Raw genomic sequence first — 144,179 nt, forward strand, 5'->3', positions numbered from 1 at the left:
ATTATTTTTTGTTATGCACACGCACGTTGTATGAGTGTGATATAAAGCATTTAGGATACTCACGGCAAAAAAAAAAAGATATTTTTTATGCACGTGCCACATTCAAACACATAAAACGTTGTGAAATTTCGCACACTCCGAGCCGTATTCTTCCATCGCGTGCCTTTGCAGCGTGCAACGTTGCGTGCGATACGAGGAACTCAAGAGTACGTGTCATGAGTCAGCAGTCTAGGAGCACGAGTAAATCAAGCCGGCATTGAGTCCCTTCGCCAGATCAGGCTTCAAAAAAAATAAAAGTAACACGTGAACAAACAAAATTTTAAAAAGTTTCAATGCGTTCAACCACCTCATTAAACCGGACACGTGGGGCGAGAAACGTGATAGCGCGAGAGGAAACACTATAGGTCGTTCTGAAGTCAGCAAAACACTCCGATGAGGCACATCCGAGAAAAAAAAGAAAGTACTGCCGCGAAGAACTGGCGCCTAGCACAAGGGCAAGGAAACGGCCCGAGGCATCGAAGGACCTTGACTTTCTTTCTTTATTTTTTTTTCTTGATCTCTTCGCAACGCTGCGCTGAAACAAAACTCTGCCTAATCATAGCCCAAGCAAGTGTAATAAGAAACGAATGGAGACGACACGGCTGTCGCCTGGGGTCGCCAGATTAGGCGCTATTTTGAAGACATTGGAGAGAGAGAGAGTGTCGAGAAGGGTTTGCAAGTCGCTCCCTGGCCGTCTAGACGCGAGGAATCGAGCGTCCCGATATAAGCAACGCCTCGAACCGGCTCTGCGCACACGTGGCGTATACGAGGCAGGCGGTAGGGAAGTGCAACCAATTTTCATATCTTTGCGCGCCTTCGGCAGTTCGTAAACAGACCACCACCGAGAGCGGAGCGGCTGCTCAGGTACGGACTAAGACCCACTGCTATTTTGTGATGAAGGCTTAAGAAATGTGCGGTAGTAATTAGCGTAGAAGTATCGCGTTGTTTATGCGACGGAGGCACAGGGAAAAAGAGGTTATAAACAACGGCTACGAAAGCAGTCGCGATGGCTTGTAGATATTGTTGTCGGAGGAAGGCGTCGTTAGGTTTGTCTTCTTCGAAACGGTGCCATAAAACCCCAGCGCGGTATAGGTTTAGACTATGTTAATAAGAGGTAGGAGGAGCGGCCCGGCAAAGCGATGATGTTGACGACGGTGGAACGCTTGGCGCGAGCCTAATGTCAGCTACCATAGTTTTCGGGCACTGCGCTATTATCTGTGAACAATATGCACATTTATCCTGGCTGTAATCTTTGTTTCTCTCACAATGGTAAATAGTATATTTATCAATTATAGATAAACTCATCGACGTTCTTTTAAAGATGCATGCGTGTATTTTCTTTGCACTCGAACTATTTTAAGGTAAATCAGATTAATTACCAGTGCTATAGAATGGCGTCGTGTTCCTCTGACGTCACAGGCATTCCCCTCACCTACTATTTCAAGGTAATGGTAGTTATATCTCCGCTTAAGTCACTGGACTATGGTACATCATAAATTCTAAATACAGTCTGTAACGGTAATCCTTAGACATTTTCGATTATCAGTTAATTAACGAAGTACTTTTTGCCTCCGTGCCTGACTAAATGCGGCGGGGCTCCCTATAGCAGCCCATCATTTCATTAGTGCTGTTTCTGCGCATGCAGTTTGAAGCATCATGAAGCCACTGGCAACGCTGGCCACTATCCTGGCGGTGAGCTGCTTCCAGCTCTCTCTCGGCCAGACGGAGAAGGAACAGAAGCTCATTGCAGCGAACAATGAATTCGCCATTCAGCTGCTCAAGGTGCTTCCTAGCCCACCGGACGACAACGTCTTCTTTTCGCCGTACAGCCTCTCGACAGCCCTCGGCATGGCCTTCATCGGAGCCAGAGGTGCCACGCTGCAGGAGCTCGCCCAAGCGCTCGGATACAGCGCGGCCTCGCTCAGCGAGAGCGATGTTCAGGAGGGTTTCTCCCACCAAAACTCCAGGCTGCAGGCGCACGCCCGCCAAGCTGGCCTCGAAGTGGCCAATAGCGCAGCGGTCCAGGAGGGCTTCAAGGTCCTCGACAGTTACTACGATACATTGAATAGCACCTTCAACGCGCACCTCTTTAACGTTGACTTCCAGCACAACGGCCAGCAGGCAGTGGACACCATCAACGAGTGGGTCAAGCAGGCGACGCACAACAAGATCGACAAGCTGTTCGGCGCACCGCTGGACACCGACACGCGGCTGGTGCTCATGAACGCGATACTCTTCAAGGGATTTTGGGAACGCGAGTTCGAGCCAAGCCAGACGGCTAAGCACGTCTTCTACAACGGCGGCATCCAGGGCACTCAGGTGGACACCATGTTCTCGCGGCACACGACCAACCGCGGCTTCTCGGAGCCGCTGCAGTCGAAAGTACTGGAGCTTCTGTACCGTGACAGCGATTACAGCATGGTCATCGTACTTCCCGAGGCGCGGGACGGCGTGGAAGCTGTGAAGCAGGTTCTCACTATGGAGAAGCTCAACGCAGCCATTGCGTCGCTGAGGAGTCTCCCGGTGGCCATTTCCCTTCCTAAGTGAGTGCCGCCTTGAAGTACATATTTACTCGTCATCTTTAGAGACTCGGAACAAGTGGAACTTAAAGTAGTTGCAATTAAGTACTTACAATTTGGCTGCAATTTACAGGCCAGTAAAGTCTCGAATATTTCGAAGTAATATTAATTTCGCCTTTGTTCCGTGCGGTGCACAGGCGGCACACCTGAGAAACATATTTATATTATTTATCGACAAAACAAAAGAAAGAAAAAACGCACTCGACAAATTCACCGCCCACAGGCAAGCACATGTGTCCAGCTCCTCACCTGACGCGGCACCGCTGTGCCCGAAATTGGGGGCGCGTGCGCTCCTCGCAACGCGCGTGAACAGATCTTTGCCGGACGCATCGGGATAAAACAAATACTGATACAGTTAACCTTAAAAATGGCTTTATATTTTCGCGGATTCCGATATACTGAACGGCGTCAGCATGCTTTAGTTGCTCATTCAAACTGCCGCAGCGCCTTCTGCTCAACGCTGGCGAGGCATTCTGTAAGAGTTCACCGAGTGGACACGTCCATTTCGTCTGCTGTTGAAGATCTGATTGGTTGGGCTGCGCGTCGCGTCCGCAGCTGACAGGCGGCACAGCCAATCAGCACTTCAGCAGCAGACGAAATAGACATGTCGATAGGTGGACTCTTGCAGAATACCTCCACTGGTTTCACATACGCAGTACAGAGAGCAAGGCGAAATAACTCTAGCGCTAACTTGCAACAAAACACTGTGAAACACGAGCCACGTATGCGTGTATATCAAGGTATTATCCATAGGTTAAGGTGATGTGAATGAAAGAGGGAATACACTATGTTGAAGAAGGCTCGATGTACACATGCCTGATAGTTTGACAGAGCGACAGCTTACCAATATCTGCTTAGTTGCAAGGTAGCGCTCGCTACCTTGCGACAAAGTCGTACTAAAACCATGACATGATTATGGGGCGCGTCGTAGCAGGGACTCCGGATTTATTTTGATCAGCTGGGGTCCTTTAACGTGCAGCCAGCGTACGGTGAACGGGAGTTATCGCATTTGTGCCACCATCGAAATGAGGGCGCCGCGGCTGGGATTCGATCCCGCGCCCTCGGGCTGATCAGCCTAACGTCAAAACCACTACGCCACCACGGTGGGCGTTGTTTCGTCCAGCTCTCTCTCCTGTGTATTGGGCTGTAGTCTTCCTTGACGAAGCAAAACCACTGTGCGCGTGAACGTAGCTGACGCCAGGACTTCAAGTTAGCCTCCCGTTGATTTCGCACTACCTTCCTGCCGTTCTCCTCCTCGGTAGCTTCCTAGCACCAGAGTTCAGCGGCATAATACGACGTCAGCCACGACTATGCACTACTTATTAGTACTGCTACTCACGTTCTTCGCTTCCCTTTCGGCGAATACTACACATTCCGCAGTTGAAAGTGCATGTAGGGCAGAAATCATACACAGACCTTACAGCAAAGCATGCTGATAAACTTCTAGCTATAAGCAAAAGCAAAAAAGACACCTTGAATCAATATATTAATGTTGTCTTAAAAGACTGCTAGATGTTTATTAAAGTCACCAATCTGTGCTGCTAGAAAGTAACGCAAAAGCCAGAGCGAGGTGTTTACGCAGCTTTCTGTATAGCCTTATTCGTGTTACGTTGTGGTAATAAGGAACTGGCTCCTCCCGCCCCCGAGTTATCCTTAGAAATGCAGGCTTCGAAACTAACAATCACGAAAAGGAGTAAGTTCATGAATCGAATCTCTCGCACAACCATGACAGTGAGCGAGCTATGGACGTTGCTGTAGCCAACGTTTCCACTCGACTACTGTGGGTCATTTCTGTAGAAGCATGTGCCATGACATTGCGAGAAACAAGCAAAACAAGAAAAAAAAAACAAGAAAACAAGCAAAAGCGCTGTGTAAAGGCGTTACTGTAAAATCGCCTCGAGCCAGAATAACCTATAACAAGCCTCTAAATCACCATGCGCGCGCTATATAGCAACCACGTACATCAGCTACATCAGCTAACTTTTGCCAAGCCTTAAATAACACACGTGTGCGCTACTAGAATGCAAGCATTTTTTCTGGCGCCCACTGCCCTCTGGAGCCACGCAAAGTATATTTTACTACACGCTCAGGCCAGTACGAATAATTAAGCTAACCTGAACACATTCTTTTAAACGCAACACTTAATGCAAGAGTTGCAGAGCCTATTGAGAAATATCCAAATATTTTTTTCCCCGTGAAGATGGCTGCTGCGGTTTTGATTTTTTCCCTGATTCAAAGAAAGTGCGCGGCATTCCAAGCCTCTTCTTATTCCCGCCGCAGGTTCAAGCTGGACAAACTGAACCCGCTGAAAAGTAACTTGACCCACTTGGGCTTGGGGAAGCTATTCGGCGATGCGGACTTGTCGGGAATCACGGGCGACCGCCAGCTAGTCGTGTCCGACGTGCTCCAGCGTGCTGTGGTCGACGTCAACGAGGAGGGCACCGAGGCATCGGCGGTCTCCGGCGTCGTCGGCGTCAACCGCATCGGTATTGAGCCATTCCCCTTCACGGCTGACCATCCGTTCATGTTCTTCATCCGCGACCGCAAGACCAACGAGATCTTCTTCGCCGGACAAGTGAACAAGCTCTGAGCAGAAGGCATGACTGCCGTACATTATCATCCAAAACCTGTGGAAGTTTCGAACAAATAAGCGTGTTTTTCTTGTGGCAAGTTGAGCTATCGTGGCATTAGTGTCGAATGAAATTACGTTCCTCTCAAATAATAAAGAAACAACTCCGAAGAGTGTGGGGACTTGCTTAGGTAAAGGCGGCGAGCGGGAGGGAGTCTGCTTTACAACCGCGCTAGACAGGCAGTCCGGAATTACCCACCCTAGTCAATGTGAATTCTAAGCTGTTAGAAAGACTGCTCCTGTAAAAAAAAACAAAAAAAAACACAAAAAAACACAAAAAAAGGCGCTGCGCTTGCAAACGATCTGCAAACGATCTGCAAACGATAAAGGTACCTTCGAGTAAGAGAAACAAAGTGCACTCGGATACAGTTTAAGAATCCAGTATGAGCTCCGCCCATAATTCGGCACCGCACCTCTAATCCATGCTTCCGTGCTCCAAAACATTGTTCCCGAGAGACACCGACATGGAAAGGACTCCGGCTCCACTGTGATGTCACAGGAATGAGCGAACGCAATTGGCTGGCGGATCTATACAAGCTCTCCGAACTAAATAGAGGTATATTTTCCACTGCATTCTTAGGCTAACACTGTCTATGGCCGTCATACCGGTGATCGTTGCCGTCTTCAAGCTTCGACGGTGTAGAATGACCATGCACAGCAAGGCAAACAAGGGGATAAGGCGTGTCATAGGCATCCAAGATAAGAAGCGCCACGGGGACGAAAACCATACGAAACAATCGGTACACTTGAAACATTGAGAAACTCTGATAAACTCATTTTTCTTCCTGCTTTACAGATAACACTTTATCTGAAACATTCGTATTTGAAGCATTATGCACACAGAGAGAGAGAGAGAGAGAGAGAGAGAGGAACGAAGTAAGAAAGGAAAGGAGATTAACCGGAAGAGATTCTGGTTTGCTACCCAGCGCTGGGGGAAGGGTAAGTGGAAATGAAAGACAGAAAGAATAGCGTGGAAATAAAGCAGGCACAAAAACAATCGAGGAGGTGGAGATCGTCCGTAAGTACTACAGTCTATCTAATATGCCATCAGAACGCAAAAACTTCAAGAGTCCATTGACCGATTTGTGGCGTGACGACTGTATAGGCAGGTGCTCCAGGACTGTATACTCCAAAAGAGACCGGCGGTCAAGACGGGCCGGCGCGGTAGCCAGTAACTGCCCGTGCGCGTTGTATCGGGGACAACGGCAAAAACGTGTTCAATAGTTTCCTCGCTGCCGCAATGCGTGTTCCGGAACACTGAATGCGCATGTGATATTAACGGAGATAAAGTCGAAATTGGTCAATGTAATAGCTTTCCGCGCCGCCTAATGCTAAAGTGACACGTTTTTGGCGTTTGATCGTACTTCTAACAACAGGAGACGTCAATTCCAGTGAGCACCCTTCCCGTACAAGCTAAAGCAGGCGTATAAAGAGGAAAGCTCACATTAGCAATACTTAAATCGATCGCTTGACTGTAAAAGAAAAAAACGAAAACTGTAGCAGGCCCCCCAGGGCAATATAAAGAAGCCGCAAACTACTATTCGCGTAGTGCGCACCGATGGACGCGCCACTGGTGGCGGCCTTGCGCAGAACACTCGGGAAAGGAGCCAGCCGCGCGTCGCAGTTTGCTGCGTCGCCGATCGTGCTTCTCTGCCTTATTCACGTTTTCAGAGCAAAATAAGCAACAACCTTCGCATTTGTGGGACGGTCAAAGCTTCAAGGAATGTCGAAGAGTAACTGTTGCACGGTGGGGGCCTCAAATACCGGCAAAAACGTGCCGGCGATACGGTTCTAATCATTCCCCGCAAAGCCTCATCAGCAGGAGCAACGGTAGCAATGGATCGCCCCCGTTCGGCGGGAAATTTTCTGTTCTCATCCTTTGCTTTGTCGTGTCGGTGTTTTTCCCAATCGATACTATTTAGACGGGTAAGCGACTAAGTTCGTCTTCAGTGCAGCATGCGGTTCAAAGGCATTTCGCTAAAGTTCTGCATACCGTTTGCCGCTTATACTGTTTGCCGTTTCTTTACTGCGTTGCGCTAGCTAGGCAGCACGACTGCACGAGCGCATTGTGTAGTATGTTAAAGCTACTGAAACTTGCAAGAACTGAAATTGTTGGTTTTATGCGGCCCGGTAAATCCCCGCTCCAGCTGTCGCGCACTTCATGTTTTTGCATCTATTTTATGCGTGGCTTCGCGCATGTTGAACTGTTGCTACTTGCTTCATGCATAACTGCTGTTGTTTTTGAGGTGCGAGGTTTTCACTTTGCCTCGTTTGTAAAGGGTCTAAATCACGCTGTGTCTTATCGGAATGATACCAAGCAAGTGCTTTCTTAATAGCATTATTTTTTTTGCCCGAGGGCATCTTAGATATTATGGTTTTCTGGGAAATGTGTTTAGAGAATAGGTAGTTCAGGGCGAGAATTGCCAATATTTGCTGCATATGGTATTATTGTTCCATTTTCGTTTGGGAAGTCATTACACCTGGATGCTGTCTGAGCAGAATTACCACGCCGAGTGATTTGTTTGTTTCACAATGTAGTCCCTTTTTGCATGTGAATTTTGTACTCAACTGAATTCATTCTTATTAAGCTTACGCCGCAGAGGACTAAACCCGACCTTGCCGCCAGCACTCATCTACTTTGACTGGCGCTGCTCTGCCTTTAAATATATCATGTCGCATCTCTCTCTAGTAATATTTAAAAAATATATACTGGAAAGTTGGTCAGACAGTACGTTTCCCAACAGCTCCCTAGGGGAAATTAAAATTGCAAGAACTGCAGCGGGAACGACAGTTCATCGGCATATGCAGCAGAATTGCATCGGTGGTACAGCGCTATAACAACCGCTCTTATTAACCCGTACGTTTGGCGACTGACTTTGTCGACTAGTGTACGCGCTGCCATCAATCAATTCAAGATTACTCTTCTTGAGATGGCTTTTACTGTACTTATTCACCGATGTCACATGTATTCATCGGCAGAAAGATCACAACGGCATGTGCAGACATCGCACCGTGCGGATTTCTTAGTCTGCACTAACGACGGGTGCTTATTATTGAGGTACAGAAGCAGCATTACAGCAAGGGTGGAATGAAAATAAATAACAACCGAGACATCGCATTACTCTCCAAAATTTAGCGGCTAATTAACATGAGCTCCACTTCATGTAAATGGGGTTCATGGCGTTTGTCTGCGGGAACTGGCACGTATGTGGACCAGGTTGTCCCAAACACTGGCGCCCGGCCCTTCTAAACAGCGACGGGTTTTGGATTTATTGTTCAAATACCTGTCAGAAATTGGTCTAATAGGAAAGCTTTAAAAATTGCGCACCTTATATTCAAAAGCCTAAATTTACCCGTCATGTGACCTGTAAATATTAGTATCAGGTTCACTCGGACATTCCATATTTATTTTTATCCTCTTTTTCTCCCACTCTCTTCTGGAATCTTTTAATCCCATTCCCCATCCCTATACAGAGTAGCATGCCAGCGGTTATATACGCGCCGGCAAAATTCTCTGTTTTTCTAATAAAGAGCTCTCTCTCTCTCTCTTTCTCTCTCTCTCTCTCAAAGACCGGCAACATCGTGTTCATGCCCGCTCCCACAGAGGCCAGCATTTTCCCTACAGCTGCCACCGCAGAAGAATCAGTCTGGCACCCGAACAAAGGAGAAACCGCAGCCGCGAACGTCAGCCATCCTTGCTGCAAAGGGTTGTCGTGTGCTACTGCTACGGAGCGTACTGTTGGAAGCGCCCGTTAGGTGGCTATCAGTGGCGCCTCTATAGGGGGTGCACTAGGCGTATACAGAATCTCAAAAAATTCGTTTCTTTAACCTCCCTGCCTTTCCTTCCTGCATTCTCTCTCTTCCCAAAACATCGCGGGAAGAAGTAATTTGAGATGACCATTTGTTGGCGCATAGCCGGTCGACTATAGTTCGATAAAGGTGCTGAGCGCAGAAAAATAAAGTTATTAGCATTAAGTACAAAAGAAAAGAAACAAGAACGCAATCGCGTCAGTTAGCATGATTTATTCTGCTCTGTAGATGTGTAAGAATTGTGGGGGGGGGGGGGAAGAAAGAAAGAGGCAATATAAATCCAAATGCGCTCATACTGCAATAGGACTTCTTTCACATTTACGACTTTCTTTTCGTTCTTTCTTGCTTTAAATAAATTTCAAACTTCGAAATCCCCGAGTAAATACTAGCAAGCATTAGGGAGTCCTAAATAAAGTACTACAATACTTTTTCTACGGACCAATTTCGGTATCGTTTCCCAGCATGTGCATGTATCTTTAGGTCACGATGCAGAATGTGGTCACATTGGGCCACGTGGTAGCGGAACATCCAAGACCTTTTGGCAATCACTGCAGCTAGTTAGGTAGTCTGCTATGCTGCTACTCGTTGCATGCCCCGATTGTTGTTGTTGTTGTTATTATTATTATTATTATTATTATTATTATTATTATTATTATTATTATTATTATTATTATTATTATTATTGTTGTTGTTGTTGTTGTTTTTGTTTTTGTTTTTGTTGTTTGTTGTTGTTGTTGTTGTTGTTGCTGCTGCTGTTAGTTTTACGTCCCAAGGCACCGTAGTTGGGGGGGGGGGGGAATAGGAAGGTAAAGCTAAGCACAAATCTTGACAACATATATGGGGCGCTTTATCATGCACCAAAAGTAACAAAAGTTGCACGAAAGTTATCGCATTCCGCCCGCATCGAAATACGCCCAACGCTGCTGCGAATCGAATCAGCAACTTCGTGTTCAACGGAACAGCGCCATAGCCGACAAGGCATAGCAGCGGCTCCTTTCTTTCTACGCGATGGCGCCACCGCCATATGGCTATTTCATTAAAATTAGTTCAAAGAAACAAACAAACGAGCACGTCTGCTCAGATGTTGTGATAACCGGGGAACGCTGCGGCCTTTGAACCGTTTTCCGTGACGCCTAAAAAGGCTCTTAAGGCTTTTATCAACGTGTCATTCTCCTTATTGCTCTGACCAATCTCATTATGTTAAAAATGTTATCCAGACACCACCAACGATGATTGTCAATGTAAGCGACTAACCAAACGCTTCTGGAAAAGTATTCGCTTTATTAAAGGAACGATGCGCATGAAGGCGTATATCTGCTGCAGTGAGAATCGATATTTATGTAGCCTTTGTGGTTTCCTTTCTTAATTGTGTAGAGAACAAAGCCGTTAACTGGGAGATCTGCAGCGGTATGTATAGTATAGACACAGCGCGCCAAAACAGCATCTAAACAAGCCCTCAAAGAAGTTCGGCGACGAATGCAGCCTGCAATAGGCTTTCACCGAAGCAGCTGCCCTTTGTATCGCCTCCTTTGTATAGGCGGTGAAAGTCCAACCACCACCAACTTCCGACCGCCTACCAACACGAAAACGGGCCAAAGAGCCAAAGAAAGCTATTCGCTTAAAAAGACGCAGTCAGCTTCCGTAACTCAATACCGCACAAAGCACAGCGACGACACGATTACGACGATAAAACTATGGCAATGACGAAGCGTGAGCTATACACCTGCAGCTACGTATTTAGGTATGTACGCTGCCTAGCCTTACATTCTGCGCTAGAGTAGACAGACAGGTACACGGCTAAGCGCCCGGCATCTCGGAGTCGCCCACCGCGTCGCCGCGGCGACGTCAGACATCACGGATCTGCATCATCCCCTTGAAACTGCGCTCTTAGCAGCAGACTGTTCTAGCTTTTGTAGAACAGCCCTTCTTGGATTCCGATTTGCCGTGAGTAACTACGAGCGGCCATCCAGGACCGGCTGCCGCGGAAACCTCGCAAGTGCTAGGAGATCCCCGCGATTTCCGTGTGAATTCATCATTGTCCGCCTAACGTCCCGCTGTGCCGGCGGTTGTCAATCTGTTCCCCCCCCCCCTCTTTTCGGTGGTTGTGAGATCTGCTCACCCCTCCTGCGTGCTCTATCCACCTTGCCGGAAACGCTGCAATAATTCTTCTGCGTTTCCTGTCGTCTCTTTATTTTGCAAAGCGCCCTCCTTCCCTCCTCGAGCTATCAAAGACGTGTGCGTGTCTGCTCCGCGGAGGAGAACCTACGACGAGAATTATTAGGCCTCACCGCACCTTTCGTCGGCTTAGCGAGGGCGCTGTCCTTGCATGAGGTGCGCGATTACTCATTGGGGTTTTCACAATTTGGGCTACACACGAACGCAATAGCGTTACGATGCACCGCTCGCGCGCCCCCTCTCGTGGTCACCCCAAAACTGCGATGACGCCGTTATTGCACCGGCTAATCACGAACTACGTCAGTTATTTACAAGCAATCTCCCCCATACATGACGCCATACCTATCCTCGATCGCTTGCGTGCCTCGTATCTATTGCACTCCTCGAGTCTGCAGCCCCGCCGCTTGCATACGCGCTCTTGTACGATCGCGCTGCCGTGGAGTCATTAAAGCGGCACTAACAAAGCTCTTGCGCTGTCCTTGAGAGCCGTCAGAAGAATTTCGTCACCTCGTTAGGCGATCGACCGGATGCCGTCGCATCGCATGGTCATCGTTACTGCCTACGCATGAGGGTTCACTCTGTATAGCAAGAGGTAGCCCTCCAGTGAGGCGGAATTCCCTACTGCTTCCACTCCACAACTCTGCACGTATTCCTGAAATCTGTACTGCTTTGTGAACCGCGTACGTATTCTTCGAATAATTTGCCTCCGTGAGAAGTATGCACTGTTGCGAAATTCTTCATCGGTAACCGTTACCCGTGACTGTGAAATGAGAATGACACTGAACCTCTGCACACCTCTGAACAGTTCAGCGCAAAGTGACCGACTGACCAGAGCTCGCGTAGTATAATATTATAAATTTTCATAATAAGTACAATTTCTAAACATGTTGTTTTAAAGCTATAAAAAATAGTTAACTGAGCCCCCTCTCTGCTTACCAGCTTGTCGACAGCTACGTTACACCGACTGCATACGTAGTGCGATATTCTTGTCGAGGTCACTAGTCAGCTGACCTTGGGGAGTGCAATGCCGAAGTGTGAATACCACACACCATCCTTGTTTTCCACCCGCCGTGGTTGCTCAGTGGCTATGGTGTTGGGCTGGTGAGCACGAGGTCGCGGGAACGAATCCCGGCCACGGCGGCCGCATTTCGATGGGGGCGATATGCGAAAACACCCGTGTACTTAGATTTAGGTGCACGTTAAAGATCCCCGGTTGGTAGAACTTTCCGGAGTCCTCCACTACGGCGTGCCTCATAATCAGAAAGTGGTTTTGGCACGTAAAGCCCCATAATTTTTATCCTTGTTTTCCGTCCCTGTAACCTGTCCCCATCTCTTCTTTTGCAGGGACACTGATGAAAGAAACGATTTGAGTTGCATTAGTATGTTACGCTTACACTACAATGGCAGAAAAAAAAAAGCGACTCGCATACCGTCAGAAGAGGCTTGCTAAGCCAGAAAAGACGCGGAAACGAAAGACAGGTGGCGACGCCCCCTTGAAATTTCCGCTCTAGCTCACCGTGACGTCATAAATATTGAACGCGACTGCGCGGGCCTAGGTACTCTTTTATCGGTGAAAGGTAAATTGTACATCGTATTCTAAACTGCACGGCCAAAGACTGAACTTTGAAAGTTTTAAGAACTTCTGCTGAGCCACAGCCTGTGGAATCTGAAAAAAAAAAAGGTATATTGAAAATCGTGACGTTACGCTGATGTACCGGCGCAGGAGTTTCGGCACTTAGTTTAAAAAATGGAATTTCGACCTTCATTATCTGCTCAAGTAATCGAATTTCTACGGCGAGATTAACAAAAAGGAAGTTTTGAAAGAATACATTATTAGTCTGAATTGATTTATTGCTTGTACATATAGGGTTCCTTTCACTCCGTTTCGGTTACCACGCGCACTTGCAGAAGCTAAGCAACGGCAACGAAATACACTGACGCTCAAAAGTGGCAATATAGCGACGGGCACCATACTGTTGTGGTACAGTACAGATCGCTACATATACGCTACAGATCATGCAAACACTTTGAAAGTTGGTTAGAATTACATTTTTATTTGTTATTTCCTTTTTCACGTGCACAATACATTCTGCAAAATAAAGCGAGGGAGAAATGGGGTGGAAAAGGCAGGGAGATTAACCGGAAGAGATCCTGCTTTGTTAGTTTGCACTGGAAGAAGGGGAAATGAAAGACGGAATAAATAGGTACGGGGGGGGGGGGGGGGGGCGAGGATAGATAAAGCAAATGCACGAAAAAAAAAATGGAGGAGTTGGGGAACGTCCGTCAGTACCATAGTCCCTCTAATAGGCCACTCGAACGCAAAAACTTCAAGATGGATGGATGGATGGAATAACTTTAATGAAAGGTCCTGCGAGCTACGGGGCGCAAGGTCCCATAGATAGGGCTACTCCCACTTTGGGACCGGGAGTTGTAACTCCCTGGCCGCATCTTGGGCTCGCTGGACAGCCCAGAGCTGCTCCGCCTGGTCCGTGCTGCGTAATGCTTCTTGTAGCCTGGCGGAGTCTTGATCCTTGTTTGCGTGGGTCCGACCACACGGCCAGAGCAAGTGATGTACGTCTAGTGTGCTATGGCAATTTTCGCAATATTATGTTTTGTATAGGTCAGGCATGTAGTGATGTAGTCTGTTCTGCGTAGGGTACGTGTTTGTTTGAAGCATTCTGAACGTGAGGGCTTGAGGCCTGGTGAGCTTATTGTGAGGTGTGCTATATATTCTGCGTTCTGGATAAAAGTGCTTTATGATCTCGTTATATGTGGAGGGAGGGTCCCGATTCTCGCTGGGATGGTCACGACCAGAATAGGTGGCGTCGCGGAGGGTTAGGTCTCGCGCGCTCCTGTGAGCCATCTCATTGAGATTGCGAGGGGCGTTCTCGATCTCTCCGAGGTGTGCTGGGAACCAGCAGATCGTGTGATGCTGCAGCGGTGCGGATCTTTTGATTATTTGTAGTGCTTGGCTTGCAATTGCTCCTTTCTGAAAGGCTTTGACGGCCGAGCGTGAATCGCTGTAGACGTGGGTGGTGGTCGGGTCTGTGAGCGCGAGTGCGATGGCGACCTGTTCTGCTATCTCGGACTTGTGGGTCTTGACTGTGGGAGCGTTTCTGACTTGACCTTCCTTATTGATCGTGGTGGCAACGAAGGCCTTCCTGGTCGGGTACTGTGCCGCGTCAACGAAACAGGCTAGGATCTTCTTATCACGTATTTCGCGCAGGATGAACGATCCGCGTGCCAGCCTTCTGGGTTGATGGTGCGCGGGGTTCATGTTCCGCGTGCCTTGACCGACTTGGGGAGTAATTATTGTATAGGCCGGTGTTCCAGGACCTGACTTGCAGCGCGTGCACACACAGAGGGACGACAAGAACGACGAAGACAAGCGATGACTTTCAATTGATTGTTATTTGGAGTAACACGCATATATATACCAAGACACCCAAGACACAAGCGCCTCCCCCCACCCTCCCCCTCCAAAGCACAAAACCTGCATGAGTACGCCTCTGTGTATGCACGCGCTGTAAGTCATGTTTGCAAATGATTACCGACTAGCCCGTGCCCAAACCCTATTCCAGGACCGCCTGCTTAGAAAGCGGCCGGTCGTCAAGACGGCCTAGTGCGATTGCGAGTGACTGCCTGTGTGCGCTGTACTGGGGACAACGGCAAAGAACGTGTTCAACAGTTTCCTCGCTGCCGCAGTAGTCACACGCAGCACTATCTTCTCTTTCGGTACAGAATGCACAAAAAAAAAATATTAAAAGCGATGCCAAGTCACAGTCGGCAAAGTAGTCTGTTGTCTCGGGTCAGGATAGTCACCACGGTGGAGGATGAAGTCGAAGACAGGGGCCCAGTAGATGCAGACGTGTGTGCTGGAAACTAGGTGTGTTCCACAACGATTGTGTGGCATCATTCGCAAGCACTCCTAGTTTGGCTGTTGCACCTGTTTTTAATTGACAGTGGGATTGGATGCTGCACGCCATCTTCGTGAGCAGATCGAGCAGCTTCATCGGTATCTTCGTTGCTCATTACGCCACAGTGGCTGGGGAGCCACTGAAGTGTGACATCGTGTCCTTGCTCGACGACGCGATGAAGGATCTCTCAGATTTCTAGAACTATAGTATTAAGCAACTATACTATATAAACAATGCATATAGAGCTGCCTTAAATTAACTAAAAACACTCCATTTCGGAGGTGGTTCCTCACGAATTATGCGCAGTGCGCTAAGAAGAGCAGCAAGCTGCGCAGCTATCGATGCCTGCAAACATCATTACGTAATTAGTCAAGGAGTATTCTTATAGGTCTAATTGTCTGTGATCGAGCGACTTATATGGTTCCGCAATACGTCTTCTTTTCTACCCATATAAATTTTCCTTTGCTCAGGTATTGCAACTTTTTTTCCTCATCATGACACCCGACCAGACTATCTTTTGTTGAACTCTCGATCACCTGAAAATTTATTGTACTTACTTTTAATTGAGGAGAGACCGTAATGCGGTATTGCCGTATAGCATGTTTGTAATCTAGCTTGCACTATTGTTGTACGGAACACGTCCGCACCGGAACACTCTGCGGAGGCCGCCAAACTAAAGCTTCTTATTTTTGTCATATCGAACGCTTGGGACATAGAATGCTTATTAATGGGAGGGATACTCGTGTTTCGTGTTACAAGCACTGCTCCGCCGGGATGCATGTCTCTATCCAACAACCATACCGCTCGAGACTATTTGTGTATTAAATTGAGCCACTGCGGATCAGTTGCTGTCATCAGTGGCACACAGGAACGAGATCTCGAAACACGGCTACTTTTCGAGATTTGAATGACTCGCGCTGCTCGTGGCAGCTGATCGTCGCGCATGCCTCCATCTCCATCCTACTTTCCTTCCGGAAATGAAGTTGTTTTCGCTGTCGACGGATGGCGTTAGTGGTCCACATGTTTATTTATCTCAATGACGCAAGAGGAAATCGCCACAGAAGGCGTCGAAGCAAAAGTCTAGATTTACCTGACCTTATGCCTTCATTTACTTCAACTCAACTTGTCTGGTGGTGGTCAATATGTATTATTTATTTATTTATTTATTTATTTATTTATTTACAAACGCGTACTCCCTGAGGCGCTGAAGTGGTGTGGCCGAGTTACATTTAGTTCTTTATGCGATTGATGCTATGCGTTATTTCAACGCTTATGTAACGTCGCCTTCCGGTAGTTAGGCCTTAGCGAGACACTAACAAAACCTTTTGGTGAACCGAGTTTGAAGTTAGAAGTTCATTTATCTGGCCAGTGAATACGGGGAGAGTCGAGCTGCATAACCAGCTTGACCATAAACCCCTATTACATAGGTAGCAGTAGGCCAACTAGCTCGTTTGTTCATCTTGCGGCAACTTATCTTAGTAACAATATATTATTACATATATTACGTAATATTTACATAGCTGTCCTGAACGCAGGTGCTTTGGAACTGCTTGATTCTTGTTCCTACTCAACCCGGAAAAAATTTATATTGGCCCTTCCCCCAATAGGTGGCCAATAAAGATGACAAAATTTCTACAGAAATACAGTTGTTTAACAGAAATACAATATGCTACGATAAAATATAAACACGGCTGGCACATACATCTGGCGCGAGCAAACCGTATCGTTACTTTCGTTCTTTCTTTAAATTCCGTAAACACTCAAAAAAGAAAAAAAAAACTTCGCTGCCTAGCGCAATAAACTTTCGCATGAAATCAAATGAAACGGAGCGGCTAAAGAGGTCCTAATAGACGCATGCTGATAGTTCACATGGGCAGGCCTCTTAATTATCTTTATCAAAGGTCAGCGGTAATCATGTGAATGTTCTGCAAATGATGCATGTTGAGGAAAGGACACGTGAAGCGCATAATTCTGAAGCACCCGCTACATTGATTTTCACGTGACCATTTTTTTGGGGGGGGCGCACGAAGTCTATATATATATACACAGAGGCGGTTCTCCATCAATGCTTCGACAATGATGACCCCACACCTATAAGGGTACGGTACTGCATCTAATTTCCAACCTTGGGGGCCACTATATTAGGCGACAGCGGAGGGACACCTTTGGAGGGCAGCTGCAATGGCGTCAACAGCCGTTGACTGGGAGATTTTCGTGTACAACCGCATACGTGCGCCGCACCTTTCGTGTGCTGTTTGTTGCACAGCTGCCAGGAGGCACCTACGTCGCACGCAAACAGGACGGTGCAGCGAAGGGCACGAGGGTGAAAGTGGAAGCGCAAGCCGAGCGGAACGGCCTTCGAGGTTGGGTTCTGGACGCCTTCACCGCAGGAAGGTCGGGATGAGATTCGCCGCTTCCGAGGCTGACCCACAGGCACTTTCGAGAGTGCGCAGCCGCCGGCCTTGCCGCCGCGATTCCCCACCACGCCATATATAACTCTCATGCTTTACCTGCTGAGAACGCGCGAAATGCTGCACGCTACGCCGCAGTTTACAAACATTCTGCTCCGTCTAAGCTGTGCCAGCACAACCTGCATGGCGCTATGGCGCTCCTCCTCCTCCTCATTCTCCTCCTTCTGCTACTACTACTACTACTACTACTACTAACAGGTATGGACTCTGAAAAGCTCTAAATTAGTTGGAAAGAAAGCCATTCACCTTGAGCAAGATCTTGAGACCATGGCCTCGCATATCGCAGCAACATAAGGCCTGCTATTTCTGATGGTTACTGGATTGAGTGACCCTCTGTGATATAGACCAGAGAACTGTTACTACGTCGGCGATATCCACGGTCGACCTTCTCTTCTCTTAATCTCCACTCATATGCAGTCATACGCATATGACTGCATAGTCATATGCAGTCATATATTCCTTCACGGAAGCAATATATGACTGCAAATAAAAGCAGTAACTTGAGAAGGGCGACGCGAGCGACTAACATATGTGCCAAATAGAATATTGCAGATTTCGGCCAATGGTTGTTGTAAGTATGTTGTCCCTCTTTCATCTTTAAGGAAAATAAACCTCAACTTCAACTTCAACTTCAATAATCTGCTCAGCGCTCGTGTTTTCTCACTCTATTTTACGTCCTTGTTTCGAAGTGCGCTGCCATACTCCCTCATGACTAACCAACTAGCCAACCAGTACCCCTTAAGGATAATCTTGACTGTAAAAAACAAATTGAGTCGGCGGGAACTCTGATGTCGTGTGTACTCTAGGCGCTTAGGCAGATACACATAACAACGGAGTTTTCATGGAGAGACGAAAAGGAATGACGGGTTTTGACGTCCCAAAGCAACACAGGAAGGTGTGAGAGACGCCAGACTTGTGGTTCCGGGTTAATCTTGACCACATTAAGTTCTGTGACGTTCTTCACCGAAAGCACGATGCCCCAGCGGTTCTGCATTCCGCTCCCATCCAAACGTGGCCGCCTCCCCCAGATGGACATCGAACCTTCAACCTCGTACTCAGCAGCAGAAACCAATAGCCATTTAGGTTCAGCGGTGGCAAAGAGGCCGTGGTTGTGGCAATATGCGTTACACGTTTCTGATCGAAAGACCACCTGAGGCCACTGAGCTTCTGAAACGCCGCACCCACCTAGCAATTCCGCTATGTTCTGGTTCCGGGATGTTTAGCTATTCTAAACATTGGAATGCCCTCAGTGGTGCCTTCACGGAGAGGAACGATGAAGTGCCCACTGTTCTAGAATGCCTGCCGCACAACAGGCGGGCTACTTTTACTCTTTCGACCTTCGACTCTCGTCGTTTCGTTTAAGCATTCACGGCAAGACATCTATAGGAGGAAGCAGTGGGCCCGCACGTGCCCTGGTCCGGTATACTTATGCTAACTGGGATGTTTCTGGCACGCCTTGATGGAGGGCTGAGGCTGGCCGCGGGGGCTACTAGAATGGCGAAGGCTTTTGCTGCGTAGATATGTCGTTTTACTTTGCAAGTGTTTCAAGAGCGGCGTTTTTTCTTAAGCGCAGCAGCCTCTTCGCATGGCAAAAATGAGAATGCACGTTAGTGCATGGAGGACGCCCCCACAAGAGGCTAAAAACTTTTTATTTTTTTGCGGATGTCGTGTATGTAGTAGAAGAAATAGATGTTAGTTTTTATAGCTACCTGAATTGTGTGAGACTATTTATTTTTTGAACAGAGAAAAACATAGTAGCCGAAGTATCTTCTAATTCGGTCACTTCGCGACACATATACGTAATGAAAGGTGCTTCATGCATGTATAGCGTGCGTACGTAGCATCGCTAGTAAAAGAGAACAGTGTATCTGAACTAGTAGCTTTCGTCTCTTCATATTTTGCACTTCAGCCACAGAAGCCAGTATTAGGAAACTGCGAAACAATTGAATAAGTTCATAATATTGTGGCATTTGTGTTGTTTGTAAAACAGAGAGGTGCTATTCTGTTCTGTTCAGTATAGGTGCCAAGGGAAAGGAAGCGCAGTAGACAACGGCACAAGATTTGCTGAGGTGATGAAATTAGGCAATTTGAAGGCGCAAGTTGGAATAAGCTAGTGCAAGACAAGGGTAAATGAAGATCGCTGGTAGAGACCTTCGTCCTGCAGTGGGCATAAAAATAGGCTGCTGCTGCTGCTGCTGGTGATGATAGGTGCGATTAGGAATAATATCGTACGGCACAGCTGGCGATCCATTGTGCGAATAGTCGCGCCAACAACCACTACAGGCTTTGAACAGAACCTGACAAGTTTTCAACAATATTTGTTAGGTACCAACAACTGAAGCACCCATTGCTACAACACGTCGTCCGAAAAATTGAGCGGTTTTGATGTTCATGCACTTGCCACAGAATACTGGATTCTGGAATGTCACTGTTACATTGCGGGTACAGTCCCGTGTTTGAAAATAACGCGCATCCGTCGGTGACAGAGCACAGACCGAGTTTACTTTCTAAAAAAAAAAAAAGAAAAGAAAAAAAAAACGTTGGTGAGCGCGGCATGCGCGCGAGGAAGCATACCGCCGGTCCTTGCACGGTAGCCGGATGTTCGGGGCCGCGGAGGATTCTCGGAACACGATTAAGGTGTTTCGCCTCCCGTTACAGACGCGATGGTGCCTCCCCCAGCTAAGGAGCGGCAGTGCGTCGCTTGTACACAACACGTTCCTCCATTCTCACATGGACTCGTCGTAGCGATCTGGAGGGCGTTGTTCCCGCTGAGGTCGTTACGCCGCAGTCGTGTTCGGCTCTGTCTCCACACTTGCGTGGTCAAGGGTAGTGCAGCTCTCTAGTTCGATCGCCGGTGCTTGCGAAGGCTCCGGCGTTTCTGAAGGGGTGGCCTCCGAACACGTGAGGTTACCTGCTTGTAGCCCAAGAATAAATGGGGCCAGAACGCTGCTCGCTGTAGGCGTACAGCTGCTATCTTGTGCAATCAACTCTTCCCTGTTGTGTCTGAAAACGACGAGCTTGATTTGATGGCAATAGCGGCGTACTAACCCGTTGGGTCCTTTAGTAAGCCAGGATCTGTGCCCTAGCCTTTGCACAACATTTCCCTCAGTTAGATCGGCTTCCTTTCGAGGAGGAGAGTAGATTTTAATGAAGAGAGAGGAGGAGAGGTCGGCCTGGAGAGCGTGTCTCTAGCCTGTTACTCCTCACTGGGGAAATGGGAAGTGGGAATATAGGGAAAGGCAGGTGGCAGGTGATTATGTTATGGTACAATGAGCTACTATATACACGTTTTCTAATACGCGGATGCGCGCTGTAGACACAATACACGCAAGAGTAATCTTGACCACACAAAACATTCGAAGTTTCGAAGGAAAACTGCTTGCCCTAGAACGAGATGTTCTTAACACTGTGCGCTGCAGGCGGTATGCGTTTTGTTCGCTTTTGCAGATCAAGCCAACCGCTCCGCCTTTCTGAAAATAAATATGTCTCTTTTACTTGGGGTTGAATACGCGTGAATGCGGCTGCTGCTGCTGCTGCTGCTGCTGCTGCTGATGATGATGATGATGACATATAGAAGGAAATAACGCTTAATTCTGCAACCATTGAGGGAGCGTCCTGGTTCCGTCCTTGTTTTTCGGTAATACTTCTTTCGTCTCAAAGGCACCTTCTGCTTGTCAATTCGTTGCAGAGTGACGCGGTACACTGGTTACGTAGGTCGCCCCATTCTTTTTTAGGAAGCTCTCTGCTTCTACTGAAACGAAGGGTGGTCTCTTGTCAGTCACAAGCTTTTTGGGGAGCCCATAAGTTGCGGAAACTGTGCATTGTGGAGGCAGCGCGCTTCCAACCATTTGATGTATGCATCCGCAACAATTAGAAGTATTTTGCCTTCTACAGGGCTAGCGAAGCCTATGTGAACTGTCTCCTGAGGCGTTGTTACGCGTTCCGATTCGGGGAGGAAGTACCCGGTGCCTTTCATTACCAGCAATCGAAGCTAATGATCATTTGATTTCAACATGACACGTACTTGTGTGGAGCCCAAGATGCGTAGCTCTTCACCCGACAATGTGCGCGAGTCAAGGGGCCCGCTTGAAAGCCGAGCCGCGTTCCTCTTCCATCTTCTTCCTCGCATATCAGGTAGCATGCAGCACCTGTTTCTACCTCAAGCTGGAGCGGCTTCCTCTCCACTTCGAAGTCCCCGAGGAATTTGCGGTAGTGTGATCGTCCAAGGATCGCGTGCTGCTCGTAGCAGGACTCGCTGGCTATATGGTGAAGTCGTTGGCAACTATAGTGAACTCACACTGTGCGCCTGCGGCTGGGTATTGGAGCATCCTTGTTTGTTCTTCTCTTCCTGCGCTACGCAGGCGCATTCAGTATGGCATTTCTTGGAGCAGTAAACGACAATCTGCTGCACTAAACTTTCACGTTGCGGGCTCGTGCGAACCGTCGCATCAATATCAATGTCGTGAAGTCGAGTTCCTACTTCTTTCCATGATGTTCGTCATCTTGTTAATTTCTTCCGAGTTCGTCACTCACTTGATTTCTCGCTGATGTCTTGAGGCACTTTCTGCGGACAGGGCTAATTTACCAGAGCGGGTTGGAATGCCAGGTCTCCTTCCGCGAACAATCTCTGCTGACGATGTTCGTCTCGGATGCCGCATGACATATTGTGGCAGCATAATGGGGTTCGCTGATGAAGCAATCGCTTGGCTGTCTGGTGACGTCGCCAATATTTTAGCTGTTAGTAGCATTCCAAATATTGCAGTCTGCTGTGAGACTTCTCAGTGCCTCGACGTAGCTAGTTGCTGTTCGACTCGTCCGTCCGGCGGGCTTGAAAAACGTACCGGCGGTGATGTTCGGGTGGTCAGCGGTCGAAGTGCCGCCGGAGCAGTGTTACAAATCATTGAATCTGACTTCTCCGGGGGTCTTCGGCGCGACCAGCGCGTACACAGTCTCGAAAGTGCCGGAACCACGAACGACGAGGAGAAGCGCCCGTTTCTTCGCTTCGTCGCTGACGTCGTTTGCCACGAGTAAATGTCGAGACGCTGCATCCACGACGCCCACAATTTGCCCAAGAAGGGCTTGATGGAGCCGTGCATCTTCCCTCTAGCCATTACCTTAACTTCGGAAACTTAACCGCTTCGCAACTCCTGTCCCGTTGCCACGGTTGCATACTGCAGGGTCGGGTCCTGTCCCGGAAAGGAAGCGTATCGGTCAGTGGCAGAGTACGGACGGTGTTTACTATTTTTTTTTTTGCAAAAGACGTTGGCGAGAGCGGCATGCGCGCTAGGGAGCAAATATTCTGTCCATGACCGGTAGGCCGGATGTTCTGGACGGCGAAAAATTCTCGGATCTAAATTCGGGTGTGTCACGTACAGTTACAGCCGCGGTGGTGCGCGGTTTGTATTCAGAACAGTCACGATACAACTTAGCCAACGCGCCCACCATGCCATTTCCTTTGATTACGCATTGACTTAGAATACTGGAACATTACCTGCTGTTTTTCCCTCGGCGGCTTGAGTGAGTTATTTAAGGAGGTCGTAGGTCGGGAGTGGATCTGCTTGCTCCGGAGTGGTATCCAAAACATGTTTGACGACTAAACATTTTCATGTCGACTGATAGTTTGATAAGGCGGATGGCTAGTGATATAGCTCCGACAACTCGACAACTGCGACAACTCTTTCCCCAGATTGCATGCACATTCTAGTGTGCGGCGAAGGTATTCTGCTTTTTATTTCACACAAGCGCTCAAGTGTCGCTTTCAAAGAGCTCAGCTTAGACGAGTACTTTTCGAACAATGACGTTGCAATGAAATAAACACGGTTGTGTTCAGATGCAGCGAAAGAACAGGATCATCAATTTCGATTGCCAAACCGTTGAATTCCGGTGCACTGGAATGTTGAATTAGTAATGTCGCGTTGTATAGACAGGGAAGAACCACAGAATGGCATAACCGAAAGTGACGCAAACTAACTTTTCATTGGGTGAACTAGTGTCTACAAAAAGAAGTAACATTCAAGCACAACGAAAGCGGCGAGCACAGGCGTCGATCATCGAAACCCCATCTGCCGGTCAGTCGTGTCGGCTTTTTATACGAAACTCATCGACATTCCAGCGTAATCGCTGATGCTGGCGTGCGTTCTAAAATGTACACCACTGTTTGCATCGCGCATGCAATCTGATTACAGACAAGATTCTTTCGTTATGAATGGGCGACAACATTCGAGAAAGTTCCACTGACTGAAGGGGGGTCTTGTGTCGAGCGATAACACTGTAACTGCGGTTAGCCGGTGGAAAATGGCCGCCGAGCAACATAAACAACCAACCGCGGCAGAAGACAGACCAGACCAAAATGTAACAGGCCGCAGCAGACCTGAATAGATGAAATCGGACCGGACCGGACGAGACCACACCAGACAGCCTTAACGTTAAGGAAACTTTCGTTAGCTGATTGTCTGGTTGATTTGCCCATTGCTGAAATTTCATTCCCAGTGTGTTCTGTCTCAATACGGAATATATGATCCATCTGACAGATGGAGCGAACCACGCGTATTTAATTAGATCTACTGAAGTGACACGCCAGTCCTGCAGGCTAGCTTTTACACACAGCAAGACTGAGACTTCCTCCCTAGTAAAACTGGAACCTCATTTTAGAAAGCGCATCGAGAAGAGATCGCACGTTCTATTTCTTGCTACGTTAAAATATTACAGCACTGACTGAGATTGGAAGTGATATATTCGGTACAACGTCTTCCGTTTGCTTCACGTCGGTTATTCCCTAACGGTTTGTGTTGGCCCTACAGGACACTGCACTGCATCTGACGAAATTTGGCCATCATATTTTTTAACCCTTTCCTCTCTGTCCTCTTTCTATCCCCTAACTCCTAGCCCCAGTGTAGGATAGCAGATCGGAGACGTAATATCTGATTAACCTCCCTGCCTTCCCTCTTCATCGCCCTCTCAAAGACAGGTGGCTATGCGCAGACCTGGGCAGTCAACGACTCGAGACGTGGACGTGTGCATGCTTAGGCCTCGTTGCTTCAACATTCGGCAGATTTCGCAACTGTGACCTGCCTTCTTGAATAGCCGCCTTAACGCGCCTGCTTCGTGGCAGAACTTCCAGGACACAATTAACACGCTTAGCATATAGTCGAATATGGAGGCTCTATACGCACGCTTCCACCGTATCGCGGTTGCATCGCAGAAGGCAGCCTCGTTAACTACATTCAGCGTAAGGTTTCAACGCGCGCGTTTCAACGAAGTGTGCAAGAGAGGACGATTAGAGGGCTGTTATTCGCCCAAAAGGGGCGTCTGCACGCCCGCGAGAGCGTTTAGTGGAGTTACGAGTGGAACGGCGAGGGCTCGTCCCTCCCTGGGATCGTGCCAGCGAGCTTGCGCCTTCGAGAGCGCAACGACGCAACACCCAGCCGTGTGTCCCATTGCTGGTGTACGGGCTGTGCGGCCTTCTCAAGCACGCCCACCTTTGCGGAGTCGTGAGAATATGCGGCCATTAAATGCGTGAACACGCGCTAGGCACTTCTCAGAACGGTGATCGTGATAAAGCACGAGTACATCGCCTTTGGCTATGTTTACTGTGGACGACGGCGTAAACAAAGGGGGCAGATAAAAAGAATACTTGGAATAACATAAGCGCAAATATAAGCATCGGCCGGCCAATAAAAATTTGCATTTATATAACATACATGTAAGCAGCCACCTTACGACTTACTTTCGCGATCTCCATAGACGGTAAGGTATAGGAGCACAGGGTGTTTAATCTAGACAGGGGACAAGGCACCGTCGAGTCTTTGTATATAAGGCCGAAAAGCTGGACTTCATCTTGGACTCTCTTCAGCTGAAATATCTATAGAATAATATGGATGCCTTCCAGCAGACATAAACATATCTATGTATGCTGATGACATTTGCATATGGACATCAAACAAGTTTCTAGAGGTTGTCAAGCATCGGCTGTAGGAAGCTTTGAATACAATAGGTGATTATTTAATAGAACGAAGCATGCATATCTGCCAACTCAACGGTTTTGCCCTTCAGAAGAAAGTTAGAAATTTTGGTCTTTCAACAGACGGCGATGAGATCGAGCTGGTTCGGAAACATCGTTTTCTACGCATGATTTTAGACAACCAGCCTCGATGGACTCATAGTTCGACTGCCCTGGAGGACCAAATTAGTTGTGTAATAGATGTTATGCGCAGAATCGCAGGCACGAAGATGGGTGGAACAACTGCATCCCTGCGTCAGGTCCACTCAGCACTTGTCTGTCAGAGAATTGCTTACTGCGCCTCTGTATCGCACAAATTATCTGCGACGTCCATGCACCGGCTACAGCTGTTGCAGGCTCGGAGTTTACGAGTGTGCCTAGGAGTCCCGCAAGCTACATCAAGTCACCTCAGTATTGTAGAAGCGCGGAAACCACATTTCACCGTAATTCGCGGCCTGGAAACATGCCGACATCTCTTCAGAATTTCTACCCGGCATTTTGCGCACCCACTTTTCTCTCTGATAAAGAACAGTCCGGGTGCACAGATACATGCCGTGTTTCAAGAGCAGAAGTCACGAATTCCACGATCAGTTTTTTGGCACTCAGACCTCTGCTACTTACCATGGATCCCGAAGGCGCCGAAAACAGAAACGCCAATGAAAGGGCTTAAAAATAAGAGCAACGTTTCCACATTAACAGCGAAACAATTAGCATTACATGAGCTATTTCACAAGTATCAGGAATCTATTCACGTCTACATGGACGGTTCTGTAATCAAAGAAAGTGCGACTGCTGTTTATGTTGTACCATCCTTACAGGTAGAGTAGGCTTGTCGATTAGTACGCAAGTCGTCACCAACAATAGCGGAATTAGTGGCAATTCTCCAAGCCACTTATTTTATCAAGACATATGAGACACCAACAAAGTGAGTAATTTAAACGGACTCATACGCAGTACTTAACAGTTTAACTCAGGCTAATGAAAGAAAATATGAAGTGATATCACAGTGGGTCCCAGGATATGTTGGTATAGCAGGCAACGAATTAGTGGACTCGTTGGCAAGATCGGCCCATAAAGATGCAGACATTCAACTCATCCCTTTATCACCAATGAACACGAAACGCATATCGAGAGTACCAAACTTATGTATGTGTGGAGTTGTGTATGTCAACCTGGTTTATTGAAAATGCCAAGAAACCAATTCTTTACGAAGTGGACCCTCAACTCAAATACTAGCTGGATGTAAAACTTTCTAAAAGTACCGAGACACTAATTCATCGACTGCGCTTTGGGACACCATACACCAAACACTTCCTATATCGCATAAAACGGGTGTCTTCCCCGACTTGCTCCTGTGGCCACGACGATGAAGATGTTCGCCATCTACTCCTCGAATGACCCATATACAAAACGCAAGGACGGCAGCTAGAACAAGAGCTACACTCCATTGATCTTCACCGACCTTTCTTACTTGCAAAATTGCTGGGCCCATGGCCATCGAAAATAGCACAGCGAAAAGCAATGAATGCACTTGAACATTTTTTACGAAGAGACACACATCCTTAACAAGTACTTCTATTAAATGTAAATATTAGCGCTTGCATATCACGTCTTGTACTTTTTTTGTAGTCTGTGCGTGCATTATTTTAACTGTGTGTAATTCCTCATCTGTTTATATGCTCATCTCAGTTTACATCACGGCCGTTTGTGTGTGTTTGTGAGTTTGTTTAAAAACTCATTGTGGTGCAACTTGCATTTGCCTTTTATATTCATGCGTTCATGAGTGTATAGGACTGTGCGCTGTTGAGTTCTGACTCTATGACGTGGTTTCTTTTCATTTTCTTGCATACATTCTTTATCTTGTTGTTTCGCTATGCGAATAGGAGTAGCCGTTACCATTATAAGGGGACTGCATCTCTTTCTTTTATTTTCATTAAAGAAAGCATGCCTACAGACTTTTTAACATACTTTGCAGTTTAAGCTATCTACACTGATTGAATAAAAGTGAAAGGTTATTGAACTATCTACTTCATACCGTAGAATATACATGTATACTTATCGCGTTATGTGGCCTTATATTTCCCAGATTCTCCAAGAAGTGAAGACAATGCATGTAAGATGATAAGTTTGCGAGATAAATATTAACGACAAGGTTTGCTGTCAACCTGCTCAACTATTGTCTGCATATAACCTCACTAGTGGGCATCAGTGCGCCACCCAGTCACGAAACGAATTTAAGTAAATGAAGTTATGAGAATTACATTCCTCTGCTCTTATTTTTTTAATTACTCCATGTTGTAGAAGTAACTGGTTGTTGACGTTCACTAACAGCATAGGAAAACATAGAGCTGTATGTTAAGATGTTTCTATTCTTTTTCTGCCAAGTACGTACAACCAAAGGTGCTAAGGCATCAAGGAAATCTGCATGCTGAAATAATAACTGACCAATGCCACGTCAAAGATCTACAGTTGATCTATGGAATACGGCTTAGCAGAGGGTGAGTGAGTGAGAAAACTTTAATTCGAATCAGAACGATTTGCGTCCGGCGAGTTAGTGGGCTGGGGCACCCACCGAGGTTACGGCCAAGAGTTCTCGCCTCTCGGCGACTTCCTTGGCCGGCTGGACTGCCCAGAGTTGGTCTTCCAGGTTCGAGCTGAGTAGCGCGGCTTGCCATCGCGCGCGGAGGCTGTCGATGGAGGCTTCGCTCGCATTGTCCAGTATTAATTCCTGGCATTCCCATAGCATGTGTTGTAGCGTGGCTCTGGTGCTATACTTTGCATCTATCTGTTGTGCATATGTCTGGATAAATAGCATGCATTAGTATCGGGCTCTTGTAGTATTTGGTTTGTAGTTGTTGCCACTGGACAGCTTGCGATCTAGTGAGTTGTGGTGGGGTGGTGGATAAGTGCATCTTTGCATCTTGTAATGGTTAGTGATGTCGTCAAGCCTGGTCAATCTGTCTTCCCATTCCCATACTTCGGAGGACCCTGTCAAGGGGTCCACGCTCATCGTAGCTCCGAAAGTCAGTCCTCGAGCTACGTTGTGTGCCGCCGCGTTAGGATTGTCCTCTCCCGTTGAGTCGGTGGTGTGGGCTGGTATCCATAGGATTTGTACGCACCTGTCTTCCCTTGTTGGTTTTTTTTTATGAGTATGTTTAACGCCTCAGCTGAGGTACGGCCGTTGGCGAAGTTGCGTACTGCCGTCTGGGAATCGCTGAGTATATAGTTTGCGTTGGTTTGTGCTATGGCTAACGCTATAGCCACTTCCTCTGCCGTTTCGAATGCGTGTCGTGTTTATAGTCAAGCTTGTGCAGCATTGTCTGTTGTGGTTAAGTACTGCTGCGACAAAGCTGCGTTTGTGTTTGTAACGTGCAGCGTCTACAAAGACCGCGTCCTTGTTCCTTCCGTCGTCCTTCGCCAAGTTATTTGTCCTGCTTTTTCTCCTGCCCTCGTGATGCACAGGTTGCATATTCTTGGGTAAGGGGGTTACCGTGAGTTTGGCCCTTATTTCTTTGGGTATGTCCCGTTTGTCTCCGTGTTGTGTGTGGTAGCGGATCCCTAATTTATCTAGGATGTGTCTGCCCGCCGTCGTCTTGGAGAGACATTTGTATTGCGCTATACGTTGCGCTTCTATTAGCTCCTCTAGCGTGTTGTGCAGTCCCAGCTCAAGGAGTTTCGCCGTGCTCGTGCTTAGCATGAGTCCAATCGCTTGTTTATATATCTTCCTAATCAGGCTGTCTAGTTTCTTCTATTCTGCGGCGCCTCATCTGTGGCATGCCGCCACATAAGTGATCTGACTTATGACGAACGCCTTGATGATTCTCATGACGCTTGCTTCTTTCATTCCCTCGTGCCTGTTGGTGATTCTCTTGATCAATCGCATCGCCTGAGAAACTGTGGCTTCGATTTTTCGAATAGTTTCTCCGTTGGTGCCCTGGGCTTCTATGATTGTTCCCAACACCCTTATCTTCTCGACTTTGGGTATGGGTTGTCCATCTTCCGTCATGAGTTGTATGTCTTTGTAGGTTTGCGTGTTGTAGGTCTTGGGAGGTATCCCCTTTAGCGTTGGTCTGTACAGTAACAGCTCCGATTTTTCGGCCGAGCATGTTAGACCGGTGCCTTCTAGGTATTTCTCGACTGTTTCAACAGCTTCTTGCAGTCTCTGTTCAATCGATCCATCACTGCCATCGTTTATCCATAGCATGATGTCGTCTGCATAGATTGTGCGGTTAAGTCCTTCGATTCTTTGTAATTTGCTAGGAAGACCAATCAGAGCATAGGCGATATAACCGATCCCTGCGGTGTGCCTGCACTGCCAATAGGCTCTTTCTCGGACGTCATATCTCCTACCGTGATTTTTGCCTCTCCATCCGTTAAGAAGTTTCGTATGTAGTTGTACGTCAGCTCGCCCAAGCCAAGGTTGCTGATTTGGTGCAGTATGGTTTGGTGCGCCACATTGTCGAATGCCTTTTTGAGATCTAGCCCGAGGATGGCTCGAGTCGATCTCCCAGGTTCGTCTATTACTTTGTGCTTCAGTTGCAGCATGGCGTCTTGTGCAGACAGGTTTCTTCGGAATCCTATCCTCGTGTTTGGGAGTAAGTCATTGCCTTCTATGTAGTTGGTGAGCCTCGCCAGGAAGGCATGCTCCATTAGTTTGCCCATGCAGGAAGTTAAAGATATGGGTCTTAGATTCCCGAGTTGTAGTTGTTTGCCAGGCTTTGGTATTAGGATGACTTGTGCCGTCTTCCACTGCTGCGGTATCTTTCCTCGTTTCCAGCACTCGTTGAGATATTCTGTTAGTTTGCCAATGGACGCTTCGTCCAAATTTCTGAGTGTCTTGTTTGTAACGGCGTCTGGGCCCGGTGCCGATTTGGTGTTGAGTTTGTGCAGGACTGCTGTTATTTGTGCTTAGTTAAACTCTTCATCGAGGTCGGAGTTCTGTTCCCCCTTGTATTCGGGATGAATACACGGCAATTCCTGTGATATGTATTTGAGTTCGACCTCTTTCAAAAAATCTTGCTGTGTTCTTTTATACGCGTATAGGATCTTGTGCATGTTTTGCCGGTGCACCGTTTTTGTTACCTCTGGGTTAAGGAGATATTTGAGTAGCCTCCACGTCTTGTTCGTGCTAAGTTGCTGATCCATCTCCGTGCATAGCTCCTCCCATTGTCGTCTTTGAAGCTGTTGTGCATATTGTTCTATTTCTTTGTTTAGTAAGACTATCTTCTTCCTTAATCTCTTGTTATGTTTCTGCGTCTCTGGATTAGCTTGAGTCACTTGAATTACATCGATACTTAAATCTACGGATGTTCTTATATTCTGCGCCCACTGAAATACGATCGCTACGGGTGGTAATCGAACCCTCTCCAAATGTGTTTGAACAAAGCGCGAAGAAAACGTTGACAGTGAGAGCTCGTGTGTAGTAGATTCTCCGCATGATTGCTGATGGCATGTGACATCATAGATACTGAATCATAGATACCACATCATGTTACATCACAGATCGACATCAACTTTCCCTGGTTTAATTTTCTCATGCGCAGATGGTGTTTCGTAGCTGAATCAGTGCAGCTCGACCGTCGAGTTAAAGGGGCAACAGCTACAGCATTAACCGAGGATGAGAACAATGACGTTAAAGCCAATAAAACCAGCAGATACGTAATGAAAAATTTTTTTTAATTGTGCCCAAAGTACATATTCATGATTTTCAATCTTTCAGGGCTCGGGAATGCAGGATCTTTCTACTCTAAAAAATGCTGCAGTAAATGACTGGAAATAATTTGGCATCTCTATGTCGAAGCATATAACCGTCAAAATGACGGCAGGGGATAATATTGTAAGACCTACACCGCGACGAACTGTACAGGGAAGCCAATCAAATCGCATTACTATCGCGCTCATAATTTTTTTAATTTTCTTTCATATAGTATTCGCGACTCTCTCCATCTCTCATTGTTCACGGCGATAGAAACGTCTTGCCGGAATCACGTCGATGGCTCGTCAAAATGATAGAAACATGACCGTTATAAAGTGACGACTGGTTTTCAGTGTAGGACTCAATCTCCTGGCAACCTCGAAGCTCGTCTTCTAGCCATCCATAATGCACCGCATGAGCTGTTATAGACGCCTGCTCGCCCGCTCCTGCTCGTGAGCCGAGCAGTAGAGCAAGGAAGTACGAACACGAGTTCGTAATACACTTTGCTTATATACTAGGAAGGACCTACCAACGCAAAAGCGGCAGAACTCACTGGTAGCCATCTCGGTCCAGGCAACGGGCCACTTTATGCACAGCAATGACGTGTTCTCGGCGGATTTTAATGTGAATTGGCACAAAATTACCTTAATCGCTTTAACCATGCTCTTATGCGCCACCAACAGGAATATATCCAGCGCACCACTGCGCGCGATGTTACACAATAACATTTTTATGAGTGGAAGCACACCACCTCATAAATTGGCGCGCATCACTCGATGAACAAACGGTTCGGCCTGTTCACAAATAGGCAGGAAAGCTCTTCACGTGTCTTCCAGAAGTGCCAGGGTGAAGAGGAATGAAGCGATCGACGACGCGTGAGAGAGTTCACAGAAACACGTCCTTGACTGAAGTATATGACTTCTGCCGCCATACATCCGTTACCGCATACCTTATGAAAGAAAAAAAAAAAAAAAACCTATCTTCCCTTCTTCGTCCCCACTTGCTAGTGTGACACGGAGAATGGCTGCCAACATAAGCCAGCGGAAGACAGAGGGGAAGAGAATGTACAGAAAAGGCAGAAAGGTGAGCCTTAGCTGGTGTGCTCTAACCTGCTACACTGCACTGGGGAAGAGGGAAGGGAAGTGAGAGCATAGGGATAAATGACAATGGGGGAGAAAGAAAGGACAATTGTAGGTCATGGATGTTACATCACATGACTCGGACTGTTAATGAGCTCGTGTAGCGAGCCTTGGGGGCTTTTTAACGATCCCCAAGTAGTCAAAATTAAATCGGAGCCTTCCGCTACTGCGTCCCTCAAGGATCCTGTGTTGTTATGGGACGTAAAACGTAATAAATAAATAAGTAAATAAATAAATAAATAAATAAATAAATAAATAAATAAATAAATAAATAAATAAAAGCACTCGTCTGGACGTTGTACGTGCTAGTCAAAATAGGGGCCCTATATCGTAAAACTATTCCTATCTGTTTTTATTCCAATCTCTTGACGTCAAATTTACGTAACCATCGACGCAAGCACTGGGCGGTAAGCTGCAGCGTTGTTTGAAAAGCCCAATCAAAAGCGCGTCTCGTTTATAGGATGTTACTTTCTTTTGTACCCGCCGTGGTTGCTATGTGGCTATGGTGTTGGGCTGCTGAGCACGAGGTCGCGGGATCGAATCCCGGCCATGGCGGCCGCATTTCGATGGGGGCGAAATGCGAAAACACCCGTGTACTTAGATTTAGGTGCACGTTAAAGATCCCCAGGTGGTCGAAATTTCCGGAGCCCTCCACAACGGCGTGCCTCATAATCAGAAAGTGGTTTTGGCACGTAAAACCCCATAATTTTTTTTTTACTTTCTTTTGCTTTAAAAGGGAATAGCATTGCCTACATTGAGCAGTTTTTCTTATCTAACTGGCTGAGAAGAGGCGAGGAGCACGCTCAAGTAGAGAGAGTTTCGATGGGGCCGAGCCAGCACAGTGAAAGTAAATAACCAGATGAGGAGCGTGGTGCCATTGCCTGCGATTGATCCGCTTCCCCTTACTTAGCCTGCGGTGGCTAGTCGAAAATGGCGGTGTCGTGCAGCGTAAGGTTTTAAATTCAGCTAAAACGGGTCCTCAGCGAAGAAGAGTTGGCACAGCTATTTCTCATATGTGTTTAAAGGGATCGTCGACGCTATACTACCACGCAATTTTTTTTTATTATACGCAAAGAAACCTATCGTCCCCGTCAGCTCCAAATAGCCAGTGCCAGAGTGATCGGTGGGCGGCGATTTTCTATTGTTTTCGGCATGGAACCTGGCAGTTTTCGATTATTCGGAAAAAAAGTTCAGTTTTTTTCGGCATATTAATGCATCTGTAATGCGTACAAGTGACTTCGAAGTAGCGAGTTTTCGCGGTTTTGCGACGTCGCATCGCTGAGAGGCGCAGTGAGCACAGCCCAAAAACCTTTCGACCTATAATGGAAGGTTAACGCCGAAAAGACGTACAATTGGAAAGATTTACTTTTATTTTGTTCGTTCCAATCATTCATAATCAGTGTGTACACGTTATGGCAGACTAGAGCAGCCGATTTTGTGACGTCGCGCGATAGACAGGTGAAGTGTGTGTGGCCCGAAAAAAATATTAGGGAATCGTCGACGGCTGATTGCAGAAAGGAAACAGAAATAGTTTGGAACAGCTTTACGTTCGAGCGCTCCCGTGTTATAATTTGCCAATACCCCGAACCCAGATCTATAGAGTGGAGAAACATTCAGCGCATTGTTGCCCAAGGCACCGTCTATGCAAGGCGCAGAGTAAACGGCCACCTGAACGTGGCTCCAGGAGGATCTAAGACGACGAGGATGCCGGGATCGAGGAGCACCTTCCACAGCTTGATACACACAGGCCCACCGAATGCTCTATTTAGAAAACACGCAACAGCCGAACGCGAAGACGAAGATGAAACGAGACGACAATAATTATGTGCACATGAGAATAATGAAGTCTGAATTTTGTGTTCACAATATTTATAATCAGATAACAGTACTAAAACCAACAAGGTAATTGGATACGGAATCGACAATGAGCGGTTTCCTGCTTCTGTAGGCTGAAAAGCAAGCGTAGAAAGGAAAAGGTGCCATAGTAATTCAGGACCCGTATTCTCAAGAATATTACAAAAGTATTGCGCAAGAGCGTTTCTTCAATGACAAGCGTAGGGCCCTCAACCACTCACGAAGGTGGTCGGCGGGGATAATTAGACTATCGCCGCGGTCGTAACCAATCGCCCATAACATTCACGTAAAATAACGTTTTATGCAGACGGGCACTACTTTGCTCTCGTCAACGCATGGCAGTAGTGTAAGATTTGCCCCCGAAATTTCCGTATTAGTACGCAGCCTGCCCAGCCCTGCCCGCTACCCCTCCCTATTCCTTCCCCTCCCCAGTCAAGTGCGCGCCTACTCGAAATATTTTCTGGTTACGCCACTGACGAACGCAATGCTATAGAAGTCTATTCGGCTGACCAGCTTGTAAACGAGTAAATAGTGAAGTTTCTCCGTTGTTTCTCGTTTGCTCACAATGAACGCTTTGAGCGGCCGGTGGACCATATAGGTATTGTCGCTTTCTCATGGAATTCCCTAATCGAATTATTTTATGCGAACCCGAATTTTTGTTGTGTATTTGAAATTTCAAATACTTTTACCTCTGAAAATGTAGCTATAATAAGGTTTTCCTCAAAAATGTCTTTTTCGCCTTTTTCAGAGTGCGGTGATATAAACTGACCCGTGAAGACTAACTTCGCCAGCGTTCGTTACTGAAGCTGCCATTTGGCGGTGATGATTGCAGTCGCGGGTAAACCTCAATATAAATAAATAAATAAATAAATAAATAAATAAATAAATAAATAAATAAATAAATAAATCTTGTAGCATAAACCTCTCAAGAAAAGCACCCTTTGCTGAACGCTCATGCCGATGACACCGACAAGTGGTCTTAGTTGTCGCCGGTCAGTGCACTTTAGCGATTATGAAGGAATGTCAGTTACAAATACTTATTCGTCCCAGTCACAGCAACTCTTACACGGTAACCCAAAGCATCAAACCTAGGGTTCCCAGCAGTGTCCATTCATTGGCTTACGTTCTGCATATTTATTATTCTGCTGCCTACTCGGGAGACGAGTTTAAAGTCATTTACCTTTCGCAACGCTACTAAAAAGATAATACAAGCCTTAATAACCCCCCCCCCCCCCCATCACCTCGTCCCCTTTCATTTTCAATTTTTTTTTTTTTGCTTGCATTCTGCCTGCCGTGACGTCTACCGCAACGACTTGTCGTCCGTGTGCAACGCAATCTTCGCTACAACACCGTCGCTGTTCTCCAAAGCTCTCCCGCCTAAATTCCTCTTTCACTACCTTGCGGGTGCCAACGACCTGCACATCGGAGCCCCAAGGGCGTACTCGCAACGCCGCGTTCATCTTTCTTCTCTTCTTTTAACTTTTAACCGAGCAACCTCCGTTTCGTGGGAGCTCGTGCTCATTCGCATGCTAAATGGCTCTCGCGGCGGCTTTCCTTCACGACGGCGAAGGTCCGCCATGCCTCGCGCTCCAAGGTCGGCAAAGCGCGACGAAAGCGCACCGACATGAATGGGAACCACAACTTCTCTCGCTGTAACCACGCATCCTTTCTCAAAACATCCGACGTCGGAAAAGAGGCCGCGCCCAGTCGACACGCGGCTCCGCTACGTACGCGCAGGAGGCTTGCAAAGACGAAACCGTTTCTGCCGCAGAAGAAACTGCGAACGTAGGTTGCTTCGTTAGTTGCACGCAGCTACGTCGCAGCCGTGTCCGGACCCTAAGAATGGACACGGGCGCGCCCGCCCACGGTCGTGAATACCGCATTTATGCGGCTTTAATGCGCGTGGCAATGCTTGTCGCGCAATGCATAAAGTGAAGTGTACGGGAGTGGCATATTGATTTAGAGAGAGGCAGGGGAAGTGGGAGAGGGGTGGGGGGTCCTTAATGACTTTGCCTGGCGTCGTGTCTAGCATGCTACTAGGGACGGGCGCGCCGAAAAATGAAATGATATGCACAGTGTTCTTCACAAATGCACAAAACATGCCACAGTGCGCAACATACAAGTTAACTAACCCCTTAACTGACGTGACAAAACTTCCAAAAAAAAATTTTATTGCGTGGCAAATTATTTCAGGGCTGCATGTTCTGCGTCAACTTATTCTAAAAGCATATGATACCAGGAATGCTTATCCCATTTTTTACTGGTCTTGCTGACAAAAATAAATATCAAAAGTCATTGTGTGTAACTGATTTGTAAAAAATTACAAGAAGCTCCATATAGGCAAAAATTTCTGAAATTCACGATGAGTTACTCCATCATCGGCACTTAAGGGGTTAAACTATCTCATTAAGACCAGAGTCTCTAAGTAAGGTTAAAAGTGTCTTCGCTGCGTGAGATGCGCAGGCAGCGTTAGTCCGTAGGCGTGTCACAGCTCAAGAGTTGACAGTCCTTGATGGATGTTCAGTGCGTACAAAAGGCTGTTCTTTCTAATGTAAATAGCCTGCAAGCGCAGGTTAAGCTTAATTTTTAATAGGCAGGTAGACTGATTCACAATGGTAACAGCGCGAACAAGACGACGACGGAGTGAAATGACACAGGCCAGCGCTCGTCCTGTGTCCTTTCACTCCGTCGTCGTTTTGTTCGCGCTGTTACCATTATGAATGCATACCAACTCGCCCAACTTTCCACTTTAATAAAGGTTGACTGACTGTTGGACTGATTGAGTCGTGGCGTTGGACGTCCCATTGCAAGACTGGGGCCATGAGGGACGATGTCTGTAGTGGATGGTGGCGGATCAGTTTTGATCGCCTGTGGTTCTTTAGCGTGCCCCTGTATGTGAGTACATGAGCGTCTCGCATTTCTTGCGCGTAGAAATGCATTCGTCGCGGCCGCGGTAGTCGAACCCACCACCTCGCGCTCAACAGCAGAGCGTCATAGTCCACCGTGGTGGGTCGAGTGGAAGAAACTAGCTCGAAAAGTTAGGCAAGTGGTAGTATAGCATCAAATAGGTCAGGCGCGTTCATAACCCGCCGTGGTTGCTCAGTGGCTATGGTGTTGGGCTGTTGAGCACGAGGTCGCGGGATCGAATCCCGGCCACAGCGGCTGCATTTCGATGGGGGCGAAATGCGAAAACACCCGTGTCCTTAGATTTAGGTCTACGTTAAAGAACCCCAGGTGGTAGAAATTTCTGGAGTCCCCCAACTACGGCGTGCCTCGTAATCAGAGAGTGGTTTTGGCACGTAAAACTCCATAATTTTTAAGGAGCGTACATAAAGATCGCTTCGTGCTAAGCGGAGCTGAAAGAGAGCCTTCGTCTCACTTTGAAAATATTGTCAGTTAGTGCGTGAAAATATTTGAAATTTCGAATAGGAATAGAATATTATTTGCTGTTCGATTTGCATTCGATACGAGTAGCGTTCTATTCGAATTTTGTCGAATGTTCGTTTCTGTCAGAATACAAGGAGTGGCAATTCTTTTTTGAGGAGGGGGGAGGGTTTCGTATGACAGAGACCGATGCAAGTTGCGCGCGTTCCGAATCATCATATTGCATCACGATTGTGCGCAGAGGCACACGTTCTAGAGCGAGCGCAAAATGAAGACAACGCGGAGCTGACTATCTTTCAGTCATTAAATGAGAATGCCTTGCTGTTAGGCAGCCTGTTAAAGAATTTGTCGTCTGGACTTGGGCAAGGTGGTTTATTCTTTAGCGAGTCTCAGCATGTTTGTATCTCTTTAAAACGATGTTTTGTGCTGCAGCAGCATACTTTTTGTCTCCTTCAAGAAGCACAACGGTCTACATGCATCTGGTAACGAGCAATTCGTTTGGTTTATTGCTGTCATTTTCATGAGGAGTCAGATAGCCGAAAGCTGTAGTTTCTCTCTTACAAGCCCCTCAGTTGCCCAAGAGGCACATCAGCCACATGTCATATCTCTCTCTCTCTCTCTCTCTCTCTTTTTTTTTTTTTTTTTACTTTTGCGCCGTCAAAATAAGTGTCCGCTTAATATCGGCATGGCGGAGTACATTCTGCTCTTAAATGTGAAAAGCACGGTACTCCATTTACGCGGTTTCCGGTGTGCTCTCCGGAACTACTGAAATAGGGCGGGGGGAAGGGGAGGGGACGAGCGCATAGCGGTGCCGCTTGCGGTGCCTCCATCGTACGTGCGTACGCGCGTGCGACGCTCCTCCCACGTTCGGCGTGCTTGCTGCGGTGCATGACATGACAACAACTGACGTTGGCCACGAAAAAGCCCGCACCGGGGGTGCCGTTCGCACATGGAGTCGCCGAACAGGGTGAGAAAGAGGGAAAGGGAGCTGCTGCGGTTGACGCGGGAGTCAGCGCGGCGTCGTCGGCGATGCTGCTGCAGCTCGCATCGGGAAGTCCGGAGATTGCGCCGGCCCGAGGAGAGAATCGCTCGCGTGCGTGCGTGCGGCGGCACCCCGCTTGCCACGAGCGCGCGTAAAAAAAAGAACGAAAAAAAAAAAACTGCCTCCTCGCTAGTCGCCGCGAAGAAACTACGTCAAGGCGTGGAAAGAGAAAGCGGCAAGCGGCTCTGGTTAGCTCGGGTGGCCGCCGTAGAGCGCGCGCTGAGGAAAGTTCCGGCGCCACGCGCTGTCCGGGAAGTAACAACGCAAGGGGGGCGCTGAGGAGGCGAGGGAGGGAGGGAGGCCGTCCGCTTTCCGTCGGCACGGGACGTCACCTCCGGCGCGAGCGCGGCGGGCACGCTTACGACATCCGCAGCTGGATTTCCCGGCACGTCTAGAAAAGAAGGCCCCCCGCATGGGAGTGTGAAGAGCGCGGCGGCAGCAGAGATCCACCGGTCCAACCCGACAGGTAAGAGCGCAGCGGCGTTGATTTACGAACCGCACCAGCCGGCGTGTCTCGTGCGTTTCTCGCGAACAGAGTGAGGCCCCGGCCAGGCATTGTGAGATCCCGCGTGCGTAACCAGCCACCGAGGTGCCCGTTTGATAGACGCGCAGCTGGAGCCTGTCTTTCGATCGCCAAGCCGCCCGCTTCCTTCAGAGCGCGCGTGAGTTTTATTTGGGGCCTGTGCACGCGTGCGCGGGCTTCCTACGAGACCAGCCCGAGCTCTATGAATAAAAAACAAACCACGACGTGGACAGTCAATTGGAGCGACCTATTTAATGACGAGTTAGGGCTCTAAATGGTCGTCGTGCCACTTTTGGGAGGCATGCCATCGACTCTTGACAGAACGTCTCTTGACGGTTGACGACGACCGAACGAACGGGTGACATCTTATCGAAGTTCTCAAGCGGTGACATTGGTCGAAACGTTATTCGCAGACGAACCCAATGGCGCTCTTAGGAGCAAGAAAAAAGAAAAGAGTAGGAGTGCCAGGACGTGCCTACTTTGCAGGACGTTGGCGGCGCTCCAAGTCTCATTTGCCGCACACTCATAATTCGTTACACTCTCCTGTTCCTTTTTTCTCTCTCTTCAGAAACGAAACCACCATGTACCGCCTGCTGTGCCTGGTTGCTACTGCCATCGTGATGGCCACGGCCGCCGAACCCGAGCCCGAGGATCGATGGAAACTAGCCCGCGCCAACAATTTCCTCGGCCTGAACCTACTCAAGGCCCTGCCAAGCAACGCCAATACGAACGTATTCTTCTCACCCTTCAGCGTGGCAACGGCCATGGGCATGGCCTACGCTGGCGCTCGAGGTGACACATTGGAACAGCTTACGCTAAACTTCGGTTACGCCGCCGACGAGCTCAACGACCAGAAGGTCCTGGCACTGTTCAAGGAGCAGCTAGAAGCGGCACGCGACTTGCCTCACGAATACACGCTAGACATCGCCAACGCAGCGGTAGCTCAAGAAGGCTACGGTGTCCTACCCAATTACACGGAGGCTCTGATGAGCTCGTTTGGAGCCGAGTACCTCGAGGCCGACTTCAGCAAGAAGGGACAAGAGGCCATCGACAAGATCAACAAGTGGGTCAGCGAAAAGACGCACGGCAAAGTTCGCAGCCTCTTCGACGAGCCGCCGGATTTCTCCACCCGGCTTATCCTGCTCAACGCCGTCTACTACAAGGGTACATGGCTCTACGAGTTCAACAAACTGCGGACCAAACCGCGCTCCTTCTACAACGGCGGCGTCACCAAGGTCCTAGTACCCATGATGAGAATGAAGTCAACGCTGAACCACACGTTCGACGCGACGCTGAACGCAGACGTCGTGGACCTGCCATACGTTGGTGGCGACATTGCCATGACCATCCTGCTTCCCAGTGAGCGCAACGGCATCGAACACCTCAAGTCGGCGCTCACCACTCAGAACCTGAACAAGGCCGTCGCCAGGATGTACCCGAAAGACATGAAGCTCAAGCTGCCAAAGTTCAAGCTGGACACTAAATACACACTCAAGCCAACCCTAGAGTCGCTGGGTATTAAAAAGATCTTCTCCGCAGACGCAGACTTGTCCGGGATCAGCGGCGCCAAGAACCTGTACGTCTCGGACGTGCTGCACAAGGCTGTGCTAGAGGTGAACGAAGAAGGCAGCGAGGCCGCGGCCGTGACCGGGTTTGTGATCCAGCTACGCACGGCGGCGTTCGTAACGCCGCCGCCGTTGCCTAAGGTGTACGTCGACCACCCGTTCATATTCCTCATACGAAACGTCAACACCAACACTATCATGTTCCTGGGAGAGATCAACGCCCTCTAAGTCACCGCGTCCCACTCGCTTAAGCCATCATATCGTGCCATTTCTCTTTCACTTTGTGGACTTCGCTGATGACGATGTGAAGTGTTGCCACAGGACCTAACCACGACCTTGGTATGTTTTCCTTGTGCTGAGTGCAAAATATTATAGATAAGAACTGTGACTACTTTCCTCAATACCATTAGCGTCCACAGCCTGTTTCTCAATGGGCATGCTTTCATTAGCTGCGTCAATACTTTGATGACCCCACTGAATTTCCTTTTGTGTCTGATATTACTTACGCTGGAAGTTATTAATATACTTATTTTACCCCTCCTCGTGCTTTATAATGGGCACCGAAACTTATGCAGGGCCAAAAAAAGGTTTAGTCTAGTCTTCCGGCACACGTCTTGAATGCATGTCATACAGGGGTTCACCATCCGCCCTCACTGCGTCGTCTCTGCAAGCCCTTCATAATCATAAGAGTACCAACAATTTGATGCTGTGAAAATGTTCATGTTTGTGCTTGTTCATAGCATATGTGTACAGCGATGCATCTGGACAATTACGGGTCAATATACAGATCATGGTCACAATGCTGCGACAATGCTGTGAAATAAAATGCGTATCTATCTTTCGTTTTACAGAGTGTGCTGTTTCTGCATACCCTATAACGCGGGATGTGACAACCACGAACTGGAAACATAGGCGAAGTGATTAGTTAGTAGTATTCTTTAGAACTGCGTTCTGAAGCAGGCACTACCGTTTCTTGACCATGCACATAACCTAGTGAATGCTATAGCTGCTTAACCGAACTTTCATTTGCATCATTTACTTGTGTTAGCACACGCTTAGGGCTCTTGCAAATAGAACACCCGATTTCAATACCAAGACAATGATACGTACCTTTTATCTGTGGGTAGTTAGCGGGTCCTACGCATATGTGATGTACTTACATAGGAGAAGGGGCAGCGCGATGATACAGGCCGCAAGATGCGGCTTGAAACTTGCGGTTGCATGCTTTGAATAGATGTTACAGACATTGTGTATACGTTGGCAGCATGGTGGTTTTTACGAGTCTGCGCAGTTCGGACGCATACTACTATTTTGGTGACTGTTTCCTTGACATTTCCTTGACATTTCATTGACATTTTGGCTTGATCCTGTAACCAGGAGAGTGTTTACGCGTAAATTTTGGAAAATTTTCTCGCTGCCTGACAGTCACTAATGGTTCTCTAAACAAAACAACTTTGGAGACTTTAACGAAGAAAAACGTGAGCAATGCAAGCGGCGTCAAACCACGTGTGTTGTCATGCATTTGGTGAAACGAAGTGCACTGCGAACCACGGGCAATTAATAACGTAACTTGAGTACTACAAAAAGCAGTGAACCAACATGCATGAAGTTACGCAGCCTGATCGTCGCATATGCATGCCCAGCATTTAATTTTGTCAGAAATACAGGGCCTCTGCTTTTGTTCCTTTTGACGACTTACAATTAGTGCACCATGATTTGAGATATGCTAAAGCTGTAGGGGTATGAAACATGCCGGTCATAATGTCAGTACCCCTCGCGTAATTATAAACTGCGTTAGGTGCACACGGACTTCTTGGATTAAGAAAAAATTCCTTTCGCTGGTTCTCGTATTTGCTGAAACTTCCCTTATGAATTTACAATTAGCATTTGAGTGTGTTGAATTTAACTACACTCACAACATGCCTTACAATGCTGGCGTAAATAGGACACAGTTCAGGCTCACATTTATGGCTGCCCCGTAGGACACCAGTCCCACATACACAGCGTCACTATACGTTATTTGCATCCGTTATGAGGCGCCGACACATCTCGTGATAGCAGTGAGGCAGACATATGAGGGACTCTTCATTTGCCTGTACGTAGTCCACAAGTAGGTCCCGTCCTAACAGGTGGCTGCTGCAGGGCCCACATCTATAACATGGAATACGCAAATATTATGTTTTTTAAACGTGACCGGAAAAAAGTATACGGGTTCGATCGCTGTCTCTATCTATGTGTACGAGCTTGCGTGCGGGTGAGTATGTGTATGTGCGCGCGGGCGCGTGTGTGTAGGCAAGCGTGTGTGTGCGTGTATGTGCACGTGTGCGAGTGTGTGTGTGTGTGCGTGGCGTGTGTTTGTGTTTGAGAGAGAGAGAGAGAGAGGAAATGAAGGGAAAACATGAACTTTAGGTAGACTGTCCAGTTTACTACCCTACCACATGGGTAGGAGGACCCAGGAACGAAAGAATGAGAGTGAGAGAAAACACAGGAGTTCAGACAAATCATCTGCACTAGACAAGGCACACCGTGGCTATAGTTAGCCGGCATTAAAGGCCGTTGCCTTCAGGTACTACACAACCACTCGTGCGGCTCTCTAGACTAATGAGCTGGGACAGGCCGGGCTCCTAGGAACTAAGAGTCATTATAGAAGACCCATCGTCCAGTGTGATCAAAGCACGCAAGGGAGTCGGACGTTGTTTGTCGAAGCGGGAACAGTCAGAAGAGAAGACGACTGCTAGCCTCTTCAAATATGCATTGAGGTCACACAAGAGAGTCAACCATTCCTGTGCGATAGCAGCACGAATTAGTTTACTCCCCCGTTCGCACAAGTCGCACTAAATTACCGCAAACTCCCCCATGTCCAGTGACAAAGGAGTGACATTCGGGAGTAACTTTTTACCTTTGTCATTTGGAAGCTAACTGTCCGGCGACTTAACGTCACCTACACAAAGCTTTTCAATCAGATTGCCGCACGATTGAAATGCTTCTAGGAAACTAAGCATGGGTTTTGTGTATATTTCACTTGAAGTTTCTTAGTGTTTTCTCCAACATCACTTTCTTCGACCTTATCCCTGCACGTCTTCTCAACGAAACTACAAATTTTTCGTGAACTCTCACGTCCTTTTCAGGAAAGAGAGAGAGAGAGAGAAAGCAAGGAGAAGAAAGTAGGTAAATATCGTTAATGAGCTACCTTATCTTCTCGGATAATATCATTTGTGTGTTTAAGAACACTTCTAACTGATAAGTGAAATGAGAACTGAAAGTTGGAGTTGTTCCCATAGTATTCTGCTTAGCGTCAGAAGCTACCACATATCCCAGTATTCTGATGAATTTCTTCGCACACGTAGCTTCCTTTAGAAGAGGATCTCGCACGCGTGCAAAGTTTAACTTGCACATTTATCTCTAGTGAAAAAAATTCACATAGTCTTTTATAGGTCAGTATAGGTGTATACTGGTACAGAACTTGTTATTTCAAAACTTCTGAGGGCAGTGGGCTGTAAACAAGAAACTCAGCATCTACAAAGGGGCGTGGACAGCAATATCTTGCGGAGTATCTTTTGTGCCGTCAATACAAGAAAAGGAAAGAAGCTGTGATGAGTAAGTTGCTTGCCATGAACAATCTGCATAGTACTCTACTGTTCAGAAACTGTGGTTCATGGCTATGTGGATGGCAGCCGTCAACACTGATTCAAAGGAATGATGGTATTATACTGCGCATTATAAGAACATTTGCAAGCAGAGCAAGCAGATCAAGCAGATCAAGCACTTTCACACCGCCCATTCCTTTTTACGTGTATAATATCGCAAAGTAGCACACGTGAATTTGGTAGAGAAAGAAACCATATACGTGACATTTAAGTAACTTTAGCGTTTTACGAATTATGAAGGCTGCTGAAATTGAAACATCAGTAGCCATTTAACACATCTACAGGGATGCATGCTGAACGAAGGTGCCGTTTTACGAGAAAGCATCGCTTTTCGCCAACCACGTTATGTTTGTGCCCAGGGGTTTACTTGACGGGAGGCGGGGGTTAGGGTGTGGCGACCATGGAGGCCGCATTCGTTTCCGCATGGTCCCGCTTCAAGCCGAGCGTTATACAAAGACTGCGTGCAGGGGCTCAGGTTTCTTCGCCTCAGCACGACGTCCGCGACGGAAGCGGCCACATGCCTACGGACTGCCGTTCGACTCCTCCCCGCGTCGGCTCAGCAATGCACCACCGCCTCCGTGTGGCGGCGACCGCACCCACGGAGGACTCCCGCTGCGGGAAACCAAGGCTCAGTTTCAACCCAGTCTGTGACAGTTTCCTTTGGTCTGTGCCGGGCCATAAACAACGCCAGGCGCACTACTCTGACCGACCGCCACATCAGCCCGACGCCACTGCGCGGTTCCAGGAAGTGCCGGCCACGGAAAGTGGCGTTGGGGCAAGGAATGCTGCCCGTACACACACACACACACACTCTCTCTCTCTCTCTGTCACCCTTGCTTCGTCCTTAAGGACAGTCTGAGGAATCTGGGGATTAAAGATGTTATTTTAGCAGCTTGCAGCTGCTGTGTTGGCGCTCCTTCTAACCACCAAACCATGTAAACTATTGTACAAAAAAATTCTTCGCCGAGAAATCTCTCCTCGTCTCTGATTTCCCGTCAGCCATGCATACCTCGGCACACGCAACAAGAGGAACTAATCGAGCAGGCAACCCCAAAGGACTTGCCAGGATGAACAGATTCCACCATACAGATAATCGTTCTGGTTTCATTCTACATAATTTTCTGGCAGGAACCGACTCGAATTTATTTATTTATTTATTTATTTATTTATTTATTTATTTATTTATTTATTTATTTACAAATACTGTCATCTTGAATATGCAAGACATGGCAGGAGTGAATACATGAGTCTTGAATATAAGAAAGATTGGCATACATAAAGCACTCGCATAAAGTGCTACTTGTGAAAACAGCGGTGAATTAATGCGGGAGTGTTCATTAACTATTTTTTGCAGGAGAATAATGAGCTCGCGATTACGTCTGACTGCTAGTAGGGGCAGTGATAGCTCGGCTGCATAAAAGGTGTTCAAAAAAATTAAATTATGGGGTTTTACGTGCCAAAACCACTTCCTGATAATGAGGCACGCCGTAGTGGGGGACTCCGGAAATTTGGACCACCTGGGTTTCTTTAACGTGCGCCTAAATCTAAGTACACGGGTGTTTTCACATTTCGCCCCCATCGATATGCGGCCGCCGTGGCCGGGATTCGAGCCCGCGACCTCGTGCTTAGCAGACCAACACCATAACCACTAAGCAACCACGGCGGGTAAGGTATTCAAGAAGGGGCGGTCATAGCGGCGAAAAATAAATAAAGCTGCCTTCTTTTGCGCTGATTAAATTTGATGTACATCGCCGACATGATGAGGGGAGCAGACAGCGGACACCTATTCCAGTATTGGTGCTCTTTGAAGGGTTCGCTTTAAGTAGTCTAACTTTCGCTGTGCTTTCGTGCAAATTATGTCCATGTGCCAAGTTAGACATGAAGCTTACTCCTAAGTATTTATATTCACATGCACTGGTCAGAACATTACAGCTATAACCATATGTGAAGCTCACAGATTTTTTTCTTGTTTGTAAAAGTAATCGATACAGTTCTCTTAAAATTAATAGCAATCTGCCACTTCCTGCTCCAGTCACTAAAGAGTGAGAAGGCCTCGATTAGTTTCTGTTGGTCAGTTGGGTTAGAAACACTGGAGTAAAGCACCCAGTCACCGGCGTGTAATCTCATTTTAACAGAAGAATCATCAATGTCCTCAACAACATCACTAACATAAATAAGAAAAAAGAATGTCAGGAGAAAGGATGATATACACTCACACTTTCGACTAAAACGTATATCCGATCACCCGAATGGATTTGCGTTACAACACTGCTTTGATCCTGTAAGCTGAACCACACACCTCGCGTACAGGGATGCTATTCTTTGTGGATGAGTCGCCGCTGTAAGCGGCGTCTGAGAATCAGAGTGAGGGAAGGAAAGGCAGGGAGGTTAATCATGTTCTCCTGGCTTGACTGGTATCTTTCCCTTGGGATGAGGGGAAACGATGAGCATGAAGCGAGAAGGTATTATTGTCATTGGCACCGATTACAAAAACAGATTCAATATCGAGGTGTGCTGATTCGTGCACGTCTCTTCAATAGACTCTCGATTACAATGCGACATGCCGACAATTTTTCTCTCTACCAACTGTGTCTCCAGCAGCGGCTGCACAATTATGACGCCAGATTTCGGTCAGGTAATTTGCGTACGAAACTTTCTAAGTACGAAACGCTGCAGGAGTTCGGAAGTTCAGGCTATACAACGGGAAAGAGGTGAAAATCAGCGTGTTGCCGACTTGCTGAATTAATATAGGTGTGCTTGGCGTTTGTTTCGTGGTAGTACACGTCTTTTTTTTTTTATCTCCAGTCACGAGTTATGCGCGACCGCTTGCGTGTTATTGCGTCCACATGTGGCAACGCTTCCACAGGCACACATAACCACCCCTTCTACTTTTTGCAAGTAACCATGCGAGTATCTTGCCCTACTTTTATTTTTTCCAACAACATGGAGGGATCGGAGTTGAGCTAGCCACCCCCAAGCCATATGAAGCGTCTTTACGACTTTTTGCCAGCAGAGTAGCCCGAGATGATAAACGTTTGCAGCGTGTCTCCGGTGTTGCTCGTAGCGGCCTTGCTATACAGAGCCTTTGGACAGCCACAAAGTAAAATGTCGCCCTACGGAAAGGCAGTAAACATTCTTCGTAAATGTGTGTCTGAGCAGGATACCGCCTTGTTGCGCTGCTGCTGGGCATGTATGAAGTGTGTGCGTGACCATAGAGAAGGCGAACCTGACAAAAAATAAAAGTGTTAGAGCATTGGCCAACCAGTAGCTCTACCCGTCGTGTTGCGACCGCGGAATTTCCGACGTGAGGGCTATGTTTTGCGAGGCACATGACTGAATGTCAACTTGTTTTCCCCGTCCATTGCCAACACGCATGCAACTGTGGCGTACAGGCTGAACTGACGCGGCGTTTCGTGGATCCTGCTAGAGCTCTCGCATAGCAGGTATGCGAAGAGGTGGTGCCTCTTATGCATCTAAGGGTGATAAAGCTACGCTCTCTTTGTATTGTCACATCCAGGCGTGAGAAGTTTCTTACGTGATATGGTTCACCTTGAATGACTCCTTTGCGAATGCGAAGTGAGGTTGCGAAGAGTTCTTTTTGTTCTTTTAGGCTGTGACCTGGATGCTGAGATGCTTGCCTGCGATAAGCGTTATGGGCTCTCTTCGCTATTTTGAAATGGCGTTGCAGTTGGAGTGTGCGATGATTGCACTTGAAATGAGCCCCACGCTCACAAAAATTAACGAGCTGATCTGAAGAATAGATCCCGGTACGTTTGCGTACGAACCGAAAGTGCTATAACAGCGGCCCGGTCGTTGGTTAAAGCACTCTGCAGAACATCATCCACTAAACGCTGTAGGCTCGTTCAATTAAGGTACACGCTTATGAACAATTTTTTGTCGAAAAATGCGCAATATGAGCGTGCACTGGAGAGATGCTGATTTGGGTTATATCAAGAAAATTTCGGTTAACAACTTTTTACTATGCGGAAACTGAGAGAGTTTCTGCGGAGACGTTGTTCACATGTGTGCCGAAACTAATTCTGGCACGAAAGTGTTCGAAGGCCCTTGACATTTCATACACAATGGCACTTCTGAATAAATTGCATCTGGCTTACAAAGTTGGACGCGAGATGACTTAAAAATCCCGCGCATAGCACGTTTTAACCTATATTTCGGCTTATATTAAGCTAGACGTAACTTCAATGTTCTCCCTGCATAATGGAGAAAAAAATCAAATGGGAACACCTAATAATTCAGTCATTGTTAGATATTTATTTCAATTCTGACAATTATAGTAATGAAACTGGAACTGTTCTTCACTAGCCTTCCGAATTACACTTTTGAAGATCGGCACCAGTCCATGCACGTAAACTTCGTTGTTCGCGACATTGTTCAATACACTTCTGCAATAAGCGACTGCGTTTGGTTCTCCAGGTGGAGCTTGTGTGGGAGATGGTGCGAGCTGCACACACACACACACACACACACACACACACACACACACACACACACACACACACACACATATATATATATATATATATATATATATATATATATATATATATATATATATATATATATATATATATATATATATATATATATATATATACATATATATATATATATATATATATATATATATATATATATATATATATATATATATATATATATATATATATATATATATATGTGTGTGTGTGTGTGTGTGTGTGTGTGTGTGTGTGTGTGTGTGTGTGTATATATATATATATATATATATATATATGTGTGTGTGTGTGTGTGTGTGTGTGTGTGTGTGTGTGTGTGTGTAGAGAGAGAGAGAGAGAGGATATACTTTAACCCACCTTCTTCGATTCCAATATCTTCCTTCTCAAGAAAACTCCTGAATGACCTCGTCTCTCATTCTTCAAGTGTGCTAATAAGTGGTAAACTCATCGCTTCGCCATTTGACTTGAAAATTGCCAAAATATATTAGGCGAATATAGGGCAAGATGTCGAAACATTCTCCGCTTTAACAACAAAACAAAGACTTTGCAACTGTAGACGCCATGACCTTCAATCTCTGCTTCCGTCATCGAGGCGTTAAACTGGCTCGGCTTGCAGACCGAATACATGACGCGCGTGCCGTAAGCACCATGTTCAGTATTGACCCGCACAGACTGTGGCAACGTTACCATGAAGAAAGACAAAGATAAACATAATAATATTATTAATAATAAAAGAAACACGGCCTCGCGCCTGTTCGAAGTTTCTCGGGAAGGCGGCGACGTTGCCAAATATCCTGGCACATGCGAGCCCGCCGGCATCCTGCCCTAATTGGACGAGGTGTAAGCACCGCGCGAACAACGACATGCACCGATAAAATGGAGCAAGCGCAAGTTCGTTGGAAGGATGTGCACGTGTGCCGAGCGAGAAGCCGGCTCGTCCGGCCCCGCGTAACCGCCGCAGCGCGATAAGGACGACGACTGTGCGTTCTTTCTTTTTTGTTACTCCCACTCCGATGACGTTGGCGCGATGCTTGTTGTGAGCGACCGGCGGGTTCAGCGCGCACCGCTATCAGCGCTAACCGAAGCAGAGAAATTAGGAATTTCCGTCGAGAGGCGTTTGCATGAGACGATAGCCGACGGCTTCATTCATTTGCGTTTGGGTGGAAGGGCCTAACGAGACCGACATGTGCGAGACAGCGGGAAGAGCCGGAGTCGAGCTGTTGGGCGTACTGCTTTCAAGGTTTTTAATGCGAAAGCCTTATATGCGCCATTACGCGACAATATTAGTGATGGTGCCGAAAATGGCCGACGGCGCAAAGATTAAAAGCGCCTAAAAAAGTGAATGAATTAACGTCAAATTTCTCAGGGTTGTTCTGTAAACGAAGTAAATAGTGGCTTTGAAGAGATTATTTGGGACATCTCGCTCGGGGGGGGGGGGGGGGGGGGTGTTATGATCGCACCCAGGCCTCCGGGATTCGAGACGAGCACGACTCACCAAGCCCACGGTGGCTGCACGGTTCTGATTGAGTAAAAGTGTGCCTAGTGCGTGCGTCATTGCACACGTCACGTCACAGCCATCTCGCCGACGAAAGGTGTGGCCTACTGCTTACGTCATTCGGCACATGAGGGCGTAGCCAATTAGTAGGAGGTGGCGCCACGTCATGAGTGCATAAAGTGAGCGTGCTTTCTCCCGCGCGTCACTTGCTCTTCGGATTTCATCGGTGCTGTCTCTACTGCGGTGGAGTCTGCCTAAGCGCAGCTGTGATACGGGAATATGATAATGAAGTTGACATAATCACGACAGACCTACTATTAGACATAAAGGATCGCATAGCTTGAAATGAAATTCATCGTTCCGCAGCAAAATGGTCCGGATGTTTCCAGTCTGCGGCCAACGTATACGCAAACACACACAGCGAATCATCAGCAAGAACTTTATTGCATCTCGAAAAGATCAATCGAAAACATTTCACCAAAGGCGCTATAATGCTTTTGAATTCCCACACGTAAGCAGTCTTAGGTGCCTATGTGGATTTTTTTTTTTCTACAACAAGACAGAAGTTCGCCCAAAGATGGAGGCTGAAGTGGCTAACAGAAGGACGAACAGTAAATGTCGCTGGAGCCATCGTTTCACACCCCGCGTTTAATCTGCACAAGCAGTCCGCTACTACTACGACGAGCACGTTGAGGACGATAGTACGGCAGCGACGGCATGATTTCTTCGTTGGTCATTCGGCGCGAGCTTGCGACGTGGCAGTTGTTGGTCTCTACATACGTAGAAACGAACAACGGTACCAGACCATGTGGGCACTTACAAGTATCTTGAGCTTTAATTATAGCGCCAATAACCTTACGTGGGACGTACACATCGGCTACATGATTAACAATGCCAATGGTGCACTAATATACCTACTCCGTAAGCCTGTATCAAGTGAACTCAAGCCAACCTTATACAAGACACTTGTTCGCTCTAAACTAGAGTATACTTAGGTAACACCTGGGACTCTTCTCAAACTACAGTAGTACAACTCATTGAAAGCGTTCAGAATTGTGTTAGTCACTTTATATTGTCTAATCTTTCTCATTACGCCAGTGTTACGTCTATAAAACTTACCCTTAATATGCCTCAACTCTCATCCCATCGTAAAAGTGCACAAGTGTGTATTTTTCATATGATTTTTCACTTCAACACCATCCTAAATGAACAACTTATAACACGACCGTCATACATATCATCCAGTTTTCATCACAGCCTGAAACTTAAACAACGTTGTGCCAGTATTCCTTTATTCGAATTATGGATTGAAACCACCTGCCTGCTTCCATTTCCACTATTCCGGACAATGGAAGTTTCAAAACAGCCGTAAACAACACGTTGTATTGAAACTTTATTGCTGCACATGTGTGTCTGTGTTGTTTATGTATACTACTCCTTTCTTTAAAGCTCGCAGGCCTGAAAGTATTTTATTAAATAAATGAATGAATGAATGAATGAATATATAAATAAATAAATAAATAAATAAATAAATAAATAAATAAATAAATAAATAAATAAATATTGTGATGCTATCAGCGACTACGCGTTAGCAATCGTACGTATCCAAGGCGGTGTCATATGGCATATGTAAAACTACGATGACATTTTTACACCGGCGAAGACTTCAAGAAACATGATTAACCTGACCGATCATTAAGTCGGTACAACGTTGCACATCTTTTACGTAGCGTGCTACGAGAAAAATTACCGAGGAAAGTGGGCCGGTCCCGGAGATTGCAATGTGCAAACACGGCGCCCCACAGCACGAGCTGGCAGAAGAAAAGAAGACGAGGAGGTAGCATATATAGGGCGCACGCGCCGAGCCTTTCAAACAGTTGGCTGGCTTTGGAACCAGAGAAGTGGGCGTTCGACATGTCGCAAGTTTTCTTGAAGTACGTACACAGCAACATCCTGTGCCAGAATGGCTGAACCAATTGGAGCCACTTGAATGCTTAAAGTAAATTTAAAACTTCTGAATCGGCGAATGATTGGCTGACGAATTTAAATCTCTCATACTATTGTCAACACAAATACGACTATATTTGAGCCATAGCAAGCAATAAAGAAAGGAAAAAGAGTTTGCGGCCTAATGAGCACTCGACTGCTGCGCTCGACGGCAGAGGTTCGGTTTCACCGTCGGTCATATATTATTTTCTTTTTATTAAAGTGAAGCGAGACAGGAACCTACCTACTTATCGCAAATATCCTTCGCATTAAAAGAGGAAGCGCGATCGCCTCGTTTCTGCGGCGAACCTACGAACGACGAATACGAGGCGATTCGTGTGTACCTCGTCGCCACCACCTGCGCACCCATGACGCCGGGGAAATCACCTTAAGCCACCAGTCGATGTCGCCTCACTTGCCATTAGCGGGCCATGCTGGTCGAGTTGCGCACGGCCTATGTCCGTGGACCGGCACCCACTTGCATCGGCTCGGTCTTGCGACGTACAGTGTCCTGTACCGACCAAACTTCGCAGCTATAGGACACTCTCGAGTACCTAACTCTTCGCTGCATGCCTCGCACCCCTGCGTGCCACCATATTTTGTGTATACCTCCAGCAGCCTGGGCCTTACCGCCGACACCGAGACAGCGGTGCTCTTTCCCGGGGGCGCGATGGGGACTCGCCAAGAAGTCCCACGCTGCGCTGGTGACATATCTGGAAGAGCTACCCGACAGCGCGCATCAAGACGCTGGGCGGTTGAGTGCGCCAGCGCCTATTTTGTAATTCTGTCTCACTGCTTTATTTTAGTTTATACTTTTGCTTGTATTTGTTGTTCTGTTACTATCTTTTCATAACTTTCATATCTGGTAAGTGGCGTTGGGTTTTTCGACCTTTGATGATGGCCTCCCGTCTTCCCTATTCCCCCCCCCCCTTTCTTTTTTTACTGCGGAGCAGTTTGGGTGCCCGCCGACAGGTAAGACAACAAAAAAATCGATAACTGAACGAAATCATAATCAGAAACAAAACGCTGTCCAAAGTGGTGCGGTCAAATGAACGCTGTCCGTTTCTGGTTCCACGCGCAAAACCTTGCTGAACACGTGAACAAGGCATCCGCGTGGAAGGGGGCGCAAATCGCGGCCGAAAATAAGACAAAGGTGTAAGAAGTAAAAAAAAAAAAACATTTGGCACGTCGCAGAGTGGAAAGTTCTTCGAATTTACTCAGCTCGGGTTTCAAGACTCCTTTCGCGACCAAAATCTAATAAGCGCGTCCCGACGCTGCAGCGTGCCGCCGACGCGTTGACTTGAGCGACGGCTGCCTCGCGAGCTTATTTCCACGGCGGCAGCGCACGGGCGACGATGACGCGCAGCAGGCAGCTGTTGCTTACTGGTGGCCCCTCCTCCGAGAACTATCGCCGGGCGGCAAACGGCAGGGATTTTTTGCCTTTCGCCCCCGCACGCACGCACGCTCGCTTGCAGCCGAGCAGCTGGACGCGTCGCAACAACCCAACTCCATTCTAAGAAAGGAAGATAGTTCTCGTCTCGTGGTCTGCTCCTGCTGCTGGCCACTCCAGCAGGTAGACAAGCGTGTTGCGGCGAGAGTCGTCGTAAAACGCCCACGAAATTTTGACCGCCGAAGGAAAGGTGTGCGGCCCTTCAAAGTGCGGCCCCTCAATTTGAAAGTGAAGACGCCACTGCGTTAGTGTGGATTCCCGTTGCTCCGGCTACACCGCCGTGGTCCGTAGACGTGCCGCCCTTGGCAGCGGCGAAAAAAGGTGGCTCAAAAGTGAAGTCTTCTACGGTGCTACAGTGTGTTCGGAGGTGAAGTTCTCCACTTCGGCTCGCCGCAGAGGCACGTCCGAAAAATCATGGATATGTGTCAGTGGCAGGTGTGAGAGTGAGTGTCTGGTGCCACAATTTTCCTCGTGATGTACGACTTGAGTTCTTTGTCCTTCATTGATGCGAGTATGCCCTGCGCCGGATAATTGCGAAGGACATGAAATGGCTGTTAAATTTCAATGCAAAAAAGTTTTGCAATGACCAGGTTGAATGTTGTTGAGGCAGCGTGAAGGGTCCTGGCCACCTCATGCACTTTGCAGCATGACAGTAGTTTGGGGAAGTTTGTAGAAAGCTATTGTATACATTCAAGTGTGTTAAACATATTATTTTATTTTCTATATGCTTACTTTACAATAGTCGTCATGGTTTCCCATTAATATTTTGTAGGTTGAAAATATTAATCTGAAGGACACTCAAAAGAGGTTTAATCGCCTAAGATTCGTCAATGTGCGGTTCTCAATTACTGGACTATACCAGAATTCATAGCTGCTTATTTTTGTGATGGTGAAGATACTATACCCAAGAATACAATAGGTGGTACTACTTGCAAGCTCCGAAATCGCCAAAGCGCAGCTCTTAGAAGGAAAAAAAAAAAGGTGCCCCCACGCACTTCTAAATCCTCACAAGTGGGACGCGCATGAACTTTTTTTTTTAAGCAGCAACTTTCTGAAGTATGATCTTATGCCGGCGTCCCTGACGCCATGTCATGACCTTTGTAGGAAATTCTTGAGACGTCCAGGATTCGTAATCTTCACACTTCCGTGCAACGTGCAGATTTAATTATGCAATACTTCAGCAGGCGCACAGCTGCCGGTGGCAACACGCAAAATATTTTATCCTTGCCAAATACCTTAGGCGCGGTTAAAGAAAAACGAGTCTCTTACTTCAGCGCACAGACAGAAATTCGCATAAGTAAACAACACGACTGTTTGTGATCGCAGCTGCAAGCTACTTTTGGCTGTCTCTGACCCAGTGTTAACGACCGTAGCAGATCAGACACAAAATATAATAACGGGCACTTCTGAAAATGAGAAGAATTAGTAATGTGAAACGAAAAGACAAGCATTTTCGGTTGATCAATGGTTTTCCAGAGGGAGTGTCATCCGATAATTTCTTTAAATAAAATAAGTTCTGTGTCAATCAGGCATAAATAAATATAAATATAACTAGAGATAAATATAACTGTCTGCTTGACAGCAGCCTGCATACGTTGAGGACAGCAGAACCAGAACTGGTCAAAGAAAACGAACATAACATGTTGACTGTTACGCCGCTTTGGTATCACCTGCACGTTACTGGATCGTTCTAAGTGATAAAATCACATAAAGGAGACCAGCGAACGGAATGCAATCTCAACATCATGCATAATGAACTCACGTGGAGAAGAAATAGAGGAACAACAAAGGAACAATAGAAAGAGGAGAGGGGCAGAAGAATGAAACTTAGAACAGAAACACAAGCCGAATTATCAAAGCTCACGTGAGGTTCGCAGTCTAAAGCGACCCCATATAAGTTTCAGACTTCCTGTTAGGCGAAATCGCCTCCAAGCTGCGCTCACGATTTAAACGACCTTCTTTCTTTACAGGATCCAGACGCCTTGATCGAGCGATGAAGCTTGGAATCCTTCTGCCTCTATGCTGGACGTGTGTGACGCGCATATGCAGTGGAGGCGACGTGACGGCCTCGACAAACTTGGCGCTGGGCCTCTTCCAGCAGCTTTCGGCTGATACCTCCGACAATGTTCTCTTTTCTCCCTTCGGCATATCTGCGTTGCTGGCAATCCTTTCAGCTGGTACCAAAGGAGACACGGGCAAGGAGATCGAAAGTGCGTTCGGCTCCGATGCCGCCACAGTGAAACGGGACCTCGAGAGTGCGTTCAAAGAAATGTGCGCAGGTGATTCGACTTCCGGACGAAAGCCCTCAATGTCGCTCGGGAATCTGCTTGTAGTCAAGAAGGGCTTAAAGTCGAAACTGCTGCCCCAGTTCCTAAAGTTCCTCGGTGATGGTGGACCTTTCCTAACATTAGTCGATGAGCTGGACGAAAACATAGCCAGCCGATCGAACAAATGGGTTAGTAGTCAGACTAAAGGAGAAATAACCAAAATACTAGATGGCGATGGTACACAAGACGACGCGAAGATGTTCTTAGTGAACGCCATACATTTCAAGGGCGACTGGAAGGAGAAATTTGAAAAACGGCTCGGTTACAACGGTACCTTTAAGAACTACGACGGCAGCGATACGCCGATAATGTTTATGTTCAAAAGGAGACATTTCGAGTACGCTTTGGATGCCACCCTGAAGACGCACGTCATCTCACTTCCCTACAGGGACGTCAAGGCAAGGTTCATTCTCTTAGTTCCACTCAAACGTGCCGGAGCAAAGACACTGGCAAGTCTCCTGACTGCACCTGAATGGAAGCGCATCCTGGGAACGTTGAGGAATACGAGCGTAGCTCTGTCGATGCCAAAATTTGACGTCTCCAAGAAGTACAACCTCATGAAGCCGTTGGAGTATCTCGGTATCAAAAAGATATTCACCGACAAAGCTGATCTATCTGGCATGATAGGGACAGGGGACCTTTTCGTCTCCGCGATCGAACAGGTTTCGAAACTGAGGGTGGACGAAGAAGGCAGCGAGGCTGACAGCGCAACGTTGCTGAGGGTCTCGGGAAAGGCTGCCGAAGAAGGCGAGTCAGTAGTCGCCGACCACCCGTTCATATTCGCTGTTACGGCTGGGCGACAGGACGACATCATTTTCATGGGACAAGTCAACAAGCTACCCATAACGTGATGCTCCTTGTGAGTGACATTCATAGCGACAGCATACATTCGCACATTTCTTTAGCGAAATCATGACGTCCCAGCATGCAGCTGGCCGAGGGAGAAACACAAGTACTCGCTGAAGGTGAAACTCGCGAGAGGAGGAATGCTCGCGGTTCCAGTTCTGCCATATACTCAGTCCTTGCGTACGAGGGTAAATTCCCGCGCTGAACATTACTCGCTGCACTATACCTCGCTACACTATACTACACTATAAGTAAATGAGGAAAATAGCACCTAATGAAAGATATATCATGTCTGTGCACGGTGACTAGCAAGTTGGCAAAGATCGCTCGTGGCTGTCATACTGATTTTAAAACGAAACCGCGGAACCCGTGACAATGTCTCGGCTGGCTATGATCCTCGTTTAATAGCAGGACATGACACGCGCTCGCCATAAATCGCGACAACAAACGATGTCGCGTATACATGTAGCTTAATGTGTAACCTAAAGAGGCAGCACAGCCAAGTACCCTAATACTGAATATATGAGGAATGGGGGAGGATAGGGGAATCAGTAAGAAAACATGAAATTCGAATACTACTTCATGCAGCCCAGCTGATTTCGGTTTCTTCTCTCATTACAACTTTTAAGGATTTAAAAATTCTCGCGCATATTTATTGACTTGAGCCTCTGCGAACTTCAGTTTCCACATTGACTTAAGGGGTGAGGTAGAAAACGGTGCGAGAATAGAACTGTGTATACGAGTAGCGTTATTTACGGTGTTATTTTGCTTTATGCGTATTCTTATGCGTATTATTTAAATAGTTAAATGAGATTCACATGTAAGACTTGATGCAGGAAAAAACATTTAGGGTAGTGAACATGCACAGCGCTGGTTACGTTGGACAATCTTTCCGTTAATATAGTTCTTCTGTTGCTACGGCTTGATGCACTGAGCGATTTGACGCGCACACTTCTGTTTTCATCAATGCATGTCTCATTTCTTACATACTCATCAACCAATCGAACAAAGTGTGTTGCTCGTTCATAGACGTAAATAAAGGCTTGAATACATCTTTATAATTGTTTACGATTCTGCTTTGTTCTTTTACTTCCACTTGTACCTTTACAGGTGCCGGTGTAAGTGAGGAGCTAGTGACACCTCGCGCAGCCTCGGCGAAGACAAATAATCGATACCTTTCCGCCTCGCCTACATAAACCCTCAAGAGAGGGCACTAGGTACCGTAGTAGCGCAGCAGCAGCCGTGCGAACAGCCTTTTGGCGCCAAACTGCAGCTACCACAAACCAGTCCAAGCACCACATGACGTTGAGCGCTAGCTTCACATTAGACACCCTTAAGGTTTTATTTGCTACAAGGTTTACTACGCCTTTACCCAAGTGAGAGCTGTGAACGGATCTCGGCACTGTAGGCGGCTGATATTGGAGACTGCTAGATGACCCCTCATTCTAGCTCTTCGTGAGCGTTCTAATGGCTACTCTTACCACGGTATTTCATAGTCTAATGTACGAGCTTTCTTTTTAGTGAAAGAGACAGAGAAATGATAAATTGAAGACGCAATTACTCCTCGCCTCGCTACGTCGGTTCACTAGGGCTGCGGCTGTTGCATCATGCATCTACGGCTTCAATATTCATTACGTTGAACAAAACTCGCAAGTGTAGAATAGTTTTCACAGAAGAAAGTAAATTAAACATACCAAGTAGTATCAATAATTTCACTAACGTGACAGAATCAAGAATTGCCTGCTGCGTAATGCACTGACTTTTGCTCAAGAACGTTTCGAAATTTGAGCACACATGAATTTTTATTCAAGTATTGCCCACAATAGCTTATCAGTTTCTCATGAGAGTGTACGAGTGTACAACATAATTTAAGCGATGCTAGACCTATGTTCCCAGAGAAATTTGATTTTTAGAGAACGTAAGAATACACGCTGGCCAATCGCGATAGGGAACAGATTTTCCACGAAGGTGGCTGGCCAATGACAGTTCAGGAATTCTACCCGTGATTTCACGGCGTATCCGACAATTATAGCATTATATGTGCGAAGGAATATGTACGTAATAGAAAGAAGAATGATGGGTGTAACGTTAAGGGATAAGAAGAGAGCAGATGGGTGAAGGAATGGAATGGAATGGAAAACTTTATTGGTTCTTTAAGATATTAGCGAGTTGAGGACGAAGTCTTCATTCTTGAAAACTTTGGGTCCTCTTCAGCCTTGGGTGGGCCCCTAGTCCAGGGCACCACTGAGTCGGGCCACCTCGCTTGCGTGTGCTATGAGGGCCCTTTGGACCCCTAGCTCGCAGCTGGTGAGCCGGCTCTCCCATTGCTCCGCACTTGGTGTTGTATGTTTGTGGAATGTCTTGTTTCTCTCGCATTCCCATGTGATGTGATATAGTGTTGGCCTTGCTCCGCACCACGGGCATACGCCGCAATATTGTGTGGGGAACATCCTGCTTAGTACGTAAAGATTTGGAAAGGAACCCGTCTGCAGTCTACGCCATCCTGCGGCTTCCTCCTTCGTCAACGCTTTGTGTGGTGGGGGGTATTGGAATCTTCGCCCCCTATATAGGTTTAGCAGCTCTGAATAACTGTGCCCGCAAGTAATCTGAGGCTCTCCCGGGGGGACTGAGGTGCCCGCTCGGATGGTTAAGCCTCGAGCTAAGCTGTCCGCCCCTTCATTGCCCTGAATCCCTGCGTGGCTTGGTATCCAGATTATGTTGTGTGTAGGTTGTCCTTCATAGAGCGGTGCTCTACTAAGGATCTTGAGTGCCGTGCTGCTTATTCTACCCCTGATATAGTTTCGGCACGCCTCTTGTGAGTCTGTTAGGATGTTGAGGGATTTTCCTATCCTGTATCCTTCCTCTGCTGCCAGTGCAACAGCTATTTCCTCTGCTTCGGTTATGTCTGATACCGCTGCCGTGAGACTCGTGATTAGTTTGCTTTTATTATTAGCTACTACCGCTACTGCGTGTTTCCTGTGTTCTTTTGGATAGAGGGAAGCATCTGTGTAGAATGTGTTGTCTCTCTGCCCCATCGTTCTTTCGTAGAATTCTGCCCTAGCCTGTCGCCTGCTGGTATGGAGATTGGGGTCCATATTGCGGGGGACAGGTTGTATACGTAGTTTCATCCTTAGCAGAGGAACAAACGCGAGTTAATGACATCGTAGTTGAAATCAAGGAAAAGAAATGGGCATGAGCAGGGCATGTAATGAGGAGGGAAGATAACCGGTGGTCCCTAAGGGCTACGGACTGGATTCCAAGAGAATGGAAGCGTAGCAGGGGGCGGCAGAAAGTTAGGTGGTCCGATGAGATTAAGAAATTTGCAGGGACAGCATGGCGACAATTAGCACACGACCAGGGCAGTTGGAGAAGTATGGGAGAGACCTTTGCCCTGCAGTGGGCGTAGCCAGGCTGATGATGATGCTGCTGCTGCTGCTGCTGATGATGATGATGAATATGTACGCTGCAATAATTTCCACCGTGTGGTTGTTGCAGCTTGATCAATGACAATGACAATGACAATGATGTTTATTTGCATCAGTACATGACGCGAGGAGCATGCAGAAAAAGCTGCCACATGGACAGCTTGACGAAGCCGCAGGCCCCCGCATTGGCGTTTGCGCAGCATTAGCGAGCACAAAGGTAGTACATCATTGTTCGCAAATGTCCTTTACACAAAATTGAGCATCGCGAACCATGCGAAGCAAATAAAAAAAAAAAAAAGATGTGCTCTAACAGGTCCTGGTAAAAAACATCTCTAACCAATAAGGATAAAAAAAAAAAAAAACAATGATAGGCACAACGGTATCGCAACTGTTCAAAAAAACACGAGGGTGAGAAAGATATAATCATAACACAAGCTGTACCAATAACATTTCTCATACAAACTAAACAAATGAAAAACCAAGAATATAAGCTATACAATGGGACTAGTTGGTTTCGATAAGGAAACATTTGCGAACGCCAGGGAAACAATCTAGTGCAGGCAGAAATAACTATACAGAGCTTTAAAAGAGGTATTTTCCAATCGGGTGGTTTCGTCGTGTAATTTATTCAGTAACCTTGGCAGGTTGTTACGAATAGTTTGTTGTCCGTATGTCGTTCTGACGGTTTCTACTTTCCAAAACTCTCTGGACCTTGTCGTATATGCTGTAATGTTGATTTTTAAATCCGCTAGTGTTCTAGAAAGCTGGCTCCATTCTTTATTTCTTGTTTGTACGCTCTACAGAGTCGATAATCGTACATACTAGCAATCAGCATTACATTGTATTTTATAAAAAATTCACGTGTATGAACATATTTTGGAACATTTTCTACGACTCGTAGGAATTTTTTTTTGCAGTACATAAAGTGTTTCCAAATTTCCCTGTGTGGTAGTAGCCCAAACTAAGGGACAGTAGTTTAGACTAGAAAGAAACAGTGTGTTGAAAATCAGCATCATTATTTTTGTTGGCAGTATATGACGGTTACGGTAAACAAGCCCGATTGTTTGAGATAATTTTGTCGCCAAAGAATTTACATGCATATCCCACGATAAGTTTTCTTGAAAGATACCACCTAAAGTCTTAAAGTACGGAACTATATCGATAGGCGTTGAATTTAGCAATATAGGCATATTAATGATTACGTTTTTATTTTTGCTTCAAAAAATTATTCCTTTTGTTTTGTTTGTGTTTATTTTAAGACTAACCTGACGAGTGACGTTTCCCCGGGAAATGTGCGCTCACTTCACATATTTTTGAACATTTGGCCATGAATGACTTGGCCTCGGATACCACCATTAGGTAAGTGCCAGTTTATTTATTTTTATTTTTATTATTTCACAATACTACAGGCCAGATTGGCCCAAGCAGGAGGGGCATGAAAACACAAATCATAACAACATGTACATGCAAAAAAATACATTGCATGTGACATACAACAGAATAAAAAATTAAAAGATGACAAAGCAGAAACAAAAAGCAATGAATATTGAAATTCCTCACAAGAAAATTGTTTCCTTTCTACTTAAGGGACAAAGTTTGAAGGGCCTGTTCCCCGTCAGGAGAGCGAAAAACCGATTCAGGAAGAGCGCTTCAATCAGCTATTGTTTGAGGGAAGAAACTGTGCTTAAATGAGTTTGTGTTAGCAAAAATAGGCTGTAATGAGTGTTCCCTATTATGACGGGTCCTTCGAGTAGTGGAAAGCCTGAGGAATGAGGGGGGAGCAATGGTAAGCTTTCCTGCCAAAATTTTATGAAGGAAAGAAATGCGGTTCAGTTTTTTACGTGTACTAAGCAACGGGATATTATTGTCCTTCATAGGCTGTGTTGGGGAGTCTGACCTTCTGTATTTATGAAAAATGAAACGTACTGCCTTTCTCTGAACGAACTTTAATTGATAGATGTCTTTCTTAGTGTGCGGGTCCCAAATTACGGACGAGTATTATAGTTTGGACCTGATGAAAGTTTTATAAGCCAAGAGCTTAACATGGCTTGGGGTATGCTTTAATTTTCGTCTCAAGAAACAGAGCTTCGAGAATGCAGTTGAACAGACCTCAGTGATATTAGTGCCACAGGTTAATCGGTTGTTAAGAGTTATTCCTAGATATTTATATTGTGAGGCCTCTCTAATGTGACCGTTGTGAAGGCAATATTGGTAACAGCTAACATTTTTTTTCGCGTAACTCGGAGAAGCACACTCTTATCAATGTTTAAATTCATATTCCATTCTTCCCACCAGTTAGATATTTTGAGCAAAGATTCTTGGAGCAATTGATGGTTTGCTATTGATGCTATTTCTTTATATACAAAGCAGTTATCTGCGAACAATCTTATTGACACTGACCATGGAGCTACATTTATTAAATCATTTATATATATTAAAAACAGCAAAGACCCTAACACACTACGTTGAGGAACACCGGAAGTAACAGGAAGTGATTCAGAGAGGCCGCCAGTCACATCAAAAGACTGCGTTCTACCACTTAAGTATGCTCTGACCCATTCTACAAGATACAGCGGAAGACCAATCAACTGCAATTTATAAAGAAGCTTTGAATGCAGTACCTTGTCAAAAGCTTTTGCCATATCCAGAAAAAGAACATCGATCTATCCCTAGTTATCGTGTACGCTGAGAAAGTAATGAACCGTCGTAACTAGTTGAGTAGTGGTTGACATGCCCTTCCAGAATTCATGCTGAGAAGGTGATAGGATGTCCTCTTCCTTTAAGAATTCATTTATAAAGCGTACCACGATGTGCTCTAGAAGTTTACAGGATGTAGAAATAATTGATGCCGGTTGGTAATTAGTCACGAGTAACTTATCCCCCTTTTTATGGATCGGTACAACACGAGCCTTTCTCCAATCCTTAGGCAACTCACTGGTTTGTAGAGATAAAGCGCAAATTTTAGCAAGACGCTCCCACATCTGGTCCGCATAACGCTTTAAAAAACACTTGGAATGCCATAAAGACCATGACCTTCCCGAATATTTGTTTTACTAAGCAAAGACAAATACCCCTTCTGTGGTAATGACAGGAACTTCGCTAGGATCAATAGATTGTTTCAATGCATCAAAAACCATATCTGAAAGGCCCTCAAAAACAGTTTGAAAGTATCGATTAAAGAGCTGAGCTATGTCCTTCTCATCGGTAGCGAGATTCCCATCATCACTTTTAATTTCTCCTATGACCTCTTTTTGATGACCAAAGTAACTACAAAATTTATAGGGATCTGTTTTTATGAATGAAAGAAGAATAACCTTAAAATAATGGGATTTCGAAGTGGACAGTTTCTGTGCTGATTCATGTTTGAAATTCTCCAAATACTGAGAAGATATAGGACGATGTCGCCTAAGACGTTTAAATATCCGCTTCAAATGATTAATATCACGACTCACTCAAGAGTTTCAACACTTATTTCTCACTCTCCGTCGAGGTACAAAATTTGTGATAGAAAATGAGATGCCTTCCTTGAGGCGTTTTCATAAGCTTTGTACATCACCCTCATTAGTACGCAGCAGTACATCATCCAAATAATCAATAATAGAAGCGTTGTCAGTGCGGTCAAAATCATGAACGTAGGCAACAGACAAATTTCGAGTACTCTCAGCGCGATGAGTAGGACAAGAAAAAAAGAGCAAATGGTGATCAGAAATGCTAGGCTCAACTCATCAACTGACAATTCACTGACAAAGAACAAATCTAAGACAGCATTTTTACGGGTAGAGTCACGCACAATTTGGTTAAGGTTTAAAGCTAACATGGTGTCCATAATTACATCACCAAAAGCACAGCTCCCGTTAGCTAAACGCCTCCAGTCCTAGCCAGGTATGTGAAATCCCCTGTCATAATCACATTGTTTTCAAGCTTGGTTAACAAGTGATCAAATAAGCTTTCAAGAAATGTTAATTGAGAATCAGGAGCACTCTAAACCGCGCATAATAAGAAGGTCAAGCCCCAACATGACACATTTAAAAACAAGCTTTCGTTATCTGGAATTTGGTCAAGGACAGTGACCTGGACAAACTACTTCATAATAACTGCGACAGCCCCGCCCCTTGAACCACGATCCCTTATAAGAACATGATAGCCAGGGGGATAATCTCACCATTACCTATTTGATCATGTAACCATATTTCCGAAAGAACAAGAATGTGCGGGTCATAGGAAAGGAGTAGTAGTTCAAGGGCGTTAGTTTTATACTTAGTACTTCTGGCATTTAGAGACAACAGCCGTAGTTGTGCTTGGTCCTGCAACCGCTATCTTTCAGAACTATCACCTCTGCTGAAAGGTGCTGGCGCCCACGTACTCGATGCATAATCCCACACGTAGTAGGTGTTAACAATTCGCAGTTTGTCGGGAATAAGAGAAACCTTCTTGCCACTACCGCTTTCATTTTTTGCAGTCTGCCAAAGGAATTTACGCCTTTTCACTGTTTCAGCAGAATAGTCGTTCTGGATAGACATGCCGGTTCCTTTTAGCTTTCCAACATTGAGCCAAACGTCTTGTTTTTCAAAGTAATCCTGAAAATACAAGATAACTGGCGAATTCGAAAATAAATGTCTGTTTTTCAAATGAAAGATGCATGCAACAAAAGAATAAATCATGTCACAGTAAGTAACATGTGCAAGAAATCTACAGTAATTTATAACAACCAGAAGTTTTGAATTCGTGTTTAATTATAACCAGCCACTAATGCGTTACATGCCGTTTCTGTTTGCTACGCTGTCGTGGGTGTTCATTTGGGCATGTATATTTCTGGTGCTTTCATTGCCCGCTTTTTTAAGGCACTGAGAGGAGCTCTCTGTGGAAAACTTTCCACAGGAGCTCTGGCAAGCTCTCTGCGGTAAACGTCCGGCATGTCCATGTTCAGTCCTATCGATTCATAAAACAACAATGCCGGAGCAGGCAACTGATGAACAACGCACCTCTGAAGCAGGTGAATTTGGGTCAAGGAATAGCGAGTGTTTCATTCAGTGATCACTAAGCAGCGTTGTACGCTGTCAATCTCTTGGTTAAGAGATATATACACATAGTTAGTGCCGATATCAACCATTCACATCTCCTTTCACGCAAGCACTAGTTACTGCTCTGCCTACCAGTAAAAAGAATCGTCGAGAAGGTTGCTCCAGCCAAATTAGATGGAAATATAGACATCAAAATTAGTGTTAAAAAATGCTTGCACTGTTGTTCCAACTCGCAGGTCGCACTTGAAATCGGTGCTTTAATTTCGCTGGCACGAACTGTCTTGTAGACGCTCGTGATTTTCCTTGATAATATTGACACGTGTACTTGTCTTCATCGGGCGACACGTTTCACCGCCTAACAAATGTTATCGCACAGCGCAGGACACGCTTGCATGTGTGGGAAGTTTCTGGAATGTTATCGATGGTTCCATCTACTGTCTGTGACCGAACCTTGTGTAATCTGATTGCATGTGTGCGCGACGCGAATATTGTATAACTTTATGGAAGGAGCGCGGGTCCAAGCGATTAGTCTGGAACATTCGACGATTGATGTATAAAAGCCGACGCGCTTGACCCGTTGATCAGATTTTCGACGATCGCCGACTGTATTCGCCGCTGTCGCCGTTTTTCGAGTGTAGCCTGTTTTTGAGGGCACAAGGTCGCACAATAAAACGCTAGTTTCATCTTTCTCAGTTTGGCTGATTTCTTCACAGTCACTACCACGTGACAATATCACTTTTGCGTTCAGCTTCGCCTTTGCACTTTAGATTTTGTCTCGATTTCTGTTACTTATACGCCACCACATAGACATTGTCGCAGCTCACAAAGCACTGTGGCTTTATTGCGGCAAGTCGCTGTACCGCATTGTACTCGAAAAGGACTTGCAGGATGCAGGCCAGCACAAAAGAACGTCTTTGTCTTATATTTTTCATGCTCGTACTCTCGAGGGGCCTGGTCGTCGTCTTTGTCGCCGTCAGGGTGTAGTGGTCCCAAATAGTGACGCGGCAATATGCTCGCACCTTGATGAACGTGTCGTCAAGGGATCGTACCCTTCACCAATCTCCGTTGGCAGCGCAGGAGCACTTCTGTTTGAGTTGCACTTCATGTGTGTTTGCGTATTAGGTCGCCTGCCTCAAGACGTATTTGGGCCGAACCTTTGTTCCTGGCTTGAACAATTAAACGCTTAGCTTCGAGCAGCCGTCGCTCTGTGTTGCTGAGTGTGTTCCAACTTCTTGCTTCTTCTCAAACTTCCCTCAGTGACTCATTGTTTATGCCCCAAAAAATCGGGCTTCGATTCATATGAGGCCAGCAAAGCTGTTCTAGAATTACGTTGAGCTGCGGATTCCACCCACCGTGGTTGCTCAGTGGCTATGCTGTTAGGCTGCTGAGCACGAGGTCGCGGTATCAAATCCCAGCCACGGCGGCCGCATATCGATGGGGGCGAAATGCGAAAACACCCGTGTACTTAGATTTAGGTGCACGTTAAAGAACCCCGGGTGGTCGAAAAATTTCCGGTGTCCTCCACTACGGCGTGCCTCATAATCAGAAAGTGGTTTTGGCACGTAAAACCCCATAATTCAAAAAAAGAGCTGCGGATTCCCTTTCAAAATGCTCTGTGGCATCATGACTCAAGAAGATCAAATCACGCTAAGTCGTTGGTATTATGTTACGTGAATAGCCATTACCACGATAATGCACATTTGTCACTATTCCACAGCGACTATAGCGGCGATTTCTTCTATGGGAAACTGTCCACTACTCCGATCATTGCTGAAGAAAGACGGGAGCTCTCACGGTGCAACACACTTGCTTCTTTATTTTCCCGTTCAGAGCTCATGTAGGTTCTCTGACAGCTGATGTATATATGTATGCATACGAGGTAAGTGGCTTGCCGCAATACATAGTCGCTTTTTTTGTTAAGGCTGTCACATAAATCTAAGGGGGGCAGGTTTTGAACGTCTGCCCGAGTCTCGCAGTTCTCAGAAGGATCCATACGATGGTGACACTGGCAGTCAGCGTCGTGCTGCGAGTGCACAGAATTGCAAGCTACGACAAACGATCACTCTGCTGTCGTAATGGCCAGCGAGTTAAATCTTACAGTGTGCGCTCTTAAAAATGTTTACACTTTTTGTGTTGTGTTTTGTCCCACAACAACAATCGTCGTCTGACTTGCCCGCATTTCCTTTCTTTAATGCTGCGAGCCCGGTACTTCCTACCCTCTAAAAAAAACTTACACCCTTTTGGTTGTATTTTGTCCCCAACCAATATACATCAACTGTCTTGCCCGCACTTCCTTTCTTTAACGCTGCGAGCTCGATACTTCCAAATCGCGAACGGCATGCGCGTTATCAGCTTGACACAGCATTCTTGACAGGAAAGTAGCGAGCGCCGAGTTTTCAAGAAAGGAAATGCAAGCAAGGCAGATGATTATTGTTGTGGGACAAGATAAGCCCCAAAGGGTTTAAACTTTGCTTTGACGTGTTCCAGCAAAAGTAATGGTGGTTCGCAATGAAAGAAAAAAAAATTATGCTAATCGCACGCACTGTGGGAGGCAATGTTCTGCAAAGCATGTTGCAGGTAGGCAGCTGTTAAGCGTTATTAGGGATCCTGCAAAGTATTACCAGATGCACCAACGTGTTTGTTTAAGGTGAGCAAGTGCGTGTGTCTGTGCGTGTCTGTATGTGTGCGTGTGTGTGTGTGCGTGTTTGTGTGCGTGTATGTGTGCGCGTGTGTGTGTATATGTGGAGCATGAACTGACACCCAGCATGTTCGTGAATATGCAATGGCAAACAACTTCAGTGAAATACACAGGGACACTGCTGGGATGCTATATGGATAGTCATCAACACTGGCAAGAACCGGCACCTTTTTCTGAGAGTGCTTCTTCAAGTGAGTTAAGTCAGACTTTTGATAGAGTTTGTTGTACGTTCTATGCTATACATAGAGCCACTCATGGTTACCTCAAGGAAGTTGTTGCATCGTGTTGCCTTTTATTGCCTCGATTGTCGTTGGGATATTTAAGCACTGTGTCACTTAAAAAACTGCACCGATACCTTGCTGGCACAAACCTTTTAAATGGTGGTGGGCGAATATCATACTTTTCGAATACGAATAAAATGTGAACAGCAAGTATAGAATATCAAACTGAATACCAAATAGCCAAACGCAGACGCATATACGTATTTACACTCGGATTATTGATTTCTGTATAATTAGGTGCCATGCCTGTATTGTCTATTAAAAAAAGGAGCGTTAACTATAAGCTTTAAGCACAAGGTAACTCATACTCATAAAAGAAAGTGCACGAAAAGCCTCTCAACTTTCTTAGAGTCTGGTTGTAAACAAGCTTCACAAGAACGAATTACTGCAGCATGTAATGGAGCTTTACAAGGACGCTAAATAAATTGTTGCCGAAAAACGATCAAAAGTTGCGGATAAAGTAAAAAGAAAAGCTGCTGACGGACTTGTGTGCGGTAAACACATGTTTATTTATTTATTTGTTTAACAATGTCCTTACAGGCCTCGTATGAGGCATTGGGTAAGGGGGGCGTTACAATAAGATTAACAGAGTATATAGAACATATAAAAAACATAATAGACATACATTATTAATTGACAGTGAAAAAATACATGCCTATCTTATACAAGTATTAAAAGCATTGTATAACATAACAAGGTCTGGAATGTACATATCAGAAAAAAAAAAAAGATACAGTTTCTTTAATAAACAATGAAAAATAATGTTGCCACTCCAGTACAAATACTAAACTCAGGGCCCGTTGCAAGGAAAACACCCCTATCGTAGCGTAAAAAACTAAAAGTCCTGCATGACTACACTCTCAGGAACACTAAATGACAGACTACAAACAAAAATCACAGATTGGCATGCAGGCTAAAGCCGCGAAACTTGGGACATAGCTTGCACTACGAATTTTCTTTCTGCGTTCCTTCAAAATCATTTGTCGTTTTCTCACATCTGATAGTTTGGGATACACTGTCTAGCAGACGGAGAACAGCGACAAGACACAGCCGGCTGTTGCGAAATATTTGGTTAGCCTTGAATATTCGAAAATACCGAATAATTCCTTTTCGAACACAAATACGAATAATTAGCATGTACATTCGATTCGTATTGTAGGTTTCGAATATTTGCCCACCCCTAGTTTTAAAGCATGTAAAATAAGTTGTAAATGTGAATACCTTTTCTTTTCTCTATTTGGGTATTGGAACACTGCCAGTTAAAGCATCGTCGAAGAGGTCTGTTGACGCGTTGTGTCTTGTAACGAAAACCGCAGACCATCGAGTGTGTATTTCGATAATGTTGTAATAGGAAATTTTTCTGGCACATCTCACAGGGGGCACTCTTTCAAGAAACTTACCTCCTAAAGCTCACAGTATTCGGTACCTCTCAATAGAAAAGTAGAAGGTGCTATATTAGACACTGTAACGTTGGTGGGATAGCACAGCACCTAGCGATCTCTAACGGCTGTCAGACATACAGGTGTTGACACACGACCTGTGCGCGAGTACATTAGTCAATACCTGTGCCGCTTCCTGGGAGTGCACAAAATACCAACATGTCCACCACACTGGATACCTGGAATGGAAGTACTTCTCCGCAAGTCTAATTTTAATTAAAATTTGTCAGTCACACAGTATTAGCGGTTTTAGGATTCAACGCGATTTAAGCTGCGCGCATTGTGTGGGGATGCATAATCTTAATAGTATGATCTGCCTCTTCATTCGATGTGTCCTCATCTAAAAAAAATTTACTATTCGCCAGTGGGATTGAACTACTCTCTTTCAGTACAACAGGCTGATGTTCAAGACATTAGGCCACAATTTTTTGGTTAACTGCCTCACATCGACAAAGAAAAAAAAATTATGGCCTAACGACTCCGGCTGTCATACTGAAAGACAGTACGGGGTTCAATCCTACGATTAGAGAGTAAGTTTCTTTTCATTGAAGAGGCAGAAAACATGCGAGACAGGAACCTACCTAGGTTCCTGTCTACCTACCGCCAGGTGCCTAAGATGAGCCAGGGAATGATTAGCATTGAAATCAACAGCTTTTTAAATAAGAAAGAAACTGGCCTGAAACAGACCCAGAGAGAAGCACTGGGGCTTGTGGGGGATTAAAATAAATACATAATAAAAACAGGAAAAACTAGCTTTCTCAAGGCGAAACACGGCTGTCCCAGTAAGGTCATTTTCAGCATTGCCATTCTGCCAGAACATCTGCCATCTTATTTTGGGGCTATCGGTATAACTGTGCGAACTTCGGTAACAGCGGACGAGTCAAATTGATCCAATATCAGCGACGTTGCCGAGAAACGGGTGAAGGCACGAAACTCGTCAACTGGTTTCGAAGCATCGCAAAACTTAAGTGTCCACCTTCAAAACTTTGGGTTAGGGAATCGGATATGTTCGCAAACCGGCCGTAATGTATAACCCAAGGTAGCTCCCTGATTTTTGCCATAGCGTGGCGTGGTAAGGTATTCATGGGCATCATTCCAATAGTGGTATTATTGTGTTCCCTTAACAATCGCAAGGCAGCCAAGTGTATTGGTTTCGTGAGCTATGCATAGAGATAGATGTAAACGGTTGAAAAAAATTATCCAATCTTTCGGGAATAGGTTGTTCTTTTGTTTTCTTTTTCAACCAGGTTAAAATAGAAAAAAAGAACAAGAAAAACAATGCTTCCCCGCAGAATTCCTCTGTTGCGATGCCACTCCTTTGGACGTACCTAAATGTTTGGTCAAACGAAGGAATTTGGGAGGCTGCGAAGCATGTTACGATCGGCTAGCGAGGGTCCAGCTCCTCCTGAGCCATTGCGACGAATCGCTTGGTGAAGCTAACAATGCGCACCACTCGGACAGGCCTGCGGCAACAAGAAGGCGAGACACGTTTGGCGGATCGAGTGCTTTCGTTGGTTCACTGTCGCCGTCACGGACGATGGGAGTAAGAAACTCCTGGAAAAGGCCGCTCTACGGTTTTCCGCACGGACTCCGGTAACCACCACCGTCGTTTGACAGACGTTCCAGCTAACTGGTGGGTCATCCCAGGAACCAAGACGCGCCAGTTTGAGTCAAGCGTAGTCAAGTCAATCCTTGTCTACGGAGCTCCCCTCTTTTCTGTGTGTTCAGCGAACAAAGGTGCGGGAGGGAGTGAGTGAACCCTAGCCCTCAAACGCGGATCCTTCGGCGACTTTGGACGCTCCGATTGGACGAAGGTGGGAAGGCAGATTTACCTGACCTATGGATCTAAGGAGGACAGAGGGGGCTTAAGCGGACGTTTTCGGCTCCTCAGTGTGCTTAAATTCAGTCATGCTAGACTGACGAGACGTAAGGTTCTTCACTCCTCATGTAGATATTGTAAATAAATCCAGTACTCCTCGTTCTCGATGAGAACATGTTCCTCCCTTCAACAACGTCCTTAGCGTGGACGAGTCGGATGACGGCATGGGCCAGCTACCACTTTTTACATGCCGACCCCAACTCTTACAAGCACCTGGATCCATCCGGGTGGTGGCAAGGACTGTGCTTCAACTAACCCTTGAGCATCCTCGCCTGTCGCGTACTGCTGATTTCCGCTACTTCTGCGGCATGTGAAAGAAACTAGTCCGACATTGGAAATGTGCACACCAAGCTACGCAACAGGCTCCCAGGGGATCGCGCTCAAAAACTTGTGTACGTGCACTCGAACTTCAGTGTCCGGAAGGCTTCCTCCGCTGCACAGCGAAGAGTTGGAGCGTCAAGCGGAAATGAATCGGACGCGGATTGATACAGATGTCGGTCTTTGATGTGAAATCAATGCCTTAACGTGGAATATTGCTAGATTTTTGAACCCGGAAGTTCTGCTAGGACTTATATGATGTAATAATGTTACGTTTATATTCTTTTCAGGTTTAGAGAAATAAATGTGTCGGGTTTTTTACAGCTCGATCCCCTGTGCGCAATCATCTTTTTATTTTTTTCAATTTTTCTGAAAGAAAAGAAACATGATAAAACCAGTTTTTCTCACTCCCCTCAAATATCCATAAAATCTTGCATCTCTAGCTATGCCATCTGAGCATATCGTATCATTTTAACAATATATAGGTTTAAAAATTCGCGGAATTTAGCAGTTGCGGATGAGCGTGGATGCCGGTTTCGCGACATATTCGGGCGGTGATATCATAAGGCTTTGAACAATTTAGTCAATATCTAAAGCGGCGAATGAGAGTGGCCTATGCAAAAAACCTAGAAAGCAGGACCTGGCTACTAAATTTCATGTATTGACTCAGAGGTCGTGAGTAGACAAACCGCACAGACCATCTGGCGGTGACACTGTTGTAACAGTCAGTGCGACATCAAAAATGGAAGCGATACATTAGGGCTCCTATTCAAATTCTTTTTTCTTGTCTTCCTTTTCTGTCCTTCGTTTTGCGTAGCGCTGCGGTTACAATGTTCAAGCCTCCACCAAACCGTCCAGCCTTTCGTAAAATATCAAATTCAAGAACGTGACAGTAGCGTCGACTGGTTTTTTTATTATTATTATTAAAGATTTCCTCGTCATAACACCTTGCGAAATTCTTCTGGGGTATCACATAGAAATACCGCTTAAGGCGATAGGCGTACAGCGTTGCAACAGGTTGCTTCCCCGGCAAGAGAAAGCAACGGGCAACGCTTCATCGCTTCAGGCCTTCCGCTTGCGCTTCGCTTGAACGCTGCCCATCGGTGCGCGAGCAGATGGACCAAGCAAAAAGACGAAAGCGCTCGGCAAACGCGGCACGCGGGCTATTCCTTTTCATCGATACGCACCCCGGCGCCCCATCAAGAGGTCTCGCACCGTCTCGCGCGCCTACACTGCATGAAATGCGGTCGAGCGTGCGTTTGCTCGTGTATATCGGACACCACCGTTCTCTGAATTATACAGAGAAACGCGCGTTGGCGCACTGCCGGACCACCTGAGCGACGTCCCCGTGGACCCCAGGGGTCGGCCCCGGCCTTTCCTTCTTCCCCAGAAGTGTATACGACTCGCGCTCGGGACCCGCGCTCGCAGTTCAGCGGGCGATGCTTTTCTCGCAGGTCCCGCCGGTGGTCCGCGACTCCGCCACGCGTGTATTCGCTCTGGCAGGTGGCCACTGCTTCGAGCAACGAAACAACAGAAGGAACGTATACACGCACACTTGCTTGGCAAAGCTAGAGAGAGAGAGAGAGAGAGAGAGTCGTCGCCGACGAGCGCTGTTCCCTCACTGCTCGCCTCCGCCAGCTACTGCCGGAGTTGGCCGAAGAAGCGCGCGTCGGTTGGTCGGTCGGTCGATGTGTCCCAGAAAACCATTCCGCGACATTAAGAAAAATGACGCGCCCCCTCCCGTTACGACCGCGGCCACGAACATTTGGGGGCTCCCTGAAATGAATCTACCCGTCTAGCTCTTTCATCAATAATTCCGCGCCAGCGCTGCCGCCGGCCTGCCGGCGGTGCGGCGCTCCCGCAGAAGCCAGCGGGCCTCCCATCCTTGCTGTTGGCTCCTTCTTCGCTTGCTCGCGGCCGCACGCTGTGCTTCTCGCGGCGGCGCGTTTTTACGATAGCGGCCGTTTACAAGCGCCAAAAAGGGGGAGGCCCAGGCGCCGCCGCCGCCGCAGACCGCGCGATGACGACCCACGGCTCCTCGAGCGCCTATACCGAACGCCTTCGGCCATGAATTGTGGATGAACGACTTGGCTCTCTCGGACCGCGCGCACCACCACGCTATCCGGGCTTTCCTCTAACGTACGCCCTCCACCTCGCCTCGCCTCACCTTCGCCTTTCGAGACTCCTCCGCGCCGCGATGGGGAATCGCCTGTGCGAGGTGCTGCACAGGCCATCGCGGCCCCTAATTGGTTTACACCCAACCAATCGTGGCCGGCCGCTGCCGCAGCCTGGACAGTCTGGACAAACGGGCCCCCGCGTTCAAAAGATCAGCAGCGACGCGCGAGTGCATCAAACTGCATGCACCCAGAGCTGCCTGCTCGCCACTGACAGAGCCAACGCGGTCACGGCGATGTCAGCTCGCGAGTTAGCCGCGATTCTCATCTCTGCGTAGAATATAGCGTGGATTGAGGCACGAAATAAGGACGCTAGAAATATCTGTGCAGGAGAGAAGCCGTGTCTCGGTGATTGCCTTTACTTCCCTTGGGACGCGGACGCGGTAGCACGGATGCTTTTGAGAGGAGGAGAAGAGAGTACCGTTCTCTAGAGGAGACAGGCAGAACTCTGTCAGGTTACAATGAGCAGGCAGTATATGGCGGGGTCACCCTCCTCCTTTCTCTAGCTCTCGGTAGCTAACAAATAGGATTTTCGCGGCGGTTGATAACTATGTCCTGGGAGTAAGGGGAGCTCAATACCAAATGGGTGTCCGAAATATAACGCATAGGTGTGAGCGTAATTCACTGAAAGCTAAATGACGTGAAGCTTAAATTGCGAGCGCGGCCCAACAAAACGAGATTAATGAAAAACGTGCACTCTTCAAAAAAATTCGCAATTCGAACGTTACAAAAGACATTGATACGTTTAGAATGATCAATTGGTAACATGCCGCTTTCAATTTACGCAAGTCTTACGCATTTCTTTACAAAATCTACGCAGTGTTTCAACAAGATGTCTATTCTTCTGTTTTATTGTGATAGTACTTGGCAAACCCGTCGAAATTTTTTCTCGATGCCTTCTACGGCAACCGGGCTTTAATTTAAATTATGGGGTTTTACGTGCCAAAACCACTTTCTGGTTATGAGTCACGCCGTAGTGGAGGAATCAGGAAATTTCGACCACCTGGGGTTCTTTAACGTGCACCTAAATCTAAGTACACGGGTGTTTTCGCATTTCGCCCCCAACGAAATGCGGCCGCCGTGGCCGGGATTCGATCCCGCGACCTTGTGCTCAGCAGCCCAACACCATAGCCACTGAGCAACCACGGCGGGTGGCAACCGGGCTTTGTAAATGTCAACGTTTTATCTCTGAGCTACTGTAGTCTGAACAATACCTCATTCTCCTCCCCTAACGCGATAATGACGCCTGTTGGCGGGTATTAACACAACACTTCCTTCGTTGTGCAACGCGCGTGCGTGTGCGTTCATTAAATTCAATGAATCGTTTAGAAGGGGACATAACTGCTAGAATGAGGACTTTGCTTGGTTAATCGAGCCGTCGAGGTTGTCAGCGCAGCGCGTCAGGTTTTAACCAACCTAGACGGGCCACGGTGACGATATAGGTGCCCATGAGGGTGCTATACAGTGGTAGAGTTGCCTTTTATGTGGTTTGCATCAACAGCGACTCCAAACGCTGAAGTTCAAAAAGAGCGCAAAGCCAAAATAAAGGCACGAAGACGTTCAAATCGTTACTGTCGTTCTTTCCTAGGTTATTTTACTTTCTATAGCTCATACGTTAGACCTCTAAGCGCTCCATAAACCGTACACGTTGGCAACACACACGCTCTGTTCGACATAACCAGCCACAGATACCACAAATAGTTGTTTATGCAGCGACGTCGTCCGTCAAGCACTTTCGCCAAACATCTACCAGTCCAATCAAGCGCCGGGTTCGTTGCGACCGCTGGTTGGCGGCCGTTTTCTCTCATTTTATTTCATTTACACGCCAAACCTATTGCAGTACATGTGGATGGCAAACCCAGAGATGCACCTTTCACGCCACTGTATCGTCACTGCAGGCGAGCGAGCGTGGCCAGAGAGATACGCACGTGTTTCTTTATCTAACCAAACCGTACGTTGATAATGGTACGGAAGGAGCACCAACAGCAGGTTCCGCGGCTTCGCATTCATTCCTCCCTCTCTACGCCACACTTATTATTTGTCTCTCAAGGCCATCTGGTCACATTGATAACAAAAGCCCATCGATAACGCGACCGGAGCACCGCTCTGACCACGCACGAAAGGCAAAAAGCAATGTAATAGGCACAGCATGTTTCAAGATCCCGGCTTTGCAGCGCGCGCACAATGCGCGCGCAGCTGTATTTCGCCCCAGAAGCTTGCTTCGGACCAAAGCCAAATTAAAGTGACAATTTAAGTTTTCATGAGAGTGTATACGTGCTGCAAGAACAGGTTCATGGCATAAAATAAAGGCGGAATAAACAGACTGGGAAGCGACCCACAATAATATTTACCACGGCTTTCGCGACTCCGTCGGGACCGGTTTAAGAGCTCATATAAGGAATGAGCTCGAAGTGGGCTGGGACGCTCGTCACACCCCGCCTATTTGTGGCACCGTTGTGACGACGCTAGTCTGTAGGAGTTGCAAAAGCCGATCTTCAATTAGTGAGCCGAAGCTAATAGCGCCTTATGCTGAGGTGACTGGCCAAGAGCGGCAGGCAAGGCGTGTGGGGTGGCATGTATACTGTAGGTGGGAAATAGGTTGAGGAAATGCAGTATTCGTGTAAATGAGGGTGCTTTTTTATTTACTTGAAATTATCACTTATCAATTTGAAAATTTGCTTTAGCGTGACGATACTGGTCTACTGATTAATCGCTATATCCGCGACCAGCAGCCGATTTCTGCCCCGTGTTGGTAGTCACAGCTTGCCTCGTCGCGCTAAAGCTCTAATACTCAAACTACTCAAACAAGGAATTGGCTGTGTCCTGGTTTGTGAACGTTTACCCCGACAAGGACATGTGAACAGTCCATCATGTTCTTGTGGTTCCTTCGAGGAACTTGGAACACCTAATAATGGTGTGCGCTGCTTTCCTTGCGCAGCGTACGTCCCTCCGAGGGACTATCAACTTGGCCTGCAATGAATGCACGTATCCCAGTGGTTGTGCGTCTCGACGTAACCAGGTTTGACGCGTTATGCTTGTTTTTCTAGATAGAACTGATTTGGCTTTGTGCTTAGAGCTTATACTTGCTTTGTTTGCGAGTGATGAGACCTCGTGTGTCATTTCCTATTTTTCCTGCTGCCATGCATGCTGCCATCTATTTTTCATTCTTTTTTTCTGTCATCGTAGCGATCTGTCATCTTTTTTCTTTCCTTTCCATCTTCCTATCTTCCATTTCTGTGCTTGTATTTCTTCCTTCCTGAAGAATACGCAGGCGTTGTTCCCCTTCCCGGTGGCAGTTGTCAGCCTTCCCCTTCTCTCCTTCTCTTTATGATTTTTATATATTGTCAAAGCACTTAACAATAATCACATAATACCACCAGAAATAAAAGATTAATGACAGCTTGTCTCGAATGGTTACCTTAAAATAAACTTAATTCGGGTATCTTACCTGCCAAAACCACGATCTGATTAATTAATTTAATTAATTGAATTATGGGGTTTTACGTACCAAAACCACTTTCTGATTATGAGGCACGCCGTAGTGGAGGACTCCAGAAATTTCGACCACCTGGGGTCCTTTAACGTGCACCTAAATCTAAGCACACGGGTGTTTTCGCATTTGGCCCCCCACGATCTGATTAAGAAGCACGCCGTAGTTGGAAGGCACCGGATTAATATTGACCAACTCGTGTTCTTTACCGTGCACCCACTACAAGGGCGTTTTTGCATTTCGCCTCCATCGAAATGCCACCGCCACCACCGGGATTCGAGTCCGCGCCCTTGGGTTTCGCAACGCAACGCCAAAGCCACTACGCCACCACTGCAGGTAAATTACTATCTTAATGGTTGTTTTAATGAAACTATTATCTTTGAAAAATACATTTTATAAACTTTTCGGGAGATCACATTTTCACAACGGAAGACTGTTAATGACGAGCCATCTCAAGAAGCCATGTTGAGTTTCATACTTGAAATCAATGCCAGGAGACGGCAACACGAAAAAAAGGACACAGTATGGGAGTGCTGTGTAAATGACTGACAACTGCGCAAATGAGCGTCTACAACAGCGCAACAATGCGTTACAAAACGTCTACCTCACATCACATTGTAATAGAACGCGTGTGGTTGAAAGCTTTATTTTAACCCAACAAAACTCAGTGCTCGCGCTGTGTCCAAGTGCGCATTCATTCCAGCTAGCCGAACATTTTACCTTGTTCAGTTTAGTACTATTAAAGCGAAGCTTTCTTTGCCTCTTCTCCCGACTTTACGGGCGCTGCTCCTGCTGCTGCTGTGGTCTTGCTCGCGCACACCGCTGCGTTTCTTGCAACACCACCAGATGGCGCTCGCCTCCGCGCAACATGGCCGGCGCCGCCGCGGCAGCGTTTCACAGTTTGTGGGCATTGCGCGTGCTTTGCTCCTATGCGACAAAAATGCAGGTGATAGGCTGTGAAGGTCGCGTGCTAGGCTGTGATAGTGTGGACATTACAATAGTCCATGTCCTGAAGAGAGTGCTTGAAGCTGGCGTCTCAACAGCGTGCTGGCCACGTATGCAGAAGGAGCACGTAAACACGTGCCCGAAAAATGTCTCCAAAGGGTGCACTCAACGTCGTGGACACCCAGGCCCGAAAGAAGCGTCGCGCGGAACAGGAGCGCCTTCGCTACGCCGTGAAACGCGATGCAGACCGCGAATGTACGTATATAATGTATACATACAATTCTAATAATTAATTGTATTACGTGCAGTCCCATACTTAACTTAAAGTTTAACACTTCTGCCACGATGTGATGTGCCATGTGAGGCAATGATAATGTTCAACCCGCTCAGAGGTCGTGAGCAATGACACACAACAACGCCTCAAGCAAACGTGTCTACCTGTGTGTTCTGTGGAACGCGGACAAACATCAGTATTGCACGCGAGTTAACGGTTAACATAACTCATCACTGTCGTATCAGACTAAACGCTGAAAAAATTACACATTCGCCGTCAACATCACCGCTAATTATCGCCAACCAATGCAAAACAGCATACAAAGCTTCGCTTACATCGATTCCTACAGTGCGTGGGATCCGCAATTTTTTTAAACGAACACCTCGACTTGACGAGAAACCTGCCGCATTGCGTGAGCATAAATGTTCGCTGACGATATCTGTATTTGAAGCACTGCATGTTCTCACCCTGCCACCCGACAATAGCTCGAGAGAGCACCGGTCAACTTCTTGGCTTACCTTAACTCATCGTGTCTAAGTTTTATCCTAAGAGAAGCGTTGCCATGACTATCGCACGAAAGCCGAAAGAACATTGTTCATTAATACTAGGCGTTCACGCTCTTCAAGATGTGCGAGCACAACACTATTCTTGGAGTGGTGATCACCAAAAATCTCTCATCATGACCTTAAGTGAGAAAATTTTGCTAGCATCTCCGTGTCTTTCTAATGTCAGCCAGATCAGGGTGGGGTAACAATAGCCGATCAATGGTGCAACCCTATAAGGCTCACATTGAACAAACCTTTCTTTGATGTCTGACGACATTGCAACAGTTATTTTTTATACGAGCCAGAGGAAACTGGAGGCAGCATGAAACAGCTGTTTGCGGATGCGCATCGATGCCCAGAAGGTCTTACCCTGCTTGTGGACTGTAGCAAAAGCCGCGTTCTTGTTCCTTGGCTTGCTGAATGCACAGAAGACGCTGTGTATTTTCTTTCCTGGCCAATGCGGTATTTAGGAAAACGAAGGCGGTTGAAACTGCACACATATCGATCCGCTTTACCCCCTACCCGGACCCGCGCAGCGAAAATTCCTTCCGTTCAAAAAAATTTGAGAAGAATCTTTCTTACTATAAATACGAAGACTGAAAGGCGTTGCCTCCGAATTTATAATTTCAGTAGGTCAACTTCCTGCGTTTGGTTGACCTAGGGAAAATTAAAACCTGCTCGGTTACATTGTCATTAATCGTAGATAATATAACCATCAGCTTGAACTGAACGTAGCCTTCACAAGGTTGTGCCGCCCAGGGTGAATCCCCGCTTTCTGCTGCAATATTTGTTGTTTAGAAATCGTGGTCATATGCATAACTACAATGCACCGCGTATCACGACGAAAAGTATAGTTTGAGGGTGAAATATAGCAGAATTCATACGCCCCCGTTAACTTGGCAATCTTATGTCCCCTGCCCTGCCCTTCAAAACAACGGCAGGTCTCGAGGCTCTCTTACATCTCGAAAATCGGCCTCCTCGAAAATCTGTAGCCGGAGTTCGATTCATGATAAAAAAGCAGCTGAAATTGCGCCATCGTATTCCTTGTAAATACGTTCATGACTTTACTCAGAGCCATTATATTTACTCTTTTTTTCACGCTTGTTCACACTGTTTTACTATTTTAATCCTCGTTCACAATCCATCCGTGTATTCCCATATGGAGTATAGTAGGTCAGTGGGCACACGTAACCGGAAATAAATATCTGTCTTCCAACAAAAACCTTGTCTCTCTGCTTCACTCTGGCCGAGGGTATAGATGTTCGCGTGGTCCGCACATGGTTCCTGTGCACCATCTTGCATCTCGTTGTCGTAGTCTAAAGCAAAGGAAGAATTATACTGGTTCGACCGCTATACAGGTTCGTCAGAGGGATGACTTATGCAGCATACTGATTTACCCCACAGTTTCTTTTCATACCATATACTGCATTAGGTCTTTAAGAAGCGGTTTAAATTACGTTAAGGAATGCTTCGATCTCAACTCTCGGTTATGCATTTTGTATGATTTCAATTAAGGTTCGCATCGTGACCCGAATCGTCTGATCTCGACAACACAAACCTACACAGCGAGCGTGAACACCGTACTCAAATCGGCAGTCGTGAGTGAGTGAGGAAAACTTATTGAAAATAAATAAAAGAAGACACGATGGTTGAGGCCCTAATCCAGAGCCCCACTGGCGCGAGCGGCTGGCTGGGCTTGGTTCAGAAGAGCCAATTGGTTCTCACAGCCCTCGTACGCAAGCCATAGTCCTGGAATCAGCGAAAAGGGAAAAGCATGCGGCCTTTTATTTCTTTGTTTTTCTTGCGGGGAAAGGAGGGAGCTATTTCAGCTGCAGAAATCCTCATGACGCCACCGGCCAGGCCTCGAATCGCTGTGCAGCATAAAGTGTCGTGCATCCAAGACTGCAACCACTCCTGTACAATAACGGCCTCGTAGTTTGTAGTGAAAAACAATGCCGAGTTGAACAACCAAAATAATACGGAGAGAACAGATGCCTTCAGGTCTTAGGATCCAAGAAAGCCATGCGCGTAAGCGCTCGCAAGAGCATTTTTCGAGCACTTAGAAGCGCCCCTGTTAGGTCAGCGGAGTAGCGCCACTAGCCACTGTCTGCATGGAGCTGTTGTTGTTGCCTATCACATGTGTGGCTCCTACCCACGATGGGGGATTGGCCAAGAATAGGGTGGTTATTCCAAATTAACATGGAGCATAAATTTCCGAATATCTATGGAATTAGCATTGAATAGTGTAGAATTAGCTGTTAAAATAAGATCAGGAAAGTCATATCGAATGAGTAATAATTAATTTAAAAGTACAGAAATAAAAAAATTATTAAGCAGGACATTCGTCCTTGCGTATACAGAAAAGAAAGAGGATTGAACGCCCCACGTGCTGTTTAACACGCTTGCCACGCAGCAGAAGAAGAAGTAGAAGCCTCGGTCTGTGGCAGCCATGGCGAGGGCTGCTCTGCTTGCCGTCCTGCTGCCGCAGGTCGTGCTGGCGGCCATAAACGTGATTCCGCCTCACCGCCTGGTTCACCTGGACTTGAAGGGGGCGCCGCCTAAGGCATCCTACTTGATCACGCTCATCCCCATCCTCAAGAGCCTCGGCGCCACGGGCCTGCTGATCGAATACGAGGACAGCTTCCCGTTCGTCGGCCAGCCGCTGCACGCTCTCGCGTCAACGCGGGCCTACACGCGTCAGGAATTGCGCGCCGTCTTGGACACCGCTAGAGACTATGATCTGACGGTGGTGCCACTCATCAACACCTTCGACAAGCTCGAGTACATTCTCAAGCACCCGCAGTTCGCAAAGTACCGCGAGAGCCCGAGCGTGCCCGACACGCTGTGTCCCTCTAACCCCGCCGGAGCGAAACTCATTCAAGACATTCTGGACCAGATACTGAACTTCCACCACAAAAGGGAGCTCTACTATGTGCACATCGGATGCGGAGACGTGGCCGCGCTCGGTCTGTGCGGACGGTGCACCGCGAGGGGCTTCGAGCCTGCCCGGTGGGGCAACTCCCGCTCCGGCGGGCGCTTCGGCCTTTACGACAAGTACATGCTCTACATGTCCTACGTTCAGCTCATTACCAACTACCTGAAAGAGCACCACGGCGTTAAGACGATCGTCTGGCACGACACCCTAGCCAAGATCCCCAACGAACTGTACCAGCTCCTCCCCATTCACCTGCACGTGGAGGTCATGGTAGCCACTTACAGAACAGATTTGGAATTCAGCGGGTGGCTGAACTTCGCATCGCGTTTCGGCGACTCGTTGTGGGTGGCTACCTCGTTCAAGGACGTTGGCGAAGCTCCAGTCATTTACCCCAGACTCAAGGAGCGTGTCAAAAGTCACGTCACTTGGGTTGGGGCCATGAGCGAGTGGAAAGACCACGTCCGTTTTCCGGGTGTTGCCCTGATGGGTCCGCAACGAACAAGTCACGACTCGCCCCTGCGCGAGCTGCTACCCACTAGCTTGCCATCTCTGGCTGTCTGCCTTGCTGTAGTCCGCAAGTCTGGTCAGCTGCCCACCGTCAACATCGGGTCATCTCCGATCGAACAGATCCTAAAGTGCAACCGCACTATTGACTTGAACGTTGACTACAAGATGCAGGGTGTGAACTGCAAATTTCCCGGAGCAGCGATTGTCGACGAGCTGCACACTTTGGAGACGCTGAAACACCACTTGGATCTTCTGCCGTACTTGCCGCTTTGCAAGCCCAGCTACGACAAGTCCCACGACGACAGCAAGGAGTGCGTCAAGAATCTGAATTCCCAAATTGTGGAACTTTCATCACTGAACTCGACCCTCAGAACGGCTCTCCAGGAGGTCTACAGCAAGGACATCGCCGACGAGTATGTGACGGATAAGATCGGTACTGTGATGGCGGACATCAAGCGTAAACAAGCACTCCTGGACACGTCCGGCTCGCTTCGTAACCTTCGGTCAACGGCGGGAACGAGGTACAGGAAAACAAAGTGGCCAAGCAGATCACAAGCTAATGCTGACGAGCGCAGCCGCCCACACGTTCAGAGATGAAAAACACGCCCAAAACAACTGTGCCAATAAAACTAGAAAAGTAACTCATTGTTGCTTTGCTTGTTTGGGGTGCACATTATCTAGTAATTGATTGATTGAAAACATCTTTATTTGCTGAATATTCGTAGAAGTCGTGGGTGGGCCGCCTAGTCCGGTAGTCCGCTGGTTGTTGCTGCTGCGCTGGCCCTCCCCACCAGCCAGTGCTGACGGTCAGGATCATCACTGAGCAGAATAGCCTCCCACTGCTTTTCTGATGGATTTGGAATGGGGTCAACTATGGGATTAAATTGGCATGCCCCCACCATGTGATAGAGGTTAGCTACCTCTCCACAGTGTGGGCATTGCGGAGAGTATAGTGTAGGGTGCCACTGGTGTAACTTAGCTAGCGTTGGGTATGTATTGGTGTGTAGTCTCCTAAGGGTGTTCTGTTACAACTTATTGATGGATTTATGTGGTGTTGGGTACTCCTTCCTGGCTGTTCTGTATGGTGCGAGATTGTCAGCATACACTGCTAAAGCAGTTAGGTCGCAGCACCCTTGAAGGTCATCAGGGGGGACGCCCGGTATAGAAGAGCTCGGGCATGCCTGTGAGCGGCTTCGTTTCCTCCTGGTAGTTCCAGGTGACCGGGAAACCAGATGACTGAGGCTTGGCTCGGTGGATGCTTAATCAGCAATGACAACCCTGACCTGTGGATTAATTCATTATTGAAGTTGCGACAGGCGTTCTGGGAATCAGTGAGCACATCGGCGTTGTAGTTAGTTGCTATAGCTAATGCAATAGCTGCTTCCTCTGCGTGAGTGGGATTGAATGTTTTCATCGAGGCGCAGTTCACCATTGATCCTGAAAGCGTTGAAACCACAATAGTCATCACTCCATTCTTTGGTCCTGCGGCGTCCACGTAAAGGGTGTTAGGTTGCTCATCCCATTTCTTCTGCAGGGCTTCCCCTCTTGGTTTTCTACTTTGGATGTTATATGTGGGATGCATGCTCCGCGGACTGGGGTACACGTTGATGCGTCTCCTCATATCAAGTGGTACCTCTTCCCTTTGGTCAAACGTATAGGGCAGATTAATATGGATCTTTTCGAGCAGATCTCTATCTGGTTTTGTGAGTGCCAGCCTATTGAGTTGTGAGAAGCATTGTGCTTCCCACATCTCTTTGAGGGTATTATGTACTCCTAGAGCCATGAGCTTTGCCGTTGGCGTGGAGTTTGGTAGCCCCAGTGCCGTCTTGTAGGCTTTCCTGACCAGTGTCTCCAACTTTTCAATTTCCGACCTGGAGAGGTTAAGGAATGCCGTCCCGTACATTATCATAGAGATCACGAAAGCTTGCATTAAGTGGATGGCGTCCCTTTCCTTCATGCCATGGTGCTTATTTCTGATACGATGTATCATCCGGAGGATTTTCTCGGTGGTTGTTGTAAGCTTCTTCATAGTAGTGGTGTTCTGTCGCCCCTGCGGGATATACAGCCCTAGGATATTGATCTCTGTTGGTGTCGGTACTGAGTGGTTGTCTATATACACCGTGATGTTCTGCGCCAGGGGTGACCTCGGTTTTTTTTTATTTTTTTATTGAAGTGAATGTTAGGAGAGGTTGGCGCCTTTATGTGGTGGCACCGGCTACTCCTTGTCACTTGGCAGACGAAACAAATTTGCGTAAGAAGGGAGAATAGCGACACTAAATATAACACTCAGTAGAACACCGGATCAATAAAACATATACAGTCCAACAGTACATGAGTCGTAAAGTTCCATGCATTAGTTCAGTCCACGTACGTATATATAAAGTCCGACGTTTTGAACAGCCAAAATACACAACACTTGTAATACACTCCACGTACAGGACAGAATTATACATATTGCGTAAAAGTTGCGATCACCACATAAACCAACTATGAACCACGAACAACGTTTCTGTAACTCATTTAGCGTATTCGTATCATCCAATACTTAATATTTTCCCAAAATGTTGATGTCCTCTAAAAACTTTTTCAGAGCAAGACGTGCTCTTTTTTGAAGGCCCGCAGTTGGCCATGGGCCAAGTATCTTTGTTAGAGTGAATGGTCTTCTGTTTAATGTAAACAAATTAGCTTGCAGTGCCGTTCTTTGTGTATCGTATTTCGTGCACTCGAGAAGATGATTCACATCTTCGTCTGGATGGCCACAAGAACACTGCGGACTAGAGACACGTTTTATTCTGTACAAGAAGTGTTTCGTAAATGCAGTACCAAGACGCAGCCGGTGTACCAAAGTTTCAAATTTTCTGTTGTCTCTTAGAGTTTTCCGCATTGATAAGTTTATACATGGGTCCATAGAGTATAACTCCGAGTTTTTAGTTTGCTGGTCAAACCAGGTAGTTTTGCTGAGACGACAAGAAATCTGTCTCAGGATCAGACGGACTTCACTACGCAATAGGGGAAGATCGGTTGTCTCTGCGTTATCGTGCGCTCGATTCACAGCTGCGTCCGCTGCAGTATTACCAGGAATATTGCAGTGCCCAGGAATCCACTGAAATGCAATTACGTTGTTCATTGCGCTTGCTTTTGTAAGTGTAAAGGTTCTTCAGGATGAGCAACTCGGACTTTTCCGGCACACACTGGAGGCCTCTCTCCCTGGCGTACCGGTCCACCGTGCCCGCTGCTGCTTGAAGACGCTCCTCGATCTCGGCGTCACTTCCCGAGTTGCACCAGACAGTGATATCAGCCACATAAATGTGTGTTTGATACCCGGGATTTCAGAGAGTAGGCCTGGGAGATCTTTCATAGCCAAATTGAACAAAAGAGGCGACAGTACCGCACCTTGCGGAGTTCCTCTTTTCCCACTTGGGAGCCACTGAAAAGTGGCTCCCAAGTGATTGTGGCATGATGAGCGACGAACATGCGGATGAAACTACTAGGATTGCTTACGAAGATGACGGGTAGATACCCAACCCGCTGTTAGGAACAGGTGCAGCAACAAATTTTCGTATGCCCGACCATAATGTGAAATAATCCATGCGAAATACACCAGGTCTTCAGAACACCCGTCTGCACCACCCTCCGTCTCCTCATTTAATCTGGACTGTCTCGAAATGAGACAACTGTCCTCTGCCGACTGTGGCTTGGTGTATATTTCCCAAAAACATTTCCCTGCCTCATCGGAAGGGCTGACAATGCTGTCTGTTACGACTGCGGCATCGAGCAAGTCCTCTCTCGTTGTCTTCTCTCAGACGATTTCGAAGGGCCGGCTTACACAGTCTTCACACGAGAAAGCGAGAAAAAGAAAAGGGGGGGGGGGGGAAGCGGGGGGAATGTGCGTGCACGCTTGCGTGCGCGCACGCGCGAGTGATTTTAATTCCCAACGTGCTAACCGTCTCGATGGCTCGGACAACGGGCCATTTGTACATAAAGTTGCGCTCTTTGTCTCTGGTAGAAGTTGATATATTGTGTCACCTTGTCATGATAAAGTACCTTTTAATAAATGGTTCTCAGGACTGCATGTCTCGCGCAAGTGCATCTTGAAGGAAAATGTCCTTTAAGTAATATATCTTGGTCGCACTATTATCTGACTGCAAGAGGCTCTGACCAATAAATACACAATCGTCCAGGTTTTCTCTACCTTTTGTCTAGGACAAAAGCAGCTTTCTAACTATAGCACGGGAACAGTAATCTCGATGCGTCTACGGCAAATAGAAAAAAAGAACAGCACATGCGTCTTCGCCACATTCAAAATGCTGCGAAACCTGATGTCGGAGAGGAAACTGAAGTTTGCTTCAAATACGAACTTGCCGTAGTTTTCTCGCCGCGCTCTAGCGATCGGGAAGACTTTTCCTGTCGACTTGAAACGCACTAATGAGATTCACGGGTGGGACGCACCATTACTCATTCACGGCATTTCGTGTGCGAGTGTAGAAGCAAACTCGCGCAAAGTGGGAGGGGAAGACGAGAAACTCGGAACCACTAGACATAGTTGCTAACTCGGGTTCTGCACGCAGAACAGTTGAACTGTGCACATTTGCATCGGCATTTTTCGCTGCCGTACGCAACTTTTCGAGCAGCCCCCTACCACTCGGTTTTGGGAGGCTGAAACTGGGATGCCCTGGAGAACGTCGCGAAACGGCTTGGCAAGTTGCAGAGTTTAGGAGACGAGCGCCTCTTCATGGCCGTGTCGAGTAGAACTCACTGCGCGCTGAAAAATTAAGGTGGGATCATGTTGACAGGAGTTCGGAGACGGATTGCGCCGCGCTCGAAACAACAAGGTAGGGGAGCCTTGTACGGTAGACATACGAAGGGGAGACTGCCTTAGACGGGGCGCCGTGGACAGTTCTCACTTCAGGCACGGCGGGCGTTCATAATGAAAGCGTTTTCAAACCAGCGGTGTTCGTTCTCTTTATTTAGCTCTTCGCTTACGCGACGTAGAACTGATTATCACCCCTTGTTTCGCGCTGCAGGGAAATGCTCGTAGGCGTCGGGTGACGCTGCAGTCGTGAGCTTCGCGACGAGTGCAACATTGGCGCTGGTACGGAAAGCCGGATTCGGACACGTGAGCTCCGCAGTCTTTCGGAAACCTTTCCCATTTTCAGTGATGGCAATAATTCAGGACGGTTAAGAGACGGCAAATCGAGGTTCTGTACGGTGCGTGCGTATCTCTGAGTGCGCGAGCCGTGCATAATTCGCCACCAACGAGGCGTAGACATGACTAGACCGCCAGAAACCAAAGCGTAGCAGAACCTACTCTTGGCGCGCTTGAATCTTTGATCCGCACTGGGACAGCCCGCACTTAGGAATGCCTCCTGGCAGAAGACGAAAATCTGTTAAGTGCACGGGGGTGCCGCATGACGGCGGAGCAGAAAACTCACTTGCGGCATAATCCGGCACCCTACTACATGAGCGATGTTAAATGTTTAAATGTTGCTGCTACCAGCGGGTACCGGCGACTGCGACTCTTGTCGTACCCGACAAGCACCGTTACAGGCTTGGAGGGTTGCATTATTGAGACAGGAAAGTAGCTGCCCGTTGCCTGAGGCTGCATGGTCTATGGCTGAGAGCTCCGTGTGCTCTCTTTGGCGATTATTGTGCCTAAAGGTAAGGAAACACTGTCTGCGATGTTCGGAGTGACGAACTGCAGAAGCTAGTAGTTTATGTATAGAGCTGCATGGCGTTATGGAAGAGGTGGGTGTAACTTGGGTGTTTCTTCACGCTGCTTGCGGATTACACTGCTGTAGCGACGCAGAGCTTTTACCAGAAGAGACAATTGCACGCTTTAGTATTTCTTCGCGAGTGGGTTCGCCTTTGATTTGACCTTCTTGAGCGCTGTGCGTCCACGTCCCGCACTAATCCTGGCAGTGCCCTCTTTCTCTCCCACAATGCCGTCGACGACCCCCACAGTTTAGTTTGGCTACCGGGCACGGGGAATAGCAGCACTAAAGAAATACGCTTACTAACGCTATGTGCTAGTTGTTTCCTTGTTTCTTCGAGGGCAGTAGAATTTTCTTCCATGGGACATAATACCTAGTTGAAAAATATTTCTTATCCAGTGCTCTTTGTGTCACTACGAATACTGAATTATGTGGAAGTCTCATCAAAACGAACGACTCAACAATTAAAACCTGTTGACTCCTGACAACATTCCTGACTCCAGTCATCGTGAACAGCGAAATTAGGATACCACCGATAGTCATTTACTAGGACGCCAAGCCCCCGGGCCGTGTGTATATATATATATATATATATATATATATATATATATATATATATATATATATATATATATATATATATATATAGCTATGCGACGAGGTATATATATATATATATATATATACATATATATATATATATATATATATATATATATATATATATATATATATATATATATATATATATATATATATGTATATATATATATATATACCTCGTCGCATAGCTCACAGGAAGTGACGCGTGCGAGTGCGCAACAAAAAACAATAAAAAACGGAGGTGGCAACCGCGATGGAGGTGGTGCAAGAAGAGCGGCGACTCCATCACTGTAATTCGCGATGCTATCAGGCCCGGTGGTGATCCTCGTTAATCACGTCCTAGGGGGATTCCGCGCGTGCGCGGTCGGAGGGGCGAAGGGGGGAAGCCAAAGCGGAGTGCACCGTGCTATGCAGCCGTCGGCCGCCTCCCCTTAATGGTTGCCGGCGCCCCCACCGGAGAAACAAAGGAACTCGGCCGCGCGTCCACAGGGGCGAGCAAAAACACGCTCGCCGCCGAGCGAAAAGACCATCGGGCCGCTGTGGCCGGCGCGCACCCACGCCCGTCATTAACATGATGACGAAGCGAAAAGCAACAAGTCAGACGGCCCCTCGTCCCCGCTGCTCTCCTTTTTTCCTCGCGCGATGGCTGGCTGCTGTCGCTGCCACGGCTTTCATGCTTATGAGGTTTCGCGGCGCCGCGGCTCGCTTTATTGTTGTGTTGCCTCCAGAAAGAAAGGCCGCTGCTGAGGGATGCAGCAGTGTCGACCCAAGAGTTGAATGCAGTGTCGCCAAAAACAGCCTCCCTAGAAGGGTCAATAGGAAGGTAGAGTTTACTTGGGCCCTGTTCAACATACCTTGCTGAATCTTGTTGGAAAACACCGTATACCTACTGTCTCTCCTGCGCTACCACCTGTTTGGAAACCCATTGACGACGCGACAGACGGTTTGGGTAGCGACGATGTTGCATACTTCTGCTTCCGGAGGCCAGCCGATTTCTCTATGCATCTATATTTCCTACTCCGAACATGACAGCATAGTCAACAAAGTTTGCTGCGCGGGTTGTGACGTAACGCATGCAACGCCAAAGGCAGAACTTGAGCCATAGGGTCCTGTATTATCCACGACTGGCTTGCTCGAGAGTGGCATTTCACGGAAGATGTTAAATACAGGATTTCTTTAGCAGCAATGTAATAGCTGGAGGCGAGGTCACAGCCCAACACAGATTAGTGGCTCCAACACCTAGGCCCCTGCCTTGGATGATGCGCATGAAATCAAAATGAGACGATCGGGAGCAGAGGAATGATTATTTCGCAAAACGTTATTCACAGATCCCTTGCAGGACGAAAAAAGAAAGGAAAAGGACTAATAATAAACAAGAAACGGAAGACCTATCGTAGCAAATATCTTGCGACGTCTTCAACGCGTAGTGTTAGTAATCAGCTAACATCTACAACCTCAAGGGCAGCGCGACTGACATGATTTTGTCATAGCTGGCTCAGTATACTTTGCGCGCGCGTTTCGGGCAAGTGTGTACGGAGCAGCGCACGCAGGCGGTGTGTCGATGAGGCAGCTACGCTTCCATTGGAGCAAAAAATTTGTAATCAGTGGAACAGATGGCCCCTGAACTGGTTCACCTGAAACACAGCCGATTTGCTAACACTGCCTCTCAGATGTACATGCTATTTAGGATGTCTATTAATACCTTATGCTTCAGTAAAATATATATATATATATATATATATATATATATATAACTTGAGGTCAGCATTGAATAACAAACATATTCATGCGGTAAAGCTCTTCATACGTTCTGAATATATTTTATAATTTTTATTAAGCCACTTTAACTCCGTCTAATCCTCAACCTAATTATAACTCTGTGCAAAAGCAAGAGTCATAACAACAACAGTACTTCATGATTCGCAAGCTAGCCATATTCCGTACAGAATGAGGTTTGGTTAGAATCACGTCTTTTTATCATAACATTCATCTACGAAAGCAAAGCTTATTAACCATACTTAATGTTCTCGTGGAAACTCCTCTGTGAGTTGTGTAAGCATGCGTAAGCATTTTGCCACTTGCTCGCCTCCCCGCAGCCCGGTGTCATTATCAATGTTATGAAACTTGATCGCACCAGTGTAAACGACAGCGCTGCAGCGACACGAACTGCTGCGGACGGCGGCGCAAGGTGTATTGATGGTGCAAGAAAACTACTGCAAGTGGCGGCCCCAGGTGCGCTGATGATGTTTCGATCATTATATCCCGTTATCGCTCTTTAGCGCCTTACCCATCTGAGTCGAACCATTATCAACCGTGACCAAACGTACTCAGGCGGCGTTTTCGTATGGCTTGGTCGCACGGGCCCTATCTTGAAAGTGATCTGCGATGGGGACATAGTGCGCCGACTGCTGATAGCTTCGTCTGCGCTGTATTATCGCTGCTTAGTAGGCGTTGAAGCGAGAGGCAGCCCGAAGGGAAATTCGCTCGCTGCTGCGGGCCCTATCTTGAAGGCGATTGTCTTACATTACGGACGAATGGACAGAATTATTTCCTCGTTGTGTAGGCATATAAATGCTTGCGCATTTAAAATTGAGGCCACATTTGCTTTTCATGAGAAAAGAGGACATTGCGTTTGGAACAACGGCAACGTGTGTATGAATATCTTGCAAGCTTCATTCTAGCCATCACGAGCTCCTACTTAGTCCACTGCAGGCACAAAAATGCCACCCGGGGATCTCCAACGTGCTCTGTCCTGCGTCCGCTGAACACACTAAACACCAGAGCAATCTTATACTCTCGACTTCACATCTAATTCTCTGCCGCCTTCAACTCATGTTCCATTCCTTCCCATGATATCCAGTGCGTTACACCAAAGGAGTATCAGCCGTCTGTTTTCAGCAGGCTATAGGTTTGGGGGAATTAGTACAGCACGATTTCAAGAGTTCGCGGCACATAAGCAGGTTCAGTTTATTTTTTGGTGTCCAGCAGTCATGTTCCGTGCTATGTGGTGAAAGAAAGAGGTTCTCTTTTTAGCTTACATGCCCGCGCAGCTTCCGTTTTCTCCCGTTTACTTAATTCAAAGAAATAGTATAATCTACTAGCCTTTGAACAATAAACCATATCATTATCTTTCTTCCTCCTGATATTACACCCATCATTTCACTAAATTTCCATGGATCCTTGCGGCCTCCTTGGTTTCCCGTCAAGTATCCATGTTGGCTCTTGTGTAGGAGTGTTTGAATAGTCGAATTTCCAAATCAAATCGTTATACGAATATTAAAGAAAATTAAAAAAATTAAATTATGGGCTTTTACTTACCAAAACCACTTTCTGATTATGAGGCGCCGTAGTGGAGGACAACGGAAATTTCGACCACCTGGGGTTCTTTAACGTGCCCCTAAATCTAGGTACACGGGTGTTTTCGCATTTCGCCCCCATCTAAATGGGGCCGCCGTGGCCGGGATTCGATCCCGCGACCTTGTGCTCAGCAGCCTAACACCATAGCCACTGAGCAACCACGGCGGGTATTAAAGAAAAATTACTCCCCAATATCTAGTACACTTAGATTGCTGAAGCAACAAGAGATACGTATTTTGCGGGAAGTACTTTTGGTATATAAAAAAAAAAAAAATCAGGCTTGCATGCATTGCGTGCATTGACACATGCATGCAACACCATTCAAAATTAGGAGTCCGGACAGCTAAAGAGTTCGTATATGATAAAAAAAAAAATCTACTTTCAATTAGCGAAACAAAGGAACAGCAAATTATAAGATGCACGCGCAGCAGTGGCGTAGCCAGAAATTTCGTTCGAGGAGGGGGCTCACGTTGCAGCTCGGCCTCCTCCTTATAGAACTTGTCGACGGATCAAATACATGAATAATAATTGCATTGTCACTGCCAGAGATACTACAAACGAATTCTTCAACGCTACGCACTGTGAAGACAAGTAAAATACATATTATTTCATAAAAGAACATATTCCTGTGTCCCACAAAATTGCGCCAGAAGTAACTGATATCAATGCTTCCACGCTTTTTGTCTATTTAATAAGGAAGGAAAATATCGCAAAAACTAATCAGCTTGAAGCCAGCAAAGCAGTGCATGCCGCTGATATGAAAAAGCCGGCCGAACCCATGCCCTGTGGGAATCGATGTTTTGAGAAGCAGTGGGCGGGGAGCCTACCAAGTTCCCGAAAAGACCACAAGAGTACCAAGACGTAGGTGGCTGTTTCATGACCTACGTGACACGCATGTAATGACCTATCGTGTATGTTCGTCCTACACTCTTGTCATGCTATGCCAATTTTGGTACATATATAGCAAGACGTAGGTGGCTGTTTAATGACCTACATGACACGTATGTCATGACTTATCATTTATATTCGTCATACACTCTTCTGATACTATGCCAATTTTGGTACATACCAAGTTAAAAAACTACCATGAGATCGCCAAGAAGTAGGCGGCAAGATAGATACTGTCAAAGAGGCAAATGATCTCCAAGAAATGCTTCGCATTTAAAAAGTAAAGGCCATGAAATCAAAGAGTTGAGGACAAATATTTCAATGAAACATTGTCATTCAATAACCTTATTTACATTATGTACATATGCAACGGCCACGGAAATATCTCAATGATGCTGTCCTTAGTTCCAATGTAATGCGTAGGAGCAGCTGTCACCGGTCGTGTATTGTGAGTTATTCCACCGAAAATATAGTCGCGACAAAGAGAACATATAAAAAGCAGGACTTCTGCAATATATACATTAGAAGTGCGAATATACAAGGGAATATACAAATGAGAAGATACAGCTTGATAAAAAGCAAGAAGGTGCCATTAGAAACAAAGTTTACTGCATGTATATATACACAAAACCTCGCAACAAGATATCTAAATATAGGTATAAATCTCCAATAAATCTACGTATCTAAGCGAAAGTCGATGTCTATAATGCGTCAAACAAGGCGAATAAACATGTTGCGCAATCGCAGATTCACAGATCACGTAATCCTAAGGCTCGCCCCCCCCCCCCCCCCTCCCTCTACAACCGCCCGATGCATTGCGCGCGACGGAAGGCGGGACGCTTCCTCCCCGCTTTTCTTCCTTGCGCACACAAGACTGAGCCACCATGATCGGCTCACCCATCGCCGCCCCCCCCCCCCCCCCCCCGCCGCTTTCACTCGCACATACAGCATGCGGCACGCAGTGACGATGTTATCGCCCTTAGACTTTATACGGAACATGACGGCGACGGCAAGAATGGAGTGTCCATATAATGGGTAGCACAATAATATAATAAGAGTATCCGACAACTGAAGAGTCCCATTACTGTCCGAAAAAGTTCAACAAAATTGAACTTTCACTATGCGACAATTCGCTGCGCCGCAACAAGGTCTATTTTTCTTTTGTGGGGCGGGGGCACCGAAATTAATAAACCCGACGGAAAGCATGTTGGCCACAATTGAATGCCTACTTTGGGCACCTACCGATGGAATATCGAAGAAAATGTGAGGCGCTTGGTCCACAGAGAACCATACGCATACTGCTCGGTATCCTACACCGGCGAGACAAGACTTTCCAGGGAGGTTGCGTTAATCGGTCGAGCACCCACAGTGATGGCGGCGAGCGACCATTGTTTCTTTTTCTCGTCTTCTAGCCAGAAAACGTCCAAAACTCTGCCAGGCCAAAATCCACTCGTCCAGAAAAAAACGAACGCGTACCGAAGTGCGCCGCGCGGTGGTCGGGGGTATACGAGAAAAACGCATGCGCTCTGGCTGGCTCTGGCAGCCCGCAGGTAGCGAGAATAAGAAAATTGAAGACGTTCAATGTGTCCTCGCGAATAAATGTCTAAGTAGAAAAAACAAATAAGAAGGTAGTTACCTTTGCTGGCTTTAGTGTCTTGACGTTGATGCTTTGGCGGAGGTGAAAAAAATGTTGATATTCCTTTCTGTGATGTGGCGGCACAAATGAACCACCACAACGCTTCGTCTCATCGGACCTCGCTGCGTGTTTTGTCAACTTATCTGAGAGCGTGTTTATTTGGCTTGGCCCGTTGTATGGTCCGATGTAGGACTTTAGAAAAGTCAATGCACATTTGGCGACACGAGTTTATAACAACATAAAATCCACAAAGTTTCGGAATTGAAAATCTAAAGCACGACTTTGGAAATGTTAATGCACCTTTCGAATCAAATGTTTATGGAAATTTTACACCCAAACGTTTCGGAATCCATGCGCTCTGTAGATTCCGCGGCCTCCGCGATATGCCGCGACGAACCCACTCGCCATGAAAACGCCCTTGAAACTTTGTGCTCGTATGGGGTTCCTTGTGTTATATGACTCCAGGTGCATGGGCGTTGCCCTGTAATCCAGCCCGAGTTCGCAGTCTTCGCGCCGAAATGTCTTTGCGAGCGTGAAAACGTCGTTCCATACAACATCCACAATTATTTTCGGCGCCAGGGGTTGTTTTGGTCGGCGGTGCATGACAGCACGAAAACATTTCAGTGGGGCTGAAGCCCCTTAAAGGGAAGCTGAAAGGTCTTCCAGAAAAAAATGAGTGAACATCTGTACATAATGGTTTTCAACCCTCCGAATTCGAATATCGTATCGAAATTGAGCGAAAGAAAGCGCAAATATATTTTATTTCGACGAAAAGTGCAGCAGCGGACACGCCCAGCTCGCGCGTCTCGTTTCCGCCTGTGATTGGTCGGGCGCCTCGTGACGTCAACACTAGTAACCGGCCGCTGCCGCTACACATGAAGCGCGGTGCCAGGTAGTTTGGTGCTGTTTTTCTGAGACGGTAATAGAAAATTTAGAGAGACTGCGTTTTTCTGAGGAGTTCGGCGTTACTCCCTACATGTACGAGCCGATTGCGAAGAGCCGGCCTCTCGAAGAAGCAAACGATGCTGGTGCGAGCAGTGCTTTCGACGCGAACGAAAGCAAAGTCTTGGGATCTCCTCGTGTTGGAAATGCTCGTTGGTGAGTATGTTTTTTGCAAGGCGATCTAGTGATCTCGCCGATCTTTCGCCGATCTAGTGAGCTCGTTTCCGGTCAAACAACTGCAGTGTTGTGTTCCTGCATGCCTCCTCGTGGAACGTAAGCGGGGATGCGATCGTCGGCATTTGTGCGCTGTCCAAAGCTGTCGGCAATCTACAAAGTTGGTTTAAACGCGTGAAAAGCTTCCCCGTTCATGCAGTACGTGTAGTGACCTTCATCTGTTGACTACCACGTTGACTACCACTCACGTTGATTACCACTCACGTTGACTACCACGCACGTTGACTACCACTCTACATACACGCAGACGCACCAACAAAGGAATGCAGGGTCGATCGAAGCAGATTACGATGGCACGCACGCAGAAACAAGCGCGGTCAGGCACGGTCGCGGACGCTGCGAAGGAACGAAATACTAGAGTTGACGTCACAACACCGCGGTTTCCGGCCTCCGCTCGCAGCGTCAGCAGCAGCGCGCGGCATTCGACGGGGGGCGGAGCTACAGCGCAATTTCAACCGACGATTACGTCGCTCCTAATTGAAAAAAAACCCCCAAATTTTACCTACATGGTTTATAAGTTTCCCGCATCCGTATATGAGCGTCTTATTGAATTCGACAGACTCTTCAGCTTCCCTTTAAACGTCCCCCCTCCCCCCCTCCCCTTGCTGCACCGCTAACGCGCAGTGTTATATGTTCCTTGCATTCGCTGATACTACTTCTCCGCCCATTGTTTTAAATGGATACAAGCATGGTGAGATTGGTGAAATAATAAGTGCGAACGAATTCGTATACAGGCTACCTAAAAGGAAGCCACACTTATTGAACGAGTGGAAATTACTCACCAGAACTTATCTGCTCCGAGCGCTTACTCAAGAATTGGTCAACTCGCCACGGTGGCTTAGCGGCTGTGGTGTTGCGCTGCTAATCACGAGGTCGCGGGATCAAATCCCAGCAGCGGCGGCCGCACTTCGATGGAGTTGAAATGAAAAAAAAAAAAACGTCCTTGTCCCGAGCGTTGAGGGCCTATTAAAGATGCACTGGTAGTCAAAATTATAATGGTTTTTCCCAATACGGTGTGCCTCATAATCAAATAGTGGTTTTGGCACGTATAAAACCCCAGAATTCAAGGACTAGTCACCCTACGCGGCAACTGCGGAGCCATCCGGGAGCAGAATGATTAGGAGCAATGCTCACATCCATCGTTATCTCTCCCTCGAAACTTCACTAAGGATATTTGTCCCTTATATATTCGAAAGAAACAAATATTCGACTATTCCGGATAGCGACTTCTCGAATAAATAGAAATCGGATAACGGGGACTATTCTATTCGCATTCGATATTACGAATATTGGCGCACCCCTTCTTTTAAGTTTCGTTTCCGTGCATTATAGTCACAGGCATAGTACCGTGACTAGCTGTATGCTTTTTCTTTACCTTCCGAGCAGCTTCTCCGCACATTGTACAGAGTTGCGTGCCGATCAAGCATGTGACGCTCGCCTGCACGCAACTACCGCACGGCGCGTGTCGGAACGCGCCGCTGCTTGTGTGTGCCTCTGTCGTTGGTGGACGCAGGTGGGCAGAGGTCCCGCGACCTCGTTAGTCCCGCTCATGACTCATTCACGTCATTTCGCACGTCGTTGTTCCCTGGCTGCGCCGCTGTTCCATTCTCGACCCCCCACCCCCTCCCCGTGTACTGCCCGTTTATCTTTTCTCGTCTCCTTGTTTTCTTGTTGTACACCCGGTTACTCTATTTCGCGTGTCACGCGCCCAACTTTACGCGCCTCTCATTCTCGCAAGTGGTTTGTTTATAACATGCCTTATTTTGTTGTTGTTGTTGTTGTTGTTAGGCAGAATCAAGCTATCCTCAAGCAGCCACAAAGAAGTTTGCTTACGCGCAGGTAGCAGACAAGCCTTATACGTCGGGCCATTATGCTGCGTAATAGAACTGACAAGGAAACTGCAGCTACAAACTGAAAGAAATGAAATGTAAGAAAAATGCGCGGGCACAATACGATATGTGCACGGTTGTGTTAGACTGACGCAACAAACTTTTTCTTGACTGACTGCTGTGAGTGGTTTGTCATCGAAGTTGTTTCTGCGCATGCATTTACATTGCTGCAAGGTCTGGCGTTCGCATTTCTCGACATGTCTGCACACGAGGGAACGCGAACGTGTAAGAAGAGCGCCTTCACAGTTCTCGCTTCAATTTCTCAAAGAAATCGGTATTTATACGGCCGAATTTCTCCTTTTTTAATGTACTGTGAGATGTCTTGCTTACCAGAATCATTTGGTACACACATAACAAACATCAAAGGAGCCATATATAAGTAGTCCTCAAAGTACCGTAAAAGCTAAGTTTAAATAACTGATCGATTCACTCATATAATTTAAAAATGAGAGCGATGGCACTGTGGCCTCAGTTTGACAGTGGACAAGGTAAAACACACACATGCATGCACACGAACTCACACGAACACACACAAGCACACACGCACGCACGCACGCACACACGCACACACACACAAGATCTTGACGAAAAGAAGTACATTTGTCGAGACGGTGGTTCCAGCGACATCCCTTGTCGCCATCTTCATGCGATCACCTCGGGGCCGTATTGTGAAACGACCACTTTCGGCAATACTATCGCGTTGGCCACGCCTTCGCCATCGGTGCGCGCTGATTGGCTGGAGCTCATCGGCTGGTTGAGCATTACGTCAGCCAATCAGCGCGCGCCTGACGGCGGTACTATCACCGAAGTGAATCGCTTTGTAATACTGCACTCGATCTGAAGTCTCCATGTGTTCATCGAGTCACCTTTGTAGCATACTGGCTATGATGTTGCGCTACTAAAGTCAAGGTCGCGGGTTCGATTGTGGTCGCGGTGGCCGCATTCTGATGCGGCGAAATGCAAGTAACGCTCGTGTACTTACGAGTAGATTTAGGTGCCCGTTAAAGAGCTTGAGGAAGGCAAAGCTAATCTGGTGTACCCCAACACGGCGTGCCTCATTCTCGGGTCATGGTTTTGGCACGTAATGCACCAGAATATAATTTTAGCCCATGTTATCATCTGGCTTGTTTCACACAAATACACACTTCGTTTTTCTTCCAGCCGCAAATATTTGTGGCAACATTGGGAGGAATTGCTTTCCAGATGTCTCGAGTTCCTCCTGATGCGGCAGAAGTTCCCTCTATATACCTGACGGCCTCTCGTTGCCACAAGGTTGGCATGATGTAGCAATTCCTTTCACCCTATTCTATTCCTTTCTTATCATCAACCGCTCATAATTGGCCGATGGTGGCGATAATGTGCGCGGAGCGCCACTCGGATCACTGTTAAAGCGAGAAAAGGAAAACAATAGGAAAATAATTGTTACATTGTCCTGGCCTAAGTTTACTTTTCCGATCTGTCTCGGAGAGAGAGAGAGAGGAAAGGGGAAAGCAGGGAGGTTAACCAGAGGGGAAGATCCGGTTTGCTACCCTACGCTGGGGAGAAAGTGGAGGGGGAGGTAAAGTGATAACAAAGTAGAGATAAAGAAAGAAAGGAGCATAGGCATACAGTCACAGTCGGTCACTGTCGCCACATACTGTCACCGCACAGCACAGTAGCACTTGCAGCACTATAAACATCTGTTCAGGCTACAGCCGCTTGTCCAATTCTGTTGCCTTTAAAAACTGCAACAGTGCCCTCGTCGCCCTCTGCTGCGATGGTTTGTGATGGCGGCATTTTAAAATAAGTTTCTCTGTTAGAGGTCTTCGGTCAAAGCGCGCTATCGCGATCGCGAGCGATCGTCTCTGTAAATTATAGCGAGGACAGTCACAGAGAAGGTGTTGAAGAGTTTCCTCGTTACCACAGTCATCACATGAGGCATCGTCGGCCCATCCGATTCGGAAATCAAAAGACTTGGTGAAGGCCACCCCTAGCCATATTCGACAAATCAGGGTAGCTTCGCGACGGCAAATTCCAGCTGGAATGCAAAGGCGTCGAGAGGAGTCTAGGTTGTGCAGCCGGTTGTTTTGAAAACTTCCTGCGTTCCACAAGGAGAACGTGATATCACGGCTGAGCATTCGAAGTTTTCTAGCGGCATCTGTCCTTGATAATGGTATCGGCCCCTTTTCGTCGCCTTGAAGAGCCGACCGAGCAGCGTTATCCGCGTGTGACTTGGAAGCCACTGAAATGTCACGTGGTGTCCCTTCTCAGTCAAGGTATGGATTAGTTATCTAGCGCAAATCAGACGTTCTATCATAACGAGTAGGTCACTGCTGTGTTATAACAGAATAGATTCTCCTAGTTACACAAGACCTGAAGCATGCGATAAATATATTTTTTTCACGTTCTTTGTTATTTTTTGTCGCATTCAAAATGGGAAACTTCGACTGAAGCTTGAGTCTTGGACCCCTTTTTCAAAGCATGGTCGCGGCGGTCGCATTTCTATGCGGCGAAATGCAAAAAAAAAAAAGCGCTCGTTTTCCTAGATTTACATGCACGTTAAAGACCATACTAACAAGTATTGCCGCTAGGTAACATACAGTATAGTTAGTGGCACACTATCGGTCCTGCAGAGCTTCTGTGTGTATTCATTGGTCCGAGCGGAACGGATAATAAACGTCGAGCTAACGTTATCTCAATTTTCACTCGGGACTGAATAACACCGATGGTTTCACGTTAGCCTCACCTCTCTGGTCATTAGGAGCGACGCCTGCGACGTCACTGGCGGCGCTCCTGATCACGCCAGCGTGTAAAGCGGTACTACCGAGGCATCCTATGGAAGCGCTGTGAGACGCCCAGTAGTGGCCAGGGCGCTGTTCCTTCTACGAAAATGTAGTTTCCTTGCGTGCACTCGCAACAACATGTCGCAACCGCGTCTAATTACACCAGCGTCTAAGGAGTTGGAGTGCAAGGCTAAATCTTGCTATCACTGTCATTGCTTCACCTTTGGGGCGAAACTACCAACAATTTTTTTTAAAACTTTGGTGCTTGTGTTTCGACGCGCCTTAAACGACTGAACAGCTGGTATGCGAACAGAGTTACTTGGTGTTTTCCCTTCTGTGTTCTGTGTTCTTATTTTTAATCCCTTGAATGCCTGGCTCTGCTCGCTGTGAATAAATAAAGCATGAAGAGGGATACTGGTGTGCCAAGTCGTCCGTCGAATGCACGTGCCTGAACGCGTGTAGCTCCAGCTGTTCTGTTGTTTTGGGTTGTTCTCTTGCGGAACATGTTGGTCACACTGAAAGCAATGTCGTCATCCCGCCGTCTTCGACGTATACTATTTTCAGCCCTGCTGGCTTTTGGCTAGTCTTCGACAATTGGCCGGTACCGGACATAGCGCAAACAACCACCGGATATTGTGAGATTCGAAGCGGCTCTCGCTGAATGCAGGAGTCATACTTAAAGCAATGTAGTCATCGCGCTCTCTTGCCTGCTGATTCCTGGCTGCAGTCTTGGTCGATTGGCCGGTGCCAGACTGTTAAGAACGGCCCAGCTGAAGTGCGAGTGTTGCCAGCCAGTTACGACAACGGGCGTCAACGTTTCCTAGAGTGCCGCCGCAAACCTTTAGCCACGGCGTCACTAAATCGCCATTGTGACTGAATGAGTTCGGCGGGCCAACTATTGTTACCGAACCCACAAACGCGGACCTGATCTGCTATGAGTGGGGGAGTTGCCGCGGGAACGTCGTCGGAGGCCCCTTCCCACACGCCGACCAAGACGCAAGACAATGGCTACCCGGGCGCACTGGTACCCGGGCGCACTGCGAGATTGAGCCCCCAATCCTGACAAGACATAGTGCAAAGAAACGCTTGGTATAGTGCGAATCGCGGCGGCCCCTGGCAGCCTGCGGTGGCAGGTGATGCACGTAAGAATGCGCGTGAGCTCATGCAACAGCACACCGTCGTTGTGGCGCTGTCGTTGTCGCGCCGTCGTCATTATTTCACCTTCGTCATCCCATTGTAGTTCTGCCGTCGCTGACACGCCATCTTCACACAGTCATCGTCATTCCAGCAATCATCGTTGTCATACCGTCGTCGCCACCTGCCGCGGCGGCTTAGCGGCTATGGCGTTGCGCAGCTAAGCACGAGGTCGCGTGATCAAATCCCGACCGCCGAGGCCGCGTTTCGGTGGGGGCGAAATGCAAAAACGCCCGTGTCCCGTGCACTGGGGGCACGTTAAAGATCCCCTGGTGGTCAAAATTAATCCGGAGTCCCCCACTACGACGTGCCTCATAAGCAAATCGTACATTTGGCTCGTATAACCCAAGTATTTAATTCAGTACAGTTGTCGTCATACCATCGGCATGCCATCGTCATCACACCAATGTAATCATTTTAACAAACTATCGTCACGCCGTCATCGTCATTCCAGCTCGGTCATTCCATTCGTCCCACCATCGGCGTCATGCCATAGGCATCATTCCGGTATTCGCATCACGTAGTTCTCACACCGCCGTCGTCGCCACCATAGCTTCGTCATGACTCCAGCGTCATCATTCAATCATCCTCACGCCGTCCTCATCACATCATTGTCTTCATTCTGTCTTCGTAATGCCATTGCAATCAATGCATCGCTGTCGTACGGTCGACTTAATGCCATCGTGGTCGTTCCATTGTTGTCACTTTGCCGCGAAGATTTAGATTGTCGTCATATGCCGCCGTCGTCACACAGTCATCGTCATTGCAGCACAGTCATACTATTGTAATCCTTTTAGCATCGTTATCATAGTGTCGTTATGCTTTCATCGTCATTCTGACTCTAATTTCCTTCGTCATACCTTCCTCATCATGCCTTCGTTGTCATAGCACCGGTATCGTTTTTTGCAACAGCATCTCGTCGTCGGCGTGCCGTCGTAGCCATACCATCGTCATCACTCCAGCGTTGTAATTTCATGGTTGTCATGTGATCGTCCCATCGTTGCCGTCGTTCCGTCATAACCATCACCATATGCATAATGAAGTACAACGTATTAACACGTGAACTTGTTTATCTTTATCGGGTGACCACGTTTCACCAGAACATGCGAGTGCCACGCAGATGGACCGAACCAATGTAATGGTCTAGACCATCGCTCGGAGCAAGTCAGACTTTTTCTTGTGTATTGCTAGTTGTGGGAGAATTACACGAGTAATTATTAATTAATTAACTTCTTAAATATTATAATCAGACAAGATTGTCAATCAGAAAATATTGGGTCATCATGAAAAATTCCCGATCAATCTTTCTGTTGCTTAAACATGCTGCATAAAAGTTTTTCCCAAGCCTGAAAGAAGCCCGCAAAAGCCCGCGAGTCGCGCGGAACATTTTGGTGTTTTGTGGGCAAAAAGAAAACACTTCTTGCATCGCCTTGAATATTGAAAAATTTATGAAGGACCAACCCAGGTTGCTACCAAGAAAATGCGTTAAGCATGATTTGGAAGGTAGCTATTTGTCGCATTATGGTCGCTCTAGTTGTTAACAGTGAGGATCCTCATACCAACGTGACTTCTTCGTACTTACCCGTACGCGAGAGCCAACTGGTACTTCGAGTGCCAGGGAACGCGTTCTTAAAGTACTGAAATACAAGGACGACTTTTAAAATAATTTTAAGCCTACTTTCTTACAACACAGCAACTGTAGGCGATATAAACCTGCAGTGCTTTAACAGGTAATCCCGCTCACTGTCTTCTACAATTCAACTTCAGAAGAACAGCTGTCTTCGCTTCTTGGACCAAGTTTCGTTCTTTAGTAATGCGGAGCACATTCACTGGGAATATATGCCGCATTCTAGGAAAGGCATCCTGTCATACGACTATTCGCGTAAACTTGTGAAACAAGGGATTGCTATGTCATGCCTCAAATCAGCTTTGCTAGAATCCAGTAAACACAAATATTGACCCTATCTTAGAACATCAGGCTATGCGCATGAGCAGTTCGGATTTATCCTCCAGTGCGCTCGTAGCTATGGGCTGTTCCTAGCTGAAACAGCTCAAACTGGGACTCAGGGCGTCGAATGGGCTAGAAACACAACCAAAGAATTACGCTATGGTGCCGTGTTAATAATAACTACATCACCTAAAGAAAAAAATGCGCAGTAGCCATTTTACGATGACTGTCGACGATAATGTGTTTGCATCCAATACATCGACACAGCGTATTGCCACCGTATAAACAAATTATGTATGCGGCATGTACAGCAGCAGGGCTCCCCTTTCACGCTTTCCCAAGAACACGTGGTGTCATCAAATCAATCCCGCCGCCGGGAAGCTTGCGCGTGGCATCTGAAATGCATGGCATCCCTGGTGCGTGCGAACGCTGAGGGACGCTTCACGCGACAACCGGGCTCCTCTCTCGCGCTTCTTTGTGGACACGCTGCGCCATCTAGTGGCGTTGCTGAGAAGACAGCGCGTGGCCTCCGAGACGAGAAGCGTGGCGCGCCGGCGCGTGCGAACGCTGAGAATTGTTCCCTCCCTTGCCAGGCACTTAGTGGCACACACTCAGCCACAAAAGTTGGCGAGATGTTCATTGAAGAGCAGCACGTAGTCATTGCGTTCGTGGCGCAGCTCGATAAAGGGTAGGCGTAAAAGGCGTTCATTAAAATGGCACATACCCAGTGCATTTGTCGCGCAGGGGCCTAAAGCACCGGCTTGCTGTCTTTGAGGAACCCTTGTGATATGAGTTCGATTCCGCCCAGCATCGGAGAAAGTGAAAACGTCTTTCATGTCATTGTAGTACGGCACATTTACAGTGGCACAAACCTTGTTGCACAAGTTGGCGTCAGAGACATTCATTGAAGAACGGCATACGCCTACTGGAACGTACCCAGGGACCAAAGTAAGCATCAAAAAGGTTTATCGAAGACGAGCACATACCGAGTAGCACATGGCCAGTGCTCCAAGTAGGAGTCAAAGAGTTTCTTCGAACAGCAGTACAGTCCCGCATATACATCTACAACACTCATGTCGATGTGAAAGAGGTTCGTTGAAGAGGTACACATATGTCCACAATGCCACATATACTCTGTCACTCAAGTTGTTCCGACGGCTAGGGGGGGGGGGGGGGGGTATTCTGTAAGGGTCCACCCAGTGGACTGTCTATTTCGGCCGCTGCTGATTGGCTAGGGCCGCTCGTCTCCTACTCTCTCGTAGGGCTGAATCCAATCAGCAGTGGCCGAAACGAACCACCCCACCAGGTTTCGAACCTTGTTCCCTCAGCAGAGCAGCCCGATGCGCTACCCGTTCGGCCATGGACTACCCAGTGACCCAAGCAGCTGGGGAAATGGTTAGAGACAAGCAAACAAACATCCATCCATATATCTATTCACCCATCCATACAGTTTCCTACAATAATATTGTATCAAACTCCATCCATCCATCCATCCATCCATCCATCCATCCATCCATCCATCCATCCATCCATCCATCCATCCATCCATCCACAAATACATACATACATACATACATACATACATACATACATACATACATACATACATACATACATACATACAAACATACGTACATACATACTGTAGGGAAGCGCGACTCTCCTGCGTCCCCTGATATGTTGTTTTCTCGCATAGCTCCCGTCTCCTGTAATCCGGCTTCGCCGCGTGGCTTTACGGTTACGGTCGGTATGATTGCAGGGTAGTACGAGAGATGGCGCGGGTGTGGCTCTGCTAACGCCACCTAACGGCGGGGTTACTTGGGCGCAAGAAGGAGAACGCTCTTGCTCTTTGGCTCGGTTCGGCAAGCGGCGCGGACGTTCTGCGCGTACGCCGAACCATGCTTTTGCGAGACCATCTCGCGAGGCCTATCCCGGAATGTATGAACACGATCGTTCGAATGCGCCACCGTTCGCGTGACCATACGCGGGAACGACCAGGCGTTGGTTCCCGGCATGGGGTGAACATATTCGCTCGCGATGCGGTCGCGGTGAGTCGGACCTCCGGGATTTGTCGCGCGCCAATCGGCATGTTTTGTGGATAGCAACTCGGCTAGCAGGCATTAGTCTATGAGAGGTGCAATAAATGCCCTTGTGATTGTTTGCACTACTGCGTTGTCGTTACTTTGTCCCAAGTGCACAGGTGAGAACCCCACAATACATACATACATACATACATACATACATACATACATACATACATACATACATACATACATACATACATACGCACACACACACATACACACACACACACACACACACACATACATACATACACAGCCCTCGGGAAGTGTGCAAAGTACCCTAAGAATGCTAAAGCAATAAAAGCTGTGATAGGGGAACCATTTCTGTAATATGCAGAATGAAAAAAATGCGCAGACATTACTAGTGAGTAGCGAACTATGAATAAATTAATACGCTTAAAACAATTTTGACACGTCTTAATAAACTCGCCACACACGCGACCTCGTGGAGTACGCGGGAGGGAGCCTGCATTAATCTGTCGCCTGTGATACCTTTGATTTTGAATATTGTAGAGGCTCATGCTTCTGTAATATATCCTCATTCTTCCACCCAAACGACTTAAGCTGCACATTCGGCATTCATAACTTATAGGACGCTTAAGCTTCACCTTTAATACTGGAACGCCACAGCATTCAAAGATCCCTGACTGCTTCTCACGCTTCGGGGCTACTAGAACGTATGTAACCGTAATGTTTACCGGGAAACGCTGGCCGCGAACGCTATGCACGAAGGTGGGCCTTCTGGTAGAAACGCGGCCTCTTGCGTGGACCGCGACGTGGCGGAGGCGAGCGCTAACTGGAGGTATTGCAAGGAACCAGGCGCGCCGCTCCGTGGCCCCCGAGACACCGGCGCGCCGGCGCGCGCCAATGAAGGACGCGGCGGCTGGTTTGTGAATGATGGAAACGTTGGAAAAGGGGTTTCGTTGAGTTTTCACGTAACAGAATTATGTTTTCTCGTATGAACAAATTACAATCCGAAAGCTATCATGTCTGCAGGTTGTGTGTAAGTCATAGTTTACGATTTTTCCACGTATTTTAGCTTGAGAAATTCAATTATTTCAGTAAATTCCTTGCTTCACCAAAGGGCCTGGGTATGAGTGGTTCGAAAATCTCTTCGCCAAAATGACATAAGACGCCGACACCAGATTTTCTGCGAACGGGCTCCTTAACGGTGTCGCGCTAATGAACGCGCGTTAATCACCAATGCCTCGACGGCTATTCTGCTCGTGCGCGCTTTCAAACTGGCCGCTCACGTCGGCCGACGCTTTCGTTTTCGCCAGCGCCGCACCAGAGGCCGTTGCCTGCGCGTCCTGCAACTTGCGGATGCTCTGGAGCAACGCGGACTGCACGCTCTCCTCGCGCGTGTGAAGCGAGGACAACGCGTTAGGAGGGAGAAAGGTTCATCCATTATGCAGCCGAGTGACTTATTCATAGAGTATCCATTGTGGTTACCGCACTGACCCCCGCGCGGTGTGAAACATCGCCACCCTCGAACACCCTTCGTCCCGGCTGTTGCGCGCCCGGCTTAATTATTCACACCGACAACAGTGGCGAAATCATACTGTACACCGGAACGGCGCCGCGGTGAAGCTATGCGCTACCAGGCGGTGGGGGGGAGGGGAGGGTGGTAGTCGAGTAGCAGGGTTGTAGAGCAGGCCGGACGGAAAAGAGTGACGCTCACTTTCCTGGACACTGGGTCGCTCCTGTGTTTGATTTTGCTTTGAGGGCCACGTGACGTGAGCCACCTTCGGGGGTAGGCCTATAAAAGGTGTTGTGTGTGTTTTTTTTAATGATAGAGAGGACTTGACAAGCATACAGAACTCAGAAGTCGTCACTTGGGTGCGGCGATTGGAAAATTTGGCTTGTATTTGCGCAGCGCTCCTTACGGGAAAATTTTTCAACAATATATTTCAAACATATTTAGGACGATGAGCAAAACGAGAACAAGGTAAAAACGGGAGCCAACGTTTGGACAAGTGGACTCGTCTTTTTCGAGGCGACATATGCTTTCCTCGGCACAGCATACATAGGTGATGTTCTTCTAAAGGGGAGAGGGTGTAAGGCGGGTGGGTGAAGCAACTACCGAAGGTGTGTAAGCAGCGAGGGTGTAGAATTGATAACGAAAATAAAAGAGTGCTATGCACGCGGCCGGTGACAAGGCCGTGTGTCAGCCGGCGTCTCAACGGCCGTGTGCATAGCACCCCTTTATAATCTGCTTCGCTGGAAGTCAGTGGGCTATCGTCACTCCTAAAGAGGTAACAAAAGGAGCGGCAGAAAATGGTGTGTGTAAAAAAATTACCAGTATGTAATAAATATATATTAAAAGAAAAAAAGAAAGAGAGCAAGGAAAGAAAAAACAATCTATTTAGGTGATACAAAACCGTCGCCTATTCATTTCTGCAGGCACTCATTCGTCTTCAATATTAAGTTGTCTGCTATCATAGGTTAAACAGAAAATGCAGTTTTAAATATCTTCTACTGCTGTTCCGCACCATTTTAGATCGCCATAATCGCTTGACAAGATTTACCTCGACGCTTTATTCGGGAACTTACTAATATGCAGCTGTTCGCTACAAACAACATTTAAATCTTTATATATTAATATACTGAATAATAAGAAGGAATAAGATGGCGAAGGTAGCCGTATCACACAGAGCTTAGAAAAATGCCCCTTTTGTTTTTTTTCTGTATTCATTTGTTTGTGTATCGTTTTTTTACCTGCAAGCAGTTGCTTTTGAAAAGCGTCAATGGACAAACATTCTACTTCTGGATATAAAGAAATGTTGATTCGATATGGTACTTCGCTGCCCTTGTTCTCTCCTGCTTCCTTTTCAAAGGAAAGGCGGCGCTAAAGCATAAAGCGAGAAACAGAGCAGTCGACTTCATGCAAGTACCAGGCTTATCCAAACAGTAACTCGGCGGGATCAGCCTTCGTGGAGGGGGGACGTTAAGCCGAAAAGCAAACAGTGAGAGGGCCAACAATCATCGAGCATATTCAATCACCATTAACGGTGCGCTCGACATAAGGTTCATTCTATACAGTGTTTGCTTATTTTTTGTTCCGTGCAAACAGTCCTGACGCTTTTGCTACAAACACTCAGGGCAGCCAATAAACATGGAATTTTTTTTTTTAATATTATTAGCTTCCTTTTTCACGGAGCTTTATGCCTGGTACTTCGTTTATTGCTTTATTTTTCGAGCACTCATTTCAGAAGCCATATCTGCTACTGTAAGTGAGCGCAAAACAATTATAGAAACTGGAATGAAAATTAAACAGTGGTCATAGCCTTGTGTGGCGTGGCTTGTCCCAGGATGTTTCAGGCTACGGCAAATAAACTATACATCACAGCCGAAGAAGATCGTAGTCGCGGTTGAAAATAATGTCGATACTACGCCCACCTAGAGGTGACCGCCGACGTCACTCAGCGGTTATAGCATTGTGCCTCCGAGCAAGAGTTTTCAGGCTCATTGTGATGTGCCGGCGGCCAGATATCATAACGGATTAGAGTATAAATTCCTGCTTACTAAAATATTTGTATTTCTCAATTAATCCAATGTGTTGCAAATTAATCGGAAGCCCTGCAATTCAACTTCCCTGCTGCTAACATTTCTTTTATTTTTTATTATTTATTTTAGCGTTTGGTGCTGAACTTCCCTGCTGCTAATATATACGTGTGGCGCCGTAGGCATCAAGTGAATCAATCAATCGGTTAATCCTTCGGGCAGCGCACACAAAGACCAAGTGTACAAACAGAACTACACTGTGAATATGTATTGAGGGACAATAGCACAGATTCATGAGGAACTAGAAGGATTGAGGCCCAACAGTTCTTAGGTAGCCATAGCAGTAAAATTTGTAAGCATACCTGTACATATGGGGCTGCAAAGCAGAGGCAGCTGGCAAGCGTTGAAGCGACTTGCCTGCCGCTGCCTCGACAGCGTGGCTCAATGGACGTTTATATTTGCGAGCGGAAAAACATCGAGGTGATTGCTCTTGACCAGCAGCAGCAACCTCTGTGTATAGGGACACGATTAGGGCAGTGCGGGGGACGACAACCCAGAAAAGAAGACCCGTGACGATTGACGATTGAGTAGCAGCTCAACATAAACTTTTGTCTCCTCCTCATTCTGGTCCTGTCGTTTAGCGCTGTTTGAATTTTATAGTTACTAGAAATACAGAGCGGATACAACTACGCAGCATTTTGTCTGTGGTCTTCGCGAAGTGAAACGTGTACGCACAGTTTTTTTTTTTTTTATACGAACAATTTAATAAAATGAGAAAGAAGGCCAAACCCGCCCATTTGTTTCTTACTCCGTTTGCAACAGGCAGACAGTTAATGAAACTTGCAGTTAGTGTAGACCGACTGTGGAGGTTGAACACTCAACTACAGCAGCGCAGAGGCAGGTGACGGTAGTGATGCTTGTGCCTACAATGCTCGAGTGATTTCCACTCAATAGTGCAACTTCACTGCATTGCAGAATGGCAGGCAGTGAAAGCATAAGGTGAATCGGGCTTCAAAACTCACATTTACTTCTGGATGCGTGCAGCAGTTATGAGCTAGGGCATGGACTGATCGTATGAGTTTGTTCGTCCGTTCGCAACAGTCCTCATTTGAGTCAATGAGTAAAAACGTGTGACAACAGACTCGTGGCGGTCTGGTGCTTCGCGGAGCGTGGACCGGGAAGGAAAGCAGCCGGCGGAGAGAAAGGCTTCAGTCGAGGTGAGTGCCTGGCAGCGAGATGTAGCCCCGGAACACTATGCGTGCTCTGGCAGGATGCCAGACAGGAGGTGGCGTAGTTTCAGGAGTTCGAAAAGAAGCCGCGCCTTTGAGAAGCGAGGTGTTACTGGGAAAGTCCGGGTAATCCGGTAAGCCCGAGTGGAGATGTAGAATTGAACACGAACGCAAAGACGGCGACGACCAGCTGCAGGTTGCGCGCATCTAAAGTGGCGCGATGCGCAGTTGGTGGCTTGCCACATGCGCGTGAGCGGAGGCCAACGAAGGTTAGTCGATGCGGTCGGGGTAAAATACAGACGTGCGAACATTATACTAAAAAACGGTGTCGATTAGGTGAAGATGATTGGCTTGCGACACACGCACGATACGGAAGCAACAATAGAATAAGCAACAACTATTGTATCGCGAGTGAACTTCGCTTCCATGTTACTGGCATGTTGCTGATGCGTTATTCCCCTGCCGACCGTGGCTTCATCCGTCGCTAGCACTGAGAGCAAGCCGGGGACTTCATCCCTTGACGAAATCTACGGATCTGAACGCCCGCCTGATATCGAGCCACGCATCTTGTCTTCCGTGCAGTGCTCCCTCGTTCATTTCTTGTTATCACAACATCCCTCTTTTTATATAGCTTAACAAAAGGGTATGGAGGCTGTCTGGACGGCCTCCTTACCTTTCTCCTCTTGTTTCTCTCGGTCGTCGCCTGTGGCTTCGTTCTTTTTATAGAAGATCTGCTCGTGGTGCATTCACAACCGTGTGACAGCGTATATATTATAAGCCGAATGCGTAGCACAAAACTCATATGCTAACCCCCGTTAAAAACACCGCTTTGAAGCATCGAACTCGTGGCTGAATGGTAGCGTCTCCGCCTCACACTCCGGAGACCCTGGTTCGATTCCCACGCAGGCCATGTTGCAAGTTGTTTTTATTTATGAATTGCCTGCCGGGATTTTTCGCTCACGGCCAACGCCGCGGACGCCGACACCGACGACACCGGCTTTTCTGCGACACGAGCTCCTTAACGCTGTCGCGTTAAAAAAAACGGTGGTCTTGTGGCTAGCGCATCGGAATGTCAGGCTTTAGTGCACGGTTCCGATTCCCACTGTCCCTATGTATACATAGTTTCGTCGTACAATATTTTTCTTTCACGCAGATTTTGTAGACGGACACTGCACATCACTGAATACAGGGGGAATATCCGCAACCGATCGATCCCTCATCTGTCATCGCTGCTAAAAACACAGTGCAAAGTTTTACCAGTGCGCTTGCAATTGGACTAACGTCTGGCACGTAAACGTAGGGCTCTGCTTGGGTCATTATTAAACTGGTCAATGGTTTCGCTTTGTCAATTAGAAGTGCACTGAAGATAGGGCACACTGCGGATGAAAGATTCGTTTCGCAATAAAATGGCGAAAGGATATATCCTGATATGGCGAAACTATTCAGACTGCGGTCACTAAACATGCTTCTCACAAAACTAGTACTCTAGCAAAAACTTCTAAAGAAGAAATAAAATATATAATACCAGCAACACAAGCTGCATTAATGTTTTATATGAGCTCGTCTGCCCCGGGGGCTGTAATTTAGGCATGACTCCAGTGACTGCTGCTCTCTCTCGCACAAGGACGAATAAAATCGTCCGGCGACGCCATGTGGAAGAATTGCTTAAAATTCACGATGTCCATGAAACATTAAGTCTTCCTTCATTTGATCACATAGCCGACAGACGTGCCTCCCGTTTTCAATTTCCAGCCAGATCTTTAATTAGGAAAAACCACTCCTCGTCTAATCAAGTACACAGTCGTGCCTGCGAGACAGCAATTTCCGCGAGAGATCGGGATCTCTGCTGCCATATCTCTGCCTAACGCGCTTCAACTTCTGCCTTGTTCCTACCTTTCGTTTTTTTTTTCTTTCTGCCCTTCACTCATTCTAACGGAGTATATGCCCATGCAGTTCGCAGTCTCTCCGAGCTGCTGATATATTAACGCGCATTGGATTGCGAGCAGTCGCGACTCGTACGCGTGAGCTTAATCAAGAGTTCTCTTCATTAAAGTCGTCCCCGGACGCGCCATCAGCGGAGCCGGAGTGAAAAGCGAGAACCGGCGATTTGCGGGGTCTCTCTCGAACGACCGTCGGTGCCGCTGTGTTTTAACGAATATTGGTCCGCAAGGACCATGGACGAAGCGAAGCTGAATGAAAAAAAAATTAAAAGAAGCCGAACACTTTGCAACAGCTTCACTACAGCGCGCGACGACAAGGCGAGCCAGAATTGTAACACAAGAAAAAAAAAAGAGAAAAAGAAAGAGAGAAAAAAAAAGAAAGTAAACAACCGACACGATGATTTTCCGAGTTACGCCAGAGAACCACGAACACCCGAAATCAAACCGGATTCGCATTCAATCCCCAATTCGTCCGCAGCGGCCTCTGCGAAGGGAGGAGGCCCCTCCCCTCCCTAGTTTCTCGCGACCAGAACCTCATTCCGGATCCCAGCGCCGACCGAATGCCGTGCAAGTTTAATTCTCGGAAGATAATTAGCGGCGTCGAGTTCGTTTGAAATATTTAAACCTCGTGGAGAAAGACAGCCCCGCTGCTCTCGCGGCTGTCGGGTCTCGTGGTTTTTGGCCGGAGTCGTGCAGAGGGTTAGAGGCACGGGTGGTCTGAGGACAGAGGAAGGCTCCTCAAAATTAATGGCTGTCTAAAGCACGCACAAACGAAAAGAAAACCGACTCGTTAAAACCGACCCTCAACCGTAGTATTCGTTTAGTCTCGATGCCGCCGCGTTTCTCTTCTCAGCGCCCCCCCCCCCCTTTCTCCTCTCTTCCGACGTCGTCGCGAGAGATGCCGATCAAGCGAGCACCGTTTCGTACGCTGGCACGCCGTGCCGAGTGAAATCGTGCGTCACAGCCAAAGCTTTCCCGAGAAGTCTGGCTCCTCGACGGTGAAGACGCTGCAAAGATATAGTGACTGGAAGAATGAGAGAGACGGTTGCGAGAAGAAAAAAAAGATGAACGGCTCCCCGAGAGCGGCAGAGTTCAAAGCCTCCAAAGCGGCCCGGGCTTGTTTCTAATGAAGCCAAAGAACGCGCCGAAAAGAAATTTTCTCATTAGCCTTCCGCCCCGCGTCGTCGCGCTTTCGCCTCTGTCTTGCTCTTCTCGTCGGGCGTGTCATGCAGCCGCCGGTAAGACGTCCCTCTACTCCCTCGCCACATCTCCTCCTAGCTCCTCGTGATCTGCTTGTTTTCTTCCTGCTTCCAGCTCGAGAAACATTTGCTGCACTTCAACCACAGCCCGGCGTGGAGTCGGCGAATACGGAACTCACATCCCCCGCGCATTCTCTTCTAACATCGCGCCGTTGCATACGCACAATCTCCTGGCCAAACGCGTTCCGCCTCGGGCAACGCAGTAGCCCGGAAAGCTGAAAAACCAACATGGCCACCGCTCAAACAAGTGTATACGCCGATGCCTCCTACTCCTCCTGCTGATGAAATACGGGCAGCAAGGCAGCCAGCAATAGAGAGCTCGCGTTCCGAGCAGCGAAAGCTACCGGTAGCGGACGAAGAAGCAGCACACTCATAAGACGGGACAGTAGGAAAGAGGGCGAGAGAATAAGAGAAAGAAAAAGAAAAAGAAAGACGAAACTTGGAGCAATGCGTGTACAGAACAAAAAAAAAATATGGGGAAACAAAGATCGTAGGTACACACGACGCGATATACCCGGAGTGTAGGAGTATAAGAAGTGGAAAGCGAGCCTATAGTACAACAGCTTGCGCCTCGCGGACGCGGAAAGTTAACAAAACGAAGCACAGAAGACGAGGAATGAAGAAGAAGGAAGAGAAACGGGCAAGAAAGCTAACTTAAAGGGCGCCTCTCGGCGAGAGGAAGTAAAGATGAGAGAAAAGGGAACTGGGCGACGTCTCTCTGAGAGGAAGAGTAACGAAAAGAGGGGGGGAAAAGAGCAGACGTTAGCCCCAAGCGCGTGGAGAACGAACGAAGGCGCGAGGGAAAAGAGCGAAGGAAAGCGCGTGCCGTGGCGGGCGCAGGAAGCAGGCAGCAGCAGCAGCAGCACTAGGGGACGACAGTGCCCGCGGCCGCGAATGGATCCGGGGAAAGAGGGAGACCCAAGCCGAGTCCTCCCCCGCCGCTGCACGGTGAAACAACTCGCCGAGAAAATGGAAGGACGACGGGCAAAAAGAATAAAGGAAGAGCAGTAGAGAAAGAGCGAATGGCTGCTGCAGGGGCCGCTGGGAAGAGAGAGAGAGAGAGGAGACGGAGGAAAAAAGGAAGAGGTTGAGAGAAGCGTCGGCCTCAGCCAATGGATGCCCACGTACGCGCTGCCCGGCGGAGGCGTGCTCATTCAATATTAAACGCCCGCCCTGAATAATATATGGCGCATTGTGTGCTCCCAAGAAGTGGGCAAGGGCGAAACGATCCCGGAGAAGCAGCGAGAAAAAGAGAGGAAATCTTTTCTTTTCCCCACTCCTCCGTCAGTGGCAAGCAGGACCACGTTCTGGGCAAGAACGGGAGCGCGCAGAGAAGATAAAAACAAGAGAAGGGTACAGCGGATGTCTACTAAAACAAACAATAAAGAAACAAGAAGAAAAGAAACACTCGAAATACAATAGGGACAACAGGAAATATGCAGGGGAAGTTGGCTACGGATATCTGGCTGGCGCGTTTAATTCCCGGTTTGATCCCTTACCGCTTTCACAATGAAAACATGCGCGCAAATGTCGTTGACATGAACGGCTGATCGCAGTTCGAACGCTTCGCGGTGCGTATCCCCACTCAAGAGAGGCATTGAAACCCTCAAAATTTCAGGGCGTTGGGCGTTGTAAGTGTGCTGGGTTGAATGCCTTACTTTTTGCAATTGTATTACGCAATGTAGCCTCTGCGTAGGTCCAGTTTCAAAAACTCTGCACAGGTAGCTCAATTGCCCCCCCCCCCCCCTTATTTCCTTTCAGTTGAAGCCCATCTATACTTCTGCCGCATCTCACAAATGCTTTCACGTCTATTGACATACACTTACTCTCATAGAAATACAGTGTAGTGTATAGTGTAGGGTAGCCAACAAGGTTCATTCCTGGTTAGACTCCCTGCCTTTCATTTATCATTTTCTCTCTTTCTCATAGAAATACAAATAACATCTTGACACGTGACAGCGACGTGTGACGAAAAGGGTGCGAAAATAAAATATGAGAGCGCGAACCATAAAAATAAACGTCTGACCAATTAGCTAGAAAGAATGGAACTTTGAACCTCAGTGCGAAAGTATGACGGAAATAATTATCATAGTATTGCGAGCACAAAATCTCCCAATCTTTCGTGACACACCAATAACAGTACAAATTAGTTGTGCCATGTACAAAATGCGCGCAGACCTGCCCATCAGAAATCGGGCTTTGTTTGCTGTTCGCCTTGACCGACATTGCTCCTGTCCAGGAGCCCCCGGAGCTAACTGCAAAGGAAAGCCAAATGCCCTAGTCAGGCTAAGCTGGCAAGCTGGTTTCACTGTGTGTTGAGGAATAGCACGGCAGAGCCAACTTTACCAATAGCTGGTCAGACTGCGAGTGAATTTGAGGTGGCTACAAACTTTGCATTTTTCCACTTAAACCTAATAAAAACATCATAAAACAGTAATAGATACCGAGAATAATACAAAAAGAATTTAGCAAAATACAGTGAGAAGGAGAAAGGAGAACAGGTACTGAAACTACATGCGAGATTAAAGCCAACTGTTGCAATATGAACGAGGCTAAAGAGATAAACACCTCGCGATGTGAGCACGCTAAAGGGACGCTAAAGAGAGAGAAAATGAAAATCTTAGCTGTATTATAACATTGCGCTCGTACAATACCGTAAGCAGTCTCTATTTACTGTGATTTCTCACGGCAAAAAGAGGCGAGAATGAAACACGTGTGTTGACGCCGCCTTGAAGTTCCTCCATCAGCTAGCCATGACGTCAAGAATTTTGACGCCGTCTGCTCGAACCTAGTTGATTTTTTATTGGCGAATATGCACTACATGGTATTCTGAAAATAAGAAAAAAAAAAATAACTGCAGCCGATATACAGAACATTTACTGCATTACAAGAACCGAGATATAAAAAAAATATACTTTAAAATCCACCACGTCAAGTGACGTTCTAGTGCTGAGATATCGGAAGAAAAATTTGAAAAAAAAAAAGATATTTTTTCATTTCCTTTTCAATTAATCAACCATTTACTGTGATATTAACAAAAGTAGAGTTTTCAAACAAGGCTTTGTAAGTCCAAACTAATTTAATGTTTAAATCTAGTGGTCACTTAAAATGTAGGAATCGCAATTATGTGCAGAAGACCTGTCAAAAATTATGGCAAGCTCATAGCTGAAATTTTACGCGCTATATCCAAAACTGCCTTTGGGATTTTTTATCAATAAGTGTAATAAAGGGAGTTAGAATACGTATTTTTTTTTCTCGTATGTTAATGTTCAGCAAATGTGCGTACACTAATTTCCCCGCCCTAAAGATCCTGAAAGAAAGGCCTACATCGATCTAAGTACAAAACAATGGCTTCACTTTTGCGAACAAAAGTTTTCGGATGTCTACCTCAGGAGACACGTGGCGAGGAGATGGGAAATAAGCGAGCGAGCGAAAATTATAAAAATTTAAGTTTTTTCTCACGTCGTCATTGATAAGTTGCAAGGGTAGAAATTATGGTCGAGGTGCCAGTCGTCCTTTCAACAACACCCAGTGACCATGAGATCCGTTTTAAGTCATACGTATTGTCTCAGATGGCATAGCTTAATAAAGACCTAGAATATATCGGCATAAGTCGCGGTGACAACACATTCGTCACAGTCACAGCATATGCGTAGTTCTCCGCCTTACTGTAGTTTCACCTACCTTGAGCTTTGCCAACTAGAATAGCACACAGTCATCTGCGGAGAGACATGACGGATCTAAGAACGTGAATACGGGGATCGTTACAACGTAAATTCGAATTTTCGCGAGACATACAGGTTGAGTAAACACCACAACATGTGTCGTAGCTCACCACAAGATCACTCGAGCCGTGAAGGTCAGCGGATCCGCTGGGATGGGCACATTATCAAAAAACTAAGCTTCTCGGTATATTTTCGTTAAAAGCACCAACAATATGAACAGAAATACCATCTGTGTCTACATAAGATCTTTGAGAGTTACCACGTCGTGAGTAGAAAACTAGTACGATTACAAAAGTTTTCTAAAACAAGAGCTGCAAAGCTGTGTGTTTTCGTGCTATTGTAATGAATGGATAGGTGTTACAAACATCGAGCAAAAAATAAATAGTAAAGTAAAACAATTTACCGGTTATTCATACGATGCATGAAAACCAGGCAATGTCCTTCATCAGCCGCCGTAACAGAACCAATATACTGTCTTATTTTATAACTTTCTTAAAAGTAATTTTACTTTTCCGTGCCCTTCTACCGAATTTCTTCTAAGCTACACGAATTCTCGCTGACCGAAAACTTCGGCTAGACAGGACTGCACACAGCTTCGTTTCTCATTGAAGTTGCCTATATCTTTAACAACGCTATCCACGGCACTTTAACGAAAACAAAATAAGCAAAAAAGAGCGTACATCTCGAAAGCGAATGCACAAAGTGTGTAGAAAACATAAAAATGAGAAGTAAAAAAACAAACTTAGAAGGAAAAGCTTTCGACGGCCAACAGGCCTTTCCTGTGCAAGCAGAATAAGAACATCGCGCCGTAGCTTCGCGTTTGCCGCCTTCAAGAAGAGTGACGACGACGCGTGGCATGAATATTGCAGGGAAGCAACTCTGCTCCCGAGGCCACCAACGCTTCGGTTGCTGATGCCACTGCGGCGCGATGTGGCGTATACCTTGCCTTTCTGCCTTTGCAGCCTTCTGTCTCTTCCCACCCAATGTGCTTTGAACGAGGTGAACATATATAAGGAGAGAAAGAAAAAAAAAAAAAAACAAATTGAAGAACGAGCCCGCAATCAGGCCAAAACGCAGGTGCGCGCGTGGCGAAAGCCAGACTTGCCAACTTTCAAATCACGCACGACGGGCTTTTTCGGCGCGCTTTTATTCCGTCCAATTTCCGCGCAGCGACGAATGATCGAGCAGCCTCAGAAGCAAGCACGTTGGCAGATCACGCGAAGAGGACAGGTGTCCCTGAATAGGCTAACCCTTTCTTTTTTCGCCTATCCAACTCCGGCCACCCTCCCAGCGCAATCAGACTGCGAACAATGGTTTCTCAGCGGTAGGGGACAAGCGCGCCAAAGACTCGTCGACAAGAATAGCGGTGTTTTTTCTCTTGATTTGTCGCCTTACGTAAATTCATCTTTTTTTATCACGCTCGTATCATGTGGACGGGTATGACAAAGCCAAGATGTAATATGCTGCTTCTCTTCACCTGCTTCTGGCACATTTTTGTACGCATGGATTGAGAAGTGGCTGTGCTCATTTGATCGTGCAAGATGTCTCCGATTCTATTCTGCGTACCCATTTTATTTGACGACAGATACACCCGAAAACACTAAACTCCGCCTGACGTTTTATATCAATATCTACCTGTACAGCGCTGTGCACAGCATATAAGCTGAAGGCATTTTTCTACGATTTACTGTTCTTAAACCCAATAATACAGCCATTCGTAATTCTCTAAAGCGCAATCATTACACATGAAAACATGGTGCTCCGTCACGCTTTCAAAGTGCCGTCTGCGCCGACACTTTTACCAGCTCTGTCAGTCCCAGTTTTCTCTGCGCAATTACGAACGGCTCTCGGGAACCCTTTGTTTTGAGTTTGTTGTTTACCAACTAACTCAAAGAAATGAGACGTTAACTTTAAAAAAAAAACGAAGTTTTTCGACCGTTACTGCACCTACATGAGGGTGCTTACTTTGGGGCCATAATCGCCAAGGTTTCTCCCTTAAAATATGTTTGCCATTAGCCAGTCCCCTATTGTCGTTAGATATCCCCCTATCACGACTGCACGGCGCATGCCGAAGCCCCCGTGCGTGCAAAATGTTTTGTGAATACGGGCCCTGATTCTGTATTTTTTCATCCTATGTGCGTACGGTTTTATCTGCTTACAGCTTTCCTGAAAGAAGGCGTCCACACGGTGCGCCGACGTTGTTTGCCGTACGGCAATTTCCTCGGTTAGATAATGACTATAGAGATGCATTTAGTACAGGACGCATTCCTTTCCTGTACAAACTACACGTTCGAGAGTTACCATTCCCGGAGAGGGTGTAACCGTAGAATAAAGGCCTTCCACGTGCCTTGCTGCGGCACCTTGTCTTTTTCTGAAGGTTGCGTTACAGCCTGCAAGGAAGCTTCACGTCTGCTTACATTTTTTAGTGACACTGATTTGTTTGACGTGTGGTACACACCCCAGCGACACCGCAAGAAACGCTCAGGCGGTGCAATTGCTGGCCACAACTTCTAAGCCAAACCTGTCTGTATAGAGTTAAAATCTACCACAACCATCACCACATTGAACGTGACTACGTTAAAGAAAAACATAAAAACAAGGAGAATATTTACGTAAGAAAAGCGATAGACGAAGGTGTATTTCTACCTTCACGATTAATGCAGTCGCTGAGTTAGGTCCACATACTGTAAGTGACGTGACCTTTAACGCACCGAATCGCAATGCCATGCAGTAGCCCTCCCGCAGCGCACTCAAGCACTTGCACGAGTCACACGACGCCTCAGAGTGATCTCATGATCAGAACAAGAAATCATTCGACAAAAGCATTTTGTCTGTTGCGTAGTTTCATCTCAAAAGAAACATAGTCGCCAGGCGACTCACAGAGCTGTGGCTAGATTTAAAGTAATATATATGCGCAGGAATTACACGTTGTACTTTACACCAACAATGATGGTCGGTATAAAGCTACAGCGAGAACACAGATATCTCCAACACAAAACCACTAACAAAAGGTAGGCGTCTATCTCATAACTATGACACATCATTACATCATGGGGTTTCCTGGCCGTCAGCTTTTGGTGGCGAACGGACAACTATGAAGTACTTGTACAGAGGTAGAATATATTTTGCAGCACAATAATAGCAAGTGCTGTATCAACTATATCGTGCAGAATTTTCTTTGTTTTCTTTTCTATCCTCAAATGGACTTAACTTCACAAATATATTTCCTATATATATAATTCAGAGCTTGATGAACAATGAGGGTCGCTCCCACAAAGAGGCTCTCACTGCTTGGGCCACTTTCGGGAGTTCACTTTTGCGGGACACCGCAGGATCTATATGCATCTCAAGTGGGCGGTTACAACCATCGTTCCCCTCCCAACGTACTATGATTACGTATTCAAGCTATTCGATGTTCGCAAGATCCGTCGACATGATTATCCGCGATAATGGTACCAGTTCATGTTAAAACAAAGTATGACCCTTCTCACGCAATTCCTGTTCGCACCTTAGGTTCTGTGTCTCTTGCCCCTAACGTCCATTTATCCTCCCGTCATCTAAATTAGGCTGCACTCTTCTTGAACTTTTGCGTCGCTGGAACTCTTTAAGAAGACACAAAGGTAAAACTTGGTTTTCGAGGAAGAAAGCGGTACGAACACTTTCGGGTAAAACAGATAATGTACAAACGATCCAAGTCATGATGACCTCGCATAAGTGGCCATTATCGGTCCTTCTATAGCCCAACTACCGTCCGCCTCCTCGGAAGACAAATGATCGAACAACAACTTCTTAACTCCCCTCACGATAAAAGAAAATAAAGCAGTGAGGCAGCGAGCGACAAGAAGTATAGGTGACAGGCAGCCTTTAACAGAAACGCCAGAGTAAATCGTGAAGATCTCTTCTTCTTCTTAGCCCCTATTGTTCTTTTTTTGAAGCCCCTTGGACATACTAAAGAAAGAAATAGAGGATATAGACGCAGGTCCAGCCGCTGCTGAAGCACCTGTCCGCCGTGAGCACCACAGGCTCGGCACGACTTAAATTGGCTGGGCCGGCCGCAAAACAAGCTTGTCTACGTTGCCACTCACGCCCGACACCCACGTCCACCTCGCCTCACCCCCCCCCCCCCTCTCCCCTCCGAAGAAACGAAGTTAGATTTACTTTCTTCTAAAATTGTCCCATAATGTGCCCCCTGTGCCCCTTAAAAGATATCGGGGCACACGGCAGCGCCTCTACTCGCAGGCTCAAAAGAAGCCGGCCTTTTTTCTTCGATCGACCGCACTTTCGAACCACTCCCGCGACCGTAGGAAATCAATCAGCTGCTGCTGCACCGCCCGTAATTCGAGCGCCCTCCGCCTTTCCTCTACGCTAAGCGCTGCGATGCCACGAGACGGGAGCGATATTCCGTACAAGCAGACGGTGGTGTTTCTTTACTTACATAGCCCCCGAGTCACCCTAAAACGCTGCTGAGTCCACCTGCATGCGGCACCCGTTGGCACTGCTCGTTGCTTCACAAAGCAATTTGGAAAGCAGGCGCCAGCAGTCATCGCGAAATTCAGAGGGCCCAAAGTCTCTATCCCTTCTTATCATTTTTGTTTTGATTCCACAGAATTGTGTAAGTTAAAATGTGTCTCTTTTGACGCGACCGAAGCATCTCCTTCACGTGACGCGTATAGGGTACACACTTAGGCAAGAAAACAGCGCTCGTAAGCGTTCGTTCAAATCATGTCTACATATTCGTTGGGAACAGCAGTGGTCGTCATTAGGCATGTCAACAGCCTTAATGCACGATAAATTGTTTCCGGGCTAGCCACTCAGAGAAGAAATGTTGATACAAAGGCCGTGACTGCTACACTTGGTGACCCATACACTCTGCTGCTAAATTTAAAACATTTTAATAGTGGGACGGACCCATATCGATGGAAATGTTCCGTTCGTAAACTTGTAGGTCCAGCACGCCGTCTAGCCGCCGCGGGGGCTTAGCGACTTTGGTGTTGCGCCGCTAAGCACGAGGTCGCGGGATCATATCCCGGTCGCGGCGACCACATTACAGTGTAGGCGAATTGCAGAAACTCCCGTGTCCCGTGCATTGAGAGCACGTTAAGAATCCTCTGGTGGTCAAAATTTATCCAGAGTCCCCCCCTATGGCATGCCTCATGATCAAGTCGTGGTTTTGGCGCGTTAAGAAATAAAATAAAGCATGCGCCATCTGTATTCCACGTGATCGTGATCTTAAAGCGTTAGAGTTATGACTCATGACACACCATTATTTCATAAGGCTGAAGGAACAGTTCTGGTCAACTTTGCTGAACACGTAGTTCTAGACGACTGGTTCAGCAAGTACAATTACGACAACGTTCTCTGTTTGTGAGCAACATTTATGTGCTCACTCAGTGCCTATGACATGATGGTTATAAAATGCCATGCGTGGCACTCGCGCCGCTTCGCGATGGTGCGACTTTGCTGAGCTGATTGTTGCTGTCATTATAAATGACGACGTATGATGACGTATGATGACGCATTACGATGGTTGTCCCGCTTCGTGTACTCCCGCGTTATCCGGTGAACGTTTTGCTAAAGATTGCGCAATGTTACGAGAAGTTACGAGAAGTTACTGCATGTTACGAGCTTTTGCACAGTCGATCCTTGTTTATGCAACGAGCTAGGCAACCTAGTTAACTACCCTTAACGTTAGCGGATGCAGGTTACCACGAACCTAGCAACGTTTATGACAATGAGTTACTAATAACATTACATTGGTAACTGCTTCGAATCTTTCTTTAAAAGTTGAGGTCTCTTCTTTCAATTAAGCACGAGAAAGAATGCGCGAGCTCCGAAATACGCAACTGCGGTATATCTAGCGAGCAAATTAGCGCAGCAGTACGCCAGTGCTTCCTACAATAGCAACTACGTAGGTTGGGAAAATTTGAGATGGCATGCTCTTCGTGTATTCTACCGCCGCACTGCCGCATCGCATCGACCAGCGTGCGTGGCGTGCGACCACAGTCGCTAATACGGGAAGCCACCAACGCGGTCACAGAGAAAAAAAAAAAAAGCATGGCTGTGAAAGAAAATCGCATACACGAGGGCGCGAGGAAAGGGCGAGCAGCTATCACGCAATGATTACAAGCGCTCCCATTTCCGCGCTCTCTCCTCCATTGAGTCTCCTCTTCCAGCCTAGCTCCATCGTCGTGGGCGAAGCGTACACACATGTGTTGTAGCGCAGCGGCGCCAAGAGTGAGAGTTCCGTGTGTCGCCCCGGATATAGAACTCCTAGCTGCAACGAGGGCTCGACAGCGCTCTCACAACGCGAAAACCTCTTTAGAACCAGGTGCTCTCCTCCCAGCGGGACGAGCACCTCGATGAGTCTGCGGCACCAATCTCTCCCTACCCCCCTCACCCCCACCGCACCCCCTCCGCGAACCCTCACGAGTTGCCATTCTGCTGCTTGCTCCCGGTGCCTCACGCCAGGAGGCCGCTGCTCACGGAACAAAGCGGTCGCAGCGGGAAAGAAGAGAGGGAGGCGGGGAGAGGGCGTGGATCGGGCGCAGCGTCCGCAGTTGTGGGACGGGATGGTGTCCTCCGAGTCCTGACTTACAAAAGGCAATCGGCAAAGTGCACCGGGCAAGCACGCAATTAGCGGAGGCGAGGGGGGGCGGGGGTGGGGGGCGCGAGCGCGCGCGCCTCAAATGACCCTCTAACGTGTCCTACGTGTCAGCTGCTGCTGCTGTTGCTCCTGTTCCCGAAAAAAAAAGAAAGGGGAGGGGGGAGGGGGAAGAAACTTCCCGTTCCTCGCTACTCCCGAGCGTCCCAGCGCACACAATCCACTTGAACCCCGGGCGCGGCGCGGTCCAAATGTTCTCCCCGGAGGATTCCTTCTTTACTCATCCCTGTCACAAGAGGGCCGCGCGAGCCAGAACGAATGGATGTGACTCCAGAGAACGCGCGACTGACGACGACGACGATGAGGAAGCCGCTCTGTCCGGCACCGTCAACTTGGGCGAGAGTACAAAGAGCTACACGTGCGCGCGTGCGTGCGTGCGTCCTTGCTTTGAAAGCTCTTCGCACGGCAAACGCACACGCGGGTAATTGCCTTCTTCTTACCACAACGTTCAGCTTCCTGCACGTCGTTGCTTGCAAGACAAAATTCTCCTATTCAGTCAGACTGGCCGAGTATTGCTACGCGTACCAACCCATCCTCATTAGATAGAAGATTACGCGTTTCCTATGGAGAATACACGTCTGTCAAAGCGCACATGAATTGGCATTCGACTCCACTTTCATCGATGAAGCTTTGTCACAGTGCAACTTCACTTGGATGATTCAGTTGGCAATATCACAAGCGCTAATTTAGCGCGAGGCTCCACTCCCTCCTGGATTCAGCGCCCGGGCCATGGTGTGCCAAAAAGACAGCAAGCGCAGATTATGTATATTATTCACGATACAAGGCAGAAAATAATACTAATGCAATACTCGAAATGCAGCTCGTTCACTACCCACTTCACTCACGTAACTTCGTTTGCTTTCCGCATTCACGTATGTATAGACTTTTCCGTCGTTTTCTTTTTTTTTTTTTTACGTCGCAATTTTTCTTTACCTCTTCTGTATTCCGCTATGCGAGGCTATATCTTGAGATTCTCTCACTTCCTGACGTAGTAAATAAGTACATACGTAAAGGGTAAATACGTACACCGGGACACTTCGTGAACCACAAACTTAGCCCTGCTTGCTTCCGAGCAGCAAATTAAATGACGGCGCTATAGGAGACGCGCTTCTTAGGCACTTGTGTTATGGCGTTAAAGAAATATCAGTAGTCACATGCCTATCAGTGCACTCCGACCATGCAACAATTTGTGAAGACGTTTATTTCCTGTGCCACGCGACACTCTGAACAAGAGTATCTTCTGGTAACATGGCCGTTTTGTGTGGCTACCATCTATAGCGTGAACGAGAGCTCTCCACCGGAACTCACGCGCCTGCCGCCAGCACGTGCCGCGCACGTGCGTCCGCCAATCAGCCCACACGATGACCACATTATGGCCTTTTGTGACAAGGCGTGCGTTGTTTGCTTGTTTGTATGTCTGTGTGTGTGTTCTTCTGTGTGCTGTCTGTACGCTTGGGTACGCTGGTGCCTGCGTGCGTTTCTACACGTCTTATTATTCATTGCGTCACAAAAATGACTGAAGATAAAGACTCATAGAAAAGATAGTGGGTGACATTGATTGGCCATGGTATGGCCTTAATTGATGCATCTAAAACAGATTGATACAAGAGCGAAAAGCAATGAAAATAGGGTTATCTTACCCATGATGACCTGAGATGCGGTGAGGTGCTGGCTCATCTGTGTTTTATCTTATATGTAAAGGGTGCTGCATAGCATAAGAACTTCAGAAACTGGAGCAATCATTCCTCAAGCATCTGTCATTGTTCACGCAGCCAACTTCTAGATTTTGACTTCTAGAAGTCAAAATTTTCTGTCCAAGAAGATTCGGCAGATACCACTCGCTGTGGGAATCGATGTTATGCGAAGCATTTTGCAGGTACCTAGCTATCCAGCATTATTTGGAGGAGGAGGTGAAAAAGAAGGGAGGAAAGGTAGGGAGGTCAAGCAGACGCACGTCCCTTTTTGCGATCATGCGCGGGGGAAAGAGGGTTGAGGGACGTTGGGGTTCCGCAAACCGTTACCAGATGAACCAACGCGCTTGTGTAAATTGAGTAGTTGTGTGTGTAGGTTGCAAAATCACGTGTGTGTGTGACGACAGCCGCACAACGATGACTACGTCGAAGAAAATTGTATGGCAGCGAAGGCATGATTTCAACGCCGGCCGTTCGAGGCGAGCTTACGATATGACGACTGTTGGGTTCCACGTGAGTATTGGACGAGCGTAAGTGAGAGAAACAGGGCTCCTGGCATCATCAGAAGCTACGTGTTATACAATCGTACGTACCTAAGGCTATGTCATGTGGTGTATGTTAAAACCACGATGGCATTTGCAATCCTGCGAAGAAATGTTAAAACATGATTAACTTGGGCAATAATGCAGTTGGTACAACGTCGCGCAGTTTGTGGGTGGTGTAAACTGCTACGAGAAAAGTACAGGGGAAGTTGGGCCGGTCCCGAATAGAATACAGTCTAACAAAGCGCATCAACGCGCGAGCTGTCACAAAGAAAGATGACGAGAGAGTAGCACGTGGAGCACACGCGGGGTGTTTCAAACAACTAGGTACCTTTTGAACGAAACAAGTATGCGTGCGATCGTCGCCTGAACATTTCATAGAAAGTATTGTGCAGTACAGACACGTGCATAGAGCGCTGCTTCAACCACCCGATTGGATTACAGTGCTTGATGGCTCGGTCGTATCGAACAAACCTTAATCCAGTTGTGTCGGCAAGGATAGGCTGACTCGCTTTAACAATTGCACATTGTTTTGTCTTGCAAAACCGACACTAAAAAAAAAATCAAAGTGGCCGCGGCCTAATCGTTAGAGCACTGGGTAACTTTGCTCGACTTTGTTCTACTTCACGTTTTGTATTTCGCTCATAGTAATGAAGCAAAAAATGAATTGAATTGAATTCTGGGATTTACGCGCCAAAACCACGATTTGATTAAGAGGCACGCCGTAGTGGGGGACTCCAGAATAGTGCGCGGGGCACGGACGTTTTTTGAATTTCACCCCCACCGAAATGCGGCCGCCATCACCGGGATGTGATCCCGCGACCTCGTGCTTACCAACGCAACACCATTGCCGCTAAGCCACTATACGGCATGTGAAGAAAATAGTGTTCCGCATTAAGATTTTATCGACGGAAGAAATATTGAGCATGCGAATCGAAAGCTTGGTCTCCTGAGCCGCACACTTAAGCATTCATGTACTAATGTTAAAAATAACACATTAATAAGGCCTCGGCTAGAATATGCTTATAAAAAGAAAGACGAGTTTGAAACGTCCTCTTGCAGTTATAGTCAACATCTATAATCGGCGCTTGTCCTCTAGCAGCAACATCGTCAATTAATAATATTATCGATGTCGAAACACGCAAAAGCTCTCCAGACTAAGATCTCCCAGCAAGCTATGGCATCCTTACCTACGGCTCGATCCATCGTCTTATCTGCAGCCGTTGTCAATTGGATGTGTCTGGAATCCTCATTCGCACAGCTTTACACCTGTATTCACACGCAGAGATAATTACAAGTGCACCTTTCCGCCCAGACCAATAACAAATTGGAGTAATTTACCGCATAACATGTTTTTATTGCAAAATGCACCGGCATAACTGCATTTCTTTTTTTTGGGTGCCGCAATATTTTCTGAAGAGATTAACGGTAATTCTCGGACATTTCTCTGCCTAACAGCGTAAGTATTACCTTTATTATTTTCCTTTGAGTGTTATTATTTGTTATAGTCAGTGTTGTCATCTTTATTTAGGGCATGTCACGAAACAGAATCAAGTCGCTAAATTTTTGCTACATGTTGCTCCAAAATTGGTAAAGCTATCGATAAGGAAGGAAGGAAGGAAAAAGTGGAGAAAGAAGGCAGGGAGGTTAACCAGTTTTGCCTAACCGGTTTGCTACCCTACACATGGGAGGGGGATGGGGGGGATGAAAGATGGGGAGAAGAGATAGAGGGCACATAACACGGCACACACATCGTTGGTTACAGTCTGTCACTCTTGTGCAGTACGTGACATCACTGTCACAGCCGCTTGTCCAAGCCCGTATCCTTCATAAACCGAAGTAGTCCCTTCGTCGCCTTCAGCTGCGATGTCTTCAGTCGGCGATATGTGAAAATTGTTGCAACTGACAATGGTCTATTGTCAAGGTGCGCTAGAACGGACGCCATGGACTGTCTCTGAACATTATATTCAGGACAGTCGCACAGAATGTGTTCCAGCGTCTCCTCGCAAAGACAGGCATTGCAGAGAGCGTTGCAGAGAGAAGCTATCGATAAGATTGTAAAGTGATATTGATATAATGTAGTCATTCTCGAAACTTTATATTATAGACTAACATGGCGCAACGCATCTACTAAAACTTCTAAAGCTCGTCAAGTGTCCATGCAGCTGAGGAATGAACAGTAATTTATTAGCACGGTGTAGAGGAGTTCCTTTATTGCATTATTGTATTTAGAAAATTAGAAAACTATGCATGATTACAACTGAATCCTGCGCTTATTCTCCGATTATTAAATTATAAACTTAGCATGCTTGGAAAGGTTACGGGTCACCTGATTTTCCCATCAGAAAGGCGCACTTAATTGGTCCACGTTATGCCTACAGAAATTGTAGCTTAAAGCGCTCGTGAAATTAGCAATAAATTATGCGATACGATATTGTTCATGTTGTTAACACGGCGAGGAAAATTGCGTGATGTTTATGCAGGCCAAATAAAACGTTGCCGCCCCTTGATCCACTGATATGCTTCTTTTTGCGCAGTGTCGATTTGTCTCGTCGGCGTGTTAGACTGAGGCGGTCCATCGATTCGTTTGAATGAGCCCAGCCGTTCCAATATCTACGCCTTTCTACAGTTTATAAGTCCCATTATTCACCTACTGGGTTCTAAACTTCTCCACAAAATTTAAATTCGTTGCAGTAAGTCTTGAGAATTTAAGTTACTTCTACGTTTGTCGACGTTCACCAACGAAACTTACTTGGTGAAACTGCGGCAGCACCCGGGTTAAGATCCTTCCATAGTGGGGTTTTCTGAAAAATAAAAAAATAATAACAATTGTGTGAGCACAACTAGAAGGCTGTCGGCCTCTACGTAATTAATGCAGCGTATGGCCTCCGCGGGTGCCGACCCAATTGGCTTTATCTTATCCACAGAGCCCATGTGCCGTACAGAAATCTTGTCCACCCTTTTCTAGCTTTTCACTAAAGAGTGTTCTCGAAAGTAACTTTTGAAGCAACTTTCTTAACTTCTATGTCACCAAAATTTCGCCAATAGTGCTGTTACGTCGCTAAAATAAGTCGCTGGCCGCTAAAGAGAAACATTTGTCACTAAGCTGATCACAAAGTCGCTAAATGTAGCGACAAGATGGCTAATATGGCAACACTGGCTCTAGTATTACGTAGGTATTATGCACACAATGCTTCTGTTCCGAAAAGAGGAGACTTCTGGACAGCGTGTGAAGAAGAGGAATTGCTCACGAGCCTTCAGAATTATTAGATTTTCTGGGAGGACCGCGGACGGTGGGCAAGCAAGTCTCGCGTACTCCGCGCACACTTCTGCGAGAGAGTGAATTGAATGACCTTTGGGAACCAATATCCGTAACACGGCATAAGACGTAGACAACTGCCGACCGAGTCGGCCAGGCCAGCACCACCTGTAGCAACTCCACCGCCGCCACCGCCACCTATGCATTGCCTGTCAGTCTTTGCGAGAACTGTGAGAAAGGTGAAACGTGTACTCAGGGCTCGCATATTGCATACAATATTATCTTTTTCATTATCATTAATATTATTATTACTAATAACGTGAAATGAAAGGAGAAGTTGGATCAATTACTGGCGCCCTCTACTCCTTTTCGCAGGGCAAGCAGAGAAAAACCAACACACACACACACACACACAAAAAAAAAGAAAAACTTGGAGGACGCTTAATCTTCGCCTTTCAGAGTGGAACGCGATAGCGTACATCAGTACATGTCTCTGACACACTTCATTAAGTTAAAGACAACAACTCATTCACTAGGTCCCTATAGTATCTAGACCTAGCGCCCGCGGCCATAAAGACAGACCTTAAACGGCAGCTAGAAAATGGGTCTGTATTTTAGTTTCCACGTAACAGAATTGTGCTTTCTCGTATATTCAAATTAAAATCCAACGCTATCGTGCGTGTAGGTTACGTACATGGAGCATTTTCCGACGTATCTTACTTTGAGAAATTCAATTAGTTCAGCAACGCCTACGCGCCACGCAGGGGGCCTGCGTGGCTCGGCAAGACGATTCTCTACGGACAACGCCACCGACGACGACTTCGAATTTTCTGCTAAACGCGCCCCTAAACGCTATCGCGTTAAATGTGATATGCACTGGTGACAATCAAATAGCACGAACATTTCCGAAGTTCTACCCACAGAAAAAGTAGAAGGATGCTCAGAGACATACACAGTTCCATAAACCGGTGAAAGTGTACGAAAGAAATTGAAAGCACTCATAAGTTCAGTTCATATCTACATAACAAGATACGTAACAAAGTATAACAACGCTAAGCGTGAGCTACACACATACAACATACTATACAAACGGTGATATTCAAAAAAAGTGTAATAGTGGGGTCGACCACGATATGTTAGTATATTAATTCCTAATACCTAATATATTAGTTTTTATTTTTATAAAAAGATTTAAAAGCCACAAGTGTTATTTTCTGTAGCTGCGTAGCTGTATTGTTTGCCAGTTTGAGAGTAAAATGCCCGCGGTCTAACTACATTAAATCGGCCTGTAGTCTTCGCCTCATGGTATAGTGTCGGGACCAATGGAGAAGGAGATGTTGTACGTCTTTCTTATATTATTACATTGTTCCCACTCATTACCACTCCTCTTTGGGTTACGCAAACGGTAACCGGTATTTTGTAAAAAATGATGATAATAAAGCCAAAGAAAGTAGCGCGACTGACAGCAGGAGCTCATTCTAAATATTGCTCCGGGCTTTCATGAAATTATTCCAGAAATTTATTTTAATGTGATCGGCAATTCTCGCATTGTCTTGTTTTGCCGTGATGATATTATTACAATTACTCTGGACGATCACTTCGCTTTCCTTCTTGCGGTGACCCATTCCATCCTTCGTGTGCACTAATCTATTCACATCTGTAGATAAAGACTGAGCGCTAACATGGAAATTAGAGCTACATCAAGGGACGTGTTCTGCGACGATCACTTTCCACGGTCGTTTTACCTCGGCGTTAGTATCGCAGTCAGGCGCGCGCTGATTGGCTGGCTGAGCACCATGTCACGCGAAGGCGATAGTATCGCCGAAGCGATCGTCGCAGAATACGTCCCCAATTGTCGTTATCTTTATTGATAAAATATAGCCGAAGTATTACCTAATTTGTTGCGATAAGCGACCCAAAGTGCCGTGAGAAGACCGAAATTGTGCAGTGGTTTCAATTCAGTTATGGGGTTTTACGTGCCAAAACCACTTTCTGATTATGAGGCACGCCGTAGTGGAGGACTCCGGAAATTTCGACCACCTGGGGTTTTTTAACGTGCACCTAAATCTAAGCACACAGGTGTTTTCGCATTTCGCCCCCATCGAAATGCGGCCGCCGTGGCCGGAATTCGATCCCGCGACCTCGTGCTCAGCAGCCCAACACCATAGCCACTGAGCAACCACGGCGGGTGAGCAGTGGTTTAACAACTTCACTTCGCAGGGCTTATTACGTGCGTTGCACATTAGTTTATACGTTATACTGCGCGGCGGTATATTCCGCAGCAGGTGGTCTTAAATCTACGTTTTATATTCTTTGCGCAGTACTAATCACCTTTGTCTAACTGTGAAATTTATAGACTACATGGAACTGTCTCTCCTCATCTCTTCTTCCAGGTTTAATAAGAAGTGTCAGCAATTTTTTAAAGAACCGTGAAAAAAGCCCGTGGTTATTTTTTTTGACAGTTCAACATTTTTTCCAAATTCCTGTCCACGAGGAGGCCGATAAATGGAGTTTGACCATTCTTTCTGCCTTTTTGAAAGTGTGTCTGTTGAGCACTAATTCTTACCGCAGTCTCTGTAGCGCCTACAGCTATTACTTTTGCTTGTCCAGTATTTCATTTTATTTCTGCGCTAATGCTCTGTTTGATGTCAATAAACGTGCAATAGTGACTTGTCTAGCGTTCGATACGCATAGATCAAGCTATCTATTTGCATCAAATACTAGCAATGTGTTCATGTAAATGAGTTTTTTCTTTGTATTCTATTCCAGGAAAAAACTAAAACACCGCTCCATCCAACTGGGCTGTTCGTATGACGGTGCATCCAACAAGCGAAATGCCCAGGCTGGCACCCTGTGCGTGCTCGACAGCCACGGTCAGTCCGCAGCTATGGGCGCACGGCGTCTGGTCGCCGTGCAAGCGTGCCACATGGATTCCGTTCCTCCTCTCTTCCTCCTCTGGATCCACTTGAACGTGACGTCACGTGCACCTGATCTGCGCACGCGCAGGAAAGGAAAGGCGCAAGCAAGCGCTCACGCCCAGCCCGCTCGCTCCTCACGCCTTCTCTCGCAGCGCCGCCAAGCGACGCGACGTGCCTACGCTTCCTTTCTCTCTCTCCCGAAAGAAACCAAGGGAGGACGCTGCGCCCGCTCTCCCGTAGATCCCGAAAAAAAAACGAAAGTATGAGCGGCGGGAAGAAGGGAAGGCGGTCAGAGCCGGGTGCGGGAGAGGAGGAAGCTCCGACAGCTGCCACGTCGGAAACCATGCGCTCTCTGCCACTGCTACTTTCGGGAAAGGAAAAAAAAGGATGAAAGAGGAAAGGCCGGGACTGGCGTAGCGCGCGCGCGGAGGAAAGGCCGCCGCGAAGACGTCGGGTCGTCCCGCGCCGCTCGCGAAAAAAGGCGGTGCCTCCGAGTTGCCAACTCCACAAGAACCCGGGGCGCCTCCGTTGCCGGCCGCTGTTGTGTGGCTCTGCCGTCGCGCGGCGCAGCACGACGACGACGACGACGAGGCTCGGAACCGCCGCTGACACGGTGCTCGGCTTCCCCTCCTCCCCATTTCGAGGCACAGCTGAAGCGCCACCCTGTGAATCGTGCGCGCGTGCGGTATCGGCCAGGTTTCTCAAATGCGTGCTGTACAGAAACCACGACACTCGTCGGTGAAGCAAGACCAGTGAGCCGAATGGAGCACGGAAAGCGGGGATAACCGCGGAAAACTGTTCCGAAGCTGCGTTCAAGGAGCACGACGAGACAGACAAAAAAGGTCGCGTGTTCGCTGTAGCCGAAGCTCCCGAGAAACTCCGAAACTTCGCCTTCGTCGAAGTGCGTGCGCCCGACGCGCACGGGGCTGTCGCTAGCTCTCCACTGTCGGAAGCAACGAGTCGGCGCTCGCCCTCCGCCCGGTACGGGCGGCAACACCAGCCGTGTACCCAACCGTGCCCCCGGGGCTCGACTTTGGCTGCGGAAGCGGCGAAGAATGCCGCGCAAGCGGCGCGAGTTATGAGGTGGGCGGCGGCGGGGGCCGACTGAAGTGATCGGCGCCGGAGAGGCGGCGAGGTTTTAGCGGTGCGCGGTGTGCGAGCACGGCCGCCACGACGAAGCACGAGGGCGGCTCGTCGCTCAACTGGGACTGCATGGCAGCCATCATGAACGGCGGCAAGCAGCCGGCCTCGATGCCGCTGCCGCCGCACCTGGGCTCGGCGGCGGCCGGCTCCTGCTTCTCGGGACGATACTCGCCCACGTACCGAGCCGCGCCCCCAGACCCCATGCGGGCCAGGCACTGCGCCATGGCCGCCAACGCCGCCGCGGCGCCAGTAAGTATTGCCTGCCAACCGCGCGTTATTTGCCGTTCCTCGTGTCGACCCGTGTGTTCTGCATTCTTCTATTGCGGACACTGTGGTCTTAATGATTACTGACTGCTCCCACGTTCCGTAGGGCGATTTTACAAAGGACTATACTTTGCAGTTCGGTGTTGGTCGTCTTGATTCAAAGCACCGAAAAAGAAAGGAACTGCGTAAATGTAGTGACGGGGAAGGAAATACAAGTGGGGAAAACTGCAGCTAGTGCAATTGGCGCCAGGAAAGTGTATATAACTCCCACGACACATTATGATGGTTTCTTGCATTTTGCGTGAAAAAATGCACCATTTTTGAAAATTTCTCGCACTGAGACGGGGCTGGGGTGAGGGGGGAGGTGGGCTTTATGACGAGACAAAACCTTAGCGTCAGCGTTTCATTGCCTGATGGTGGTGGGTAGAGCCCAAACCTGTTTGTAGAATACTTTCTTTTTCTAAGTGTGATCCTTCTAAATGCAGTAATGCCAGCGGGAACATGTAAAGGTAAATGCAACGTTCGGCTATAGAAGCAAGAAAAGATGCAGGGAAATATTTTGTTATGAACAGTACTCATTAACCTGGACAATATTGGCTTAAACTTCGCCTCTCCCGGATGATAACTTATTCAGGCACACATTAATGATATGCATTTCTGCATGAAAATGATCTTACAAAATATTAAGTCTTGGCTGTCTGGACGGTGCTGAAGGTCGTGTGCTTCCAGTGTGAAAGGTCCCGCTGACAGCCACCCACTACCATATAAGTTTGCACTGACAAATTCATTTTAATAAAATGTAGCAAAAAGCCGCACTGTGGTTCCATTTTATTAATGTGAGATAATGACTTCATATAATGTAATCGCTACTACTATTAATTGAACACGCCTACCTGATTGACTGAGATCAGGCTGTCACCTCGGACACCCTTCCGCTTACATAATGAAGGCAGCATTGCTAGAGGTTGTATTAGCCCCGATCGCTAATGCATTCCACGAGCAGGAAATGCCGTATTTCTCTATGTATGGTTCAAATAATGACAATATTCTTGCAATATTATTAGGCACGTTTTTGTACAATGTCTACTGATGTTGCTATCTTCTCCACATGGCCCTCTCTGACATACTATCTTATGCCTATCTTTGCTGGCTACCTGATTTCTTTTCATTAGATGCTATTTTCCTTGACCTCCTCTAGTAGGACGTAAGGAACCAGCGCATTTCACGCCACAGATTGCCAACTCATGTTTCAGTACCCTGTAAAGCTTGCTTTGGCGCCTAGCGACAATCTATGAGGCAAAGCTCACACTAGGAACTGCAGGGTCAATTGGAACGCAATGGGGTCGTTTGGCTGAGCTCAGGCTGTCACCTCTGAAGCCGTTCCGCTTACATAATGAAGGCAGCATTACTAGAGGTTGTATTAGCCCCTATCACTAATGCATTCCACGAGCAGGAAATACCATATTTCTATGTGTATTGTTCAAATAATGACAATATTTTTACAATATTATTAGGCACGTTTTTTGTACAATGTCTACTGATGTTGCTATCTTCTCCACATGGCCCTCTCTGACATCCTATCTTAGGCCTCTCTTCGCTGGCTACCTGATTTCTTTTCATTGGATGCTATATTGTTTTACATCCGCTAGTACGACGTGAGGAACCAGCGCATTTCACGCCACAGAATGCCGCCAACTCATGCTTCAGTACCCTGTAAAGCTTGCTTTGGCGCCTAGTGACATTTTATGAGGCAAAGCTCACACTAGGAACTGCAGGGCCAATTGGAACGCAATGGGGTCGTTTGGCGCGAGACCTGACATTCCTAGAAGACGAAAGAAGTAAACAGAACTGAGTCGAGAACAGACGCTAAAATGAATAAAATAAACATTCTGCGCAGGAGCCATCAACAATGATCGTCAATGTAATCGAATAGCCGAACGCTTCGAGAAAGCTACACCCCGTATAAAGGGAATGGTGCGTTTGACAGCATTCATTTGTTGCAGTGAGGATATTTAGACTGCGTTTATTGTTTCATTGCGCATCTGTACCCATGGTACATGTGAGCAGCGAGGGCGTCTCACAAAGCTATGACAGTTGGCGATCGGCAACGAACGCGTCCCCGCAACTCCGGTGCGCGATCGCACGCGAGGTGTCGGCGCAAGAATCCGACCTCCGGCCACCACCCACCACGATAACGGGCGAGAGAGCAAAATAAAGCTATTTGCTTTGAATTTTAAAGAGCTGGAGACATGTGCAAGGCGCTGCGGCATGCGTGTTGCGGCCAGTGTGATTGTGCGCGTGTAGAGTTGAAAATTAAAAGAAAGCTCAATAACGTATTGTGGCGATTATGTGTCAACTGCGCAGATACGAGCTTAATGGCCTTTTTTCTTCGCGGTATGAGTAGAAGGGGCAAGTATGTACAATATACAACGTCAAAATAAATTCAACACATAAACTTCTGCGCAATAAGTAGCATTCGGGGCTCCTTTTTTTCAATTTTTTATATGGGACTTTCACCAGAAAGTGGAAGACAAAGGCTGATGAGGTATCTTAGTAAAATATATGCCGCTCATTTTGAGCACCGACACATTTCCATGTCAACCCCAAATAGACAAATTCGAAAAAAATAGTTACTAGGCTTAGTTGTGCACTTCTCTTTAATACCTGTGGACGTCAACGAGTATAAGAGACGAGTAAAAGGGACAATTCAAGTTTCTTCAAGGTAAAATACTATTAAAAATATTTTGCGCAAGGTACTAAATCTAGCTCTTTTATCTTATTAGTGCGTCAAGGCTTATCCGGTAAAGAATACCAATACAGCTTCACACAGTGAGCTTTTCCTGCGTCAATGTCATTTACAGCTTAACCTGCAACCACTGTGGCCTGCAATCGAACAATTCGTTGAAACACCAGATAATTACAGTTCATTATACGACTGTCTAAAGTAGGTTGCTTCATTCCTCTCTTTTTTATGCGATCACAAAAGAGAGAGAGTAGACGTTCCTTAAACCGCCGAAGTTATTGAATGAGTAGTATTCCACGCAGGTCCCAACAGTTCACAAACGTAATTTACCTTTAAAGTACCTTTCGGAGGGGGTACCTGGACAATCACTGATGTGGCAAATAGCGACAACTAAACAAATACAGATCGCAGCTAGTCGGCGGAGATATCTGCTGTCTGACTGCCGCGCCGAACAGAAGTGCTAATGTGAGCTTCGTTGCGTAAAACGAAGTTAAACGCAGCGAAAGATAAAAAGGCACGGTTGTGAAGATGAGGGAAAGCGGCCATGGAGAGGCGCTCTTAAAGTAGCTGTGCGTAAATAACCCTTGTTTATCTCCCCTCCTGACATTCTCTCTCTCTCTCTCTCTCTCTCTCTGCTGCTCATTTGCATTCGTCGCGACAGCAGAGAGAGGCGACGCACGTTCCGAGTGCTGCCTTGCCAAGCGTCACGCTTTTCACGCCTCGACGACGCGGTGAATAAATCATTCATAACAGGATGCACTATTAAGTAACAATCCCCCCGCGTCGGAGTACGAAGACAGAAAAGAGCGTCAGCAGATAGACAGAAATCAAATTAGTTATGAAACAAGACCGATTGGGTTTTATTTTTATGTTTCTTCCTTCCGCGAGAGGAAAATTGTCAAACACGCAGGCAGTCTATGCTGCCGGCATTTTCCCTCTTATGGGGCTGAGGAAATGCACATTTGTTGCCGGTTTCTCATTGTGCATAAAAAAATATTTGAGATCCGCTTAAACGTAGATTGTTGCGTAAGGAAACGAATTCACACATAATTTCTTTGGTAAGAAACGTCTCGCTGTTGCGACTCTAGTAAGAAATGTCCTGATTTGACAGCTTCAGCCATCCACCTTCGCTGATACGTTTCCTATTACAAACTACCGTCTCCTATTTTTTCGATGCGCTCTAGCGTACAAACTGCCTTGTGTAAGGCGGGCCCAGATCAATAAGCTAAATATCCTCAAATGCGGGAGGCAGGAGAACGGTGAGCGTGCGCGGAACTCGCTCACATCAATCATTATTCGTAAACTATCGAGCATATTTCTTGAAACTGAGAGTGAGGAAGAAAGAAAACGAGTGGCATTTCAAGTGTGTTTGTTATTAAACAACAACGCAGTTTTGAGAATTCAGATAAGCGTGGCAATTCCTTAAAGTTTCTCCACTGAAATTAAGCAAGCGAGCTTTAAACCCACAAAACAAAGATTGGCGTCATCTTTGTGCTCGTCGATAAGGAATTATGGTTGCTGCAAGGAGGAGAAGGCAGATGAATGAGAGACCTATTTGAACACTGCTGCGTTTTCGTTTTGTTCCGCATCATGTAACATCACGCACTTGTTAGACACCCAGAAAGTATTTTAGTAATACGAGTCAGCATGTCAGCAATGCTAATTCCCACGTGGTCTTGAATTTCATTCACGTTAGCCCGGACTATAGATCTCGCTCACTATCATTATACGGTGTGTTTTACTACGACAACAGTTAAAGTTCACAACAGGGCTTGACTGTGTCCGCCATTCTGTCCTTCCCGTTACGCCGTCATCGGCGTTATCGTGTGGTCGTCAGTTCATGTCATCATTTTCGACGTCACACTTATCATGGGGGTGAAGAAAAAAATTCGGCTGATCTCACGCTTGCATGGAAATCACATTTAAGCATATCGTCATGTTTGCGCAAATATCAAAGCAATCGTTATGCAATTGTTGCGCTAATGATAGAAATTTGTGCACATGCTCAGGTTAGCATGCTCAGGGTAACATGCCGAGTTTGCCGTAATCAGCAGCCCAAGTTCTTTAGTCGACCACATGCCCTGTGGCCCAATTTGTTCTCAACTCGCCAAGCTAGTACACCGCCATGTCGGAGGAAGAGGCAAAGAAAGCTTTTCTTTAGGACAAAACTTTGCTCACCACAACCCCCGGCAGCATTGGATATCAAAATCATACCTTTGCGGCAAGCCGGCAATGCATAGTTCAGAGCTGGGCGCCCTAACCACTAAGATACCATGCATAGTTCGTGCTTGCTAATTTGTGCGAAGTCTTGTGCGCCACTCAGATTCTCCGACTGGTGGTGTCTGGTGTTTGCGAATTCATTTTTTTCAAGCCAATGCAAGCCATACTCAGGCGGACAAAGTCGATGTTGGGCGCACCGCGAAGAAGTTATTTTCAAGATTATGGCAGTGTTCGCTATGAAAATATTCTGTTGTCGCAGTAAAGGAGTTCCGAACGGAAGAAATTGCTTGTCTGCTGATTTCTGTTTCTCCTTAGGGTACCTAAGCTCGCTTTCTCTAACGTAGACAACGCTTTGCATTCAAGCAGCCAGATCTTTTGCGCATTTTCTGACGAAACAACAGCTAAACTGTGATTAACAAGGTTGTGCTTAAGAAGAAAAATTCAACCAATAGACTGAAGCGAGCGAAATAAATGAGTAAATAAAGAAGGAACGAAAGGAGGAAATACAACGAAAAACACCTGTCTCAGTCGCCGATCTCGTGTTTTCTGCATATCTTGATTATACAGCTAGCCGCCTCGACAAAGTTGGCTTTGCTGTAATCAAACTGCATTCATACTAGATAAGGTAGCTCCTACGTAGAGTACAGCTATTCAAATGTGAATTAGCGCCACGCAATTTATTATCTGCAGTGGGGTACTATAGAAATAGCACTCAAGTTCTGAAAGCTGCCTGAGTTGCTTTCCGCAAGCGTATACATCGAACAATTTTCAAAGCTTTTATCTTCATCTCAGGGATGGTAATAGCCGTATTTCGTGGCATACATGAGCAAGATAGCTCACATTCTTCTTCTGAATCGGGCAAATTTGTTCGATATGGTGCAAGATATTGCAGCGTTAGCTGATTTCTCTAAGTTGTCTTGCAAGATGTGTGGTCTTGGCAGTCATAGGAGCTCACTGCATTTCTTGTACATTGTTAGTCAATTTTTCTGGCTTTAAAACGGTGAACTTCACTCGCACGGGAGACTCAGATGGGTTAAATACTTTAACCTGATGAATTTTTGGCACCTGTCCCACTGGATCAGCGTCTTCTAGGTTCTACTTTTGAGCACGAAATAATGTTAGGTTTACGAAGTCAATCCTTGTCGGTACATGTCAAGGTGAGGCATAGCACCAAAATTGCACCTGCACAAAACGCCACATTCGACGCACACGACACTCTGTCTCCTTGTGTCCTTGTGCCTTTATGCGCTATGCCTTTCCGTAACATGATGAATCAAAAAGCACCTATAATATTCATTTATGTTTCAATGGCACCATTTTCTCTGACAAATCATGTTGCGTGCTTTATTGACTGCGCGGTAGTACAACAGTTTGATTTCTAGTGATTAGTTATTCTTTAGGTTCATGTTAGATGCTGTACGTTATGTTCCCGACAACTACCTTTATAATTGCAAGAAATGTGAGTCTGACAATGCAACGATCGACTCTACGAATTTCTGAATAATGAATCTGGGAAAGTGCGCGTTATAAACACTTCAGTTGCAATCTCATTGTCTCGCCTGCGAAAGAAGCAGAGGTAAGGTTTTCAAGAAAGGCCCCTGTCAGAGTCAACGAATAAGCAAGAATCAATATCTGGTCTGAGAATTAGCTGTCCTACTTTATGCAAAAAAAAAAAAAAATGCAGATGCACCGCACATGTAAGAATCTACGTTAAGCTAAGCTTTAGTAAAACGCCTCATTAAATGCTTCACAGCTAGCGGCGATGCGTACAATTGCTCGACTTTCATCCTAAACAACGTGTACTCTCATGGAATGTGTACGTTTATCAACCACAAGGGTGGCAATTTTATTGCCATGTATTTTTTTTATGTTTATGCACTGCGTCATTCACAAGCTAGCTATGCCGACGACAGCAACGACGACAGCAGTTGAAGTTCGAAACCCGTGCTATGCATCAGGCGGATGGATGCACAGTGTGAGACGTATACGGAGCGACGTCACAAGGACGAAGGCGATGTATCATGCTTGTGGTGGTAAGAATTGTGATGACAAGTGTATGTACAGATAAGTACGACACGTATCAAGCCACATTTAGGGATCCTGTACCTCTTGTGTCACAGTGGGACATGCCCTTGCTGGAGCATTGGTCAAGAACGGGAACACACACCCAGTGACACATGCCGATAGGCTAAACAGAGAAAATAAAGTAGATCAAAGAATCTATTAAACATAATTCACCGTTTCAGTAATAGATCCGTATGCTTAGAGATGCCTGCGAGCCGACATTATATGTTCAAGTTTTATGTCAGAAGTTATTATATTTTTTGTTCCGCAGAACAGAGGTGCGCATATTTGGCCAGCATACACATAAACCAGCTTGCCGGTACTTTCATTCGGCGCACATATAACCTTTGCATATATATCCACAAAAATATCCGCCGTGATAGTGACCGACCCAACAGCACCCAGCAGCCAGGAAGCTACGGCAAATCCAAGAACTCGGCTCCAATCTATGCTGGGAAGTTAATTGACTAGCGAAGCTGAGGTATATCACCTGATTCGATAGACCAATGTGACGTAGCCTTGAACGATTGAGTAATGCACTACATGAAATGACTGACAGCAAGACAATTAAATGGGCGCGACGCCGCTGTGCATATTGACGTTGCTGTTCCCTTCGTCACTAATCGTATTCGCGCTGCCCGTAAGGGGTCTGAAGTGTGCGTGGCTTGGTTTGGGCAAGAACCACTGCGTGCTGCCTAGCCTTAGCACGATGCCGTCGGTTACATTGACGTTGCTGTTCCCGTTCCCGCTCAACGTGTTCACGCTGCTCTTCAGGAGCCCTAGCTATGCGTGTCCTTCCTATAGCGCTATCCCAACACAAATTCAGCCACTTGCCAATCGGGTTATTATTTTACATATGAAAGTGCAATGACGTCACTCCCTGCTTCGTTTGCTACAGCTGCCGCTTCCCGGAAACTGCAGTTTATGCAGCCGTAATCTTTATCGGGAAACGCATGCTGCGAACGCTACGTGCTTCGCATTGCTTGAACGCGCCTTATTATCTATCATGTGGCTTTGACACTCGTTTTGTGCTTTTGTTTATTGAAACGAATACGGGGGGGGGGGGGAAGGGGGGTGTTTTGCATGTGTGATTCCAATGGAGATAGGCACTTTTCGCTTCAGTTCGTCGAATGGTTTCCTGTCGACTGTCCTGTCGACGGAGATGAGGAAATCCCGGGACCCGAGTCACCTACAGCTTCACTGCAAAAATACTCGCTTTAAATTGACGTTCGATAGTAAAAGAATGCCGGAGCCATTTCACAGCCAAAATGATTCAGCATGAACCATAGTAGGTGTTTTCACATGTTCCCCGCTCAAGCTGATCTATTATAAGGTTATGCAAAGAATATAAAAATACGACGCCTAGCTTATCTACGCGAAAATGCAGTTTCTAGAGCATAAACCCAAACATAGCACGATAATGTCCACAACAATCTTTAGCTAGCCCAAACGAAGTGGGGGACCTTTTTCAGAAGACACGCGGGAACTTAGGGAGTTCATAATGCAAGATTGCTTTCTTCCCTTAGGTTATTCTCATTGTCGCCGCATGCACAGTTCCCTCATTCCCCAACCGACCCCACTTCCCTTGCAAGCTGTCCCATGCCCATTCATCATACCTTCTCATAATCTGCGGTAGAAAGCAGTTAGTTACCAGTTTAGCTTCTTATTTTCGGTTTCTTTTTCACAAAGCATGCCTGATTAAATGTGGTAAGCAACGCTCAAGAAGTGAAAGCACGTGAGGAAAGTGATGTGGCCAAGTCGCAAAAGAATACTCCTGTCACATGCGCGCTTTAAAGGAACCTTCAAACCGATGGCAAACGATACCTGCGGATTCCTTTTGGCTCCCTTCTACGAGATTGAGCAAAGTAAGCAACAAGACTCACCGATTTCAAATTTCTTTGTTTTTACTTCTCTTTAGATGTACGCTTGTGACAAAATTATGACATAAAAACTAAAGACAGATAAGAAGTACTGTTAAGAACGGCCAGCCGCAGTGCAAGTTTTGCCGGCCAGTTGCGACTATGGCGGCAACTTTCCTGGAGCGTCGCCGCACACCTCTAGCCATGGCGTGACAAGTGTGTGAACAACAATACGTGCGTCCTCGACTCTCCGTCGCTGGAGCCGAGTTTGACGAAGTCGCCATTGTGACTAAACGGGCTCGGCGGACCAACTATTGTTACTGAGCCCGCGGGAACGTCTACTGAGACCCCTTCCCACGCGCCGACCAAGACGCCAAACAATGGGCAGCCGGCGGGCGCGCTGCAGCTCGGGGAATAAATGCCCCTACGGTGCCGGGTCGTCTCCCTTACGGTGCCTCGTCTCCCCTACGGTGCCTGTTCAACTCGCCTACAGTGCCTCGTCGTCTCCCCTACGGTGCTTCGTCTCCCCTACGGTGCCTGGTCAACTCGCCTACGGTGCTTGGGCGGCCGTTTCCGTCATCTGGGTATCGGGGGAGGACCGAGTGTTTAAAAACCGCTGTTGTGCGGCTGCTCAGGACACTCTCTCAAGCAGTCATGTTAGACTGATGTACTTTCTCAGACAGTCATGTTAGACTGATATAAATACTGTAAATAAACCCGTATTCCTCTTTCTCGATGAGAAGCAGTCCTTCCCTTCATCAACGTCTTCAGCGTGGATAAGTTGGACGACGGCATGGGCCAGCTACCTTCTAATTCATGTCAGACTCTAATCTTGACAACGGATCACGAGCGATGGGATTGAACCCCCAATCATAACAGAGCCAAAAACGCCTAAAATCACTACCCCGCCC

General features: G+C 47.0%; 4 protein-coding genes across 5 annotated transcripts in view; all 4 read left to right on the top strand.

The window, feature by feature from the left end:
- Nucleotides 1–730: 730 nt before the first annotated feature.
- LOC126536691 (uncharacterized) lies at nucleotides 731–41,669 on the top strand. The gene is made up of 4 exons (XM_072287610.1): nucleotides 731–903; nucleotides 1,685–2,582; nucleotides 4,899–5,193; nucleotides 39,649–41,669. Exons 2-4 carry the CDS (start codon nucleotides 1,696–1,698, stop codon nucleotides 41,047–41,049), a joined length of 2,583 nt encoding a protein of 860 aa, XP_072143711.1. The 5' UTR covers nucleotides 731–903; nucleotides 1,685–1,695; the 3' UTR covers nucleotides 41,050–41,669.
- An 11,764-nt stretch (nucleotides 41,670–53,433) lies between these two features.
- LOC126536154 (leukocyte elastase inhibitor-like) lies at nucleotides 53,434–58,132 on the top strand. Its single transcript, XM_050183024.3, has 2 exons — nucleotides 53,434–54,338; nucleotides 55,866–58,132. Exon 2 carries the CDS (start codon nucleotides 55,889–55,891, stop codon nucleotides 57,071–57,073), a length of 1,185 nt encoding a protein of 394 aa, XP_050038981.1. The 5' UTR covers nucleotides 53,434–54,338; nucleotides 55,866–55,888; the 3' UTR covers nucleotides 57,074–58,132.
- Nucleotides 58,133–81,878: 23,746 nt separating this feature from the next.
- LOC126536147 (hexosaminidase D-like) lies at nucleotides 81,879–83,627 on the top strand. Its single transcript, XM_050183017.2, has one exon. It carries the CDS (start codon nucleotides 82,007–82,009, stop codon nucleotides 83,594–83,596), a length of 1,590 nt encoding a protein of 529 aa, XP_050038974.1. The 5' UTR covers nucleotides 81,879–82,006; the 3' UTR covers nucleotides 83,597–83,627.
- A 49,760-nt stretch (nucleotides 83,628–133,387) lies between these two features.
- Nucleotides 133,388–144,179, top strand: part of acj6 (abnormal chemosensory protein 6) — a 61,411-nt gene continuing 50,619 nt past the window's right edge. The window contains exon 1 of one of the 2 annotated variants that reach the window (XM_055073817.2): nucleotides 133,388–134,367. In XM_055073817.2, coding sequence (XP_054929792.1) covers nucleotides 134,188–134,367 — 180 coding nt within the window. In that variant the 5' untranslated portion in view covers nucleotides 133,388–134,187. The remainder of the gene's footprint in view (nucleotides 134,368–144,179) is intronic. The other variant, XM_050183018.3, reaches the window with a different exon arrangement.

Source organism: Dermacentor andersoni, chromosome 4 (genome assembly GCF_023375885.2).
Source record: "Dermacentor andersoni chromosome 4, qqDerAnde1_hic_scaffold, whole genome shotgun sequence".
Lineage (NCBI taxonomy): Eukaryota > Metazoa > Arthropoda > Arachnida > Ixodida > Ixodidae > Dermacentor > Dermacentor andersoni.

Bases quoted from the DNA above. Each gene is read 5' to 3' on its own strand.
- LOC126536691 (XM_072287610.1), top strand. From the start codon at position 1,696: ATGAAGCCACTGGCAACGCTGGCCACTATCCTGGCGGTGAGCTGCTTC. The intron at 2,583-4,898 runs GTGAGTGCCGCC...TTCCCGCCGCAG, and splicing joins GTGGCCATTTCCCTTCCTAA to GTTCAAGCTGGACAAACTGA. The intron at 5,194-39,648 runs GTGAACAAGCTC...AAGCGGTGACAT, and splicing joins AGATCTTCTTCGCCGGACAA to TGGTCGAAACGTTATTCGCA.
- LOC126536154 (XM_050183024.3), top strand. From the start codon at position 55,889: ATGAAGCTTGGAATCCTTCTGCCTCTATGCTGGACGTGTGTGACGCGC.
- LOC126536147 (XM_050183017.2), top strand. From the start codon at position 82,007: ATGGCGAGGGCTGCTCTGCTTGCCGTCCTGCTGCCGCAGGTCGTGCTG.